The 144,179-nt window shown below is 41.2% G+C and overlaps 6 protein-coding genes across 19 annotated transcripts in view; 4 read left to right on the top strand and 2 right to left on the bottom strand.

Moving 5' to 3' along the window:
- The window catches only part of magi2a (membrane associated guanylate kinase, WW and PDZ domain containing 2a), a 244,186-nt gene extending 214,510 nt beyond the window's left edge, over positions 1–29,676 (top strand). For 2 of the 6 annotated variants that reach the window (XM_028571364.1, XM_028571365.1), the window contains exons 12-23: positions 3,496–3,527; positions 6,916–7,123; positions 10,608–10,649; positions 10,758–10,849; positions 11,176–11,368; positions 14,721–14,984; positions 15,626–15,811; positions 17,032–17,248; positions 18,062–18,287; positions 20,170–20,322; positions 24,698–24,836; positions 28,858–29,676. In XM_028571364.1, the coding sequence (XP_028427165.1) occupies positions 3,496–3,527; positions 6,916–7,123; positions 10,608–10,649; positions 10,758–10,849; positions 11,176–11,368; positions 14,721–14,984; positions 15,626–15,811; positions 17,032–17,248; positions 18,062–18,287; positions 20,170–20,322; positions 24,698–24,836; positions 28,858–29,576 (2,471 nt within the window). In that variant the 3' untranslated portion in view covers positions 29,577–29,676. Of the gene's footprint in view, positions 1–3,495; positions 3,528–6,915; positions 7,124–10,607; positions 10,650–10,757; positions 10,850–11,175; positions 11,369–14,720; positions 14,985–15,625; positions 15,812–17,031; positions 17,249–18,061; positions 18,288–20,169; positions 20,323–24,697; positions 24,837–25,091; positions 25,230–28,857 lie in introns of those variants that run through there. The other 4 variants (XM_028571368.1, XM_028571366.1, XM_028571369.1 and 1 more) reach the window with 4 other exon arrangements.
- A 7,241-nt stretch (positions 29,677–36,917) lies between these two features.
- Positions 36,918–83,610, top strand: si:dkey-97m3.1 (fatty acyl-CoA reductase 1). The gene is made up of 12 exons (XM_028570294.1): positions 36,918–37,170; positions 52,481–52,747; positions 67,304–67,479; positions 73,121–73,300; positions 74,223–74,400; positions 75,701–75,745; positions 75,834–75,952; positions 77,235–77,302; positions 79,102–79,273; positions 79,371–79,500; positions 80,403–80,530; positions 80,928–83,610. The coding sequence occupies exons 1-12, from the start codon at positions 37,162–37,164 to the stop codon at positions 81,088–81,090; spliced, it is 1,635 nt and encodes a 544-aa protein (XP_028426095.1). The 5' UTR covers positions 36,918–37,161; the 3' UTR covers positions 81,091–83,610.
- A 288-nt stretch (positions 83,611–83,898) lies between these two features.
- LOC114549940 (endoplasmic reticulum-Golgi intermediate compartment protein 2) lies at positions 83,899–89,395 on the bottom strand. The gene is made up of 14 exons (XM_028570295.1): positions 89,268–89,395; positions 88,379–88,512; positions 87,842–87,950; positions 87,659–87,705; positions 87,491–87,558; positions 87,295–87,335; positions 86,801–86,902; positions 86,522–86,617; positions 86,317–86,372; positions 85,818–85,916; positions 85,437–85,534; positions 85,189–85,351; positions 84,880–84,959; positions 83,899–84,692 (listed from the first exon to the last, which is right to left on the bottom strand). The coding sequence occupies exons 2-14, from the start codon at positions 88,482–88,484 to the stop codon at positions 84,612–84,614; spliced, it is 1,146 nt and encodes a 381-aa protein (XP_028426096.1). The 5' UTR covers positions 88,485–88,512; positions 89,268–89,395; the 3' UTR covers positions 83,899–84,611.
- Positions 89,396–91,402: 2,007 nt separating this feature from the next.
- Positions 91,403–116,802, top strand: kdm7aa (lysine (K)-specific demethylase 7Aa). Its single transcript, XM_028571029.1, has 18 exons — positions 91,403–91,538; positions 99,465–99,550; positions 100,589–100,706; positions 101,164–101,324; positions 104,149–104,290; positions 104,962–105,148; positions 105,582–105,744; positions 107,569–107,656; positions 107,764–107,870; positions 108,170–108,261; positions 108,465–108,551; positions 109,397–109,648; positions 109,813–109,934; positions 110,769–110,917; positions 111,025–111,119; positions 112,707–112,894; positions 113,538–113,917; positions 114,702–116,802. Exons 1-18 carry the CDS (start codon positions 91,441–91,443, stop codon positions 114,788–114,790), a joined length of 2,604 nt encoding a protein of 867 aa, XP_028426830.1. The 5' UTR covers positions 91,403–91,440; the 3' UTR covers positions 114,791–116,802.
- A 1,030-nt stretch (positions 116,803–117,832) lies between these two features.
- Positions 117,833–121,935, bottom strand: ndufb2 (NADH:ubiquinone oxidoreductase subunit B2). Its single transcript, XM_028571389.1, has 4 exons — positions 121,675–121,935; positions 121,372–121,516; positions 119,908–119,983; positions 117,833–117,941 (listed from the first exon to the last, which is right to left on the bottom strand). Exons 1-3 carry the CDS (start codon positions 121,758–121,760, stop codon positions 119,909–119,911), a joined length of 306 nt encoding a protein of 101 aa, XP_028427190.1. The 5' UTR covers positions 121,761–121,935; the 3' UTR covers positions 117,833–117,941; position 119,908.
- Positions 121,936–125,687: 3,752 nt separating this feature from the next.
- The window catches only part of kmt2e (lysine (K)-specific methyltransferase 2E), a 29,304-nt gene continuing 10,812 nt past the window's right edge, over positions 125,688–144,179 (top strand). For 6 of the 9 annotated variants that reach the window (XM_028571387.1, XM_028571384.1, XM_028571385.1 and 3 more), the window contains exons 1-12: positions 125,688–126,026; positions 135,316–135,500; positions 139,833–139,947; positions 140,639–140,868; positions 141,028–141,167; positions 141,706–141,887; positions 141,991–142,029; positions 142,131–142,331; positions 142,447–142,577; positions 142,791–142,908; positions 143,024–143,133; positions 143,269–143,521. In XM_028571387.1, coding sequence (XP_028427188.1) covers positions 135,430–135,500; positions 139,833–139,947; positions 140,639–140,868; positions 141,028–141,167; positions 141,706–141,887; positions 141,991–142,029; positions 142,131–142,331; positions 142,447–142,577; positions 142,791–142,908; positions 143,024–143,133; positions 143,269–143,521 — 1,590 coding nt within the window. In that variant the 5' untranslated portion in view covers positions 125,688–126,026; positions 135,316–135,429. The remainder of the gene's footprint in view (positions 126,027–135,315; positions 135,501–139,832; positions 139,948–140,638; positions 140,869–141,027; positions 141,168–141,705; positions 141,888–141,990; positions 142,030–142,130; positions 142,332–142,446; positions 142,578–142,790; positions 142,909–143,023; positions 143,134–143,268; positions 143,522–144,179) is intronic. The other 3 variants (XM_028571388.1, XM_028571386.1, XM_028571380.1) reach the window with 1 other exon arrangement.

Below are 144,179 nucleotides of genomic sequence, written 5' to 3'. Positions count from 1 at the left end.
AGCTGCTGACCACCAGGGATCGATATCCCGTCCGGTCGGCCCGGGAAGACAGCCCAGGTCCTTGTGCATGATGGACGAGATGCTAAGATTAGATCATAGCAGAAATAGAAAACAAAGCTAATGGTGTTTAGCCTTACTGCCATTAAAATTAGATCATGGAAGCAAAAGTTAGGCTCCTCTTTTCCTCCCTGTGTGTGGGTGGAGTATAATCACTAACCTTGCTTAAACAAATCAAGCGCTTCTATTTAAGTTTTAATGGGATGGAGTGATTGCCCAGTGATTGCATGAGCATAATGGAACTATTTGTGCTGTTTTGAGCTTGAATATCATGCATATTCAACCATGTACCTTGCAAACAATTAGTTCTGCACACCGCTACAATGAGGCCGGTTTTATAGAACATCGAGCGAACATGGAACGGGCATTTGAATAGAGGTGGATAGAATCGGTTTTCTGCTGTTGATGTTATGTGAAGCTGCCGGCCTCTCTCATGTAATGGAGATACATATTAATAAAGGGCTGAAAGATTCACACACGCTGCCATCAATTCTAGTGTCATCATATTTGAATAATTCAAGGGCTAGCCTCTCATTGAAATTAAGGAGATTGTGTTTTCTTATGGGTGAACAAATGTAGCCTTGTTGTGTGTGTGTGTGTGTGTGTGTGTGTGTGTGTGTGTGTGTGTGTGTGTGTGTGTGTGTGTGTGTGTATGTGTATGTGTGTGTGTGTGTGTGTGTGTGTGTGTGTGTGTGTGTGTGTGTGTGTGTGTGTGTGCGTGCGTGCGTGCGTGCGTGCACCTTTGGCAATTTTGTTTTTTCGGCACCCTTGGAGCAGACAAGCTTCCCAAGTGGAAACACTTCCCAGTTCAGAGCTCTTAGATTGGAGTTTTGGGCAGAAATTCAAAACAAAGCACAACCTCAATCAAATTCCAATTATCACTACCTGCCGGGGCTGAGGTGAGGTGTGTGGGGGGGCGGGGGGCATAAGTGTGCACCATCACACACTGTGTAGGTTTAGGGACTTTTCCCTTCTCATTTTGGACCTTGAATAAGCAAGATAGTATGCCCTCATAACTGGTGTTATACTGGTTTTGCGTCACTAAAGAGTGAAGTTACTGTACAGAAGGACGCAACACCGGTTAGCTTAAAAGCTAGGTGCAAGTTTGACACCACAGGGTTCATGTAGCTTTCTGCACCCTAGCTGCCAGGTCTGATTAGCCTTCAGTCTAAGGGCTTTCAGCACCATGGACAGCTCCTTTTACTCTCCCCCTCTCTCAGTCTCTCTTTGTGTCTTTTGTCCCTTCTCAACTTTTGGCCGTGGGGCACTCTGACACCCATGTCCAACTAAATGTCTGGTACGCCTGAGTTAACAGCGACTCTACCCCGAGGATCACCTCGGTCAGTGATGCCTGGTAGTGCCCCTTCTTTCTGTCTGTCCAGCTCAGCTCAGGTTCTGTCTCCCACACTGAGAACTGCTCTGTTGTTGCCTCTTTTGCTCACTGTGTCCTTCACACTGACTTAGATATTCTGACGTAGGTATTCTGGACAGAAAGCCTTTAATTGATTGACCGTGTTTAGGAAGAAAAGCGAAACTCCTCTCTGTCCTTTGCTGATATCATACTTTTCAAAATATGCTTTGAGTTTTAAATAAGCTGTTGTATATAAATATAAATCTTATTTGGCTTATTGTGACAGAGAGAAGCTGACAGTCTGAAAAAAACATTGCTGCATTTCTTTGTGTCGCTTTTGTTAATTTCCATGTTGTCACCATTCCGCTGGCGGCTCAGTGAGACGAATGTTTTTACTGTGCGATTGGAGTCTTGCCAGGCCAACACTGGGAAGGCTGGCGCATAATTCAAGCAGTCACCCCATAATTCGATCCCCCCATTTGCATACGCTTGTAGCATCCCAGAGGGAAGACCGTGGCAGCACTTGAAAGACAGGAAGAAGAGAAATTGAATCAGGGAGATGGAGTGTGCACCTACATGCTCCTGTGAATTTAACTATAGAAACATTGCTGGAGCATATGTTTTATTACTTTGTGTGTGTGCGAGCATGGATCACGTATCGATGCCAGCTGCTACTGATTGTTTTCTTTCATCGTCCAAGATAGATTTGTGGTTGTTGTGCTTGAACAATGTTGTAAACAGTGAAAATGTGGCGTACCTTTTTAAAGGTCAAAGCCAGATGAATGGGAAAGTCAAAGGAAAATGTGTGCCCTTTACCTTGCTGCACTGTATTACAAACTGAAACCACTTTATTGTGAGGTACAGACATCCTGAACCTAATTAAGTGAAAGCATTCTCAAATCCGACTGCCTTTTCATTGTCAGTGCTTAGGCTCCTGACAGATCGTTGATCAAATGCCTCCTTTGGTAACAATGATCCTAATGGGAGCTGATGTTTAATGGAATTTTAGCTAATATACAGTAGATGGAAGTTACCACATAACTGCGCCTATTTTACACTTTAAAGTCTGTGTACAGGTGTTGGGGAGTACTACTGCATATTTGAAAAAAGTTGTAAAAAGCCTAAAGTGATGTCAATCGAGTCTGCGTCGTTTCAGGCTGAGGACTACAAGTTTGAAAATGAAAAGAAATCTAGAGGTGTGGAGTTAAAAAGAAGTGGTTACCAGACCTCTGTAGCCCACTCTTCATCTCTGCTCAGGGCTAGCGGTTTGAGGCTACATTAGCCCCTAATAGCATAACACACCCACATCTCTATATGAGCTGTTGCTGGCCAAGTTGTATGGTAATGAACAGTAAGTGCCAGGTTTTAACAAGGAAGATCAATGTGTTTTATTTTGTCCATCTTAAGTCTGACAATTATAGGATAAATCGGTGACCCCCAAGTGGCCAATCAATCATTTTGGTTTATTATAATATTTACTTTTGTGCTTTTTTCTTTGATAGAAAAAAAAAACATGTTTCTCAATGCAGAAAATGTAAGATCACCTAAAATCCCAAAACAGAACACAAAATTGCACTTGTTAAAGAAAAATCTAAACCATACAGGAAAAGATGAATTCATCGCTGCCTTTAAAATGATTAGTTCCTATCATTTATGCCACCTATTGATCACTGTCTTTCATGTTTAACCACGTCAATTATTTCAATATCAAGACATCTCGTACTGTGTTAGAGCATGCTTCTCAGCTGTGACTTTCCTACAGTCTTAATCTCTCTGTCTTCACAATACGTTGGTGCCTCATAAGATATTTACATGCCCTCTTCTGCTTTGTGCTTTTATTACGTTTGAGTCAATTGTGCTTTTCTTTGTCCTTTCTACCATTCACAAACACTGTTTTCATGTCACATTCTCATTTCTATTTGGTTTTTCTGTAATTCTGTTGATAATGGTTTTTTTTAATTCATTTTATTATCCTCATAAACCCCCTGGAATTGGCTCTCACAGCTGAAATTAAACCACACATCTCATGATCTGTTTCCACCATCTTTTTCAGTCTAAAGCATTTCTTTGTTCTCTCAACATTGCAGGTCACTATTCACCCTGGAAGACCCCTAAGCAGGTAACATGCACCAGCCTCCAAAACTCAGACTGTCCCCATTTCTGCTTTTGAATCATTAATATACAGTAGATCTTCACTTTAGTACCAATGGCTGCAGTGTGCATACTGTATGTGCTAATCAGAATGACTTTAATCTTTTATTTTACACATCTGAAAGATCTAGAAATTACTTTTCAATCCTCCCTCGACGTACTAATTCTACTGATAATTCACTATATGTCCTTGGCTTTTACAACAGCTAGCCCTTGATATTTGCATAAGTCAAGTGGCTCATAACATCACTCGTCTCTTGATCCTGCAAGTCAAAGTTAATTCATAAACTGACACCGTGCCATCAGGGTTATCCACACTACGGGCATTTGAATTATGCTACTACTATAGTGCTTCTAAGCCTCTGTTCTAACTTTTTTGGCATGGCCCATATGCATTCATCCCTCATTTATTTTTGCAATCTTTCAGATTTTTTAAAGGCTTTTTTGCTCTTTCATACTACCCTACGCTTGCTCTCTGGTCATTTATCTTTTACCGTGCCTTTATTTTCCTTTGTCACATTAAGCAAAAGCCCTCATGTGGTATCTCTCCAAACTCGCATTCAGCCTCTTCGGCTTCCTCCGCCACCATAAATACTCTTATTATAGTTACTATAGTATCATATGCTGTCCCTAGGCACACTAAAAACACAATCCACCAAACATCCTCTTTGATCAGATTCACTTTGTCTTTATGTGCATTTGTCACACTCACACGCCTGCAAACGAGTTGTTTCTACCCATCTTTCTTTGTTTCTCTTTGTGCGACTATGTGTGTAATCCATTTCATGCCTGGACTTCCTCCCAGCGCTGCTCTGACCAGCCGCTGACCCCAGCTCATGTTGTCCTCATTCCAGATCACAACTAACAACACAGGAAACCCCCATTGTGTAGCACTTGTCCCCTGAAATTCTACTCATTGTTCATCATTTCTGCTCCCTCTCGATTTAATCAGTCACCTCCATTTCCCTGAGAATAATAGTAATTCTGAGCTCTGAGTAAAAGGCGCAAAGCATCAGATGACATGCAGAGCCTTGTCTGTTCACATCTCTCTCTCTCTCTCTCTCTCTCTCTCTCTCTCTCTCTCTCTCTCTCTCTCTCTTTTACCCCCCCAGTGTTCATTTGTTGGCTGCCCCACCCCGCCCTGCCCCTCACCCCCAGCTGCTAAACCCCCGCACACCACAGTTCAGTCTCAGTTTAATTGGGTATCATTTGTAACAAGAAGACTTCTGCAGCTATGAGTATGGAATATGGAGGAATTTGACTAATAAGGGAAGAACAGGGAATCGCCTAATTGTCATATCGACCTACAGTTGAGCTCAGCCTGCAGCTCCTGAGAGTTTCGTTTGCAAATGAGCTTATCAACATTTGTCTGTCAAATCCAATACTGTACGTAACAGATACTCAATGCTGGAGCATGTGCAGTTTATTCCATAATGTTGTCTTGTAAAGACCTGCCTGCAGTGTCCTCTATTCATCTGACCAGCTAGATTATTAGCCAGAGTGTGTTTGCTTCAACAGTCCTAATCAAACGGAGAGAAAGTGAAAGAGAGATCAGGATGCAGTAGTCTAATCTCAGCCTTAACAAGGTCCCCAGTCTCAGCAGCCTGCGCCGCGCATACGTGCTTCACATCAATAGCAGACGCAAATGAAACCTCAAAGAATGGAAAGATCTTTAGATTCTGTCCCGGAGCTTTTATGCAGCTAATATTTATTCTCTGTGCATCTTGAACCAGATGCCCTGTAATTCTCCATATTAAAGCGTGCCATATGCAGCCAGTCTCGCCATCTCAGTTTCAAAAAAGGCTTGTCGCTCCCTCCCGGTTCCGTCTCTCACACTGTCTGACATGTCAACATGTCATACTGGCTATCTGCTTAGTGCCATGCTGTGACTTAAGCGGCCTGACTTATCTGACACATCAAGGCTGACACTCTGATTGACTGGCGTTGTCAAAGCTGCTGGTGTCACCTTAAACACTTGACATTTGAAAATGTGTTCTGGGATGTAGCATGTACATTGGGTATAATTTACAAAGTAATACTTTATTAAATAAAATAAAAAAGAGTAGCCAATGCACTGACCAATAGGATAATTTGAAAATGATTTTCTTTTTGCTGTCACCTATCTAAAATAAGGCCATATTTATCTGTGCGACTATATATTATCCTCTTATTATCCACATCACTGATATACACTGAGATGTATATGGCATATAGAGGCTGGAATTGTTTTGCTTGTTTTAACTACTAACCTCACTAACTGTGTGGCTTCCACTCTTTCTAGCATGAATTGATCATTCGCCAAACCCCTCCCCCTAACAGGCAATTGTCCAATCATAACTTTGCAACCGTACCTAAGCTAAGCTTTGGATTTCTCTGCATTCTCCCAATCAATTAGCTAACTATATCACAATACTAGCAGTATGTGGGGCTACAGGTTACGTTAAAAAAAATATCTTTTTAGTATATCAGAGTTTGGGTTAACGTTAGCGGCTCTGTCCTGCTCTTTATTCGGTTTGGGGGAGTTGAAACTCGGCCAACTACAGCCAAGCTTGTATAAGATAGCATCACGTTTGCCAACCCCTGCATTTACTCATCCTCAAGTCCTTTTTTCTAGTAAAAATTATTTGTGCTGTTTAAAAATACAAACATTATATCATAAATCTACTATTACTATAATTTTTTTTTCTATAATGAACATCCAAATCATCCAAGGATTATGTTAAAATTTATATTATTTGAATCACATTTTTATTAACAATACTGTATTTTAATACTAGGGCTAACTAGCTTCATACAAGAGCAGTGCTGTGTCTTTATTGCCATCTTTTATGGATCATCAGCTGGTGAGAATGGTGTTTTTTTTTTTTTTTTTTTCGCAACCTTTAGCCTCAATTATTAGCCTCATGTGCATATTTTAGGTCATTTTACAGGTTTTTAATTTTTAAACTAAACCACTGGAAACATTCAATTCAAACATCAATTTTAGCGATAAAATAAGCTTATGGAGCTAGCTGCAGCTGATAAAACTAGGAATAGTCGTCATTTCAGCCAAAAATGAAAAGCCTGCTTTTGTCTACCTCTGTAATGGAAGACCCAAAGTTTAAAATATTACTGCAAATTTTGAGTGATACATTTGCCACTATTATCATCGTGAACTGCATGTGTGCTGTGCGAGAACTAAAGCTTTGACAGGAGTAGTTACAGTAACTGGGGATTAGCGAACCGTCAAAAGTCAATAAAGCAAACTCTGTTCAGTTTTTAGTGTTGTTATCATGGTTACCAGGCTAAAAATCGAGTGTCAGGAGTGGGAAAGGTGGTAGTGAAATATTGACCCGTCATGCCACTGTGCTTTACAGGTGCTGGAGCAGTGGGAGTCCCAGCAGGGCCAGGGCAGCCCTGCTCAGACCAGCCTGTCAGCCCCTGTTATTCCCCACAACGCCCCCTTCCCAACACACCATCTCCACAGGGCCTCTGTCCCAGACTCAGCCTCCGAGGCCTTGGCCCTGGCTAAACCAGACCCTTATGACCTTTATGAGAAGTCCAGGGCTATCTATGAGAGTAGGCGTAAGTACCAGAGTAGCATTGTGACAAACACTTCTCTCTAGCACTGAAGAAAGATGGACTCCGCATTGGAAGGTGGAGTACTGAAGATTCATCACTCTTTTTCTCACAAACACACACACACATTGAGTCACAGATTCTTTGTTGTGGTTCACTTTGGAAGCTTTACAGGAAACTTGAAAAGCGTGTTCAAATGAGCTGGCCTTTTTCAGTCAAACTTAAAGATCTGTTGCGGAATGTTCAGCCCAAATACCTCAGCTTTACACAATCATCAGATGTTTCGCCTATTAGCATCTGCAGATACTAATTCTTCATATTATGCCATTTGATCTTCTCTTGTTACTGTAAATGCGCACACAGGCCAATACACACACAAACACAAACAAAACCTGCCTTCAGTCAACAGTCTTTTTACTGACTGGAAGGATTTTTACATCCAGACATTGACATCAGGCTAGGTCACATCGTAAACGGAGATGTGTTCATGAATACACAGTCCACGCAGTAGCTGATTTTTTTATGACGTGCTTTAGTGCCGGCAATATTGCCATCCTCTGACTTGTAAAATGTGGAAAAAGTCATTTCTTCTTGTTATGATATCATCAGGATGCATCATAAAAGAAAATCTAATGCCCTGTTGGACCTTTTGGCAGTAGAAAATAGTATATTTGCTTTTTTATGGGTCTATGTGTAAGCAGAGCTGTAGCGAGGATTTCGGAAATACTGAGGTCCTGAGTCCAAGTCACCACAACGCACCCCTGTCGGAAAATATTTTAAATGCAGATCTTTATTTAAGTTATTTTAATTCATTAAATTGTGATTTCCAACATGAAGGTCTAAATGCTATAATGCAGAATCAAAGCCTTCTCCACATTGCCTGGAATAAGTCCTGGTGAATCTTTTATTTATTAGCCTAAAAGTTGTCAAATTCAAATATAATGAGTCTACTAATATTGTCATTAAAATACCAAACCATGTTTGAGTTTTTATGTGTAGTATAACCTCCTCACAGATTGCCAAAACCCCCAAATTCCCAGAGAAATTGTGAGGATATGACTTCAGTGTCTTCAATGGCCTGCCTAGAAGGAGTCAAATTTGAGTCTAGAATTACTGGAATTATCTTATTAAATAACCATCATATGTCAGCTTTTAATTTAAATAATAGTAGACATTTTTTTTAATAAAACCTTATTAACACAGGGACACATACATTTTGATGACATGACCTTAGTGTGCTCAATGGTAGCTCCTGCCCTGTGTATGTATCTCAAGTCTGGTGCCGTTCAGACGTTAATAGCAGCCATAAATATTTAAAAAAATATGAATGTTGTCTTGTTTTGTGTGTATGGTGTGTTAGCATGAGTGGGACTCTCTTGGAGGTTTCTTATTTTTTGTTGTTGAGGTGGCCATGGCTGACATGGATGTGGCTTTCAGAAAGTCTCCTGTATCAATCATCGTCTCACCCTCCTCTTCGGCCGTGGATACAGTGATTAACAGTGTAACATTTACTGTTGTCTTCCTTCCAATAAAGGTCAGGGGTTGATTGTGGTGAGGCTCAGCAGGGAATAGACAGATTTTTATTTAATGCTCCATTTTCTGCTCTCCCTGGTGTGGGTGTGACCTTTTTGGCAGCATCACAAGCCCAGGCTACTGGCCTCATGGTGGAGCACTGTGAGCAAACTCTGCTAATGTTGGTTCATTTTAATTTTCTGGGAGCCTTAATAGATTGTCAGCATTTATCTAAATATATTTGCTTAAAGGGTCAGGTTGCACAAACTACAAAAAAAAAACTGCCTGTTAGTTTTGGATTTTTTTAGTGGAAACTACTTTCTACTGGCGAAATAGTCCCTATTAAAACGGTTTACAGTGTTATCTGTGGATTATCCAGAATAACAGGACATTGATTTTGGAAACAGATGTGGCTATTGTGGGTGGCAGATTTTTCAGTGACAGATTCAAACTATCTGCATGGCTAGATACTACAAGAGGTAAGTGAGAAAGAAATTTTTGTTTTTTGTTTGGGTGAACTAACCCTTTAAATGTTCCCTCATGATGCAGAGAAAGATGCATTGAGAGAGCTGGCAGGAGTATCAAGTCAGTATTTTCATAAAGTATCAACCCTGGTTAATGCAGCTGTTGAAACAAGCACTTCATTAGGGTCTCCATAGATTTCTGCGCGGATGTTTTTAAGAAATAGTGGAATTTTTTGGCCTTGGGTTTCCTTGGAAATAGCTGTTTACAAACCAGTCTCATCTTAAAGTCCATTTAGTAGCTGTTCTGGACCTTTCCATCTTCAACAGCAGATAGAATTATCTAATTATCCAATTAGAGGACCACCACACAAATTGGTCAATGAAACACTTTGAGAAAATACACACATCTTACAATTTATATCCATTTTTATCAAAAATTGTAGAATTGATTATGGTGGCAATAGTGTGATGTTTTTAAGAACAAAATGCTGTCTTTACCTAATTAACCTGGATGGTTGTCTTTTCTTAAGGTGTGTAATTTGACTGTTGGCTTAAATTGTTAATAATTGAACTAAAAACTGTATAAACAGCTGTAATGTCTAACCTTTTTTTTCTGATATACGGTAGTTTGATTAGACCAAAATGTCATAAATTAATATAGAAACGAAAAGTGACACAGGAGTTTTTTTCATTTGTATGCAAGCTGTGCTTCACACGTGTCCTACATTCAGAAGGACGAGACTGTGCACGCAGAGAAAAATGGACAATTGAACAATCTACAAATCTTGACAATTGAGCAAACTACATCTGATGATTAAAATTAGATATGATCAAAAGTTCAGAACCTCTATTAAAAAGACCTTGAGGTGTGATCATTTTATCAATATAGTTTTTTTTTTGCCTATTAAAAAAAATATATTTATCTGCAAATCACTTTGACGAGATTTCTGACTGCAAAAAGCATGGTTTAAAATATTTGCATGGTTACTCACCTGTGTTTACCAGCAAAACCAGCTAAATTGCAATAAGAAGCACTCTATGTGGTTTCTGTGGAAACAGATATGTCACTCCTCTTGTCTGTAGTGGTGATTTTCTTTCTCCCTTCTTCTTGCTGAGTCCCAGCAGAGCGCTCAGTGTGATTAAAACAGTTACAATTGGAATCAATTTTTTATTTGCAACCACTTGTCTGCGGTTGATTTCGTTTCGCTACTTTGCAGATCATAGTGTTGTGAGAAGTCCTTGATTGCAGATCAGTGCTTGCATCCCACCTCACACCGTAAATAATTTAACGGGTATATTACACACTGTAAGCACTTCCTGACTTTTATGGATGATGCTGAAATTCTGCGCTGACATTAATGCTGAAGCAGGGTCTTTCTGCCTTCTTCTAGCCTTTGTGGGAGAATGTGCGTTTGCCGTTGTGCTGTCTGTGTATGTGTGCCTTTGTGGGTGTCTGTGTATGGACTGCATTTGTTGTTGTTCATGGTTTCTTCCTGCATCTTTTTTTTTTCTAGAACCTGGCCAAACAAGGGCAGTTTTTCCTGTGGACTCCTCAGGTAAAAACCTCATCTCTACAGAGACACTGTTAAAAAAAAATAAACCACTCATGAAAAAAAATATAACGTAAAAGATTTTTCGTGATGTCTGTGGTCGTGTTGCTTCAGGAGCAGAGTATCAGGACATAGAGGTGCACCTGCGCAGACAGAAGTCCGGCTTCGGTTTCCGGGTGCTGGGCGGGGACGAGGCAGGGCAGCCTGTGAGTCCGGAGACGTGTGAGAAGGCTCGTATGGCGATGGGCGTGGAACCCTGTCATTTTCTCCTATCTAACCCACTACACACACACTGTGTACACCTAACCCCTGACCTTTGACCCCTGAGAGAGTGCTGGCTGCTTTGGTGTCTTTTGCTGTGTGTCAAAGTAACAAAACAATATTTCAATCATGTAATTGAGCTATTTATGTACCAGTATAACAACCACCTTAACACCCACTGCATGTGACACTCACAGATTCTACTCCAGCATCTCAAGCCATTTATTTGGACCTGTACTTCCTGTATATAACAGTTTACGTGTAATAACAGATCTTGATCGGGGCCATCATCGAGAAGAGTCCGGCAGACCTTGATGGGCGCTTGCGGCCTGGTGATGAGCTGCTGTTTGTGGACGGGATCCCGGTTGTGGGGAAGCCGCACAGATACGTCATTGACTTGATGCACGGGGCGGCCCGAAACGGCCAAGTGAATATGGTCATCAGGAGGAGGGTGCAGGCAGCAGGTGAGCAAACATGAATAGAGTCGACATGTGGCTTTTTTATTTTGTTTTGTTCACCATTGTGATTACAATAAGGTTTCCTTTGAAGCTATAGTGCGTAGTTTCTGTCGCCCCTGTGACGAATTCTAAGTAATGACGACAACTCTGTCGGTGCGTCCACATGATAGCCTTCCGTGATTGCGCACAGCCCCCACCCCTCCCCCACGCAGTTGCTAGTAGCCAAGGAGGACACGGAGGATTAAAAAACATGGACTCTTCAGAAGAGGTCATTAGAGTTTCTGCGCAAAGACACAATCTTCTGAACATAGCCATACTGAGAAATACAGAGAGAGTTTTGTGGAGCTCATAGTCTTAATTAGCTTTGTAGCTACTCATTTGTCAATAGCTTGAATGTAATGGACATTCATTAATATCAAAAAGTTACGCACTAAATCTTTAAAATTAGTTATTAACTATTTTATTTAAAGATAGTCCCACAACAATTTTGATAATCAATGAATGCTAATGGGCATTCTTTACTATTTTCTGATATTTTATAGAGAGAAAGATTAAAGGGATACTTTGCCAATTTTAAACCAGCTCTGTGTCATCTTAGTGTGGGCAGTGTGTGCATATGAATGGTGTTTGAGCTCCCCGCGGAGCAGCGGAGGTCCGCCGAGATCCCCATTTTGCATCATCTGGATTCAAATCAGCAAAGTAAGCCTTTAATTTAACAAATATTCAACAGTTTATTAATAAAGACATACTTGCAGTTCAGCTGCCTGTTCCTTCCATTCCTTCAGTAATGTGATGGAATTCCTTTTGAAATATGAATGTGCTGCCGGAAAAATACAATGACTGATCAATCATTTTTCTTATTTAGGTTTTTATTGAATCTTTTTTAGCCTTTATTGGTGACATTTAATACAGTTAGACAAGAAACATTGGGAAAGTATTTTGCATTGCCAGACCACAACCATGGAGTATGGTCTGGCTGCACGAGTTAACATAATGGTGTAGGAGAAAAAAAACGCTCTAGTTTGTTTGTATTTCTTTTAACCAATTACAATCGTCTTGGGCGGCGCGTAGCCCCGGTTTCAGCAACGGTGTCCTTGTAAAATACAGTAGCCTGACATCTGGCGCCGGATGAGCTGGTAGCTATGGAGAGAAAGGCACTTAGATTTGCTAAGACGTAAAGGAAGGCTAGATTATTAAAAACCTTTAGATGACTTTATTGGTTGGATTTTTAAGTTGCAGCCCATAGTGAATCATAGCTTATATTTATTGTTCTTATTGTCAACATATCCCATTTTTGGTGGACATTTAAAGGACACAGTTAATCCTGCAAAGAACAGCTTTAGGATGCTGGTTTGTGAAGTAAATTTATCTCGCTAGTTTTCTATTCACATCTCCATCTTCTATTTTGTTAAATTCCTCATTCTCTTTGTTCCTCTTTTGCCTCTCTCCTTCTCTGTTCACCACTACCATTCTTGTCCTGTAATGATTTAGGAAACAGCATTTAATCAGTCCGAAAAAGGAAGCACTAATCCCTGAGTAATGACACTGAAGCCTCCCCCAAAAAACACATTAGCACACTCTTGTTCTTACACACACCGTTGCTCTCTGGTCCTCATTCAAGTTTCTTTGCATTTCAGCCTGGAGACTGGGGTGGCACTTACTCCTGTGAACTCCGGCCTCCCCTGTTCTCATTATCACTTCCTCCACACAAATACACACACACTCTTCTCACCAATCCACTTCTTCCTACTCTGTTCCGCCCTCTCTGTCAATTTCACCAAAGACTACTGTCTGACTCATGCCTGGCCTCTTCTGCGGCCCTTACTTCCATCCTAATTGTCTGACTCCCACTGGCACTTTGCAGTGTCAGACTCTGCTCTCCGCTCCGAGCCCATACTTCCGCCTGCACCTATCGCCCCACATTTTACCCAATTCATTCCTCTTTTTTTTTAGGCCATTTTTTCTCCTCATAAAATAACTATTTGTGCACTTGTTGGTGTAAGGAAATACTACATGTGGTTATGTAGCTTTTTATGGTGACAAATCTCCCTGTATCTTGGTATCAGTGAGCTGTGAGAAGTTAAGTTAAATTCTTAACTGTTTAACTACAGAAAACCACAGCGCTGCTTTTCAGTGAGCTATCAAAACAACAACACAGGGTTTGATCGCTCAGTACACCAGAAATGCGTACACACAAAAAAGCTAGAGGTGCGAGAAGCTGTTTTCACTCTGGCTGGATTGATACCATGCTGCATTTTAATGATGTGTTTTACCACATTGTGACAGTTGCTTTTGCTTTTGCTTTTGCTTTTCTGTTTTGTATTGCTGTCTGCTTCTTGTTTCTTCACAGGGATGAGATTGAGCTCCAGCTGTAAAATTGATTGTTTTTGCACCTGCAAAATTATCCTTAGATTCTTCCAAAGCAATTATGTATAACATTTTTACAGCACAGATTCTTAATTTATAAATTAGAAGGTATACTGATTGACAGGCTCCTTTTGATCTCCTAAAAATGCTGCTATAGTGACAATTTTGCAAATTAAAAACATATAATGATGATCTTGTCAAAATACAACACATTGTTAAAGATTAAAGCCGTTTCATTCAAATAACTGTTCAAGACCCAAAGAGGTGAAACTATGCAATATTAAAAGAACAGAAATATCAGAGAAAAGTCAAAAATATGAAAACAGCATAGAACTTTAACCGTCTCATGACCCCTCCAATTTATGTTGTGACCCTCTGGAGGAGCCCTGACCCCTAGGTTGGGAACCACTGGACTAAACTACCTATCGCTATATAAAGTTGTTAAAACCAGCTACAACAGTACTATGAAATTTATAATAATAACTCACGCACATGCATAACTTTTTGTTAATAACACTGCTGTACTTTTACTTAAGTTGGATTTTGATTGAATAACCTGTAACAGTATTTTGTAGTTGTTGTTGTTGTTGTATTGATAATAAAATTAAGAGATTGTACAGAAATTGTTGGGGTGTGGAGGGGGACTGAACTTTATGTTTTACCCTCCCCAGAGTTATTAATATTATCTTAGGACACCGCCCTTGACTCTACTTGAAGAAAAAACATCCCGCATGACACGCGGCTGGTTAGCTAATCGCTCAAAATCACATTTGATTGGATACATTTTTGTAGACGCCCTGAGTTCAAACATAAGTCATTGAACATGTTATATGAAGAGAAAAGAGGGATTTTGAGATTTAATAAAATCCTATATTTTGCATATGACTGAAAGATTAACCCAGTGACACATGATTAGAACTATATTTCTGAATACTTCTTCCACTACTGTCTTTGCGTTTATGCCCGCTCAGCTCTCTACCTCCCTCTGCAGGTGAGTCCTTTCCAGAGAACGGCCGTAGCCCGGGCTCTGTCTCCACGCAACACAGCTCCCCACGCAGTGACTTCACCTATGGCAACAGCACCAGCACTACCCAGGCACCCAACGCCAACATGGGCAACCCAACTGCCGCTTCGGACAGAACGTCGACCCCCAACACACAACCCAGTGATGTCATCATCAATCGAAAGGAGAGCGAAGGCTTCGGCTTCGTCATCATCAGCTCGCTCAACAGGCCCGAGGCGGCCGCCACCAGCAGTAGGTCCAGTGATTGTTTTGGTGGTATTTTATGGCGTTAAATAGATGCTTATGCATCATCACTCATCCTCTACTCTGCATAACAAGCGCTTCAAGTATAACACCGCGCATGAAAGCTCTCAGACACATATAAACTACCAGGTAAACTCAATATAGTGTCAAGATATGTGGCAAACTTAAGTATAAGAAGAGGTCATGGCTCAATAAAATGTGTAGCACCTCTCATTCCGTCTCCTCAATTATGCATGCCCTCCCACGGCACGTCAGTTACACACATCTCTAGATTCCCACCGTCAGCATCAGTGCATCGCCCACACACATGAAGAAAAATAAATAAATGTGGATGCCTTACGTAAGCCTGGGGTGAATAGCAAAGTGAAAGAGACAGAGACATATTCAGTCAGTAAGTCAGTGAGTGGTGTGTGAGCACAGACCGGCGTAATCCTCCAACCTGCTGCTGAGCGCGTCTTTACCTGCAGCGTGGTGTGTGTGTGTGTGTGTGTGTGTGTGTGTGTGTGTGTGTGTGTGTGTGTGTGTGTGTGTGTGTGTGTGTGTGTGTGTGTGTGTGTGTGTGTGTGTGTGTGTGTGTGTGTGTGTGTGTGTGTGTGTGTGTGTGTGTGTGTGTGTGAATCCTCCAAAAGCTGTGCCGCATAAGATTGGCCGCATCATCGAGGGCAGCCCGGCCGACCGCTGCGGGAAGCTGAAGGTGGGAGACAGGATACTGGCAGTGAACAGCCAGTCCATCGTCAACATGCCGCACGCCGACATCGTTAAGCTGATCAAGGATGCGGGCCTCAGCGTCACCCTGAAGATTATACCGCAGGAGGGTAAGAGAACACGTGGACACGCACCCGGCACATGGCCATGATAGATGTGAACTTAAAACTGTAATACTATGCGAGACAATGATTTGTGACAGTAATTGATTTTGCTTCATTAAATCAAAGTTGTAATATGAGTTTTGCAAAATGTGATTCTTTCTAGATTAACTGTCACTTGTCACATTCATGAGTGGTGTTTTCCTCTGGTCTGCATGTTCTCTTCACTGAATCAACACTTTTGCATGCAAATGCTTGAACAGAGCTGCTGTCTATTACTGTGGTTACATTAATACAGAATATACAATGACTATGTTACTAAGAAATGGGTGTCATGTCAGTTTCTTAGTGATTCTTGTATGCTGCATGCTGACGTCTCTTTGACCACCTAGAACAGATAACTGGCTTAAAATAACTAAAGCAAGTGAGACTAGCTTTATTTCTAAGACCTTTTACCTATGTTTCAGTGTTATGCCTTCACCTTCATGAACATTTAAAACCTTCTTATTTAGAGATACATTAAAGGTACTCTAGGGAGGTTTTGACTATTAGTAGTAGCAGAGTGAGTTTCCATTTTGTTTGTATTGTGAATATGGGTAGTGCGATTTGCATTTTGATGAACGTACAGAGAATTATCACCCAATCTGCAGCTCCCCTTGGCTTTATGGGGCTTTATAGCAAGTTTCAGCTCATTGTTTAGTTCTCCAGTCCGCAACTGTACTCTTTTGGTTCACTGTCACCGCTCTACTAGTGTCGTTTTTGGCCACAGTAGGTCCGTTTTCTCTATAAAAAAGAAAGAAAAGAAAAGCTCTAAAATCTCTGTATACACTTGACCTGCTCAGCACCAAACGGCAGACAGACAGATTTACTGATCAGCTGGTGAACTGAGTGGAGCATTTGGCAGCTACAGAGCCAGATATTGGTAGCTGAGTTGACCCAAATGAAAGTTAAATATTGGACTTAGATTTAACAGGTGGACAGAAAAAGACTCCTTCATGTCTGCTGGATGTGTAAATAAGAAAACTGTTTGCTAACACGTTCGCAATATAAACTTTATAAGGTGATAATGTTGTGTTCACAGGTTGATGGCTGCCCCCAAGTGGCCAAAAAAAACATTTTTCATGCAGGTTTAAGCATCAAAAAACGACTTTTACTTGTTAAATAAAGCTTAAAAGTACACATTGTGGTTACGTTTGTCCCATGCTTTTGTGCTTCTTTTTGAATCCCAGAGAGCAGCAATCCCCCATCAGCCCCTAGCTCTGAGAAACAGAGCCCCATGGCCCAGCAGCACAGCCCGAAGACCCAGCCAAGCACCGCTGCCTCACTGCCCAACCCAGCAGTCACAGAACCCAACCCTTTGGTTAACCAGCCCAATCCCATGCCTCACCAGAGCCCTGTGACCCAGCTGCCCGCCCCTCCTCCTCAGACCTACATCCACGAGAGCAGGTAACACTGTTGATAAGGATTTCAGGTTACAGAGCATGACAAGTTCTTCTCAAAGTGGCAGCAATGAAAGCTGTTTCAACCTCCTGCTGTGTTACAGTGTCACATTTGCAGCTGTCTTGATTTTCTGATGCAATGAAGGATTTTTTTATAGACAAGCCCTCTGTCTGTCTCTGGGGCAAACACTGTTCCTCTGAGAGTACAGGTATGAGTGAATCAGATACTTTTGTCCCCATTCGCTCAACCTTTCTTTCAGTTTTTTAATCTCGTCAGATCATCTATTGTTATAGTTTCTTCCACTTTTTCCACTTTCTATCTCACTATCTCACTTTAGTCATCGTTCACCCTCTCTTTCTCCTCCTCTCTTTCTTGTATAACATCACTTAACTCTGATGGACTGCTAAATTATTTACATAAATTGTGTCTTTGTAGAGATCTGTTGAATTTTTTACAAACAACTACAGGGGTCCAAAATCTACAATGTCATTGCATTTCCCCTCAGCTTTACACAGTGCCCAATCACTTTGGACTCAGCATCACCAGTCTCTGAGAGAACTTGTTTTTATCATAAACATTTTATGTGATGTGTGAGGAAAAACAGTTTAATTTCCTCACTTAAGTCATGTTTAATGACTGTCAGTGCTAATCAAAACAAGCCGTCTCTATTACACCCAGCAGTTTGACAGAAAGCATTATTTTCACAGCACGCTAATTGCGCCGAAACATAACACAACTAATGTAACATATCCAAAGATAATAATGACAGGAACATAAATCCTCCTGGAAGTTCTTCCTTCATTCTGATTGGTCTGTTAGTTTCAGGTCAGAGGTGAAAGCAAGGCAAGATGTTAAACCAGACATCAGACAGCCACCATTCACAGATTACCGACAGCCGCCGGTGGACTACCGGCACCCTCCTGTGGCAGACTACAGGCAGCCACCCACGTTGGACTACAGACACCCGCCGTTGCTTGACTACAGACAGCTAGCTACTGACACCAGGCAGTTCACCATCCCGGACTACCGAATGCCACCAGTTCAAGTAAGGATATGAAGATGTGATTCTTATCTAGAGCCCTCCTGATCTTTGAGGTTGAAAACAATATAGATATTTGAGAATAAGGAGATGAAGATCCTTTAAAAGCTGCATTAATCAATATATTTACATTAACAATGGATCAAATGACTATGTCTGATGTGAAAGTTGCTGCTTAGTAGTGATGTACCCACAGAGATGTATCACCCCACTCTACACATTCATTTAAAGGTGCAGTAGGTAAGACTTACAAAACTAACTTTCTGTCATATTTGCTGAAACTGGCCCTATGTTCCAATTGAACTACATGAAGCAGGTCATTTAAAAAACAAATCCGGCTCCTCTGGCACCACCTACATCCTGTAGTGCAAAAATCCACAGCTCCCTGATCAGATGCACCAGTCAGGGCGGGGGGTTGTCTAACTGCGTATCAATCACAGCACATGCAGTCATTCTCCCTTGTGGGGGAGAGGGGCTTAGGAGACCGTTTTGGGCCTTAGTGGAAAGGGGGGAGGGACTGAGAAGTAGTTGATTGTTAAAAAAATTTGGCCAAGTCCTGTATCTTCACAATCCTACCTACAGCACCTTTAAGTCCTTCATGCAGAAAACCATTGATTTGGTTTTACGGCCTGCAATTTTACAGTTTTAGTTTACTCTCACGGCTCATATCAAGTATTTCCAGCAGCAGTCTTCACAACGACAAAAAAAGCTCTAAAAACCCTACATACACTGCCCAGTACCAAATAGCAGACAGATGAAGTTAGCAACCAGCTGGTGAACATAGTGGAGCATTTAGCAACTTAAGAGCCTCGTGGAGACCAAAACTATTCATCGGGTGGCCAGAAAGTGAGCCTGCTAGATGTGTAAATAGGCAGCTGTTTGCTGAAACGTTGTAAAGCAAACAAAAAGCCACAACTTCATAAAGCAAAACTATGTCAGTGTTGTGTTTACAGCTTGTTTCCGCTGCCCTGAAGTGGCCAAAACATTTATTAATACTGCTTTACATTTGGTTATTCAAGAATAGTGACCTGGATATGTGTTGAGCGGGGGATTTTACGGCAAGAAAATAAACTTGTCAGTGCTCTCTGCTGGAAAAACAATGTAATGATGACACGGTTTCTAAATTACCACAACATATTTTTCGTAACTGTTACTTCTCGTTACTTATTGTCCAATGTTTATGCCAATGTGTTTGTGATAAGCTAATATCGTCTGATTATATATCTATACACTAATTCTGCAGTGCAAGTGCTTCTCTAACAGTTTTTACTGATTTTGTTTCGTTTGCACTGATCTGATTTCTTCATTTTGTAGCCTCATTGTTTTTGTGGATATGGATATACAGTAAGGTTTTGACTACAGACTACCCCCTAATTACTTTTGTGTATATACTGTATATTTCTTTCCTCATTTGTATTCATATATTTCTACTTAGAGCTGACACTGTCTACATCGATTTATTATTACTGTACATTATTTCCCAGCCAACAGGAAGTCAGGCATTGAGAGAAAAAGCAGTCTTACATACTGTTTGTATCTAAGACTGCATTTTTAGAGAAAGCCTTACTCACCATCTTTACTTCATCTTCCCCTTTGGTGTTGTTTGTGATAGTAAAACTGAGCAGACAAAGTGCACATCTGACAGATACTGCTGGATACTTAAAAGAAAATATTTTTAATGTTTATCTCTTTAGCAGCTCCCTCGTTTACATGCATAGCTTTATATATAATAAGGTGATAATATCATTCTAGGCTGTGTGTTATTTACTTTCGATTTTCTCAATTTTTCACTTCTTTGCTGAGTCCTGAGACTATTTTCTGCAGTAATGGCCCATTTTCTCCTCCGATAACATCGACTCTAATCACATCTGATCTATGCTTGTCTCAGCTTTCACAGGACTTCGACTTTTTCACAGTGGAGTTGGAGAAAAGTGTGAAAGGCTTTGGTTTTAGCATCCGCGGAGGGCGGGAGTACAAGATGGACCTGTTTGTCCTACGCCTGGCAGAGGACGGACCGGCCATCCGCAATGGGAGGATGAGGGTAGGTTTGATGATGTAATTTCCTTTAAGTGAGCCACACCCCATTTAAAGGTTAAGCTGCTTTCTGTCTTCCTGGATTACATGGCAGAAGATCACTGTAATTGTCTGATGTTATCAAAGCTGCAACAGCAACTTTTTTTTCAGAGCCGGTTAATAAATAATCTGTCAAAATAACTCAGATATGGTTCGTCCTTTTCATAGCTGAGAGGTTTTTAGAAGTTTGTCTCCTCCCAAGTTTGGAAAACACATCTCTCCTTTGCATTTAGTAGCAGATAATATTGAGAAAGATAATGATAGATAAAACATTTAAGTGGGCCAACTTAAATTGTACTTTGCTGTTTGCATAGCTGCACACTTTTCCCTCTAGCTATAGTTGCTTCTGTACTATTGGTCAGAGAAAGCAGACACATATTTTCAGAATTTATAAATATGTAATAAAATATACTATGGAAATTGCAATAAAGCCCTTGACTCCACTGCCGTGTAAAGTTCCCCTCATTTGCTCCATGTGCTTTGCGCTAGCATCATAAATTGTAACTTCCACAGTAGCTTTTCACGTCTTTCTTGATCTCCTACTTTCTCTTTTTCTGTTCCTTGCATGTTCTCTGATCTTTATGTCTGGAGCTGGTAGCATCAGTCTGCTTTACATTCATTATATGTAATGAACCTGTCAAAGATAATGTGTGCAAAATGCCCCCGGGGGAGATATTACTTTCCCTCCTCGTTGGTGTAGTCAATGGAGTCCAGTGGGCCTTGATGTAGCTGGAAGAGGAGGAGGGAATCCCTCTTGAGCTCTACTTAAATTCCACATACAAGCTGCTGTGGAATCTGATCAGCAGTGGAAGAAGTATTTGGATCCTCTACTTAAGTAAAAGTATCTAAACAATAATCTAAAAAATACTCTTGAGATTGCAAGCTTTTATCAACAAAATGTGCTTTAAGTATTGAACGTAAAAGTAATTATACTTCAAAAAAATGGCTGCTGTGGCTGATACATTATTTCATATTTTAGAAATTAGATTTTTAATACTGATGCATCAATGTCTAAGTAGTATTTTAATGTTGTAGCTCGTCGAGGTGGAGCTAGTAAGTTTAACAATGTTATATACAGGTTGGTATTTTAGTCCAGGGGTTCCCACCCAAGGGGTCAGGTCACAAAACTGCGGGGACGTGAAATGGTTAATGAGGCTTGGAAGAAAGACATTTTGTTGCACAAATGCGTGTGTTGACTTTTCTCTAATCTTAGTTTTTTTTTGTGTATAATATTGGATAATTTCACCTCTGTGGGATTCAAACTGTTGATTTTATTTTAAAAAAGGATAAAAGTCGATGCACCAGAACCAGAGATATTGTCTTTCTTTTTCACTTATCCTTCCTCTTTGTCCAAACCTGGCGCCTTTACCATTACCAACAATGCAACACGACCCGCCCATAGCTCAGTCGGAGATTTGGATGTGTTATGCTACTAGCAGCTCATGTAGCCTCTAGCCGGTCTGGTGTGCGCACTTCTTTCTAACGCCACGCCCCCAGATTGTTTTCACTCAAGGCAGTTATGTATTTATTTATATTATACATATATATTATATTATATTGTATGTTTCTTCTAAAATCTCAATCTGAAAAGTAACTACAGCTGTCAAATAAAGTCAGTGAAGTAAAAAATCTAGAATATTTCCCTCTGAAATGTAGCAGAGTAGAAGTATGAAGTAGCAAGAAATACTCAAGTTACTTTTCTCCACTGAGTCTGTAACCCTGCTGGTAGGATACTGCTGTTGAATAGATTTTAAAGGCAGAGAACACTTTGATCCGTCTTCCAACAGTCCTTGATCCATACTGCCGGATGCAGAGAGGAATCAATCTACATTTAACTTAAGTAAATGTAAGAAATTGGTTAAAAAGCATTTGACATGCCTGTCACTTTGAATTTGAGTGGCACTTTGACACATTTTAAGGTGCAGGAACCAAAAGCTCACTGGAACTGTGACTCCCTGCAGTCTCTGACATTTTGAGTTTAATCCAGGTCATTTCTCCTTAACAGGAATTTTAAGTCACATCTTCAAGAAGGAAAAAAAAAAGAATCTACTTTGACCCTGCTAGTCACACACTAATCAGTAAGGGGCACTAACCAATTCTAGCAGCCTTTTTTATGTCCAAGTGGCAGTGCAGAGGCCTTTAAGAAAATTGTATGAAGTGATTGGTTATTACAGATAATCATTTAGCACATTTAATCACCTCTCTAAGCTTTAAACCTTCAATAAAAGACTAAGTTGTGCATGGGCATCGGCTGCAATAGAAGGCGTTTCCTGCTTCATTTCCACCTCACACTCCCTATGCTCAGCATTCACGTGCCATCCATTCAACTTCAGTTCCCTCTTTATTAAAGATGAAAATGGAGATCACTCTCCTCTGCTGTTACGAGGTGAGGATTAATGATCAAACCGTCTTGCCTTCCACCTCTCTTCAGACCACTGTAATGACACCTAATGACTCCCCCTCTCTTGACTCGAGTCCGCTCCTGACTTTCAAATTACCCCTGCCATCACCGGAGGACTTCTCCATTTGTAAGCGTAATTGGCTGGCGTGTTTTGTCCTGTTCCCCAAGAATCCTCCCCATTAGTCAACCTCAGAGCCGTCTCTCGAAGGCCTGAGATGTGAGAGTCTTGAAGGAGGGAGGACTGACATTTGATCCATCCACATTGTCACCAAAAGGAGAGATGGTTAACTGAGCTGCTGCAGTTATGCTGGTTTGAAATGGGCAGGTTATTGATAGGACACAGTGTCCTAACATGTTCCATAGCAGCCCCATAAGAAGAGGTCCACCATAATTCCATCCAAATTACTGCCCCAGTTAGTTATAACCTGACACCAGTTCATGGCTGGTAATGCTTATTAGCGCTTACAGAAGCTCATGGGAAAGCCAGTGAATTATAGATCCATAGTGATCCATATAAATCACTCATCTATTATAAAAGAAGCTTGTTAATATTCAATTTCATATGTAGTGTGCTCCTTTTCAAAACCTGCCACATCACTTAATTGTAGCATGTATGCAAACAACTTCATTAATCTGCTCGTCTTATAATCTTTGTGAACTTGACCGGTAGGTATATGCAACAATATGGCACCTAATATATGTTATTATGCTATTAATTATTTCTACAGTTTACACATTGCAATGGTCCTTAAATGCTGTTCATACACAAAAAGTATAAAAGAACATCTTTTATTTTGATTATGTTCCAGATGTGAAGTGGTGCAGGGCAGGTTAGCCCTTTCAATTTGGTTTCGCCCAATGCTTCACAGTAACCGGATAAAGAGCTTAAATGATATTCAGCTTCAGTCCTGATCCAGTGCTCGGCTGCTCTGTAGTCACACAGTGTTTATCAATGACTAAACAAAGTTTCTTAAAGTTGTTTGCAGCTAAAAGACGACTTTCTTCATTCCGAGCCCAAACTTTGTCTTTATGGATCTGTCTTTGTGCAAAGGGGGATTTATCATGTTGAAACAGAAATGGGCCTTCTCCAAACTGTTGCCACAAAGCCAGAAGCACATTGTTGTCTAAAATGTCACTGTATCATGTAGCATTTGATTTCCTTTACTTTAACTAAGGGCTCCAGTCCAGGCCATAAAAAGCCAACCCGAGCCAAATGTACAAACAAGTATGTGGACACCCCTGTCCATGTAGTCTAGTTTTTTATCAGTTTATATCCACGACGTTCCACTTCCGAGATTGTTCCGATGTCGCTGGATGTCTGTTACCTTCCGCTTTCTTTGTGTTGGAATTTTAACCTCCGGACAATTAATGAGGACTATGGTGAACTGTTCCTCAGATCTCTGCAGGGTAAATCCAGACAGCTAGCTAGACTATCTGTCCAATCTGAGTTTTCTGTTGCACGACTAAAACAACCTTTGAACGTACATACGTTCGATCAAAACGAGTTCCTTCCCGAGGCTAATTTGCAGCGGCACTGTGCCTCAGTCCGGCGCATAGCGCCGCCCATGACAATTGTGATTGGTTTAAAGAAATGCCAATTAACCAGAGCACGTTTTTCTCCCGGAATGCTTTGTGGACTAGCCAGACCTTCCTCCGCAACACTGGAGGAAGGTCTGGCAATGCAATTTCAGTTTTTATGAATGAATGAAAGCTTTATTGCCCCTATGGGAATTTGCTTTGCACAGGAGCATAAAAGAACATCAAAAAATTATTAACAACCATACATGACAGCACATAAGATAACATAAAACATAAGACAAAACATTGATTTTGACTTTGTAAGATTGAAATCTGAACTAAAAATATGTCAGTCTGCACATTTCCTCTCTGACAGATATTTACAACTTCTTTTATTCTCTGTCCCACACTTCCTGACGTCCAGGTTGGGGACCAGATAATTGAGATCAATGGAGAGAGCACCCGGGACATGACCCATGCCAGGGCCATCGAGCTGATCAAGTCTGGAGGCAGACGCGTCCGTCTCCTCCTAAAGAGGGGTACGGGGCAGGTCCCAGAGTACGGTAAGTACCAAAACTTAAGTAACACAACTTTCTTTGTCTTCAGGATCATTTCTTACCTCTCTCTTAACTCATAGATTGTTGTTCTTAATATCACTTTAACTCATTGATAACATTGTTCTGGCATGCATCTATATTCATGTTATATCTTCTGTCTTTATATACACGCTAGATTCTGTATTTCACTATGCTGTTAAAAACCTAATTATATTTCTCTTCTGTCTTGACTAACACTAGTTTATCTTCTGTCCATTTCAGTGACCTATCACTAATTGATTGGTCTAGGTTGTTACTTCCCCTTCTATAGGAATGGTATCTTCCAGTCTCTCCATGTGCATGAAAAGTGACAAGCATGGCTCCCCCTATTTCTTCCTAACGGGCCACTCTAAAGACACGGTTTGTGACCATACAAATGTTTTTCTCTTCACGTAACCCTGGCTTTCTGTGCTGTGGTTTTGTGTGTTGTTTTGCTGTAACAACCTGTTGAAGATGCACTTAGCACTTTCGTATCAAAACCGCTTTGGACACCCTAAATACGGTTGAAGACTTAACTTTTTGCATTAAGGAATAATCAACAAATTGTTGAAAAAAAAGCTGCAGGAGGTTCAATTCAATTTTATTTATAGTATCAAATCATAACAGAGTTATCTCGAGACACTTTACAGATAGAGTAGGTCTAGACCACACTCTATAATTTACAAAGCCCCAACAATTACAGTAATTCCCTCAAGAGCAAGCATTAGCAGTGGCTATTGCGACAGTGGCAAGGAAAAACTCCCTTTTAGGAAAAAACCTCGGCAGACCCAGACTCTTGGTAGGCGGTGTCTGACGGGGCCGGTTGGGGGTGTGATGGCGATAATAGTCGCATTAAAGATAGTGGAACAGTGACTTTGAAGGTAGTCGTCGTAGTTTATGTCACAGCAGGACATTGCGGGATGAAACGTGGCGCTGCAGAGCATGGGTGGGTGCAGCAGACGCAGCAGGACGCGGCCGGGCGTTGTGAAATTAGTGACCATAACTCTCCTCCTAACCAAAAGATAACTCAACAGCTACCTACAGGGCCAAAAATATAGCAATACCAGCATTCACCCTGAGTCAGCCGGAGGGGATTATTCACCCGGTGAAATCCCGGCGCAGCACAAACAGAGCATGGAAGGGAACATTTATTTTTGTGACACCGTAGTAATAAAATTCTGATGCGTCACTCACTTCTGGCTTCTGCACCAGCACGACGCTCACTTTTCAGAAAGTTGTTTTAGGGTAACGCCGCAGCACTAAAGCCCCCAGTGATGCAAAATGATCAGTGTTTGGCCTTGGCAGTCACCATCCAGCCCTTAAACCACGGAAAATAGAGGGTGATGTTGTTTCCCCATGTTTGCCCTTTTTCTGCCAGCCTCCTTTTCCAGCCAGGGATTTAATCTCTCTGTGTGGAAGGCTTTTGTAATTCTTGCCTTCAGGTGGTTCTTCAGCCCTGAAATATGCACACAGGGAGTCTTACTCTGGTCCTTCATCATTAGAGATCTTTTGTGTTCCCCTGCTGCCTAAAAGCAGATGCAGCTTTTTAACCCACATGTTGTGTTCTGTGGGCTTGATTCAGCATTTCATCACTCGCAGTTTACAGGCACTTTATTAGCATAGTGGAAGGTTATGCAAATCATCTATGGTGATTAATTTGGCAATTTAAAACATTAGCATAGTAGTGTTCAAAGGAGAAAGTTATTTTAGTTTCTTGTGTGCTTTTTAGGAACAGCTGAATGCAAAATAAAGAACAAAATATTAAGAATATAAGCAGTGTAATGCTTGCATTGCATATGGTTGTGAGCATGTGCATGAATATTAGCGTGTGCCTGTCTGTGTGTAGCATTGTGTGTGTTTTTTTGCCTCCATCTAGTGTTTGATCTTCAGATCCAGGGCACATATTTATCAAAGGCCTGAGATTTACACTTAGGAAATTAAGAATGCTCAAAAAAAGTTCTTCACTACTTGTATCAATGTGACACTACAGCAAATTAAAGAATGACATCTCATAATTAATCACATGTATAATCAGAGGAAAATCCTTCTTTTGAAATAAGTCTTAGTCTGATTTTTAGGATTTTAAGTTAATTCAAGATATCATTACTAGTCACTTCAATCTTTTCTTCCAAGTAGACACGCAAGCCCCCAGTTCTTAAGGCAAACTCTCTATTAAAAATGTATAGTTTCTCAAGCCCAAACAGACATTACACAAGTAATGTCACCCAGATTTTACAAAGCTATATTCACAACTGTTTTCACAGGCTGAATAGTACTTTCTATGACTTGTAAAATCAGTGGCGTTCTCCTTTTAACATGTGAAATTAACAGCAGTAGTCTTCAAACTTATCAAGAGAGACAAAATTATTGGTCGAAATGGAAACCAAAAGACAATTCATCAGACTTTACCAACACCCGCTGAGATCTCTTCAATTTAAAGGTGTTTTTTTTTTTTTTTTTTCGTTTTCTAAGTATTTTAAAGTGGCCTTTATCAATATTTTTATAACAACAATAACTACTTATAATGTGAAAGGGGTTGCTCGCAGTGACGAACCCACAGAGAATTCTCTTCAGCTCCCCTTAGCTCTATGGACCTTTGCTTGTTTCAGCTCATCGTTTTTGGTTTTCCGGCCAGCAACTGCACATACAGCGTTTTGCTTCAGTCTCTACGCTCTCATATCATTGCTTCTGCCGCAGCAGGTAGCTGTTTTCAGTTAAAAGACTCCAAAAACCCACTCTACACTACCTGCTCTGCACCACACAGTATACAGACAAAGTAAGCGCCTATTTGATGAACATAGTGGAACATTTAGCAGCTAAAGAGACAGATATTTCTCTCAGGAGTTAGTGAATATTGGATATTGGAATATTGGCGTGAATGAGGAGAGTGAATATTGGATTCACATTCATCAGGTGGACACAATCATGACTCCAAATGAATGCTAATGCTGCTCTGTGTCTGCTGGGTGTGTAATTAATGAAACAACTGCTTAACTTCAAAGTTCCACCACAATAACTTCTAAGGTGATGATATGTCTGTGTTATGTTCACATATGGTTTCCGCTGCACCCCAAATGGCCAAAAAAAATCACCTATTGCAGGTTTAAGACGTAAACTTAAAAAAGATTGACGAGTACAGGCGGTGGTCAGCAGAAACATAAGCAAGACCAGAGCTTTAACGGAGCTGACAGTTAACAGCATGTGATAATCACAGGTTTCTTAGGTCCAACACACACACAGACACACACACACACAGGGCCCTTAATGAACTTCATTGTACCAGGCATAATGTAGGTAAAAGACTGTGAAGATCCAGTGTATTTAGAAAGGACCAGGTACTCCCTTTTAGTTCTGAATCTAATATCCTCTGGCGCTGCATGGGAGTCTGCTTATAATTGGGTCTTTTGGCGCCGGTGTAGCTAGCTTCGCCTTTGCCCCCTGCCTAGCCCACTGAAAATGACTGATGGCCGAGGGACCGAGACTCATCGGTGCAGAAACAGAAGCTTACAGTCCGTGAGAGTGGAGAGTTGGGGATTCACTGCAGCTGCTACACTGGATACAGACTTCTTTGGGCTTAAGAGACCGAGAGAGAGAGAGAGAGAGAGACACTCTGCCCTCGAGGTTTTCATTCTCGCTAAAGCACCACCCTGTTGGGCACATCATCCATTTCATTAAACCTGTTTTCGATTTTCCACCAAGGTTTTAGATTGGCCGGGGCTTTAAAGAGAGCTATGGGAAGCTGATTGATGTTGTCTAAAAGTGGTGGTGCCCTGTGACACGTTCGGAAGTAGGTTGTAGTGCTGCTCTGATATTTACTTTAATGCTTTTAGCTTGTAGAGTAGGAGTGATTGCTGTGTTGATTATTTTTGTTTTGATTAAGTGTTTGGTTGTGCAGTGGCATGCGTGCACGTTTTCAAGTGTGTGTGTGTGTGTGTGTGTGTGTGTGTGTGTGTGTGTGTGTGTGTGACTGAGACTTTCGCATTATTGACTGTGTGCGTCTGCTTTCCAGATAATGCCGCCCCATGGGATGCCTGCCCTTCAGCCTCCCCAAGCCTGTCGGAAGTAGCCCCTCCCATCGACAGCCTTTCCATGTCATCGCCTTCATCACATCTGGCCCCGGCCCCTGACCCACCTCACCTGCCGCCTCTGGACGTCCCTCAAGACCCGGTGGCACGAGACAGCTGGACGGAGCGTTCGAAGAGCCCCCAGAAGGCAGAGCTGCTAAATCCAGATCCGATCAGCCAGGGGAGAAGAGCGGCTACAACCGGCGGGAGCGGCAGAGCCAAGAAGGGGGGTGGCAGGTCCACCCACAAGGGGCACAAGGTTCAGCCCACTACTGAGGGGGAAGTGGGCAAGGAGTGGCGGAGCGGGGAGCTCAAACCTTCCAGGAGCACCAGAGGGGGGTCCAAGGAGAGATTTACTGAGGACAACCGAGAATCTACCGAATCTCCCAGCAGCTCCAAGCTCCCGCACACTAACGGGAACAGCAGGGAAGATGTGGAATGTTACGGTGGAGGGCAGCAGGTGGAGTCGGAGCTGAGCAGACCCAGGCCCAGGGAACTGGACAGGGGCCTGGGAGAGAGCCGGCCCAGCCTTCCCAACAAGAGCACCAGCAGCGGCAGCGCAGCAGGGAGGAAGGCCACGGTCTCTCCTGGGCCTTGGAAGATCCCTGGATCAGACAAGCTGGCCAGCACACTGCACACAGGCCCGTCCACGCTGAGCAGATAACACCGCGGCTCCAGCAGAACACAGTGGCCACACTCATCTAAACTAAACCACCGCATGTGGACGAAAGCACCATCCTCACACCTTACTGTGCTCCTTTATTCCCCCCCTCCATCCCGTTCTACCATAGACCACAGAGTCCGAAAGTTTTATTTATGATATTGTACTCTAAATTATTTTGAGAAATATTTTACACCCACCACCTTAAGAACTGGAAAATCATCCACTTTCAAAACAAAACAAAAAGAATGGAAGATCAAGTAGAATGTGTGTTTAGCGTGGCGGGGAATCATTTGGGGGGCAAAAAACTTTAAAGAACTCTATTTTGAGTTCTCCTCAAACAGAACTGGGGGACAAACTTGCAAATAGACAACTGACAGGAAACAACTGTCAATTGTGATTGGATTTTTATATATATATATATATATATATCTTCACAATGGAGTCTGGATATTTTATGAAATGGAATGTTAAAAAGAAAGTTTGCCTGTTTTTGATGAGAGCGAATGGAACAAAGAGTGACCGCAGAGATGAAATCTACTCATCAACAGAACTTTGCCTTAACAGAGACTGTATGGGCCTGAATCTATCTTGAATCTATCAGATGATTATAGACATATATATTATAATGAATATGAATATGTGGGATCATTTTGTAAATAAGATCATCTTTAAGAGAACAGAACCTTAGTTGAGCATGATGGAAATTCTAGTCCATGCGCGACATGGAGCAGAATTTTCACCACACCGACTTCTCCCGTTCAGCCCTGTGATTGCAGTTTGGGCTCTTGGCAGGCCTGCTGCGGTTGTTTTCACGATCAATTTGCGCTTGAATCATCCCGAGTTCAGCAGGGGTGTCATGTCAATCCATTTTTTTCATTTGCTGTGCTTAACATACAAAGCAATCCGCGGCAGTGGTGTCCAGCCGGATGGTAAAAGAAGGGAGCTCGCATGATACTGACCGTGGGGCAGAGTGCCTTAGACTGATAGAGAGGTTGGCTTTTAAGTCAAAGGTTCAACTCCAAACCACTTAAGAGGGTTCAAAACAGGCTGCTATACAACATCAACTTTACAGCTATAAATGATAAACTGTATTTTTTCAGATACGAGTGGGATAAAGTGAAATATATCATTTATTCCGCAGGCTTATGTATGAAGTAAGTCCATTGTCAGAGGTATTGACGATCTTTATTTGATAGTTTTCATTATGTCTGACACTAGTCATTTCCATGAAGAATTGGGCATATGAGATGGTGTATTCAAATGTCAGCACATAGCAGAGCTTTGCACCCAAAACAAACACTACTAAAGTCTGATATTAAGTCATCAAAGAATCAATCTCGCTTGTCAAAAGCTTGCACGACTAACAAACTGTGACCTGAACAAAAGAATGCCCTCGATTTGAAAATGAATCATTTCCAGATTGGCTGAGAAGAGGTTGCACCTGTCACAGCAACTGTCAGTGGCTGAGTTTGATTTGTTTTAGGTGCGATATTAACAAGTCCATCTCCATGCCAAACTCCCTGTAGATTAGATACATTTTCAGGATATCTGCCCCAGAATTGCAAACTGTTTGAAGGCTTTGTGCTACATGCACAGGTGTACATGTATGCATCCTGACAATTGACCTTTCGCTAAACTGTGCCCATCTTAGTTGCGGTTACTATGCCTGTCAAGCTTTCTGGCACGACACACGTGCAGTTTACAATGATAATGGTGGCAGATTTACACCTCGGAATTGTTCTTAATTTTTGAAAAGAAATGGGTCCTTGTTTTCAGACAGAAACTGACGATTTTGGCAGCTGAAAGGACAACTGTCAGATTGTATCAGCTGTAGTTAGCTAGCTAATTAAGCTAATGTTTAGCTCCATGAGTTGGCTGGAAACTGTGTCTCTGGCTGACTTTTTAATGTTTCCATTTGACTCATTTTAAAACACAAATCTTACAACAAAAAAGGATCCCAAATATCTACTTGATGGCTACAGTTATGATATTGTGCTGGAAGAGGGTAAAGCTCATGGATATATTATATTAACGGTAAAGCTACATGTCCCAGGCAAAACGTTAGCATTCTCACCAGTTGATGATCACGTAGTCCGGATCAAGTATATTTCCAGGATAAAGGCTGACGCGTGAGCCACGCGCCGGATGTCAGGATGTCATCATGCAATAAGGTATGCCTGCTTGGTTGTTCTGGTGGTTCTGAACGGTTAACTTCATTTAATATTTTATGTGGCGTTTTCTTTTGCGGGTTCAAATGTTCCACCAAAACAAGTTCCTTCCCGAGACTATTTTGCAGAGCCACCGTCCTAGGACGTATCTGTGGTGTAGCAGCAAGACCTTACTCCGCAACGCTGTGGAGGTAGGTCTGACAATGCTATCTAATGATCATATAGCAGACATGCATTGTTTTTATTGCAGGGTAGAGCTAATTAGTACTAGTATTTTAGTACTTAAAAAATTTAAGATCAGACTGTTATTTCATTCTCATATAACACCGTTTGGCTGTTTTGTAATTGTATTAAACGGTATGTTTTTACTTTTAACGTTACAAGAGAAAAGTCTTTTAGGATGAGGACTAACCAATGAAGTTGGCAAAAGCCCTCTCAGGTAACGCAGGCTGGATGTCAATCCAATAAAGAGCAGGACAGAGCTGCTAACTAGCTAGTGAACAAGCAGGACATGCTAACGATCGCAGCTCCGATTAAAGCAGACACTGTTTAGTTCTTTTCTTACGCTTAAGCTCCTGTGATTTGGGTTTTGGAAATGCTAAGAAAATGGATTATTACTTCTGCACACTGCTTCGAAATGTGGAGTAATCCAAAGCTTAACAGGTCTGCAGTGCATAGTTACAGTTGCTAAATTGTGAGTGAACACTTGATGTTCGGGGCAGGATTTTACACAAACTCTCAATTTTAAGATCAAGGAATCTGTTCAGCATCTGTACCCTCTCTGCAGGTGTGACAACTCTGAGTGGCAATTTTTCCTCAGCATGAGCTGACAACAGAAAAAATAATCCCAGAACCAAAGTGTCCCCTCCAGTGGAAAAACAGTGTGAAAGAGCACAGGGAGAAAAGTCATTATGGTTGCCATTGTAATTTCCAATTACACAAGGAATAAACTGCTGACTTTAAAGCACAATCAGGACCTTTAATCACTTGTAGATGGTGTGCAGGGGCAGTATCAATATAATAACAAAGGGTCCCAAAACTAAATTTGACATTTGTTACACTAAAGTTAGCAAATGCTGCCTACATACTGTAACATCAATCATGCATCATTTGACTGGACTGCTTCTTCTTTTTTCTGTTTGACGCAAAAACAAAAAATGTGCGTATTTTTGCTCAACATTTGCACAACTCACTGCTTTCCACATCTAAGCTGTCTCCATTGAGCCGAATTGTAAGTAGTTAGCTATGGAAAGCAAAAAGAACAAAAAAAAACATCTAAAGGTGTAAAAAAAATTGCGTGTTAAAATAACAGCACACGCTACACCATAAACTCTCACCCAAGCGGCTCAGTATCACTGTGTAGTGTTATAGCAGTGTATAGACCCTGAACAAATATCTCTATAAATATGAATCTGTGTACTATTGATGGTCACAAAGACTAAGTGGAGCAACTATTTTTATGAAATGCAACACTATGGATATATTAACTTTTGCAAAAATCTTGTTTACCTGTATGATATTCTGAAACGCTGTCAAAATAAAAGAAAATCTTGACACAACATCAAAGATTTATTTGGGACAAGCTGCTGTTTGATTTATTATGGGGTGTCTTGTTATTAATGCATACAGTTCATATAAAAGCTTGTGGGTAACGCTTTACTTTATCCCTCCACATTTATAAGCGACACACTATAATGTAGTTCTAAACTAGACTAGAAGACATCATACAACTGTCACAGGCTGAGTTGCTAGATCTTTTTCTGAGCTTTTAGCTAAATCTCATAGCCTTCATTGGCTGTGTGCTCTGTTGTTAAATACTTAAACCATCATATTTCATGTTCATATACATGTTTTATATGATTACAACTGTTATTGTTATACTATATCTTAATAAACATAAATATGCTCCTAATATCTGTTTACAACGACATTATAGTGTGTTATAAACCATTTTTTATTATATACTGCTTATAAATGCTAAATAGGCATTTGGTTTAAATAAATTGTTACCAGTACTTGTGTACTTGCTCACAAAAAGCCACAAAACAAATTGCATGAAGTTCTTCTTAAAACTCCTTTTCCTTAAATGTTTGTAGTGTCACAATTTGGCCACATGGGGGCATCTGGTAAGCCAGATGAAATACAGCAGGAAATACTTACTAAAAAGGTCCTTTTTCAAGGAGATATTGGTCCTTAATAACATTTAATTAATTAATATATTTCCCTGTCAGCCTTGTGCAGGTTAAATAGAAAATGGTTTTATGCTCTGTGTGCACATTCTCCATGTCTCCACTAGAGGTCAGTACAGACCAGGCATATATTTTCACGCTGCTTGGGTTCACAATAATGAATTGGTCAGACATTTCCTCGTTATAATGTTATAGGGATTGTATCCATTCATCCAGTGTGCTTTTATGATTCCATACAATGCAGAATTCAACATCATATTTTGATGCATACACTTTCAATTATACCTGCTTAAATAATGTATCTCTGCTCTTGTGTCTCATGTAGACATTCACTCGATCTCCAACCTTTTTGACAGCTTTGGGAAATTCAAAGACACTATTAAGTACCCTTCCTCCTACAGATTGCAATTTGTGTCATGATTCATTTAAAATGGGATTTTACATTTTAGCAACCCTTAGACTTAATTATATGCGTTTGAAGTGTGACTTTGCTTCTGTTTTGCCTCATATCTCGTTATTGTTATTTCAGTATAGTATTAAGATGGTGTATACATGCTGTATATCTGCATCAAACAGACAGGAAAGAGACACAAAAGAAGCACGGTGTGAGAGATGGAAGTACTGCAGGAGCAGGAGAACGAGCTCTCCTGCAGAGTCGGTGCTGGTTAGGGCTCCCAGCTCCTGGAAGCTCCTGGCTGGGGCCTGTATTCTCCACCGGGGCGAATCAGTCCAGAGCTGTACTCATGTCTCCATCGGGAGAAAGGCAAGCTGATAGTACAGGCCTTTACAGACGGCTCTGCTGTTTCTGAGGAGACACCGAGGACATTAGAGTTGTAGAAACAACCTTCGACTTGTTCACCAAATGGCACTCTAAGGAAATAACTCATAGTTTATACATTGTTGTGTTGAAATCAGATGCATATGCATGAGTAGGGTGTCATACAGCAGTTTTATGAGTTGTAACGGTTCATAAACTGCACAAATGACTGTTTACCTGTATGGCTCACATCGCTGGATCTAACTTGCATCTGACAGCACCACACTGCCCTTATGTATCTCCCAGACACACTTACATGACTCAGATTCTCACAGCAGCGTTTGATGGATTGCTTTACCTCCTCCGCCCCCACTGAATTGCTTCATCCTCATCAACACTAAACAACTTGCCAGTAAAATAACTGCAGTGCAGAGATAACACAGAGTACAATGAGTTCATCCATCAAGAAGACTTCTCTGTATTGCACACAACAACAACAACAAAAATCTTTTAACAGCACCTCCAGTGATCAAGGGTTTCAGTATCTGGCTCTCAAATTGCCTCACCATAGCCGTAACTTTATGCTTTAATCTGAAGTGAGCCAGGAATTGTTTTGCTGCATCCAAGCAGATTCCTCTGTACTATCTCACTGTCACCTCATTTGGACTGCTTCACGTGGGAAGCCAGAGAAGCTATGTTTACAGAACAGGGGAGATCTATTCCCTCGTCATTAGTTAGCCAGATTTTCTTTAGAGTTACAGAGAAATAATCAACTCATTTGGGAGCAGCACAGGCTCTAGGAAGTCCATTTCATGCTCATTAATGTTGAAACACAGTTTTAAGTGTATCACAGCACCGTCATGTCTGAATCCAAAAAGGCATAATCCAGCAGGCAACAAAAGAAAATACAAAACACTAGAGGAAATTAAGTAAGCAAGTGCAGTAATGACGGACAGGTGACATGAGGCCTGATGAGGAACATAGTATGTTGCACAACAAGGAGGCTAAGGGTTGTCCTGTTCCTTTCTGCTTTTTATTTTAAAGAGAGAGAGAGAGAGAGAGAGGTTGTCCTGTTAAAGCAGGTCCTGTCAGCATGTGAGGGCCACTTTGAGGTTTTTGCTCAAAACCCAGTTTGCAGTCACATCTTCTGACACCCCGTATATTGCATTTCCTTTAAATAGTTGGCATGCATGGGTGCGACCTGTTCTATCATCTGCAGAGTTGTGGTATCCTGCATTCATACTTTCACAGCTGTATAGATATTAGATATTACAAATAGAGATTCATTTTATCCATTATATTCAAGTTATGGCATAGCTGTGTAGCAAAAAGCAAACTCTGTGCCCTTCAGCCAAGTGCAGTGAAACTATGAAACTATGTGAGTCATAATCAAAGCTGTAAGGTGTGGAATAATGGCACCAACCAAAGTTTTAAATGTCCCCCTGGCAACAGACTGGATGTAACTAATAACCGATATGGTGGTTTTTGATGCCAAGGACTTGATAACTTTAATTATACATCAGTGCTTTGCAACCAGGGAGGCAAATGACCTGTCCTTGCATGTTTTATAGTGGTGTCAATAAAAAGGGCCCGTCCTGACATGCAGAATGAACAATGGGTTCAGTTTAAGAGCGATAGATCGTTTTGTTAGGAGATGGGCTAAGGCTTATGTTTCAAATTTAGAGACACTTAAAGTGGAGCACATTGAGTGAAATGTTCTGGTTTGGGATGATCAAATTAATTTGTTTTTTTTTATCTTGTTGTATCCTATTAATTGTTTATCTCCTGATTTATGCTCTTCTAGCAATAGATGGTCCACTTGCTAGTGTTTCGGGTCACAATAGCATAGGCTATATTTTGAGTGACATTATTTACAGGCTGCAAACGTTTTCTTGGATCCCAGTAGCCTATACATTGATATATTATGAGTGGATAGAGATATGACAAAAGAATATGTCACTACCATCCTCATATGGCTATCATCTGAAGGTTTAGCTTTATGAAAACTGCACAGTCTATTTTGCAACGCAAACCATTTAAACGTTAGGCCTATTTCAGTGAAATAATGCGTTTATGTTTGTGTTTGGCATGTGCCCAATTTAATTTTCTGATCATTCAGACAGAACGCTTTCCAACGAATAACGACTCAATGCACATCACGCAACCCACGTTAACTTCCGAGATTTTTTTAATGAAATTTGGCGTGACGCGGTCTTCGCTTTCAGAAATAACAGAACGGCGTGTATCGGCTGGACTAGGGGAGGGCCCACGGGCGAGGTGACGCGCCCTGCCCACTCGGTATCTTAACATTTGTGTGGCAGACTGGCAGTCTGTGTCTAGCTGCTGTAGTGGGAAGACAGGCAGCAAGTCGGCGGAGCCGTGGAAGTATCCAGCAGCCAGAGCCCAGGCAGCCGTTGGGAGAAGGAAGGGTGTCCGCATCTGCCGTACCGCACAGCTGCCCGCACCAATTCATGTCCACGGTTGGAAGGATTTTAAAGTTTTTTGTTTTTTTTTAATTGTTTTAATTTAAATCGCCGGGGGCTTGTTTATTAGTAGGGTATTTGAATATGGGTTTTGGGAAGCCGTGTCGTGGCACGCCGCTGCAGTGAGCATCAACACGCCGGAACTGAAAACGTCTCCGAGCACACTCAGTTGGGAAAATCCATATTGTTTAGGATTTATTATCATTTGTTTGTCTCGGTCTAAATGTGGGAGTTTGAAAGGAGAGAGAGCGCGCAGTTAGCACGGGTCTGAAGCCGCCTCCGACAGCAGGGCAGCGGGTTGAGGCGCAGCTCGAGCCGTAGTCGGCGTGAAGCAGCTGCGGCAAGCTAGCAGCCGTTAACGCCAACGATACGGGAAGTCCGGGCTGTGGCTTCCTACCTATAGCCTATACACATTAAAATACGACATTTACAATTAAAACCTGTGAACACCCACACAGGTGATTTCCGTTCTTCTGACTCAGGAAGATGTCAATCTAAACACACCCACTCAGTCCTGGGAAGAGGTCTTAGATAGATAGGCTATAGAGATTAGTGTGCCTCGGAAGCAATGGGGGATTCATGACTCAGAAGGTGTTGCCAAACTTGGGTCATAAGAAGTTTTCTATCACTTACAATAGGCCTATACAATTTTACATGGTTTCCTTCAAAAAAAAATCATACCAAAAATATAATGGCCTATATTGAACAGTTTTCGGTCTATTTCATATTCCCCTGCAAGTGTGTGTATATTGGTTTGATATTAAATAAGTAGTTGATTAATCAAATATATTTTAATTATTTGTTAAGCAAAAGTAGCCTATAGAGTCTCCGATGAGATTCTGACGTTTTGTAGCCCAAACGACTAATGGATGGAATAATTGACATCTTAATTGATACACAAAATAGGCTAATCCATAGCAGACCTAATGTTGGTAGGCCTACTTTTTTTTTTTTTTTTTTTTTTTTTTTTTTTTTTTTTTTAATTTGGAAAGTTTTACCGGAAGAGGGTCTTTACGAATGGAGTGTTGGCACGGATTAATTTCGCTACATTGTTTGTAACTATCGTAGTGATAAATTAGTGTTTTGCCATGTGAAAGTGAGCCCATCTGAAGTGACTGGGCAGCAGCTTGTGTTCTGATCAGACTTTGACTTTTTTAGTTTCTGTTCTGAGACTACATGGGTCCACATCAGACCACAGATGCCAATTTGAATGAATTCCCTTACAGGGAAGCTGTGTGGTGGTGCTTGCATGTGATTTTTACTTTAGACTAGAACACATTTTTACTGTACAAAGAGCTTGAAACAGAGCTACCTGACCTACCCCACATCAGAGCAGTCAGTCCTGTATCTTTCGACCTATTTCTCAAAGTTTATCCTTTTGAATATCAAACTTAAAATCTACTCCACTGTGGACTCCACTAATTTTGTGTGCATTATCCCCCTTTTTTGGTTACAGTGCAGGGGTGTCATGTCAATTCAAATTGAAATCTAATTGGGGGAAAAATAAAACCCTGCAGAGCTTATAGCCAGCAGTGCAAGATCATCATTTTAATAGCTTTATTATTGTGTGTGTATATGTGTTATTTTATTAGCTCCATGAATCACTGCACAGAGACAGTCAAAAGTTGCATTGATATTTATTTTTTGTAACTTTAAAGTAGAGCTGCAACTAAATACTTATCAATTATTATTTTTTTTTGATTTAGTCTAAATAGCGACAAATAATTTTCCACAGGCCAAAGTGGCTGTTCAACAGCCCGAAACTACCATATATTCAGTTTACAATTATAGCTCTCTCGCTCTCTCGCTCTCTCGCTCTCTCTCTCTCTCTCGCTCTCTCTCTCTCTCTCTCTCTCACTGTATATTGACACAAACGTGCGTTATTCCCACTCAATGTTGGAGCTTGTATGACAAATTAACTCTTCATGGAAACTGTACATGTCAAGTTATAAAACTAATACCACTTCTTTTATTTAGAAAAAGCCTCGCATGAAATATCAGTCCGTCAAATTGTGCTAACCTGCAGATTTCCCTCTGAAAAGGCGTTTTGATGTTTGATCATGAACCTTTCACCATCTCTCGCTATAATCTCGCTATGCTGCAAGACGTAACAATAAGAAAAGTGCCTTGAGCTGATTTCTAAATCAAGATCACAAATGGAGCTCCAATTATCACAAGATGACCTATATTTTGCTCTCAGATAAGTGTTGGGTGTGTGAATGTGTGCTCATTTATATATTTAAGATTCTTTTTTTGGGGGGGTGGGGCTTTTTCCCCTTTATTTCAGAGTGACAGTGGTAGACAGGAAAGGTGGGAGGGAGATGACATGCAGAAAAGGGTCTCATTCAAACCCGGGCCGCTGCAAAGGCCTCCGTCTACATGGGGCACACACTCCTACTGGGTGAGCTAGAGGTCGCCCCCTCAGCTATATATTTATAGCCGCACTAAGTGATCAGATGCTGCCAGAAAGCATTTGATTCTCAACCTTCAATTGTCTCCTGAGAATTTAGTTAATTGTTGGATTTCATAACCAAGAACAGGTCAGGGCCGATTTTTTTAGAAAGTCGCTCTTTTGTCTTTGTGTATGCCTTCCTTGTTTACATGTGTGCAGCCGCTCATCCTGTGCTCTCACCTCCAGCCACGACTGTTTCTGCAATACCCTCTCAGCTCTCTTCTTTCATCATTTCTCTTTCACAACTCTCCACTTTGCACATGTGCTTCCTTTTCCGTCTCCTGTTGCAGGTCTTTGAATGCTCAGTAGATGCTTTTTTTTTCCTGCCCCTATCCTCCTCCATGCATTTCCATACCACAGAGTAGTAGTATGGGTAGAGTGAGTGCAGAGGCATAAGGGGAGAGCAGCAGCAGCGTGGGAGCTGTTTTCTTTCTTGCATCTCGGCGTGTCCACAGTTTCAGGCAGTTTGAGAGAGGCAGTGGTGTTAAGATGTGGTCTCTGGGGTGAGGGGATTGCAGTGTGCTTCCTCATCAGCAGAAACCACCACTGCAAGGGTGGAAATCACTATGTTGTCAGTGCGGAGGAGGAGAGAAACCCATATTGTTAGCCTTATCATTCAATAATGTTAAACGAAGTATGATGTAACATGCAATGGATCATGCATACATCTCAGTTTAGACTTCTTTTATTTATTTTTAAATAGAAGTACTGCAACTCCTTTTGGTTTGCACCTTATTATTTAGATGTATGACTAAATCATAGTAGCTTTACAGTTTAGAATTGGGATTTATCTTTCTTGCTGTTCCAGGCAGCAGTTCTATATTTAAAACTGATGCTGATGAATTCATTTGAATTTCATTTCTGGTTTTAGCTTCTTGAATGCGAGAATTTTCTTGTTTTTCTTTTTCCAGATATGATGGTAAATAAACTTTTGAGGTTTTACTATAGAATAAAACCAGTAGTTTTTCACATGGCACACAAAGGCTCTGCGAGTAGGGCCAATTTTCCTGTTTAACTGGAAACCGATTTAACCGGTTTGATTGTACACAAATCCATTGAACCAGTATGTGTTACTATGACACCTTCTGGCAAATTTAAAAAGTAGCCTACATTAGCAACCTGTGCCGACAGCGTCGCAGCACTAAATTCCAACTTGTGTTGCAAGCAGCGTCACTGTTTTCTGAATCAATGCATTTTCACTAACTTAGCTCTATTATTAGTAGTTGGCCCGTAAGCCATAGTTTATGGTGCGGTAGCGTCCACACAAGCTACATTTCACCGAGCTTTTCTAAAGCTCAAGCGCAACTGAGCTTTCTTCCAATTTTAAAAATGAAAATGATTGTAAGGTGCTGCCCTAGATGAGATATTTCCTGATTTGTATACCAAAGTAGGGGAAGTTCTTGTACAGCTGCTCATGTTCACACAACAATTTGAACTTTATAACATAAACCAAGAGATGAACCAGTACTCCTACTCCATGTTTTGTCAAGTTTGTGGAAATTTTACTAAAATTCGGCTTAATTTTGTAAAAATGCACACTCTAAACCAACAATTAAGGTCTCTAAACTTCATTCCAACACATCCCTAGTAATGTCGAACCTGCTTCAGTTGCTGTTGTACTTAAATGGTGTAATTCCAATACATAATCCATTACATTACCAAAAAAGCAATTGATGTACAGTGAATATAGGGCCTATGGAGGTCTGCCTGCTTTGCTTGGTTAAGAAGCCTTTTATACCCAATCCTATTTTAAGAGCTTTGTAATTGATTTTCCCACTGCATGAAACTGATTGGAAAGCAATGGCTGATGTTAAATACAAATTTCTAAAAGTATGTATGTATGTATGTATGTATGTATGATCTTTTTAAAAGTGAGCAGATTAGGGCTGAATGAAATCGAAACCGTGGATTGAAAGAATACGATTAACTAATCGTGAAGACCGCAATCAATCAACTGTGCGATATTTAGTTGAATATTTAACATTTGATTTAAATTTTTTTTTTTATTCCCCTTTTCATTAGATTTACTGGGTTTTTTTTTTTTTGGTTTTTTTTTCATAAGAAATGCTGAAATGTTACATATCACAGATTGTTTATAGAAACGGTGGATCTTTCATTTGCTTTTTATTACTTTATTTAACATGATCGTAGAAGGTGCAATATGTAGCTATAAAAACCCTAGTGCAGATCAGTCACCCAAATCTAATTGAATTTATAATGACCAAGTGCTTTAAAGAGTGGGAAGAAATGATTTTGACGTTATAACCGTATACAGTTTGAATGTATAATTAATGAAATTAAGAACAAAGGCAATTCAGAACTTAAGAATAACATGGGTTTTAAATAAAGATTTAGCTACAGTAAATTACGCACTAACAAACCTTAACAGTTTTCATTGACGCTTAACTGCTAGATCAGAACAGTCAACAATGGTTTACCCATTCTGATTCTAGATTGGGTTATACTTCTCGACCATTCTGTTTGACCTTGTACCAATAGCTTTGGTGACGGCAGTGAATATTCTTGCAATGTTAAGTGAATGTTTCACCCTGTGATGAGCTGGCAGTTATTGCAACACCACTTTACCGGTTTACACAAGAGATTACTGTATGAGAGAAGTGATTCAACTGATGAGTCATAACCACCCAGGAGTGAACAGAAAGGGTCCTAATGATGATTTAAAAAAAAAAAAAATTAAACTTCCACAGTCAGAAGAGGACAAAACCATCAATTTGTTCTCCAAAACAACTATTTTCACTCTGTTTGTGAGCCGTGCGAATCATACATCGCAGGCTTCCCCTATTCAATGGGTGACTTGAATATACTGTATAAGGCTGCATGAAATGATCTCAATGTGATGTATTTTTGTTGTTGAAACAGGATATTTGAGTTGGATATAAACATTAAAATGCATTCTTTTAATGTGTAAACCATGGAGTGTGAGTTAAGGAGAGAAAGGATGTTTTAACTTGATAGAAGAGGAAGTCCGATGAGTTTCTTAAACTAAACTGTTGGCTTTTTGTACTGGTTGAAACCAGGAGTCTATAAAATGACAGCTGTTTCATACTTTTGGTTTTACTTTACGATAATTATCTGGAGAAGGTCAAAATGTTCACAGGTTTGTATCTGCTAATGTATAGTGCCCCGAAGGACGAGCTGATTGATGCAACTGAGAAATTAGCTGGCACATCTGCTATTTATTACCTGCCGTTAGTTTAGGGACTTGGGGTTAAAGTTGCTCTTGCTGTTTGAAGGCTGTGTTGCTGACCCTTGGTAAATACCCTTGACCACAAATTAACCCGAAGTTCCTCATTTGTATCTGCAGGGCTTGAAAGTGCATCCTTTGTTCACTTCCCGAAACATACAAGATTCTCCATATCAGGCTACAACTGGCTACCTGACTTGGCTGCAAGCTGCTCATTCTTGAGGCTATAATGTTTAGTTGCTTAAGAGGGAAAAGGTTGCCTTCTCTCATATTTACTCTCTTCACATAAGAGTAAAAGTAACAGCCTCTGGGGTTAATGTAGAGTGACGTTTGTCTTCGACCCCATCAGGGATGTCGGGGTGGCCCAACCCTGGGCTTTTGAAAAAAGAAACCCGTCCTATGCTTGGCCAGTATGGCCGGCAGCCAAGACCTTCCTCTTTAATACTTGATGGTCCTTTCTTTCCCTGAGACCTGAGCATTACAATCTACCAGGGCATTTCCTTTCACTTGCCTGCTAATTAGTGGAACAGAAATGAGAGCAGTAGCTAATTGTCATTGCATCCTCCATGCAGGCAACACAACGCATCCCAGTACTGGAAGGATACAGAGGAGATAAAGGCAACAAGTTGTTGACTATCAAGTGACTGTATGGCCTATTCATTATTACCATGTATTTACTTTTCAGGTCAAAGTCATTACATTTTGCTTTTAGTTTGGTGTGCTAAAACAATTGGTGGAAAATTTTGGGAATTGATTGCATTGCACACAACAAGCTGTAAACACAACACTAAAATAACCTTTTGAGTTGTTATGGCTAACGTCTTAGCAAAGGGTTGCCAGTGGACATGGAGCAACCTTAGCATTCATTTGTCATGTTTCTGGATTCATTGAAGTCCAGTTCCTCACACTCTAGCTCTGTTTCAGGCTCCACCAAACCCTGAGAAAAATATCTGGCTCTTTTACCGCTAAATGCTCACTCACTTAAATTTGATTTTGGGTGATTCTGTGGGTTTGTCACTATGAGTTATGCTTTTCTTTTTTCTTTTTTTTTTTTTTTTTTTTTTTTTTTTTTTTTTTTTTAATAGTAAAAAGTCATTTGATCCATTGCTATTATTGGTTTGGTGCAGCTTTTAAGTCATTCATGAAAAAGATACTATTTGCTGGTACCAGCTTCTGTCTTGAAATCTTTCAATGTATGGTGATTAGCTGATTTATTTATTTTTTTTTATTTTTTTTTTCAATTGGCACTTATTCTGGAATAGTGGGTAGGGGGATGATGGTCGACAACGACACTCTGCGATTGGTTAAAAGAAATGTAAAGAAGCCACTCTTCTTGGGCGGATGCAGCGACCGTGCCCTTGTTAAACAGACAGCGGAAGGAAAAGATGAAGCCTGACATCTGGCGTGCCAGCACTGGCATTTTATAGATTAAACGATGATGAAGAAAATAAATTTACGTAGAAAGTAATGAGTTGCAGCATTATTAATGACTTGTCTGGGCAATGAGAAGACTCTTGTAACCACCCCCTTATTGCTAATTCCAAAGTAGTCCTGTTTGCCACCCTGTTTGCTTCAAATGAAGCATAAAAGCATCTGGCCACTTAAAGAGCTACATTCACCCCAAAAAAGTTACTCTGGCGGAAGGGTACGGTGTGTCGCTGAGTGGCTCCTTCCCAGGAAGAGAGCAGTCTTTTACTCTCCACACCTCGCCTTGTTCCCAGCAGACAGCAGTGTGTGTGTCCACGTGTGTGTGTCCGCATGTGTGTGTCCGTGTCCAAACCATCAGTGTGTTTTCCACCTCGGCTGTAATCGGATGGATGGGAGAGACTCTAACAGCTCACCAACGGACGTCAGACTTCCTGTGTCATTAATTATAAACCTGACCGGCAGCAGCACAAAGTGAAGCTATCGATTGTGTGTATAAAGTAGAGCATTAAACTTAGTTCCCTCACGGTATTAGTCTTAAATTTTAATTTAGAAAGGTCTTTGAATATATTTCTTTCCTGCCATCACCATATATTTTAAGTGGTTGAGGTCGGTCATGAGATGTGAAACATCATGTACGCGTTTAACAGTATTTTAGGGATTCTTAATTTCTGAATGATTTCCCAGGAAGTTTCCTAGAAATGTCAATTTGGTACCAATTAAATGGAAGTGTCAATTGGTACTAACTAAATGGAAGTGTCAATTGGTACTAAGTGGAAGTGTCAATTGGTACTAACTGGAAGTGTCAATTGGTACTAACTAAGTGGAAGTGTCAGTTGGTATCCAATTAACTGGCCTCCAATTAGTTGATTCCAGCTTATTGTCAGTGCAATCTTCCAGTCTTTCATCGGTGCAGGTCAGCTGAACATTCAAAAATGTGAAATTTGTCTACAAGCCAGCATATAGTTTTAAAAAAAATTAAAATAAAAAAAATAAAATACTGAATGAAATTTAAATTGAGGCTTTCTTACAAGGAAATGTCAATGTTCTCTAAAAGCTGTACCAAATTACCTAGTTGTTTTCTGGGAAGCTTCAGAGAACATTATTAGGAAAAAGAAATTTAGGTTTGTTTTGAGTCATTAAATGAGATTATTCCATTGAAGGTTGATATTGAGTGATCACCCCCAGAGTGAACATGTTTCATGGAGCAGTAAAGGCAGCTTCGAGGAATTTGCAGCGGAGCCTCGGTGATATCCTGATCCATGCTGCTTTCCACATTAGGAACATGAGCCTGCAAGATAAGTCACAGGGCAGCTGTGGCTTTGCTCTGCTCGGTTTCTGTAATAAGGGCTTGATACCGCCTCCCCAATAAGGCCTGTTCCCATCATCACTGCATGTCAACTGTACATGTGTGACTGTGTCAGGCTGCTGAAAGCATGAACCCTATTGTCAGCCACTGTGGTAATGGCTTCTTCATAAGGCCACTGAGCTCTCTGCAGCTGAAGAATTGCAAAACCACACCTCCAATGCATGCTGGGTGAAAATGAAACCCATCCAAGTCTGTGTCCTCAAACACTCTATTCATTATTCCTTTCATAATAAACTCCCCATATGATTTGCTCCATAGTGAGAAGTAAAGTGAGGTTTTACGCGCGGTGTTGTCGGTTCCATTTTTGTGGCCTGGTGATGTTGTAGTTTCAGTATCCAAAACGATCTTCTGATGAGAATAGTGTTCATATTACCACTTCCTCTGGTTTAACTTGTTGTAGTTTCTGTATCCAAAACAATCTTCTGATGAGAATAGTGTTCATGTTACCACTTCCTCTGGTTTAACTCTCGGATCAATATTTCATTTGTATGTGACTGCTGATGTTGAGATAAGTTTCCTGTAAATGCCCCAACACTGAGCTTTAAGGGAATCGGCGCAGAGTAATTAAAATTAATCCTTAGAGCTCTTGGTGGCCTTGCAGTGGATGACATTTGTTGTTTAACAAGTAGTAATGATTTTTTTATTGGAACAGTTTTTGTGGAAAGGGATATCTAAATGACTTGAATCTGTAAAATACACTGCATCCACAAATTCAGATCTCCTTACAGCCTTCAGGAGAGACATTAAGAAAGGTGTGGGCTTTCATATTGGGTTAAGGGTTTATAAAAAGGCATTTAAGAAAAGATATGTTGACTACTGCAATTGGTTTTCATTTTTGATTAATCTCCCAATTTTCTTAATTTTATCTTTGTCTCTAAAATGTCAATTATGGAAAAATTCCAATCAAACCTTCCCAAAATTCAAGAAAACCTCTTCAAATATGCTTGTTTTTTTTCCAACCAACAGTCCAAAACCCAGTATATTCAATTTACTATCATAGAGGACTGAGAAAAAATTCATATCTGAGCATTCGTAACCAGCACTTTGTAGGCAATTACATTTTTGTTTTGTTTTTCAAAGACCATCAATCTAATTCTTTCAATCGACTAATTGTTTGAGCTCCAGTTGACTGGTATTCATCTGTGAGTAAATGCTAAATAAAGGCAGTTTTTGTTTTGTGTAAAAAAAAAAAAGTCCATTTACAGTATAGACCAAGTTTATCAGTGTTATAATGCAGAACTTTGCTGTTCAGAATATTTCTGTAGGATGAAATCACACGCAGAATAGACAGACATATCCCAACATTCTGCTAGTAAGTGAAGACTGTGTGGTTTTGGTACTTTGATTTTAGTTAAGTTTTGTGGGTTTGATTTTGGTTATTTATAACCTCTAAGCAGTGTAAAAAGTGACACTTTATTATACTGAGCTTCATTCGTTACTCCTGAAGGTTTGTGTCTACGTGCTGACGATGTTTATGGTTGCAAGTAAAAAGCAGTTACCAAATGCAGGCTTCAGAGAAACCTCCCCCACTCTCTCTCGATTCTTAACAGAAGTTCAGGGGGTTGAGCATTACTGCCAGTCTCTGTTAGCTGACCTCATCTGGCCTTCATGTTTTTGTTGTGCACTTCTGTTTGGAAGAAGAAAAGAAAGCAGTCCTTGCGATTCGTACCTGGATGACCACAGTGCAGCACAGGTTCATGACCTCTTGGCCTAGCCGCAGCACTCGGGAGTACTATTGCCAGTCTGGGTCTGAGCCAGGTGTGAACTGACACCACAGCACTGAGAGGCTCTGTCGCTCACAGGCAGCTGGTGTAATTACAGAATCTCTCTCTGCCATCAGACATCATTTAGACAATGCACTGATGCACGAGTATGCGAACACAGAAACCTACGCGCTTACGCTTTATCGGCGGCCAGATAACTGATAAAGGGCAACAACCTTATGTGTAGATTTGAAACTCGAACTTATAAAAAAAAAAAAAAAAAAAAATTAAAGAGACACTGCATAAATCCTTAAAGCCTGCAGCTAATGCAATTATTTCTAATGAGATTGGCCTTTAGCTGCTTTGGAAAAAAATGGAAGTGGAAGAGAAGACCTTCTGGTTTTTGTGTAGTAATGCAATCTGGGATAAGAGCCCTTAAGTGTTCTGCACTTAGGTGGGTTTGTGTAAAGGCCAATGTCACAACCTCAAACTGTAGTGGGGGTGTCGTGCTGCAGGATGCTGGGAAAGATGTTTCATAGTGATACATTATCATGGAGTGTAGTATGTGACTGGTTACTATTTAGCAAACTAATTGTTTACAGTGATAACTGTGGTGTTTTGTGCTAAAACGGACAGCTTGACTTTTTGTTGTTGCCAGGAGCAAATATATTTTATTAATCTAATCTTATGATCAGGTCACTATCAGACCCCAGACTTGCTCAGTTCCTCTATCATCTCACCCACAGCCCCTTTCCACAACAGAAGGAGCTGTGGTTAATCCTCATACCAATATGCTGGTGACCTACAACTCAATACTGTGCCTAAATGCATCCTGTGAAGATGCAGACGGAGCGCTGAAGCCAATTGCTGCTCAAGCTACTCCTCCTGTAACTGCGCACTGTTACTAACATCTGTTAGTGGTGGTTTCAATTCTGGGAGTCTTGGACCCTGGATTAAATTAGCTTGGTTTGGCCCCTTAAACCCTCGTGTCTCCTGGCTTGAGTTTACCAGTTGGACTTCGAGATCTCCATGTTGGCCCAGTGATGTAGAAACGACTGCCCACAGTTGTCGTACACTTAACTCAGCTTTTCAGGGTTTTCTACAATGTTGGCACTGTAGTTTAGTGAAAGGGACTGACTTTTCCTTTGTGTTGCTTGGCAATGGCATTCAAGTTGACTAATTCCACCTTAATTATTGGCTGCATTTTGCTTTCCATTTTTCCCACACTACCTCCTCCCCTCCTCCTCTGTCGGCTTTTGTCCATTTATAATGGTCTCAGCCAGTGCGCAGCTGTAGAGCTACATTTTTGCCTGTCTCCAGCAGCACTCAACTGACAGACTAATACAGGGGGTTGTTTGAGGAAAGGCTGGAGGCCGCAGAAAGACTGCAGCGCTGCGGCTTAAAACCACCTGCCTCCGACAAACGGCAGGGACCTCCCGGGGTGCGAGGCTTTGAGATAAAAACCCTCCGTGAGAAGAAAAGGAAACCTGAAATGAGGCCAGAGTGCAGCAGCTGAGCTGTATTTTTATCACTCGAGTATCTCCAAACTTTATTTTTGAAATGACCCTGAGCGACTTTGGACATGACGCTGTCGTGGTACTTTGCCAAGATGGCATCATAATCAAAAAAGCTGGTCCCGTGAAGTTTTAGTGCTAGACCTTGTTGCCCTGTCCTTTCACTTTTCCTTTCAAGTTATACAGACTGTAAAAAAAGGATGCTGTTTTATTCATCCGTGATAACACAACAAGGTTAATGCTGACACACATCGTCTGAGCTTTATTCTGCTTGTCCTTCACTATGCGTAAAATTGACGAGGACAAGTTGAGGGAATTATTAAATACCCAGCCCTATTAAGCACATTGGGATTTCTGTATGAAGAGACAGAAACTGGACTTCTTGATGTTTCCAGTTTAGCTCCTGTTTTCAATATTGGCTTGTAGGAGGTGGTTGGACATCATCTGCTCTAACTTACAGGCAGAGGGAGAGGCTGGAGGTGGGGCTGTCTAACCTCAGGAGTGTGTGTGCGTGCGTGTGGGGTAGGCGTCCATTCCAACACTTTTCCAGCTGCAGGAACATTTCCATTATCAGGCGTTAATCTGATGTGACTTTCAGCCTCCCTGCTGCTGTCCTTGTGTCCACAAGGAATCTCTGTGAAGCACAAAGCTGGAATGTCAGGGGCCTCAGCAGAGGACCTTGACCAAAGTAGTAAATCTGCAGATAATAACTTTTTAGAAATAAATAAGATTATTTTAATCTGTCAGTTAGTTTAAATGCAAAGCTCAATGGATTTGGCGTTCAGTTTGAAAGCCAGGCCTTAGTTTCTGTGACATCTCTTTTCCACTGCAAACCAGTTGGAAGAATGAATCAGACATATTTTTCCTGTATTGTAAGCACAGACTGCAGAATGGAAGGAAAGCAAGTAAAAACAAGATTTGTTTGGTTATCTGGGCTACGTTTTGGCTCAGGAGGATTTGATTTCCGTCTTTGGGCAGACATGCCGGGAATCTGCTTCCCAGAAGAGAGGATGAAAAAAGCAGACGGGGAGGGGGGACTCACAATCGCAAGCTCCACTGAGTTGCTAAAAGTGCTGATTGAGTGTCCGTGTTGGCTAAATGTTGTGCTATTGTTGCCAAGTGCAGAATTGTACAACTAGGCATTCCATCAGCCCCCTTTTTTTTTTTTTTTTTTTTTTTTTTTTTTCCTTCTAGCTGGTTGGCAAATGTTAGACAGGACTGGACGTGCCCTGCTCCTGTGATTCCTTTAGGAAAAGGATGATGCCAACCAGAGACGGGAAGCCGTCCAGTCTTTTGAGAGGCCTATGATGTATTAGTGCATCATTGTCATGGTTACACCCAAATGAACAGCAACATTGGCAGTGTGATTGTGAGCTTTTAGCCAACACCTGCTTTGATTGGAGACACGCATAGCTGTAGCAAGCCTCACAGAGAAAACACAGCTGATGTCAGTTGTCTAAAAGGAGAAGGACAGACTGTAGTGTGTGTGTGTGTGTGAGACCACAAACCAAAAGTTGCTTTCAAAAGTTCACGGTTCACTTAAATGTCATCTTAAATCGTAACATTTATTTTTGTGATATTCCCACCACAGAAACTGGATTAGGTTTTATGTGAATATTCTCGCCTTTGTCTGAAACACAGTCTGACTTGAGGGCACTATGGCAACTATAATAAACCAGCAAAGTATTTTTCAGTCCTACTGTAGATGCCGTTTACATCTACACAGGGCTTTTCCGTAGCCATAATCCCGCCGTGATAAACTTCCCATGCACCCACTCATTTCCTCAAGTGGCTATAAATGCCTGCTGTAGTGTTGTCTCTGTGGGGGTTTGGCAGTAAATGTTTGGCAGCACACTACAGCTATCAAATAAAACAAAGCTGCAATAAAATCCACAATAACGTCCTTTTTCTTTTATGTATAAAGCCAAATTGTAACACAAATATGTGCTGCTTATTACTCTTGATAATCCATAGAACACGCACTTGACGGTTGAGAGCTGACACACGAGAGCTGCAGAAATGAATTGAGTTGAATAGAATTTCAGTTTTTGGCAACTTTTTTTTTTTTTTTTTAATGGATTTTATGGTTTTTCAAGTTAAAATACCAAACATGGATGGTTCCAGCTTCTCAAATGTAAAGATTTGCTGCTTGTCTTCAATCAATGTAAATTCAATATTTTGTAGGTGTAAGTGTACATTGGACTGTGGGAGACTAGACATTTTTTACTATTTTCTAATAATAAAGGATTATTCAGCAGATTAAATGATAAAGAAAATAGTAGTTGCAGCTCTAGTTTGTCATAGGGCATATTTATTTCTTTCAGACGTTGAAACATTATCTCAGAACGTGGGCACATAATACTACTCAGTAAGTTGAAACCATGATTTTTTGTAATTTATGTGAAATTGACAGTTTAACCCACAGTGCCGCACATTTTGACCCATCGGGAAGCACCGTCATCTCCAAGTTGACAGGAAAATGAAATCTGCTTGGTTCAGAGTCAACTGTTGCATCCAGATGTTTAAGTGAACAGTTCATGAACACTGGGAGCAGAGTTGGTGTCGACGCTAAGGACCAGAAGCCTTCTCAGCCTCTTATCTACAGGACCTTGTAGGACCTGGCCACCTGCCACTGCTGAAGCTGCAAACGGCAGCTCCTGATTTATTGTGTTGAATTGGCCCAAATATGCAAACAGTACATTAGACTACCACCATTAGAGCAGCAATTGATCCAGTTAAGTTGTCATATAGTGAGGACGGCACAAACACGTGAAAAAGTCATGATAGAATGAGAGCCAAGTCTGGGTCACATTATCTTGGGTAAATGTGTGTTTTAGCAGGCTGAAGCAGGTGTGTGAGTCATTGTTTGAGTCATTCTTGATTTTAACTGCATTTCAATGGCTGCAGATTGTTGTGTAAATGTTGTGGCTAACCAGTAAGGCTTCCAGCTAATCTTTGTTTGGATCTGTCGCCAAGTAAATCTCATGTAAGGATAACCCAACAAGCTGCGTTTTCCCCTCACGCACACAACTACAGTAAGACCTTGTGGAGTGAGAGATTAAACCAGCGCAGTGATGGCTGGAGATGACATTCCAAAACAAGTTTACAGTGTTCTTGTTGTAACGTTGGGAGAAGATATTCCCGCAGAAGATTGTCATAGTTTGATTGCCATTGTACATCCTGAGCTGCTGAGGTTAGGGTCGTCTGATTGTACAGGTCAGAGAGAGCTGTAATGTCACAGTGTCCACTGATTGTGTGTGCGTGTGTATGTTCATCTTTGCCTTTGGTGGCTTCAAATTGACAAGGGAGGTGATATGTTAAAATATAGTTTTCTGTATTAATATACATCATGATAAATGTTTGTAAGGCATCAGAATACCTCAAAAAATACTTTTGCCAGATGACAGGAAATGAGGAAGAGAGATGTAAATTTTTCACTCGAATGCATTTTGCTGTTTTTCACGGTTTTATCCATGCAGCCTATAAGTCGACAAAATTGTGTTAGTTGACTAAGAATTTCTTTAGTCGAGGACAGCCCTACTGTGCATTCACACACAAGCTTCACAAGTACTTCTGATACAGTATGTAAAATATTTGGCTGCCTGACCTCACATTCACACCGTCCTCTTTTCTGTGCAGATGCTGTCTGAAGACAGAGACTTCAACGGGCTAGGAGAGCAGACGACAGACGGACAGACCAGACTGACTGGTGGCAGCATGGCGTCCATACCGGAATACTACGCTGGCAAGAACGTGCTGGTCACAGGAGCCACGGGCTTCATGGGCAAAGTGCTGGTGGAGAAGCTGCTGAGGTCCTGCCCTGAGGTCAAAGCCCTCTACCTCCTGGTCAGACCCAAAGCCGGGCAGTCCATGCAGCAGAGGGTCAGCGACATGATGGTGTGCAGGGTAAGAGCTGAATGTTTTGACTTAATATATTGAAGCTTTCACGGTTACCCAACAGGACTCTTGAACACCTTGTCATACAAACAATCCAGATACTCTCAAGGTTGAGTACATAACAATAAAAGTAGAGAAGTATACTACCAAGGTGCATTTTGGTAGAGATTATCCAATCTTAACTTTCTGTCATGTGTGCTGCTATTGACAAGTGGAAGCCAAAGATTAAGCTTTTTACAAAACTGATAACACAATCTGCATCTTAAATGGTTTCAAGGTCTGCTTTGGTCGAATTCTGCAACTATGGCGTCGTGTTTTGTTCCTATGTTTTTGAATTTGCTACAGTTGTGATTCGTTCCTCTGACTGGCCTCAACAGTGGCCAAAGCTCACAGATATTGTATTTAAAGCCATCCACCAAAGACTGATAGGGGGGGAGAAAATCATGATATCTCAGAAACAAGGTGGAAATAATAAAAACTTGTTGCCATAACGTAAACCTATAGAATATTAAAGTTGAAATGGGAATTAAATGCATCCAAAACAGCTACTCTTCCAACTCTATTACACACCTGTCAACCAACTGTAGTGAAAATGGGGTGATGGGAGTGTAAAGACATGTCACTGCCTTATTTCTTCACCCTTGTTCTGCTGCTTGAATCGGATTCGACTTGGGTACATTCGACCAACTGTAGTTTGATCATGTGGAAAATAACCGATCGTAATAGCTTAAACATTCTTGTCCTCGCCAACACAGGCATTGCTAGTGCTGGTCTTTATAATAATTTGAAACACAGCAGTCAGTTAATATGGAAACAAGAGAGCCAGCAGTCGAGAGTGCTCCTGTTAAACCATTAGACTAGTGCGCTGTTGATTCAAATCATCATTCAAAACCAGGGCTATTCAAATGGCATTGCAGCTGCAAGTGTCCTTACAGAGCAAACTAAATTTGCCTGTAAAATACAGCAGCTGCTCTTGCCGTGGTAAAGTGGACCTAATGACCCCAGGAGAATCTTTTGAGTTTTAGCAGAGTCGCAGAGCAAAGTAAAGGGGTCTGATCAAGAGTACTAAACGGTTAACTGAACTAGGGCTGTCCCAAACAATTATTTTTTAAACTATTAATCTAGCGATTTTTTTTTTTTTTTTTTTTTTTTTTTTGATTAGTCGACCAATCTAATGATTAATTTTTCAATTAATCTAACGATTAATTTTTCAATGAGCGATTATTTTCCCATTGCTCAATTATTAACAATTTACACACAACAAATTTCAATAAGGTTCAAATCTCTATTTATTAAAATTGTTTAACACTGCACTGTTCAAGTAAAATTTATTTTTAGTGGAACCTGAAGCCAGATGTAGCTATCAGTCCAACCACAAAATAAAGTCACTTTCAGGAGGAATACAAAAATAAAAACTTAAAGTAAACGGAGCAAGTGCAAAAAGAGTAGTGTATGAGAGAGTAACCTGTATTTGCTTTTTTTAACAGTAGGTAAAATAATGAATACGCTCTTGTTTAACATCCAAGCTCTTTTCCCTTTTTAATTTAACTTTAATTATTTGTATCTAAAGGCTGGTTAAGCACTGTAGGGAAGAGACAGTTTTTTTGTCTCGTTCCATTGATTGGTACATATAGGTGATGGCGTCGGATATGCGTTAGCATGTTAGATGTGTTTCCACTCACATACCCAACAACTGCTGAACAACGCCGACACACAGCCTACGCCGACACACAGCCTACTACTGGAACTGACCCGAAGACCGAAATTTTCGAGGCGGGGACGGAATGAGACGAGAAGACATGACACGGGAGACTCCAGGCTACAGCCATACAGTCTCAAAGTTTTGCCAAACTTGCGATCTTAAAGAGGCCGGCAGGGAACTCTTGTGGGTCGCCACCACTCGCCATACTCGTCCTTTTGTGCTGCTATCTCTAACTCACTGACTGGACCGTCGACCTTACAAAAAACTGCATGTAGGCAGAGGAGCTCGGCTAGCTTCAGAGCTAAGGCGGGGCTACAGATCAGGTGTCCCTAGAACCCGCATATCTAACAGTAGTTCTGCATTACATTAGTTCCACATTACATTAATTTGCCCTGCAAGTTTTATTTATTTTATTTAGTGACACGCAAATTTGTGTCGAGGCATTTATGTAATCGATGACGCCGACGAATCGTCCCAGCCCTAAACTGAACCGAAAGCTATCTTTTATTGAAGGTACCTGGTGATAATGAGGAGAGTGGATAATGATGGCGGAGAGGTTTAAGGACAGAGAGGAGGTGGAGGAGATAAAACCAGCAAAAGGTGAAGTGGGGATGGATGTGGCATCAGCTGTATCGGGCCAAGCAGCAAAGCATGACTCAACAAAAACTTCCAACTATTTTGGACGTAACGAGGACTGAAGCGTTGACAGTGATGTGCTCAGAAGCAGCTGCTCTGTTTGGGTGTTGTTGGCCTCAAACTGTCAGTACACTTAAGAAAATCACACTTTTGCTGTATTCCCCTTTCCTCTTTCTTTTAATAGCATCTATTTTTACCGTTCCCATTGAACGACAGTACTGCGTTGTTTACTCTACTCACTGCTGTGACAGTAGCAGCGCAGCGGTTTCAGAATTTGTCCCTTAATTCAACTTACGTTTATTGTCCTTTTTTTTATTTTGGTTTCCCCAATCTTTCTGTCAAGGTGAGCGCGATGCTTCGGCCTTCTGGGATTCATTAGCTTTAGTTCACTCTGACACAACAGTGTTGCTTAAGTGGCAGTAAACCCCCTGAAATTTATAATCAGAAATGGGAAGAGTGGGTAAAAAGGGACTTTTTTTATTTTTATTTTTTTTACATCTTTTTTAAAAACATGTTTCTCCTCTGCTGCAGGAAGACAAGAAGCATTGATAATCAAATGGTTCCTTTTTAACCTGCATTTGCTAACGTGTCAAAATACTAACCTACAAAGCAGACTGGTGAGCTTTACAACAGGAGAGAGCGGGATTAAAAGGTTTGGGTAGTGGCTCTGCGTCCCACAACAGTGTATTTAACACACTTCATCTTCACGTACGTATATCGACGTATGGTTTATCTACTGCTAGCGTTTGCAGTATCTCCCCATCCAACAATTTTCCAATGGATTTGGTGTCACTCTATACCCTAACCTGCATATATCAGGCTACTGCTTGATGCTCTGCCCGCTCACGCTCTGTCTGCATTTAGAAGTGATGCCATTAAATTTCCATGACCGATCCTCAAGTAGCAATTGGTATTCATGCGAGTCCTCAGGTCAGCATTATTCTATTCAGAATCGTTATAATTAATGGAGAAAAGTTGTGGTTTTGTCGGAGTAGCCTCTCGTCTCATGCTTCACGCCAGGCAACTATCTTTCTTACCACCTGTTGCTAGGTAACCACCATCAGATTAGTCTCATGGTGTGTGTTTTTATTTATTTATTTATTTTCTTTCTTTCAGGCAAGGGACAAAACGATAGGAACGTCATTGTCTGTGTACACCTTCACTGTCCGTCTGTGTGGAGGCTACTTTGATTCAGTGGAAATGTTTAGACGCCTGCAGGCCTTGCTGTGGTGCCAGGCACTGAAAGGCATGTTAGGCACTTCATACAAGTAGGCCTCTGGGTACACAGGGCCTCTCTCCTGCTCTGTGGCATGCTTTTCCCACCCGCTAGCGGGCTTTTGAACCCAGTAACAGTCTGTGTGGCATCTTCATACTGCAGCTCCAGAACTGCAAGTAACTAACTGCAAGAGATGCACTCAAATACCGGGTGGAGAGGGTGGAGGTGGAATGCTTTGGGAAGGAAGAGATCTTGTGGAATTTGCCTACAGGGCAGCATCCTGGATAGGCGGTGGTTTACTCTGAATTACTGTCGAATGACTATTGATCATTGCTTTAGGGGGCTATTCATTGATCAGTGTGGCAACTGGAACACAGATGTGGATACTAAATGATAGTGAATTGTGTTTGTGTGTGGACTGCATTAGGGTTATAGGAAAGGTACAGCCTTCTCCCAAACTGTGTAGTGCTGAAACCATTAGCTGAAGATTAATGCATTATTTTTTTAATTTTTTTTGTGTAACTTTTCCAACACAGTAACACAATGTCTTTATAGTAAACAGGGCTGCACATTTTCACAGTAAAAATAGTAGGGATATTTACTTTCTGCTTTGTGGAAGTAATAGATTTTCCACTGATAATGTTTCAACCGTTCAGAAAAATAAGTGTCTTACTCTGCCAATGGCAATGAAGGTGGTCATTGAAGTGACAGAAGAGCCTGCACGAGAATTCATTAATCATGCAATGATTGCCCTAACAATGTGCAGATTCCATAGTTTTAAATAAGAGGATTTGCTTATTTTGAAATATGATTAGAAAAAATATAACATAAGGTCAAACACTCAACAAAACTAGTAGGTGAACCTTTTTTGAGTTGAGATTAAGATGTCACCTTGGGCTCTGGGAAACTGGTGTGTACTTTTTTCTGTTTTTTTCTTTTTTTTGACATTTTACAGACTAATTGATTTTAATAGAAAAACTATGGATAATTATTTACAGCAATAAGTGGTGTACTTTAGCCCAGATTTTGCCACTTGAAACTCAGGGGCCCCAAAAGGTTTAGTGCCACCTCTGCATCCAACTCTCGGACCGATTCAACCAAGCCTACCTGTTTTACTTTGTATTACAAATGTACTGCCAGTGTTTACTCTCCATATTTGTTCAATTGTCTAATGGACCGTGATTGGAGCGGAGCAGTTGATGAAAGTTAAATCGTTAGAGCAGATTTTGTCTGCTACTTTAACAGGGGTCATCTCCACCTGATTTAATCAGTTTAATTAAAAATACAAATCATAACAAAATGAGTCATGGACATTAAAAATAAAACATTTTTGCTTTTCCTTTTCTTTAATAGTGTAGCAGTATATTTTAAACCATCTTGACTCACATTGGTGTTTGCTTCATACTTGTGTACTTTTACTTAAGTAGGTTTTAATGCAGGACCTTTACTCGCAGTAGAGTATTTTCAGTGTGGTATTAGTACTGTTAGTTAAGTAAAGGATCTGAATACTTCTTCCACAGCTGCCTATCATTGAGTCTGGGCCACATATTTAAAGAGCTAAATGCCTAACATGCCCAACATTCCTGATGTATCAGTCCAGCTGAAGCCACGTCATAGTAATGTCACTGTTGATGCAGAGGAAGTAAGCCACACCTAGGTCTTAATGAAGGGTTTGTATGAGATGAACAATAAAGGTGTGTTTTTGAATGTGTTTTTAATGAGCTTCGTTAGGTGTCACAAGTCTATTTTTGTGATGCAATGTAATGCAGCTAGGCATCTCTGACACCGGAGAATTATCGCTCTTATAGAAACTGATGCCATCTGTATCTTGATAGAAGTACAGATATTCATCTTTGAGTCGAGCAATGTCTTCCTTTCTTCAAAGATGTTTCTAAGAGCCTTGCAACTACTAAGATATTAATAGTTGTGCATCTTACACACACATGGATGCAAAGGTTTACATATGAACAAGCAGTTTCGCTTGCACTTATGATTTCCTACGTTCTCTACAGTTGCTGCTGCTAAATAAGCATTTAGAAGTAAATCCTTGACAGCCCTCTAAGTTGCTTAATAGAGGATGTTTGCACCAGACTGTGATTCTGTGAGGTGCAGTCCCTGCTCTGTGCTTTCAGCCCATAATCACACTCTGATCCAACATGACCACATTGTTGTATGGATTTCCTCGTGCGTGTTTGTAATCTACTTCTCCATCCTGAAGCAAGAGCCGCAGACCATTCTTAACGTGCTTCCCTGCCGTACCATCATTCAGGTTTTTTTATTTTTTTTTAGGATACATTTTTTATTGTTATATTTAGAGCATACAAATACAATTGAACAAAAACCCTTTGTTAATCCTTGCTGTAGAGAGCTCAACCATAACTATGTCCAGAAAATACGCCAACCACTGTTTTTATACAAAGCGAGTGGGGGGGGGGGAGCCAGCGCTGAGCTATCATTTCTTGGTTGCGGTTGAGCCAGCTAACCAAACTTTCCTGTCTCCCAATCGGGTGTAATTTAGAGTCGTCATTAAGTAACAAAACAATCGGGTCAGTAAGTAGTCAACATCCTATCGCATCAGATATTATTGATGTTGTTTTATTCCAGAACTCATGCACCTGTTCACACTCCCAGACCATATGCAGGAAAGTTCCAGTTTGTTCAGGTTGACAGAACATGCAATAGGGAGTAGGAATGACTTTAGAGACGTATCTCTTCTGAGGAGTCAAATATGTCCTATGACATATGTTGAAGTGGATCGGCTGGTGATTTGGGTTCTTGGAACAGTGGGAAATGTTGTCCCCAAACTGTCTCCCAATTAATTGCATTCCCCTCAGGGCTCTATGGCTGAAGTTAGGCCTAAAGCTTGTAAAATGGTAGGTCCTAATATGTCAAAATACTGTAGAAGTTCTGATGGAATTCCATCCAACGCTGGTGTTTTTCTTTTTTTTTTTTTTTTTTTTTTTTTTAACGCTTTTTAATTTTATCGGTTGACCCAGTTCTTCTACCTTTTCTGGGTCGAGAAGAGGCAAGTTTAGTTCTTTTAGGAACTTCTGGCACTGTGTCGGATCTGGGTTGCAGCAGGACTCCTACAACTTTGAGTAAAAGGATTGAAAAGTGGCGCTAATATCCTTAGGATTTGTTGAGATACTTCGGTCTGTGCAGATGCTGTTGATAGTAGCTCTGGATTCGCTTTGTTTTAATTTCAGAGCAAGCAATTTGCTTGATTTACAGCTGCTAAAATAGTAATTTTGCCTCACACTGTGCATTATGAACTCCGCTCTCTTTCTTAGCAGATCATTCAGCTCTGTTCGACTTGTGACAAGAAGAGTTTGTGTAGATTTAGAAAAACAAGTCTTAAGAGATTGCTCTAATGATTTACAGCGTTCTTCCAACTCCGCTATCCTTGCCTCTCTTTTCCTCTTCAAATTGACCGCGAAGGAGGATGTAAAATCTCAAGTAAATCCTTTAGTTGCTTGCCAATTATATGCAGGGTCTGAAACGGAGTTGGTATTAATTGATATAAATTCAGCCAGTTTGATTCTAAATTCTGTATCAAAAGCGGTGTTCTGGAGAAGGGAAATTATTAAACTGCCATCTCCTAGATCTTTCTAGACCTCCTCCCCTATTTGTAAGCTGCGTGACCACATCAAACTCAGTTTGCGCAAAACTCTAGCTCAAAACTACACCTCCTGTCTTAAGTCAGAGGTTAATTGAAACTGGTCTAGTGAATTGTTATGTTAAACATGAACAATATTATAAATGCCTTTGATCAATTTCTGGACTAAGCTATGGGAAAACAGACCAATCTATTTGGAACAATAAGCGGACTATGAGCTGAACAGACCGTATCCCTCATGTTCTTTCGGTTTAGCTTAAATGTTTTAATAAAAAAAAAAGTAACCTGTAAAGTAACCAGCCAGCCATCCTCAGGATTCATCATGTTCCCTTTTTTTCAGCCCGATTTAAGTGTCCTCAAAAGTAAAAATTGTAGACTGAGTAGCCAGCATTCATCATTTCTTACGTTTTGGTTAGATGTCCCTTCAATGGTTGGTTCCAAAACTTACACACGGCGTCCTCCAGTCAAACTCGATACACCTATATTAGAAATTCTTTGGTACAGTGGCGCAAATACAGTTAGTCCACAGGTGCGGAGTCCTCCAGTCACGGCCCCGTCATCGAACGCAAAGTCCCTCCGCCACCCTCCGGTTCCTCGTGACGCGGGGTGATCCATGCATGTAGCGCGTCGTTCTCCTCTTCTAATTCCAGCCGGAAAACACCCGGCTCTGCGGCTGCAGCAAACTCTCTCCCTCCGTGGGTGAACACGTCAGAGTTGAGTTCAGCGTGCAGCTCGTGTTGTATCCCTTCAGGCATCCAAAGCCGCTGGATCGTAAATGTGACTCAGTCAGATTGGTCCAGTTCACATACCATGATTTCCTGCATCTCAGGTTCTGCCCCGATGTGTTGCTGCAAGGCATTCATTTCGGCCAGCACTCCCTTCACTGCGCTGTAGGTCACTGATTTAAGCACACTTAGCTGTTTTTTCTCCAAGACCCGGTCGATTAATTCCTCCATATTGGAGAACGTGTTCACATCAGTTACTCCGTTAGCCACCACTCCATTAGCCACCGACATGCTAGTAAATTTCTCTGAATGAGTAAATGGTTTAAGCGACAACGAGACCTGCTTTTTTTGTGTCCGCAGGCATTTCAACGAGTCACCATGACAACAGACAAAACGATTTGACGTCGAAGAAAAAGTAATAGACCTGGTAATTTAGTGAAATGCCGGCGCTCAGTCTCTTTCAACCATAGCGGGTGCTGGTCACATACTTCTCCCATCATTCAGGCTTTATAATCTTAACCTTACAGTTAAATATTGTGTGGCAGAGCGTTTAAAACAAGCTCTGTTGAAACGGCAACTTTTAGGTAACTGAGCAAGCTAGGTAACTTGGTTTTGCTGTGCTGAGTCCTCTTAAGATACGGCGACTTTGAGGAGAGCCATAACGGCTGAGAGGGAACCAATAACCCTGCAACTCCTCCCCAGAGAGAGGGGCGATGGGGAACCAATGCGTTTGCGTATAATTAGGCCGCAAATTAACTCAAGTTTATGAAACAAATTAGCACATTAAACGTCGTAGGTGAAGACATTAGGGGGAGGAGACGTGAATACTTAGTTCTTCAGGGGACTGTTGAAGCACAGCCCAGTGCCTCCACAGCATGTGGAGTCTGCCAACCAGTTTTCTCTCATTCCACATCCATATGGCTCCACAGATATCCATGGCACTAAGATGTGATCTTATGACCTATCTTTAGAAGGATAATTCAGAAACAATATATTTTTTAAATTGTACAAGAATATTTTACCAGATTATAGGTGATTCTTGAGTATGATGGATGTCTCGGCATCATACTCAAGAATCGCCTATAATCCAAGCTTAATTCCTTGTATTTAAAGGACACAAAAGCCTGCAGCACCCATCACGAACTCAGTCTTATTTCTGTCAGTTTGTTCTTGGAGAGTAATGGGTCGACTTGGCTCAGCATGAGGTCACTGTCCGATAGACTGGAATGTGATGCCATCAGCATACAGAACGCCAAGCCCAGAAGCCTTATTAACTCTGCTCATATTGATCTTTTCAATTGAGTTGTGTACGGATAGCCCAGAGACAGACTTAAAGAAAACTCTATTTTCATTAGTTTGCTGAGATGAGCTGCTGATCACTCCTAAAGCTCTTAAGCTGTGAGATTCAGGGTTAAAAGAGTTGAATAGATAGCCGGCATTGTATCCAAGTGGACCACTTGTAAAATATAACTCTAGACCGTGCTTAACTCAAGATAAACCAGACCACTTGGTCCCTCGGGCAAATTGGGTGCTTTAGTTTACCTTTTTCTGACTTTAATCAGTTTTCTTGGCATCCAGGAGCATCCCAATGCATAAGCAAGATTTTAAAGCTATGTACTATGAAATTGGTGTTTCTAAAACAATTCAGCAGGCGGTGTTTCTGTCTCAGACTGAAGGTTTTGGGACTTTTGTTAGCCAGCTAGTTAAATCTGTTTTTATCCCTCTGGGATGCTGCAATAGAGACAGGGTGGATTAAATACAAGGTGAGTGAGTAGAGATGAAATCTATAATATGGGGACAGCCCCAGGGTTAGCCATGTTTTTCCTTCATCACAGCTTCCCATGAGCCTCCTCGCATTTCTGTCTTCTCCCTAAACGTGTTACTTCATTCTTTACTATGCAGCCTTATTTGTTCTGCACAGGAAAAAAAGGGAAACCTGGCTAGTATCTGAAACTTGATGACTGCTCCCTTCCTTTGTGCTAATGCCTAATTATCGAGGAATTTTAGTTATTGTTAGTACCCTTTTGGAAAAACAATTTTCCACCGCTCTTTTGTTGGTGATCCTGCTCACATCCCATTATTCGACTAATTTAGACGATGCATGTCAGGAAATGGAGGTCACCACTGAAGGTGCAGCCGTTAATCGCTTCTGTATGACACACTTTGGCAGACTTCCCTAGCTACAGTAAATTTTCTGACCTGTTTGTCTCCGATTGGAGGCTTACTCGGCAGGGAAAGGACAAACTGTGGTGCAGACGGCCGCTACCTTTCAGACAAAATGTCCCAGAAACTGTTTGTGTGTGCCTGATGATGTGTCTTTGTTTGTTGGTCAAGATACTGAACTTCTTCGCTGCTTGAAGACCGGAGTATACCTGAAAAAAACTAGTTTGTATGACCGCATCTGAAAGGGTAGCTTCAAAGTAGGGCTGCAACTAACGATTATTTTCATAACTGAATAAACTGCAGATTATTTGCTAGATTAATAACTTGGTCTATAACACAATGAAAAATGGCAATCACAATATCCTATAGCCCAAAGTAATGTCATCAAATGTCTTATTTTGCTCACCCAACATTTAAAAAAATCTAGAAATTATTGGTAAATTTAAATGTTTGGATTTTTTTTTTTTTGTAATTTATTAATCTATCAACATGACTGCAGATTGATTCAAGAGTGTGCTGTGACCTCCAGTCAGTTAAACTACACCTCCAAAAGTGTGAAGAGCATGGCCATCATGAGCACTGCTTCAAACTGTGCTATTCTAATACACTATAGGACCCTCTACAAAAGACTAGGCAGAGTTGACCTTATGCTACCATAAACCTTTTGGACAAGGCAGAAAAATAACTTTTGTGACTCTTTTCTTGCTTTTTCTCCTCTCACGGTCTTCCCTTTGCTCCAGGGGAAAGGTCTGTGTTAAGGGGGCTGTGAAAACCGTGGAGCCCAGTTAAAGGGCAGTTAACGAGAAGGGAAGCTGTTCAAATGGCATCTCCGGTTGCATGGCTGAAAGAAAAGTGCTATTAGTATTGGGTGTCTGTGAAGGTCCACAGAGTGGCTGCTTCAAGCACTCTTGCGGAGGAGGGGGAAAAAAGCAGTGTCCAGCACGGAGAGAGGGCAAATGGTGGCCACACGTACAAGCCAAGGAAAACGCAGGAAAGTCATTCATAGAATTGACTTTATAGAGGACCTATATCATTGCTTTTTCAAGGCCATGACTTTGACTGACCACAAGATGAACTACTTAAACACTTGTGGTTACCCTGCAGGGATAGCTGTGGTGGTGTTTTTCCCTGCAGAGTGTTGAGGAAACGTGAACTAGTGGACTATTGTATTCCTGTACAAGGCAGTTTGCTCATTAATGGCCATGGGTTCGGAGAGAGTGTGATGGTAAAAGGAGCGATGGAAGGCTGGCACAAGAAAAGAGCCTTTACAAAGCAATCCCACAATGCCATTCTCTGCTGGTGCCCATAACAAAGAGCGCTCTGATGCCCACATTCAACGTCCTCTTCAACCTTCTGAACCTGATGCACTTTGTCCCTTTCTGGGTCTTTCTATAATTTAACTTTTGGCTTAGAGGTGCTTCAAAAGTATACTCATCTGGTAGAAGCTCATGCCATTTTATTTGGGTAGTGTGTCATGGAGTGATCACTAAAAAGGATGTAATTGTACAGTAAGTGATAGCTTTGTACAGTCGTCTCTCTTTTCTTTTGTCACTCTGCCACAGAAACTGTAACAGCCCTGTGTGGCATCATTATCGCAGTACAAGCAGGGGGCACGCAAGTTAATTTGCTTTTTTTAATTCACCCAGGAGTTGTGTGCACCAACAACCACTAGGTGGCATCTGTGGGCAATGTGTAGTTCAGGTCTGTCGTAAAAGATAAAGCTTGCAACTGAAACTTTAACTTGGTTAAAGTTAGGGAAAGAATGTGGTCAAGGTTAGGATAGCCGATTAGTCAGGGGATGAGACCTGAACAAATCGGGTTAAGTTACCTTGCATAAGCATGGACGCCTGGACAATAGTAGTGTGTGAATGCTATTGAAGGGCGAGTGTTGCCTAGAAGTTGCGTGGGTTCCATAAGAACGCGCTGCTGACACAGTGCTGCCCTCTAGTGTCCCCCTCTTACGTAAACATTGCTGCATTCAAGCAAAGTAGCAGAAAGAAATGTGACTATTGTACATGGTAAATGACTAGTGTATTTCTGTGTGTAACAGCAGGAGCAGTTTTGCTTGACCTACAGCAGCAGTACTGATAAAAGTGAGCGTACATACAGCCAGGAAAGCAATGCGAAGCCTCTCACCTAGAGGTGCACCTGTACACCTGCCAGCCAAAGGGCAAAGGGAGTTACTATTTTTAATGGAGAGCGGTTTAGCTGTGACATCCAAACCGGACAGACTTTACTCATTTTAATGTAGACCTACATTAAAGTTTGCACTTTTGTAACAAAGTATAGGACTTGATTTTGACAAGGTACTCTTGGCAGGTATTAAATCATCACGAAGATTGTGTCCCTAAACTTAAATGATTCTGACGACTACCAGCGTATTGTGGTTTAGAGTTCCACCTCCGTCAAACCAGCTGCTCTCGTTGCAGTAGGTTCTTTCTGCTGTCTTTGGTGGTAAACTGCTTAAGTGTTTTTTGTCTCCATAGCATTTGCAAACGTCATGAGTCACATGTGCGGCATTTTATATCTTCATGAAAATGCAGCATATGACATGAGGTGTGACGGACTGTGTTCTGTAGGAGTTGCCACACTGAACTCTTTTGGAAGGGGCGTCTCCGGGATGTGACAGGGTACCTAAACATCAGGGCTATTAGAAGAGTTGACGTCATACAAATCACAATGATTGGGATTGCTGCCAAAATCTGCGTTTGTTTTGTTGCCAAGCTACACACTCTTTTAGAGGAAGTTAAACAGAGGTCATTACATGACCTCAACAGCTCAGGGAATCATGCAGTAAAGAGGGAACAGTTTGTGCAGTAAAACGCACAACATTTTTGTGAGAAAGCTGCACATTGAATCTCTTCTTCTACTGCCCCTCTCTAAAAAATGTACGTCTCTGTTACTGCCAGCTGTTAGCCTCGAGCAGAGGAAGGGAAAAGGCTATTTTTGCATTACATAATGGCAGTACTACACTACCATGCAGAAAATACCGCATGCATCCCCCCTCCCCCAGTTGGGAATAGTTCTGTGTTATGACATTACATACTGTACATCAGGATTCTGTTCCTAATATGGGCAGTGAGGGGTATTTGGAGTACAGCATTACGAAGCAATAGATTGATAGGGATGCAGAACATGCATATTAACGTCTGTTGAAGCTATTAATTCAACATCTGTCCTCTTCAGCAAGAGTGCTCTGCTTACTATGACTGCTGACATATGCATACACCCTGAGCTAAGGAGGACTAGGGGTTTAATGTTGATCGTGCCTTTCCCCTCAAATTCCACTAAACAAGAGGGGCAAATGTTCTGTCTTACGTTGTTGGATATAGGTCTGGTATGCACAGTACTGATAGTGTTATGTATACAACAGGGAGTGCATTTATTTTCTTGGACATTCATCGTACGCCTTTGACTCACAGCACTGACAAAACTGCACAGCGGCAACACCTCTTCTGTACTTAATGTGCAACTTAACCTCCTGTCCCATCTGCAGAGGGCCTTTTTTATATACTGTAATGGGTGTTTTATTGTCTTGGCTACAAGGCCATGCATCACATACTTCTTACATAAATGGTGCTTAAACTCCTATTGGAAGTCTTTCGTCTTGTTTACCAGGAGCACATTTTATTAGAGGAAACCTGTTGTATTGTCTCAATATAGTGGGCCTCTATGAGCAGGACTTCTTCATGGCAATATTTGATTTGATTTTATATTTAGATATTTTTGCATTTGATAAAGGAATTTTTAATATGTTGGAATATCCACAAAAAACACTATTTTCTCTATGTATACTTTAGCATGATATACATATATCAGTACTGTGCTATAAATATTACATACTGTATTGTGATTTTATCCATATGCCCCACCCTTGCTGCTACATTTGTAAGGGCTGCAACTACATCTAGGACAGAGATGTAGTCAATAGATTAATTGTACTCTATCAAATGTAAAATATTGACAAATGACCAACGTATGTTCTGAATTGTAAGAAATTCTGAAACAATAGCCAATCTTGCCCATATATTAGGCAATAACCGTTTTTCACACCACATGTTGTAATTTGACAAATCATTTCGGCACTACAACAGTTAGCGGTAAGTGTGGATGTGTAGAGGTTTTGTGGTCCTAGTCGGGGACACTGTGGATCACTGTTGACCCGTGTTGGTTTTCATGAAGTAAAACCACACACTTCATATCGGAAACAAGTCTGGTGGTAAGACTTTACAGGGACATGTGGGTGATATTTGCCTGAGTGGTTTTATGCAAGTAACACGTTTGCTGTCTGTGCTGACTTGAGATCATTTGCATTCCTTGTCATGCTAGTTTAGTTTGAAGCTGTTGAGACTTGAGTCAGCTTTTATAGTTGATCTGCCCTCAGCTCTTGTGCAATATGGACATAATTATATGTGGCATTTAAGTCTGTTCTGTTTATTGTCCTGCATTATTTTAACGCTGCTGATGTTTGGGTGTAAACTTTCTTTGTGTGTTTTCTGTCTGGCAGCTTTTCGACAGAGTGCGCGAGGACAACCCCGACTTCCACCAGAAGATCATCCCCATCAGCAGCGAGCTGACGCAGCCGGGCCTGGCCATCAGCCCAGAGGATGTTGAGAAGCTCTCCGCCTGCATCAACGTCATCTTCCACTGCGCTGCCACCATCCGCTTCGACGAGCCGCTCAAGTAAGGATCACATCCCCGGGTTTAATGCATCAACACAAAAACTGATTTATCTGATTTCTGCTGCTTTCTTCTAAGAATATTTGAAAAACATTTTGATTACACACTGTGCCACTTGCAGCTATTAACTCCGTAAGAATTTACCAAAAAACATACACATCTCATTATTGTTGGTTAAATGTAGCAGGAACTTCTGTTGTGAGACGTTACTCCAGAGAATCCGCAGCTCACTGAACAGTATTCAGTGTTATTTGATTTAAAGGTCCCATGACATGGTGCTCTTTGGATGCTTTTATATAGACCTCAGTGGTCCCCTAATACTGTATCTGAAGTCTCTTCTTATATAGACCTTAGTGGTCCCCTAATACTGTATCTGAAGTCTCTCCCGAAATTCAGCCTTGGTGCAGAATTACAGCCACTAAAGCCAGTCCTTAGTATGTGCCATTTCTGTGTCTGTAGCTATTGAGGAGGAGAGGGGGGGGGGCAAAGTGAGAGTGGGGGTGTGATCTTGACCAATTGCCACTTTGCTTGTTTGAAAGCCATGATGTCTCTCTCTCATGGATGGGCCAAATTCTCTGGGTGGGCAAAGCAGAGAAAGGGGAGGTAACCTTGCTCCTTATGACCTCCATAAGGAGCAATATTCCTGATCGGCCCATCTGAGCTTTCATTTTCTCAAAGGCAGAGCAGGATACCCAGGGCTCGGTTTACACCTATTGCAATTTCTAGCCACTGGGGGACCATAGGCAGGCTGGGGGAACTCATATTAATGTTAAAAAAAACTCATAAAGTGAAATTTTCATGCCATGGGACCTTTTTTAAAGCAAAGAGGAAGTAGGGATGGTGATGTTGAGAAATCAACCATTGTAAAAACGTAGTCCCCTTCGGTGTAGTTTGACGATCTCTCAAACAATACATGATTCCTTCTTTTTTCAGGGAGCCACACTGTGCGCAGAAAGCTTGTGTGATCAGCCCAGAAGACCTCGAGTTAGGAAGTTAATGAGACATGTAGGGGCTTTTATTCTCCTGTTTAGAAACTATACTCTGATCCTAATTGGTGTGATGACAGGAATAGTATCTAATGGAGTATTTCACATGTCTGTTGGGGAAATTAATTGTGATGTTTATTATGAAGGTTTCTATGTGGCCTGTTGACTTCCAGCTTGTTATACATAACGTTATAGTGTAGACGTTGTGTCATCAATCATCTGCTGCGTCCTCAGGCTCCTGCGGTGTTATTGGAGCCTGGTGGGGACTGTGCATTTTATATAAAGCTGACATAACTTACGTTTTTGATTTTAATGTTCAACACTGAATCATATTTCAAATAGACAGGTCAAAACATCATTGAACATTAGTACTGAGCTTTAATAGGAATGCTTACCCTTTGGCACATTTATCCTCTTAAATAATCCGCTTTCAACATTTTATTTAATCTATATTTATTTCAGTGCACATTTTGTTTCCCTGTGAGCCTGGTGGTCTGCTTCAGCTTTGTGTTAGGGCATTAGGTAGCAACACAACAGCAAGCTACAGCAGAGGATTTAAAAGTGGCAAAATATCCGTGCATCTGTGGGTGGATTGCTGTCCGACAGCTCAGGCAGCTAATGCTAACACAGCACAGCTTATAGTTTACAGTGAGTTTTGGTTGCGAGTGCTGGTCTGAGGTCAGTACATGCTGACATTGGAATGCCATCTGTTTACTCTGCTTACAAGCTTAAGACTACAATATACAAACATGTTCTGCTACTTTCTTCTTTGTCTCTCGTGGTAAATATCCAAGCATTGATGCAGCATTTAAATACATTACGATTTACACGTGTGTCATTTGTGTTCTCGACTGGTATTACACTCCTGGCAGTATAGAGAAGGTTTAACACTTGGACTTCAATGTGGGGAGATCAAATTTTCAAAAGATGCAACAAGAGAAATGGTGAGGTTCTGCTGGGGGAATTTAGACTCACTACATCAGTGTTACGGCCTGTAAAAAAACGCTTACATGGGTTTAAAAAGAACCTAGATAACTAGACATACTAAAGGCACAAGGTAGCACAGGATGTTAAAACAAAATTGGTAACATCTAAAAGTTAAGATGGAAAATATTTTCATCAGGATTAAAAAAAACTCTCACTACTTGTTGCACGACGGGTTTTGGTGGGAGTCTGTGACCGCAGCTCCAGGAATTTAACAATAGACCACACCTGCAAGGCATTTGGATTATTTTCATCTGATAAGAAATGGAACAGACGTGGCAATTGTGCGCCAGTATGTGGAGGAAAAGTGTACTTAAAAATGTAGAGCAAATTATGAATCTTCTATTTAATCAAATGCGCAGCATGTTAAATTGATTGCATGTTGAGGAATTGGTCTTTTCCATTTCTGGAGAGGAAGGCCTTTCACGCACTGTTTAGTGTCTCAATGCATGTGTGAAAGTAGATTACTCGCGTTTGAGGTGGCATTTGACTGCTGTGTGTTTGGAGGCGGGACACCCATTAGGTTTGAGTGACCGCTCGGTCAGAGTAAAGCTGCTTCCCTGCACTTCTCTCAGCTTTTACAGCGATACTGCTTTCACATCTCTCTCTCTCGGTCTTCCTGTCTGTGGCTTTCTGACTCTCCTCTCTACCTCCCTGTTGCTTCACCTTCCATCTTTCTCTCAAAGTGGCCGTCCCCTTTTTTCTTTTCACTGCTCTTAATCTAGCTTTCACTCTCTCTCATCCCTCCCATCTCTTATTACTCGTGTAGTGGCCGGCAGCCTTGTAAGCAGTCCTGGGGCATAAATCAGACAACTGTTAAAGTTCCTTTATCCTCGGCAGGTCTTTGTCCACACTTAAAGGATCGTTCCTCTTTATTAAAACATGGATGTTATTTTGGTAGTTTTGGCCATTATTTCTTTCTGTAATAATATTACTCAGAGTCAGAAATACGACTGGACAATCAGCTTTTATAGAAACCTTCTAGGTCATTTTTATCGTGTAAGATTATTTTGATTAAGTTTTAAAGCTTTGAAGAGGAAAGAGGTATTTTTACAAGAGTACTAAAGGCATATTTTAAAGTCTGCTGAGAGTATGTGCGCGGGTGTTAATCTTAACTGTTCTTGTTTAAATGTCTTTTAGCATTATCCACTGTATGTATTATGTATGTGTTATTTATAGCTTTATCTCTTTTGAGTGACCTCTTACCACCAGTCCAGGCACACCGGATGTAAAATAGCCTCAAGGCTGATTTTGGCATGTTTTGTGTTAGTGTGCATTGAATTTGAAATAAACAGTAGGGAGATGAGATGGTACAGTAAGAAGGAAGAGAGAGAGAGAAAAAAGAGTAAGCAGTGCAGGTAAGTATATTAAAAAAAATAGTGCAGAGAGTATTGTACAAGTTGTGCTAATAGCAACAGGTATGATAATAATTGGTGTATACACTATCCGGTATGTATAATATAGACCAGTGGTTCTCAAACTTTTTTCAATAATGTACCCCTTTTGAATTGTTTCTTTATACCAAGTAAGGGGGTACTGGGTATAAAGAAACAATTCAAAGCGCTACCAGCGCTAATCATTTTTTATTATTTTTACATTAAGTGTATATAAACAGGAACCGCACAGCGCGGTCAGCAATAGATTTACTAAACAGCCTTGTAACTGAAAAAAACATTTAAATGCTAATGAGAAAAAGAGACAAACTGTAAAAAAAAGACAAACTTGGAAAAAGATGGTAGAAAGTTTTTTTTTTTTTTTTTTTTTTTTTTTTTTTTTTTTTTTTTACATAAAGAGGAACAATGTTCTGGACAAAAGCCTTGTAACTATTAAACATTTTGTTAAATATCTCATGTACCCCCTGCAGTCCTCCAAAGTGCCCCTAGGGGTACACGGACCCCCATTTGAGAAACACTGATATAGACCGTGGTGAAATGTGAATGGGTAGTTGACACAGAGGTGGTGCCGTGTAGTTTAGATCAGATCTATACAGTTCTGTAGTTGTTGCATCCAAAAAATAGCAAAAACCAAAGGATAAGTCCGACGCAGGAAGGGGCACAGCAGTGCATCCATCTTTTTCTTCGGGTGTGACTCCCTGCATGTGCTCCCAGAAGGTGGTGGGAAGGCAACGTGCCCCCGCACAGAGCTCGTCCTCTAATAACCACCACCACGCTCCCTATGACTGTCGCCACTTCGCTTGCATCACCTGCCCACATCTGATTCATGCCGGTGGACCCATCGCCCACCACACACTCTCCATCTCCTGTCAGGCAACCCACACACAGAGAAGCATTCTGCCTCGCAGTGTCTGTTTAAACTCACCCTCCGTGTCTCTTACTGTCGCCTCCAGCAAAAAATGGTCTCTGTATGCTATTGCACCTCCACTCCAGAGCTGACACAGATCCACTGCTTACCAAGTGATGGAGAGGTGTTGGTGTGTGTCTGGCCCACAGGAGGTTAGCACTGCAACGTCCTGGATAAAATAAGAACCACAATTTGGCTTTCTCAATTATTTGGGAAAATCCAATATAAATGCGATTCTGTAATCAGAATTGTCAGGAGTTGATAAATGTCAGTGGAAGGGTTTTCTTGATTTTGACTGATCAATAAGGTCAACAGAATCTAGATTAACTGTATAGTTAATGTGTATACAGTGTATATACGTGTACAGAACATTAACTGGAACTATTGTGTATTTTTAGAGTTTGGTCATTGTTGTACTTGTTGGCGTAGTTACCTAAGATGTTAGTGTTTTGGACTGTTGGTCAGGTAAAGCAAGACATTTGTTAGCTGTAAATTGGGCTGTGGGAGTTTGTGAGGAGTATTCGCAATTTCCTGGCGTTTTTAGACTAAGCAATTATTGGTTAATCAAAAATAATCTACAGGTTATTCAATAACCTAATTAAGCTTGGTTCTGACTCACTTGGCTATTTCTTTCTATGTTACTCTCTCCCTTTTTTTGATTTGTTTCAGTTTTTGCCCCCGCTGCATAGGCACACTTCATCACATGGTGTAATGCAGTTTTGTCAGTTATTGAGCAATTTATGGAGAAATGAGGAACGCTTAGTTTTATCCAGCGGATCTTCCCGCTAACGCAAATGTGACCGACAACACTCTTTACTTAAGAGGAGGGAAAAAAAGAAGAAACCTCAGTAAGGGAAACTTATTTCTCTTTTAGGACAGACATGTAGAAATTGTATGAAGGTGTGAACAATGAATTGGTACTGGCATGTACTCTACATCAAGTGCCCATGGCTGGTCGAGTGGTAGTATGAGCTAAAAGCTCGGTTCAGTGACAATAATGATGAGACTAAACGCATTTATGAGGAGAGCAGATGTTTCTCTCCACTCTCGTTCTGGCTCTCCCTCCTGTTTGATTTTGTGTCTCAACATCCTGTCCTGTCATTCTGCTCAGGCTTATAATCATGCTCTGCAGATTCTTACCAGTCTGCAAATTCTCATTTGAATGGAAAACCCTAGTCGGCAAACAAACGTTCTTGCATGCAAACGCTCAAACAGAGATATTAGCAGTCTGGCAAATATGCACACACCCTCAAAGCCTTTTCCCTGAAACACACATTTAATCTCACACGCAAACCTCACTCACTCACTCATTCGCACACCCTTTTTTTCTCACACAGACACTTGACACTGTATATCTCTCTTCTCTCTGGCAGACATGCCCTACAGCTGAATGTGATCGCCACACAGCAGCTCCTCAGCCTGGCCCAGCAGATGAACCACCTCGAGGCCTTCATTCACGTCTCCACCGCTTATGCAAACTGCAACCGCAAGCACATCGACGAGGTCATCTACTCGCCACCTGTCGAGCCCAAGAAACTCATCGAGTCTCTTGAGTGAGTGGATGAAGGGCTGGTTTTTGTGCCCACAAGGACGTGGAATCAATTCTAGCTCAGTTTGACTGTTTCTGAAGGCCAATAATTTACTTAAGAGTTCATAAAACGTGTTGTCTGCCATGCCTGAAAAGCCAAGTTGAATCCATACAAAGAAATGCTAAAAGTTATCATCTGTAATATCCTGATTCCCTCATAAGGTCAGGAAATATCTGATAAAAAATAGCTAAACAAGACCGAAGAAGAATCTGCCACAACTCTTTTGATTCTTGACATTTTCAGGACTCGATGCCACTGACACATTTCCTGAGGACTGAGTTTACCGCCCACATCTTTTGATTTGTTCAGTGATTCAAACCAAACTCATAGAAATAAGTGAAATAAACTGAAAATTCTGTCTCTATCGGGCTAACCCAGTCCTGAAATTCACTGTGAATGATGAAGCATAAATGGGCTACAGAGAGAAAATATATTGCTTCTGCATGAAGCACACAGGAAGCTTAATTTCCTTGTGTGTGTGTGTTGAATACCATTAGAGTCAGTTTAATTAATAACGTGGAGATATAGAAGACTATCAACACTTTGGAAAGACCTTTTTTAATGTCTCTATTTGAGTACAGATTGGACTTAAATGTCAATGATTTTTATCATATTAATCATTTATATGATCATTTAATAGAATAAATGTACAGGCCATCTCAAAAATACTAAGCATTTGTAAATGATAAATTACCAAATTGTGTCTGTACCAATCTGACACCCCAGGAGATAATGGACCCATTTCAGTCAAAGCTGACAAACTATATTCTACCCCTTAATAGTAAATAACGATACCCAGATGGGTCAAAGATCAATATGGAATACAAGAATAAGAGAGTACCACAGTACCATGCGTGCTGACCGAGGCCTTCATGTCTTTCTTCAGGTGGATGGATGACGGCATGGTGCGCGACATCACGGCACGGCTCATTGGCGACAGGCCTAACACATACACCTACACCAAAGCCCTGGCTGAGTATGTGGTGCAGCAGGAGCAAGACAAGCTTAACATCGCCATCATCAGACCCTCCATAGTGGGAGCCAGCTGGCAGGAGCCTTTCCCAGTGAGCCCACAGAGTATTGTTTTGTCTTGCAGAGCTAAAGCACTTTCACACATTGTACTGAAATGTATGCCTGTGGTTAATGTTGATCAATGCGTTTTAGTGTGTGTAGCCTCCTGTGACCGTAAAACATATGGAAATAAGATATTGAGCAGCATAATCCTGCACAGCTCAGTGTGCCGCTCCATGTGGGTATCGTTTTAAGTGAGCCAAGGATTATTGCAAATTGGTAAATATCTTGGCTGAAGACCTGTTAGATTTAAGGGTTACAGCTGTTGGGCTGGGAGAGGTGAGGAGGGCTGAAATGGGACACCGAGGGGGAAGATATGCTGACACACTGAATGTCACATTGAGTATGTAAAGTTGAGAGGGAGAGCGAGAGAGAGAAGTTCATGTAAGGGCCAGATAAATTGACTGGACTCTGAAAGTTGAATGTTGCACTTCTGTGTTTTTAAGCTGCTTTCAGTCAAGCTGCTGGTGCTGCAGGCCGCCTCACATCTTCAACATTTGCATTTCACTTAACTGACTATTTAAATTCACTTACTGCTAGAAGTAGATTAAAAAAATACCAGCCACTATTTCACCTGTAATCCCTACATAAAGTATAATTTTTGTGATCTTCAATTAAAAGTGATTATTGATAAACTCTCAAATCATCTGTAATTTTTCAAAAAACACAGGAAAGTTTATCTGATGTCAGGGAAATGTAGGCAGTGTGTGCACTAGGACTCTGCAGTTCCTGGCTCTGTGCTCAGCCTTTGGTTGTAAGCTCGGACTGGCTGCGAGTCTTCAAAAGGCCTCACTCGCATTTGGCCATGCAATCGCCTTGGCAGCTCGTGCCAGTAGGTGCTGTGAGGCAAGGGGGGAGTGGGGGATGGTACTGCCTCGTTATGTTTTGTGTTGTTTGTTTACGACCACAATATGCATCTAGTTCTGTCGGTTTGTGACCGAAGTCAACCATTTAATCAACATATAATGCAAAATATAAATTGAAAGATCCATCTGCCACTTTAGCTGGGCATGAGGCCACATAATGGCTCTCTGTTCCACGTGTTCGAAACTGCAGCAGTCTATAACCGCTGGTTTCATCCATTTTTAATGCACTCTGATTGAAGTCGACAATCTCTGCTTCCCAGTGTCCCCTGTTCTCCCAACGCAGGAAGTAACATAACCCTGAACAGCTGATTCAGCACATGTAAACTTAACCACATATGTGGTGTTAGGATAAATCTGAATTAACGTTGTATCGGACTCGAGAGAAAGCTCTAAGGATTTACTCGTTTTCTCTCCTCTTGCACCTCAGGGTTGGATCGACAACTTCAACGGGCCAAGTGGAATCTTTATAGCTGTAAGTAGAAATGTTAAAAACTCAAACCTTTTTAAACACGCAGACATGTTTTGGAGTCCTAAGACTGAAAGTGTTCTCCTATACTTAGGCTGGGAAGGGGATCTTGCGCACTATGAGAGCCAACAACGACGCGGTGGCTGACCTGATCCCTGTGGACGTAGTCATCAACCTCACACTGGCTGCCGGCTGGTACACCGCTAAACACAGGTTAGTGCCACACCCACAGGTTTGTTTAAAATCTGTAAACCGGGGGTGTCTACTCTTAAAGGACAAGTTCACACTTTTTTCAGGTCTTTTTAGTTCGAAACTGCTGTGAAGAGACGGTAAGAGAGAATGTTGTACTAAAAAGGCTGTAGATGTGGAAGGTACCCACTTTGTTTTGTGCAAAAATATAGTCTGAGGTAGATAGACTGGACTTACACTGGAAACTCATACGGAATGGATCTTTTAATGGTCAGTATGAACAGGAGGGTTGGTTACAGCGAGCAAAACCAGTTTCAATGTTCATACGGGCAACTGATAGGCTTGAAAAATTGTGAACCTATCCTTTAAATGTTTATGTATATACGCTAGTATGTCAAGGATGTTGAAAATTCAGCTAATGATTACTATATTTCTCAAGGTTTGTGTAGATTGGTTAGAATAAACTCTTTGTGCATGAACGTTTTTATCGACAAGTCAAGCATCTTTAACCTTCACTCGACAATATTCTTTCATTTTATACATTATGGATCATGAAATCATATGTAGAAATATATTTGTGTTGAACGGTGAGTGTATAGACTGTATATGCTGTCATCTTATTGGACCATAGATCTGTTGTTAGTTTATCAAAAATATTATTTTTCCTGGTAGAAGAAGCTTGATACTCTGCAGCTCAGCAGAAACCTGGTGTCACTGTTTAACATGCACGCTGCTTGAAAGCCATTAAAGTTTAACAAACTCCTTTTTATTACTCAGTCTGAAGTGAGAAAGTTTTACAAGAAAGGTACCTTTTTATGATGAGAGTCCAAACTGTAAAATCTCATACTAGCTACTTGTGCTATCCCCAGAAACGGCATGTTTAAACAAAGGAGCTGTGAATCAACTTGAATTAAGAATTGGGATATTTACAGATAAAAGAAATGCGGGGGTGAAATCTTTTTTAACCCTGGAAAGGAGTACACTAAGACATAGTTACAATAAACCCGAAAACTGTTTGTTTTTTTGTGGTTTTGTTTTTTAGATCTAAATTACATTCAAAGGTATTTCATAAAGGGAAACGTGGATCATATCTCACAAATGTAATAATGAATTACCATTACCAACTAGTACGTGATTATACAAGTCCAAAGGTCTGCATCTCTTGTCTCAGTAATATACACTCACAATTACCTGTGTTTAAAATCACTTTTATAGCACTTAGTTTCACAGCTTACTACTGTCAGTCCAGGAAATGTAGACGAACGTGCGTTTTTATTGGTGTTGTGACCTCTCCCACACCTTGCAGACCTAAACCAGCTCTGGTGTACAACTGCACAACCGGCGGCATCAACCCGTTTCACTGGGGAGAGATCGGTAGGTACATTGTTTGTTGTCTTGCTTAAAGGTAATAGAAACCGGTCACTGCAGGCGGATACTTCATAGAGCTGTGTTGTCTGCCCCTGCTGGCAATATTGCTGTCCTGTTCATCATCGCAAATCAATACTCCAGTGTTGTGACATAACGACCCTGTGATGTAGTTGAGTTGCGTTTGTGGTTGGGGCTCTTGTGGGGAGTGTCTGCCACCTGCTGGAAAGAGACAGAAGATGGATTTAACATTTGTAGTGTTAGTAAGATACTCAAGATGGGTTTTTATATGTATGGGGACAAAACATTTTTCTTTATTTTTTTTAAATTGAAATGACCAAAAGTCTCAAATTTTTCAAAAAAATTTAAAAAGCACATTTTTGAAAAGCAAGGTTTTGGCCATATAACTGTTTTGGAACATCCTCCCAGTAAAAAAGACTATTTATAAATTAATTTAATTCCCCCCTTTTTTTTCTTTTTTTTATAGGTAAATAAAATTATAAAAATTACATTATTCTTATGTTATGAAAAGAGTCTCAACATTTGGATGGTTTGCCTATTTTTCTACAGACATTCATGGTGCCAGAAGGGTGAATCCTACTCACTAGTGACTAACTTTTCTGATGAGGTTGACATCTGTCGTTTTAAACCAAACATTTGAAAAACTCTGGATTTGGATACAGTACAGTTATTCCTGTCGCCCTCAGGATTAATCGTAACCACTTTGGTGACTTTATTCTAGAATCCGCATCAGGTCAAAATTTTCAAATGAGAGGGGCCCTCTCTTTTCCATTTCCTCTTAGATTAGCAAACATGCTCTCTTCCCAGAGGAAATTGCAACCAGATGGATAGTAGCGGGATTAGGTCTCATCGCTGAAACTCACTGTTATGAAAGAGGAAACATGTATTCTAATCTCGCTGGCCCAATTGAGAAAGGGGGGGGAAGTAGGAATGGAGCTAATATAAAACACAATGATCAGAGGAGACCAAAAAACTGAGACAATGGTTATGAAATTTAAAAGATAAGTAAAGGAGGATCCAGCTCCTTGTTGCAAGCAAGAATGGTGGGCACTCTGGCCCAGTTTCTTCTTATTGTTACTCTCCCAGACCTCGAAGGGCAGCTCAAGGTTAGCGGCGATACTCCAGGCTGCGGCCACAGCTGGCTGTCACCTCGGATCTGATCATCTCGGCCCCTGCAACTACTACATATCTGTTGCCATGGAAACGGAACAGTGCAAGGCCTTGTTTGCGTGCTGTGTGATGTAATGTCTGTAGTCACATGGCTGCCCTCTGTATCTGTGGATGGAGGAGGAGGGGCCGGCTGTGCTGCCCAGTGGGGGTAGTCTTTGTGTGGCTGCTTTCCGCCTGATATTTCCCCAGAAATGAAAATCGTGCAATGATTAAGGCCAGCCATGGTCCCTGGAAGTCATGATCCTAGTATAGAAACTGCAATTTTTGCGTTTACTTATTTGTTACCCGTTGTTGTTCCTGGTCAGTGGATGTTGATAACCTGGATGAATTGAAACCAATCTAAAGAACCTTTTCATCACGAGACCCCCACTTTTAGAGCAAGGCTCGCCGTTGTTTGTGCCTCTCATATTACCATTACATTAAATTCACAGAGCTAAGCATCTGATTTTCCCAACAACAACAAAAACTGGTGATCTTGAACTCTTACCGCTGTTGGTGAAGGGGTTTCCAAAATCCTTTTTAAAGACTCTTCTAACTATCTGGATGAGAAAGTATTTTATCCTCTTTGCCTTTTATCTCCGAGATGGAGACCGTATTTTGCACCTTTTTTTTTGCAGAGCACCACGTGATGTTGTCCTGGAAGAGGAACCCGCTGGAACAGGCTTTCCGCCGGCCCAACACAAACATCACCTCCAACTACCTGATCAACCAGTACTGGATCCTGGTCAGCCACAAATTCCCAGCCCTCATCTATGACTTCTTCCTGCGACTCTCTGGACAAAAGCCGCAGTAAGACTCACAGCTGTCTGTCGTAATTTGAAATCTGAGAAAGTTGTGTGTAGTTACCTCTGACTCCCTCCCTGCCACCCTCTCTCTCTTGCTGTAGGATGATGCGCATCTTCAATCGTCTGCACAAGGCAATCGGCCTGCTGGAGTATTTCAGCAGCCGGGACTGGGAGTGGAACTCTGAGAACATGAGCATGCTGATGAGCCAGCTAACCCCAGAGGACCGGAAGGTACACTTATCCACATACATGCTGCCAGTTTGGGCTAATGATCTGCCTTCTAAATTTATTTAGGAACCAGATCGTTTGATCCAGTCTGAACAAGTAATTTGCTTCATCTGACCCCATCTAAATGGTCGCTATAAACCCCTTCTCACCCATCTGATGCAGGTTACAACAAACTAAAATGCATTGATAGAAAATGATGTAGACCTCTGAAGTACAGAGTAAAATTTTGAGCTACTTGTACTGTATTTTCAATCGTATGCCTCTTTATACTTGTATTTCACTTAATTTCAGAGGGAAATATTGTACTTTTTAGTGTACTTTATCACCAACTTTATTACCAGTTACTTTGCAGAAGTGTTTCATACAGAGCATGATTAATAATGATTAATTAATAATAATGAATGAATAAATATTAATTCATGCTTTAGATAAAACTACCCAGTAGTATATAATATAAAGTACATTTGCTTCACATTGATGAACTACACCACTGTGTATTTGCTGCTTGTAGGTTAATGCCTCGGTCATAACAATCCAATAACGTAGCTCTAATACAACATTCTGAAGCAGCCGTGCTACATAATTACTCCTTTTTACTTTTGACACGTATTTTACTGTACTTTTACTTTTTTGTGGTATTGCTACTTTTACTCAAGTAAAGGATCTTAGTACTTCTTTCACCACTGAAGACCTAATGGCTTATTCTATTTAACGTAAGTATAGTTAAGAGAGCGAGCAGTTTAGAAAACATTCCCTCTGCTCTCTCTCTACATTATAATAGTATTAGGGAGTCTGTTGCGCCATCTAGTGAGTGAGAATGGGATTTCACTTTCTTTTTTTTTTTTTTATTACAAATTAAAGCGCTTTGGTTTGTCACAGCCCTTTATCTCTTTTCTATCTTGCAGACATTTAACTTTGATGTGCGGCAGTTGAACTGGCCCGAATACATCGAGAATTACTGCATCGGCACCAAGAAGTATGTCCTGAATGAAGACATGTCTGACATTCCTGCTGCCAGGCAGCATCTGAGGAAGTAAGTCAACAAGAGTGCAACATAAAAACAACAGTAATAGTAGGCAGTCAATCTGTCCAACCGATGGATTGTTCATAACATTTTCTTAGTGAATAACAGGCTTTTCAGCCCAGTGGTAAGTGTTTTGACAATACCATCAGACACCAAAGAAATGTTATTTTCAAAAATTCAGTTGAGCAGAGATGCCCCTAACTATCTCTACATTACCCATCTGTCTTAAAATTAAATTGGCTTGCATGTCATTTTAATGCAACATTGAATGAATGTTTTCCTTTTAAGTTTGAGATTTTAGATAGATAGATAGATAGATAGATAGATAGATAGATAGATGGATAGATGGATAGATAGATTTTTTTTTTTTTTTTAAATCCTAAAACATTCCTCCTCTTTTTCCCAGACTGAGGAACATCCGCTACACCTTCAACACCCTGTTGGTCGTTTTCATCTGGAGGGTGTTTATTGCCCGCTCCCAGATGGCCAGAAACATCTGGTACTTTGTGGTCAGCCTCTGTTTCAAGTTCCTCTCCTACTTCCGCGCATCCAGTACCATAACCAACTGAGTCTTCCTCACCGCCTAAAACCAGATACAGCAGCCCTCTGCCTTTACCTGTCAGCAGGATGCAACATCTGAGACTCTGACCATCCACGATAGACACTCTAAATCCTTCTGTTAGTGTGGATTAGCTGGGGGCTCTCTACAGGTGGGAGGCTACAGTTGTGTGAAGCACTCAGAAGGGAGAAAAGAGGTTTACTAGACATGAGTTATTTGTTTAGTTCAGAAATCAGTACCTGCACTGTTCAGTCACCAGACCCGTCCAAAAACATTTTGTCATTCATGTTGTACCTACCCTTTTCTTCTCAAAGTGGCCAATTATATATGCAACAATAAGCCTTTTGTGTGATTTGTTTTCATACTTGAAATATGGCAGTGCTTCACTGGTGGACGATTTCTATAAGATTATTTTGGTTCTGTTTTTTACTGTGGGGATATCCAGTTCCTGTCTTTACTTGTTTACTTGTCTTTGTCTTGCCTTGCGTGTATCTACTGCCTTTTTAAGATTACACCCCAAAAACTAACTGGTGGTTGTCTGTCTTAACATCATTCCACAGATTGAGACTAGTATTTAAGCTAAATTCTGACTACACAAAACCGTATCACTACTTATACCAAAACCTACAGATCTGCTATCTTCCCTGCGGTCGAGGTTGTCACTCATTTACTATAACAAACAATGTCAGTATGTCTCTGAACATAAACCTTGTTTGTTTGAATTCTCACCCACTTTATGCCTGTTTGTACAACAGTTTGTACTGAAACTAAGTTTACTACTTTTACATATTTATACTTGCGTCAAAGGCTGATATATGTGGTAGACCTTGGCAGTGTAATATATATAAATAAGAGTACATCAGAGTCAAGTTTATTTGTATAGCCCAGTATCACATTGTACAATGTCTCCCAGCAGTCCCCAACCAAGCCCAAGTTTTTTAAGAAACTCCCCAGAACCTCAAGGCATTTCAAAGAGGGACCCCCCTCTCTCCTCAGTCGGGTAGGGGTGAAAAAGGAGCCTCAGGTGGAAAAATTACAAATTGTAACATTAAGTTATAGTTGGATATGCCAAGAACAATGGGATTCTAAGAGGTCAAATGCTAATGCAGTAAATCCAAAATGAAGCATGGGTCCATCCAATCGGTTGTTCCCCCTTTTTCAAGAAGGTACGTGAGGTTGGGGGGACCAAGCTTTGAGCAGGCAATTTAGTGGAGTAGGGAGTCAGGTCACTTGAAAGATGGAGGATTGGATGGAGTGTATTGGCGTTCAATTTGAGTCACAGCGGTAACCAAATGTTTCTGTGAAAAATTATTACCTGGAGATATCTGAAAAACCTAATAGGTCGCTTAACAACACATTCAGAGTGTTTTGAAAAACCTTGGGACTCGTCAAGCTACCTGGATGAAAATATTCCTTAAACTGCATTGATAAATAGTTGAAACCTAAATTGTAACACATTTTTTTATTTTAGATAAACTGTCTTAGGAAACTTGCAACTTGGGAAACCAGTTTAAAATGTTTTTATCCATATGGCTAAAAGGTTTCTTGAAATGTCTTCAGAACAGAAATGTAGCTCAGTCTGTTTTATTAGAGAAAAGGATGGTGACCGCTGTGATTCAAAGTTTTTTTTTTTTTTTTTGTTTTTTTTTTAAAGGTTATTTTTTGGGCATTTTAGGGGATTGACATGCAGCAAAGGGCCACATGCAGCAGGCTAGCAAGGAAGGAGCCAGTGGGGCACAGAGAAGATGGTATATGCCATGTGAAGATGAAGGCACTATTGACAGAAGATTTCTTTTAGTTCTTGAGGCAGGCCTCTGGATACTGAGGCGGTCATGTTTGTTAAAAATGGATAAGAAAGATCATAAATGTATGTTAAAGACCATGAATTAGCAAGGCTACGGTGTTGAAAGCTGTAGTTTTTCCAATTTAAACCAGAAAAAAGAGCATTTTGGCTTCTATATGTAAGAAAAGTGTCAGTTTTTAAAGTGACCGCTAGTAAACATGACAATTTATTGCAATAGAGTTTGCGTCATCTGTATCAGAGCGAAAACTCATGCTGAAAATTCTGCCGAACAGAATATTTGAGAAGTAGTGGACCAAGTATGGAGCCTTGAGGTACAGTATGCCTTACCTGATGGGGAGATGGACTACTATTTTTAAGCAAGTCAAACTGTCCTGTTTGTCTGGACCTAAATCACAAAAGTGCTAGGTTATAAACAAAGGACTTAAGGCTATCCTCGTATTGCATCCTTGACCCCAGTTTAGAAGATCTGTAAATTGCTGTGTGGGTCCAAAAATTGTACTTGACTGATCTTTGCTTGGTGAGTGTCGTCAGGATTCCACCACACAGCTTCCCACCGAGTCTACCAAAAGTGTTAGTGTGCCAGGCAAGTCGGATTTATCCTAAACAAATGAGAAAACTGTGTACAGGATTGTATGTGTTGCAAGGCTTGACTCTTGACAGAATACAAATAAGTTATGAGCCTATATGGGAGAAAAAGGGACACAACTAAATAAATGTTTATGCAAAGCCATGTCTGTGGTGTAATCATGGTAAATGTCCTCTTAATTTCAGAGGGGACCAAAATGTCCGCAGCTGTACGAGGCCTGTATATTAAGTGGTATTATCAGAATTGTTCTTAGAGTTATTGTAATGGTGCTGTTACGGAGTTTTGCTCCTCTGTATGTATTTCACAACAAAGTGCTGTATTTGTTGTATGCAAATCAAATGCAGCGCTAGGTTGATCCAGGAAACCCCAGGCTGGAGCTTCCGTTACTGTATGTAACAAAACCGCCACAACAACACATAGCCAATGACTTTATGGTGTCATTTACAAAATGTTTGACCACTTTTTATTCCCTGTTCAATCTGCTTGGCAAAACTTGAAAGTGCAAGTGTGCTGCAGCCCATTAAACTTTATTTCTACCTCACCATAGAGTTTCTTTACCAAACCTCAAAATTACCAGTCACATTAAAACTCATTCTTTTGGCCTTTTGATATAGGGTTTTAAAAAATGCCTGCATTTCAACTGCATAGAGATAATTACACGGTATTACAAAGATTGGGATGACACAATACTAAATTAGTGCAGTCAACCTCTCCAAACTTGACAAGAGTATTTGAGGACCATCCACATCTTTTTGTGACTTAACTGAAGATTTAAATAGTTTTACACACAGTAATCCTTTGAAACAAATCCTCACTTGTATTTTTGAATTTGTGGATATTTTAACTTTAATGGACAATGGTACAAACAATCAGCTGTATGTGCTATACAGCATGTGGAACAGAAAGCCTACCACATTTCTAAAGGTACAAACCCCATCACAGAAAGGAAACCTTCAAACAACACATGTATAACTGCAGTCACAGGCAGCACATTTCCTGAAGTGCAACAATCTGATGTGAACTTACTATTTGTAAGTTTACAGTGTTAAACAGACAGCTTTACCTTCAGTAGAATAAACACAATTTAATGACATATTGATGACGTTTGGCGATGACCAAAAGCCTGGTCGCTGAAAAACAGCTAGTCCTGAGGGCCATTGTCAGCCAACAAAGGAGTCTGGTGATTGTTTAGATTGTTCATCTGGTTGTGTAGCTGCACGTCCTGAAATAGATTCAGTACAGGTAAGTCTATTATATCTGCTTCATGGCGAAGTTTACAGTAATTTAATACGGACAGAGAAAAAACTCCTGATATGACAGTAATGGAGATAGCCTGTTTATTGGGCAAGAGGAGACCTGTATTTTGAATGTGTTTTGTAAAGACCATAGACTGTGTGGTAAAGACTCACCTCTCTGGGCCTGTAGACTCCAAGTTTGAGGCGACAGCAGATAGCATCAAAACAGAAGCCAACAAGCCCATGGAGCATGCCTTTAAAGAGAGAGGAACACACGGCGATAAATGGATGAATTCAGACACATAAAATCACATTTTAAGTAAAGATAGATTATATTACTTCCTTTATGTAGTGTATTTAATTTAATTTGAAATAAAAAGCCCAGCATTCTAGCTCCATACACATTACTTATGTTGCATTTCTATTTCTATTTGTACTATCCCTGCTAAATTAACAGATATTTACAGGTGAAACCAGACTTGCCTGTCGTGGAGAATATACCCCCGATAATGCCGCACAGTCGCACCAGAAACTGCCACAGTGGCATATGCTGCTCGCTGACCGTCACCATCAGAGAGCTGGTGTCGTACTTGACAAAGATGCCGGAAACGCCGTGACTGCCCGCTGCGTGGTTTATCACCCTCTCCTTGGAAACAGACAGTATGGTGGTTAGTATTATGTCCATCCCTCATCTTGCTTCCTGGTATTGAGTTGTATTACTTTTCACTCACCCGCTCAGTCACAGAAAACTGGTGTGTGTCTGCAGATATCTTGTATGTGTTCAGTCTGGTTGGAACCACTGTGATGAAGTACTGGAACATCTGGTTATCTGTAATAAAAATGGAATAACGTGTGGAAAAATTGCTGTCAAAAAGGACAAATACAGCTGAAGAAACGCACAATGAAACATAATCAACTCCATCATAGTGCTACTTGTAATAGAAACCTCTTTCCAATCATACCTACTTAGCAGTGATCGTCCAAGGTGAGCTTAAGGACAATTTAAGTCAACTCACGATTCAATAAATATCTCAACTCGTCATTAATTCTGCAGGAAACTCATATCATATGTTTTATGCTCTCCTATCTCTTGAAACATAGCGGCAACTTACTGTTATAGGTGATTTTCTCTGTGCCGTCCAGAGGATTGATGATGCCCGGTATCTCCTCCCCAAAAGATAAATGGTCTATTCGATGGGAGAAGTTGTACGCTAAAATGCAAAGATGAGAGGGAGCTCAGGTTCAATAAAGACTGTGGAGAATCACTGAACAAGCTCTAAGTGAACCTGGCGTAAAATGTACTCTGCCCTTGAAGGCCAGTATATAGTTGCTGTTCAAAGTTTGTCTACAAATCAGTCACTGATATTTTGAATGAGGAAGAAAACCGAGTGTGATAACTAATATATCTAACAATTAATAGTGTTATTGATGTAAAAATAGGCTTTCATATTCAGGGAAATGACATGCCCTGAGGGAGACGTATGCAACAAACCTCTTTTGTCTCCTTTTTCCTAAATTTAGCAGTTATGATTTAGTTTGCACCACGAGCAGATTATTAAAACATCCGTCATAGAAACACATGCAAGCATAATTAGAAGAAGAGTTACGTACTCTCGTGGCTCACAAAAGCTGCGATATGGGCATGACCCTGAGGATGGTGAATGGGCCTGAAAAAATATTAGAGGACTGGTGTCAACACAACTGCTCTATATAGTTACGTATGTCAGCTTTTCATATTTACACAAATTCTACATCTGGGTCGTGGTCAGGAATTCACTACAGTCTGTACATAGCTGAACAACTTCTAGTTTCTTACTTTCCCACAGTGATGTGTAGGTTTCCTGCTACCTTATTGACGTAGACATGCCCGTGTATCCTGCAAGCCTTTAGCGGCTCCATAGGGGCATCCTCCCTACACACACACACACACACACACACACACAATTAATTATTAAGCACATCATTTGACTCCTTAATTTCTTATCAGCTGTATATCTATCAGGCTGCATCATAACTGCAGAAAATAAATTGCCATTTTAATTAGCGTTAACACGAAAAAAAAAGAGAATAGCTTATTTGCATGTAAGTAACTGACCGTGGCGGCAGGGCAGTGGGACCTCCTTTCAGGAGAGTTTTGTAGAGGACTTCCTGAAGAGCGTGTTCCTCTCTGAGCCTGTTCTGTATGAGATGCAATGTCCTGAGGACAAAAAACAGGTTGGCAACATGCAAGACAAACTACATCTGGAATGTAGATATGCAACTATTCCAGTTTTTCTACATGGTTCTTTTAAATCTAAAGTTTTAACTTTGTGCCTGCATGTTTTATCACCTTAAAAACACTTTAAAGGTCTTTAAAATGACAATTACAATGCATAAGTAAACCAACTTAACCACACACACAAAAATTAAAGTAGCTGTCCGATGAGAGGATAGCATTGTTTTATATCCTACAAGAGAAACATAATGTCAAACTGAATATCAGAAGCCTTCAAATTAGATAACATAATTTTAGACACTACACAACTTTTATAATACTTGCAGACATCCTGCTGTTAGAGTATCTCCCTGTGTGATTTCACAGCAGCTTACCTTTGCCACAGTCTCTGTTGTGGAGTTAGTTCAAAAATAACCTGAACAAACATACAAAGAGAAGAGATGTAGTTGTAAAAAAGTAACATCTGCAAAAGCTGGGGGGAAAAAATGCCTCTGTGTTCTGCAAAAATAAAAAATAAAAACAGATGCAGAATTGAACATGACCTAATGTTTGGAGACATGCTTCACTCACCGGTTCGTACTGGAGGCCACTGGACGTGATCATGGTCTCCGCCAGGTCCAGAATATCTGCTCCAACATCTGCAATCACAGACATTAAATGCATGCATAATACATATTTACACCTATAATGCACTTCAATGAGCAATTGATCTAATGACAAAGAAGGTGTGATACTCACGCTGGCATTTCATGGCGACTGTAATGTCAATGTTTATTCTCAATTTACTGTAAATGAGGAAAATGAAGAGTGAGACTAATATCAAGTTGACAGTAATGTCCTGCCATATACTGTGTATATATAAGCATGCTTGTTTGGGGAAGGTTTCGTGTGATAGTTAACATTTAACAGCTCTGAAAGTACCTGGTAAAATCCTTGTCAACTTCATATTCATACTTCATCCACGTGTCTCTATAAACAAAGAACTCTAAAATAGCCAGAAGAGCCATGGCCCCAAAAGCTATCAGCGACACTGAGGATGAGACAGACAAGGGGTGGTTACAGCTGATATCTTTACTGTGTTGTTGTCTTTTTTGTTTTCAGAGGAGTACACTGCGTAGCTATATATAAGAAATGTAAAGCATGTAATATTTTATCAAGACTCATTTATCTATGATCATACAGTATCCGCTTTGATTAGTTGTTTTGGTATATAATCGGTGTAAACAGGCTATTGCAATGTGACAAAAAACACCAGGAATGTTTTACTTTCAAGTTAATAACTGTATTTTGCCTTGTAACATGAACATACAGTACAGTACAGACCAAATATTGAGGAACTCAGGGTATCAGAAAAATATTGCTAACATTATTAACTAACCTATCACTTAAAGAGCACAGCCATGTAACGTGCACTGCGTCTACAACTAATAACGCGAGACTATCAGAGGAGTGACCCACCTGTTCCTCCTGAGGCTGAGGTCTCCACGTAGCTGTCTGACACTTTGGGGAAAGCGTCCAGCTCCCTCACCAAACTCAGGGCTTTCCTCCGTGACAGACGCCTCATCTTCAGGTTCAGGGCCGCTCTCCACCTCCTCCATCACAAATAAAGCATCAGTGCACCCATCAGTGTTACATAAAGGACCCCAGGCTGCAACCTCTAGCTTTATAATGATTTAGTATACGAATATTTTATCAAGGGGACACACATTCATTTCATGCAATTGCCTCTATGTGTCTACTTTCTATCATTGGAATTAACGAATTGTACGATACCACAGATGCTTGTTACATATTACACACTCTGCCTTAGTGTATGCAATCACTCACAGAAGTTAGCAGAAAAAACACATGCAGTATTTATTTTTTGTATAAGATTTTTCAAATATTTTTCTAAAGCTTTGTTGCCTCAGTAAAAAAATGTTGTTTGTTTTTGTAAATGTCTCAAAATAACATAGTAATACAATTGAATGAAAAACCTATTTAAACAAAAAGTTCCGTTTTTATTTATTTATCCTAAACAGACATTTATTTATTGTTTAAAATATATTATCAACAATATTACATTGGGTTATTAAAACAGTACCCATATATCACACTTAATGGTCCGTAAACCAGATACTTTGGAGCAATTACTGTTTGATCGGAAAGGCTGAATATATGATGCACTCGACACAAACACCACCGTAAACGTCACTACATAACATACTAATACACTTTACATCTCTATATAAGCACTCAATGCAATACTGCATTTTTATGATGTGTGGATATCAATCTACTGACCGTTAAACCGTCTCAACAAAGCAGCACAGCTTTTACAACACCGTTTATTTATAATTCATCTTACCTCTTTTATCATCTACTTAGATGTTAAATCGCGGTACAGGATCCCTGGAAGCCCTACTCAATACGTTTTAGCTGCTGTTTGAGCTGTTTTGGTATCTGAATTTTAGTGCACCATGATATATGCATGGTGCTGACATACTAGTGAGTGCGTAGCGTGCGCGCCCCGCACACCGTGACCGCGCAGGTAGTAATGTCGCTATTCTGTCAGGAGGTGGCGCTTTAACACTAAAACCGATGCCCCTTTTTGTAGAATCATGTAAATGTAATTTTGATAAAAGAATAGATTAAAATAGAAACGAATTTGGGTCCTAACAATATTCCACACACAATACATTACAAAACAGTAATATAAATTATTGCAATCGAATAGCCTAATATGTGAATAAAATACAAACTTCTATAATTCCTGCCATTCGGTCTGTACTGTAAGTAGCCAATTTGAGATACTTGTTCTTTACTTGAGTATATCCATTGTATGCTACTACATACTTCTACTCCACTACATTTTACTGCATTAATTATATCCTAATTTATTTGATAGCTTTATCATTGTGATTATTAACACACACTGAAACATTAAAGTGATGTAGCCTACATATGAATGCATCACTAATTATAATTCAGTAATATTATATGACTATGACATGGGCACTTCTGCATATTTATTTTACTTTTTGTACTTTAAGTAGTTTTTAAAGTTTCACTTTCCATATTTTGACATGAAAGTACAGTCAGTTTTCTTTCGATTTGAAATATATGTTGTAGTTTTACATGTATCACACTTTGTTGTGTGCAAAGGGACATTACATTTTGTAACATCAGTCCATAAACCAATCAGATAATGTCATATTAGTGGCTGTGAAGCACTAATGAGGTTCACAACTGTTCAAGGTGGATTTAGCTGGCCTGTTTACAGTTAGTAATCACAGGATTTATGCAAAAACTGTAGAAATTGTCCAGTGTTTAAAGGCATGTGGTGGATCTGCACACCAGACATGAAGTTGCACTACTCACACTGACAAAGAAGACCTAATATTAAGGCATGATAATGATCTACCACAGCCAACTGGTGCAGGCTGCTATTATCACCTTGAGGACAAAGGAAATGTTTACATCTTGCTGCAGGCTGAGAATGCACCAAAGAGTTTTTATATATCTGCAGATGAACTGGCTGAATCACATGTGTCTTCCGTGCAGTGAGTGCTCTCTGCATGCACCAGGGCCTGCTTGCCTATGCAGAGCAGCACAGATGGGCGTGTGGGGGGATGGGTACTGTCAGCTCACAGATCAAGCTGTGGGGTCGGTGGTCCCATTGCTATTCACCACACAAGCACGTAGGGCATGTCAGACATGCTCTTAGGAGACATACCAGGGGCGGATGTTGTGTTTTGGTTATGCTGTGCTGCAATGTCTCCCATAGGTTAAGAATATTCTCAGAGGAACTCGCTCTTTCCTGATGAGAGGTGTGAGAACACAACACAAGGAAGAAAAACTCTGCAACTGTGCAAATATTCTGCTGATAGAGCAGATTTTGATTGGGTGACATAATTTGTTTTCTTTACATCACATCAGCTTTGCTTTTTGCTTGCTGATTGGCTATGTCAGCACTGATGCTGTACATTTTGAAGTATATAGTTGATGCAAGTTTTAATCACCCAAGACTAACACTTTTTACACATGGCTTAACAACATAGCCTATAATGTTTTTTTGTTGTAAATTTCCATCACCTTAAATGGAGTTCCAGTTTTATATTAAATAGATACTTTTAAATGCCTGTGCATCAATGCATATGTATTCATGCATATTTGTCATCTTGGCAGTGTGAAATGATTGTAAAATATAATTGACCCACTAAGGCCTATGTATGAGGCTCACCATTTTCATTTATTTAGTTTTAGTTTAAAAAGCATCCGATTTTGCTGAACATAAGTCTCAGACTGTAATATTGACAAAACAACAACATTGTCATTCCTTTGTTGGAAAAAGTTTGTGTCTATTGTTGGTGTGCCTACTCAACCAGATGGAAATGGATCGTTTGGAAACTGACGTCAGACGTGGGATTGCCTAGAATGGAGACTCTCGTAGAGGCTCGGCTCTCCCCTCGGGTGTTTCCGGACCGTGGGTGAAATCCCCGCCCCGCTTCATTCCTGCGTTGTTTAGGAACACTAGGAAGATGGCGGCGGCCCCGCTGTACTGTGTCTGCCGGCAGCCCTACGATGTAAGCCGGTTTATGATCGAGTGCGACATCTGTAAAGACTGGTTTCACGGCAGGTATGTAGGTTATAATGTCCTTTATAGATGTGGCTTGTTAGACGCGACAAACACTGATTGTTTATTAAAGAAACGCGACGGCTCGCTAAGCGGTGTTGACTGGTAGCTAGCTTGCTAACACTAGCGGTGGACGACGGGGGTTTTAAACCGTCTATTGACACGACTTTACGAAAGAAAGTGTGGTGTCTTTCCCTAAAATTGGCTTGAATTGAATCCATTGTTCCGCCAGTTAGACTAAAACATACGACTTGTACATGGTCTGTGTAATGATGTTGATTATCAACATTATTGACTCAAATGGAGTCAAATAGCAAATAGTTTTTCATCTACTAATATGTGGATCTATCAGAATTGCCGAGCTGTGTTAGTCAACCTGAGTGATCAGAAGCTTGGCGGGGCCATTGTGACATAGAAAAAGCTGCATGTTTTCCAGCTCCTTTATGTCGCTTCTGTGATAAATTTAATGCTGGTTTTTACTGTGATTTTTAACGGATGAAGAGCTTGTTTAACCAGTCGTTGTATACCAATCTGGCTTACCAAGGTAGGTTACTCAAGGTAATGGCAACCACTGCCAACCTTTTACATTTCATAAACAACTTCTGTTTGTTTGGACAGAATCAGATAGTTATTGTTATACCTAATTAGTTAACATTCAATTTTAATACATACTAATTTCCAGCTGTCTATGCAGTTTGAGCGTTTTGTATTTTTAGTGGTTAACTATATTAGATGGCAAAAGGTAGAGAACAAGGAGCGTGTTATGGTCGGGCTTTTGATTGACAGCTTGAGAAATTTAAATCCCCCTTTCAGGCAGAGGAGGCACATGGCGGGGACCCCTAGTGGCGAACAGGGGGATTATTTAAAGGTACCAGGCAGACATATTCCTGGACTGCTCATGGTCGTGTTTTGTCCAATTTTCTAATTTTTTAAGGGCCTCGCCTCATTTCTGATTATAAGTAGACCCGTGATATTGTAGTTGCTTTTTATGATTCATGCCGTGTGTTGGTGGGTGGTCGGTGGCTGTCAAAATTATAATGAGAATTATATTGTTGCGTAATGAAGCACATTTGTGTCTGAGCATGTATGGAAAAATACATTGGCAGATTGCAGTTGTGCATGCTCTAGTCCTTACCCGATACTGTGATGAACACCCTACTCTTTGGGGTCAAGATCATTCTGTACTGTTTTGGGGTGACACAGTGACCTAGTTAGTTGTACTTTTTTAATTGAATGATCAGGTTTAACCCATTTTATAAAGCCTGCTGAGGTGACTATTATTAAGGCAGGCAGCTGTTGTGTAGCTCACCTTGTGCTCTGATACTGAGAGAAGGAAGATAACAAGATTTTGCCAGGGTGATGAAAGAACATGTTATAATAATTGTGAAATAACAAGTTGTGTGTCAGACACAGGTAACCAGAAAGATCTTACTTTGTTTAACTGTCACTTTTTATCGATGTGGCCCTAATTCCATAGGCCTGACTCAGACAAAAGTGAGGAATACCCCATTCTTCAGTATCTTAAATCTGCCTGTGTGGGCACATCCCCACGGCAACTGTTTATGAATACAATAATCTGTTCTATAATCTTGCTTGTGTTGAAATGTCGGAAGCCATTGCGTAACCACATTAAGTGCGCTGCCAAAAAACTTGCCAGCCAGAATTTGTGATGTGTCAGAGCCAAAAAAGACTGGCTGGCTGTGTGTCATGTGCTAGCAAGAAAAGGAACAAATGTTGGAGCTTCCCCCCATTGATGACTAATAAGCAGACACACACACAGAGAGCAGAGCTCCAAAACCAGCAACATTTTCTGCCTCTTTCCCACGAGGCTGGCCAGAAGGAAAGGGATATTCTCTGGCTGTTGATGATGGAAAGGAGCTCAACCTCCCGGTGCCTGTTTGTCAGTTTGCTAGCTGAGTTGCTGTTTGTGTGGGAGACTTTGTTTTGCTGCCTCAGTTTCTGGAGAGTGTCCTGTTTTCCATCACCTGTATCTTCTCAGCATCTCAGTACACAATACAGCCTGGGACTTTTACCGGATGAGGACTTGGGCATGGTTAGCCAACACTGTATGGTTCATCTGTAGTAGTAGTGAACAATGAGGTAAACTAGAAAGCAAAAAGAAGATTAGATAATACTGATCCACTCTGGGTATTTGCTGATATCGAGTATTGAGCTCTCTTTTCCGGGGCGCCCTCTTAGTTTACTTGGTTGAGCGTGCACCCCATGTATTAAGAATCGGTCCTTACTGCAGTGGTCCAAGTTTGATTCAGACCCGTGGCCCTTTTGATGCATGTCATCCCCCTCTCTCCCACTCTTCTGTCTTCAGCTGTCCTCTCCAATAAACGCCAAAAAAGCCCAAAAATAATTTACAAAGAAGCTGTTGTTACAACAGTCATTGTAATACATTCTATAGCATTGGTACTTCATACTAAATTAAATGATGGGCAAATTATAGCACTTTTAATGTTGTGTGGCGCGCCCTGGATCCCCTGATACAGCGCATACCAACCTTTGTTTATTTGACTGCACATCACAGGTTTGATATGTCTGGGAATCTTGAAACTGATCAACCAAAGACTGATTTCCCTTGTTGAAGAGTTTTATCTGAAAAATCTTTAGAAGCAATAAAACTATCCACCATTTCACAAGAAAAATGTATGATTTAAAGAAATAAAAATAAACCATAAGTTGGTGTAACATAAACAAATTTTGGGTTTTCTTCTGTCCTCTCAATCTTCTTCTTCTAACCAAGATTTGTCTTTCAGTCCCTAGGTTGCCTACCACTACCCTGAAATATTCCTTTAGGCATCAAAGCCCACTACTAAAGCCTGTGGTTTGGATTACAAATGTTAGATTGAACCCTGTTATTTACCATTTACAGCCTCACCTAATTACAAGACCTGCTTCTGTAAATGGGTTGTTTCCAGTGTTTCCAAGATGCCAATTTACGTCAACACTATGGATGTTGGCTAGCTGGAACTACTCACTGGGTCACGTCAGATCACAGGGTTTACCCCTGTGTAGGTGTCAGGCACTCCAGTCAGACCGTTGTCTGGTGTGGGTATAGGCGGTGGGGGTGGTGATAGACTAGCAGGGCTCAATGGGACTGTGAGGGAATGATTGATGGCCACTCCAGCTAGCCAAGTTCAATGCACGATCCGTCAGTGTCGCACAGATTGTGAGCACGCTAAAGAGAGATGGATAGCCTCTACAGAGTGCCTTTTTAGTGTTTACGCTAAGTGGATGGATGAACGAGTGGAAGGATTTTTCTTTTTCTTCCACTGTTGTCCATGAAACAAACATTTTAGATAATCTGTTTAGATGTCTGATTAGTTAATTGACATTGAAGTAAAGAGCAGCCTCATAGCTCCTGTTTAAAGCTATGTTTACATTAATTAGCAAGGCTGTCTCTGGGGTCAGGGAAACTGCATTACATCCAGCTTAATCAATGTTGATTAGGGGTCAACAGCCTTGTGTATTGATTAGCAGTCAGATTGAATCATGATATTAAAGCTATAGCGTCTCTGCTATAAAATTAAGATCTTAATTTAGAAATGTCACTCTATAAATAGGAGTAGTGTAATGGGGAGTAGCTTAGGATCTCTCTGTGCCATACTGAATCCAAAATCAATGAAATACTGTAAAGACTGGCTGAAATATAATTTGGACAGCTAGTCCATCTTTGGGTGAGTTCAGAGTTTGTTGGCTGATGTTTTTCAGCAGCAGACAGTCACAAGACTGATGACTTTGTAGGTTTTACAGGGGCACTGGGGGCCTGAAGACAACCATGTTGAAGACGTGTGAAAGTAGAGCCCCAGTGCTTGGAGCCTCAAGGCAGCTCAACCTGCACGAAAACAATTAAGTTGTTAAAACTCCCCAGGGCTCCCTGATGCCCCATAAACAACAAAGTGATCCTCTTTTGTTGTTTACCAGCTGACTACAGAGAGTTCTCTTTCAAGCTGTAACCACTGCAGAGATGTTAGGTTGCTTTTATGCACAGATAGCTAAAATTATTTAACCAGTAAGGCCAAAATGACCGATCCCTATCCATCTGTCAGGGCTCAGTGGCTCTTACTGCTGTCCAAGTCCAGCATTGTTTATGTAAGCTTCGGTTGAGTGCATTAGGGAAAAGGACCGGAGGAGTCAGGTGCTCCTCTGGGGTAGATAAAGATAGCCAGGTGTGTTTAACTGCCCTCATCTCCTCTCTATCTCTACCACCCATCCATTAGGGATCTGCCGATTCTCTAATGTAGGCGTGTCGCCGCCCCATGTAGAGCGGTTATTTAGAGCTGAAAATAATGGTGATGCCCGCCTCCAGCCTTTGTGTTTCTGCACTGATCATGGAGGACAATGAACCCCTCACAGTGCATGCACTAATGAATAAGCCCTCTCAGTCACACAGGATGAGGCCCTTGATGAGAGGAAGTGAAGGGAGAGGGGCTGTTGATGGCAGGGGTTTAGCCAAGTACACACATCTCCTCTTATTCACAAAGGGATGTTTTGCTTTGTAATCGGCTGCAATGCCGTCACAGAATAACCCTCCAGTCTGGCGAGGTTTTGTTTTTATCTTTGCAAGACATATTGACTGTACTCTATGTCACCTTCTATCACAATATGCTCTGTTTTTGTTCTACATCATATGAGATAACACTATCTCGTTAAGTGTTAAGATGACGGCAGTTCAGTTGTCTCCAGTCTTATCCTCGCTCTGATTGCTTTCTGAGCAAATGAGGTTCACGTTGGTGCAAAAACTGTTTGCACGCTTTGCAGTTATGCAATACATCATTGAGTCTGAGCAAGGCAGGAAATACTTGGCCCTCATTCCCCCTCAGCTGAGTTTCCTCCCCCCCAACCCCTTTACATTCTGTACCTCAAGTCCACACAGTTTCCCCAGCTTCAGTGCCTTATTATGCATTAATCATTTCAGGTGACAGATAAGCTGAGTCAGACTGGCGTATGTGGCACAGTGCCCTGATTTCCTACTGTGGCATTACATAAAGGAAAGTACCAAGTGAGCTGAGGACAACAAGGTCACCTCGGTCGAGATCATGCTGCTCTCACACATCTCAACCGACCAGGGCCGGCAGCACAGAGCTGTGACTCATGCTTTCCCCCAGCGAAGAGCCACATGTGAACCAAGATTCCTGATACATGAGCTAGGCTAATACTACAGCCAAGCACTCACAGTGTTATTGTTGTTCATCTGCAGTAGCACTTCTTTTAAGCTTTTTTTGTGTGCCATTTCCTATTTTCATAGTTCTTTTGGATGTTGGGAGTAACTTGTAAAAAAAAAAAAAAAAAAAAAAAAACAACTCCAAAATAAACAGGCCTACTTAATGGCAAATCAAATATTCCATCAGTAAATATATTTTGTCTCAGGATAATTGTGGCAACTAAATGCACGTTAGGACAAAAATCTTGGCAGCTGTCTGCATTACAAACACTGTTTTCAACAAGTTTGCAGTGCAGCAAATGATAGCACCAGGTTACATGTGGTAAACTGGGGAGAGGCATCTACTGTTTATATCCTGTTAGTGCACCAGGATGATTGGGGCCAGCATTCACACAAGCTCACCACTTCCTGATGAGTTAATGGCTCTCGGCTTTATTTCCTTTTACAGCTTCCTGCAATTTCTTGTAGATCAAAGCTGATAGCAGGAGTGGTCAGCTCCATCTCTCCTTGCAGGCGTTCACCTTTCCAAAACAGACAATATATGAGCCACAAATCCATTGTTTACACCCTATGCCACTATGCTAGCTGTCAAACCTAAACTTCACTGGCTTGTCGATGGTTTGAAGATGGCAAATTTTAAGTTTCAAGTGAGTGTGCTTGAAGTTTTGTTATGGTTGCATATCTTTGTTTCCTTCTTAGGGTCAGCCATCACAGTGCTAATGGTGCTTAGCGACATGTGTCTAAATGAGCCGAATTGAAAACAAGCAGTGGAAGGGAAGGTTGGATTAGTGCAGTTGTTGCTCTGTGAGTTAGTAAAATGTTGTTGTTTTTAAAGTCTGATCTCACTAGCAGTGACAAGTCTGGATTTACCAAATGTGTCTCTTAACTGGCTTCAAATCATATTTTTCAGTCTACATGTTACCCATCCAAACATCCAAGTTTTTTTTATGGTGGTGATGTTTCTGCGTACATATGGACACACCAATAAGCGTCTGAGCGGAGTAAAGAAATGTCCACGGACTGTAGGAAGAGTATCGCACAGTTATTTCCAGGTCAAGTGGGGACATACAATATGACTTGTCTTCAGATCTCAAAAGTGTGTGCGTCCGTCCTATCCCTCACATAACGTAACCATTAAAACGACCTGTACACATGCTTGATTCACACAAACATGCAGTTTTTCTAACTCTAAATGCTGTTGGTTTCCATTTAGCCTGAATGGCAACTTGGTTGCTGTTCATGCTGCTCTGGAATGGGGCTCTGGTATGCAACAGAGGAATGCATGTGTGTTGGTGCCTGTGGTTTGGCTGCTGCAGGACAGTCGGGGGTAGCAGTATGTGTGACACTGTTGCAGATCCATCCATGGGGGAAAAAAAATCTGTACAAGCAGTTGATGCTCAGCCAAGATTTTTACCTTATTCTGCATTCACTTAATGATGGCAGATTGGGAAGAATGTAACTAGCCTATTAGTTACATTATTTTAATATTAGTTGCATCATTTTAATAGCCTAAATAAGCTACTTTTGCAGAGTTGCGTATGTGAAGTGGTTTATTTAGCTGAATCGATTATTGTAGTGTTCATATCAGGTTTTACTTGGATGTAACTGCCAGCTATGGTTCCTGTGCAGCCATTTCACCACTCTTCTTGTAGTCAGATATCTTCAACTCTGAATTACAACATGGAGGGTGATGTGAACACTTTATCTGACTTGATTGCTCGAAAATATGGTTTAAACGATATGCACGTGGCATTAAAAAGGGGCTAGTACCATGCAAGTGCCCTTACGTTATTATTGGGCCAAAGCTTTGAAATGTGCTTCAAGTTTCTTGCTCCGGTCTCCAGTAAGGCATCAGTTTTAGGACATTTGTTGGAAAAATTGATCAGAGCAAAGGTAGTTTTCCAGACCCAAACTGTACTTTCTCAGTGTTTGTTTATCCCAAACTTGTAACCCCTGGTAACACACACAGTGTTTGACAATTTGACATTAGCTTGTATGTCCAGGTCAGACAAAGAACTCATGGTGCCCACAAATGTAGTCACACTCCAAATCACGTTTTATCGACAGGATTTTAGTTCAAGATGTGACAATGATGAAGATTTAGAGTAAGCTAAGCTGCAGCTCATAACTACCTACTTTTACAATGACCCCAAACAGTTTTTGTTTATTTAGAATCAGGTCTTCAAATGACATCATAACAATATTTCTGGTTAAATTAACTGGCAACTATTTTGATAATTGTTATTTGAAATTGATCATTTGTGCAATTTTTAGGTTAGGTCTCTCTTTTTCTTAAAAGGGACAAAACAAGACATTCTAAGGCATTACCTTTGGCTCTGGGAATTGTGATGGGCCTTTTTTTTTGTATAGACCAAATGATTATCAATTAATTGAGAAAATAATCTGTAGATCAATGATTAGAGGTGTGCCGAGATCTCGTCCCACGAGATCTTGCGAGATAAAAATGTGACGAGACTTCTCGTCGAGGTAACGCTTTGTTACGTTATAACCTTGACCGTGGTCATATTTCTTAATTGAAGTTTTCTTTAAAATAGTGTTAAAATCTTGTGTCTCGTCTTGTGAGCTGAGGGTCTCGTCACACCCCTGTTAATGATGATGACAATAATTGTTTTTTGCAGACCAACTGTAAAAACAAAAAACACTTGTCACAAAAATGTGTCCCATGAGATGTTGTTTAAACATGTTGGAAGAAGTGTGAACTTTGTTCTAACTGCATCCTCTGACTCCACCTCCAGCTGTGTGCAGGTAGAAGAGCATCATGCTGTGGATATCGATGTTTACCACTGTCCCAACTGTGATGTCGTACACGGACCCTCCCAGAGTGAGTACTGCTTTTTCTCATTTTTCTTTGCTTTCTGTTTCTCGGTCTCCCTCCTAAAGGCCGTTTTTGTGGTTCTGCGTAGAATCGACGGCGTACCCCCGCAGACCCCTGTGCGTCTACGCCAGACCCTACGGCGTAGCCTGACGTGTACCTCTCGAAAAATGTAACTACACGTCGCGGCCACGCACGTCGCTCGGCCGTGGCTTGGTAGTGTTGCATTTCCCCCTGACTCATTTCCTGGTTCTCCTTCTCCGTAAACATCATGAAATCAAGGAGAGGGTTAACTTTTCCTGCTACAAAAAACACAGGGAGACACTTTGTTTCTGTCACTATGCCTCTAGAGTCAACTTGCTCCGGAGACAATTGCCGTCACTCTCTAACTTTCTCCCTCGCTCTATCACTCACTCACTCACTCACACACACACACACACACACACACACACACACACACACACACACACACGCACGCACAGACATACACATACACATACGCACGCACACACAGACACACGACGGCTCGAGGCACACACCAACGCACAAGTACACAAAGAGTTTTGCGATTGACCCTCCGGAAACCACATACCCCCTAGCGTTCTGGCGGTGAAATGCACCGCGATCCAAAGAAACGCGTTCAACCCCGACGCAGAACTCCGAAAGGGTCACGACGCCGTAGCTACGGCGTGGAGTTTACGCACAACCATAAAACGGCCTTAACCTGTATCTCAATCATCAAAACTGTCCTCTGATTCTCTCTGTATGTTTGACTGGTCACACGGGTAGCCCATAGGGCAGACATTAGTAGGCTAATTGAATGGTGTTGTAAGCCCTCCACTTGGATTGGACAAGCCCCTCCATTCCCATCTCTTAGCTCAGGGGTTGAGTAGTGAATTAATGTCCTTTTTCTATAAAAAAAAAAAAAAAAAAAGTGGTGATGTGCATAATTTACTACTTTGTTGGGAGAACAAGCTACAAAGGGCAACGGCATGATGAAATTAGAACGAAACAACCCTGTGAACCTCAGATGTCTGTCTGTTGTAGTGAAAAAGCGCAACAATGGCCACAGGCACGACTATACAGAGCCAGACGATGGATCGAAGCCGGTGCAGGCTGGCACTCGAGTGTTTGTCCAGGAGCTCCAGAACAGGACCTTCGCCAGGTAGATATCAATTTTGGCACATGTATAGTTATAAATTGCTTCTTCTGACAGCCCAAGGGTCAAGCTCTGTTTATGTCTGTTCAACCAGATAAAGATTTCCTCATAAAGCTGGTTTTGCACTTGATTTTAATGGCAGTCCTTCCGTAGATATATTCCAGTTTGTGCAGTCTCCACGTGGTATCTTTGTAATCGCTGTAACCCTGACGTGTAGTTACGTTATTGAGAAGGCGGTGTAGCCTACAGCCTAGATACGGCAGCTACGTGCTTACGCTCTGAAGCTACACCGTTACCCCTTATCGTAAAACCATAAATCCTCCTTAGGTCAGAAGCTGCTATTACTTTGAATACTGACATAAAAATCATCTTTGTGATGCACCCAAATGTTGCCTTTGGGTCATGACTGTTAATAAAATGGCAATAGATCAAGTTTACTGAACTTCTTATGGTCTTGTTTCAGTGGTGAGGAGATCATGATGCACATGAAGGGCGAGCAGGTGACAACCAGGTACCTGGAGAGGCACGGCTTCAACTACCCCATAGCGGTCACAGAGATGGAGGGCCTGGGACTCAAACTACCAGTCTCTACTTTCTCTGTCAAAGATGTGGAGCAGTATGTCGGTAAGGACACTTCATGATGAACGGGCTTTATTCTGCAGCATAAAACAGTTGCCGTCAGCTGTATCAAATTTACAATAACGCACAACTGTTTATCCTTTGGGGTGGATGTGGGTATACACAGTAGCCTCAGTATGCTTAAAGCTAATGAAACCACCCAACACCAGCCAGCTAAGTGGCCATCGCTGAGCAGGCGCCATCTGAATGTCAATAAGAACAGGTTTCTAGGTTCATGGGGTTTTAACCCACTTATCAGGCATCAGGCAATGGCTGAATGAGTTCTAAATGAGTGATGGCTAAGCTTTCACTACCCTCTCTATGACCACTACGCTTCCTTATTGAAACAGCCTGCCACTTCCCAGCTCCTATTACAAGCCCATTACCAAGCCCACTGACGTTTTTATCATTAAGTTCAGATTACAGACTCCCCCTCTCACTAATTCTCTCCCTTCCTTGCCATATTGAGCATTAAGCCAAGGCACAGGTGTTGTGACCAGGGACTAAGTGTTGGGTTGCATTTCTTACAGTTAGAAGACAATGAGTCAACAGGATTGAACCCTGATGTCTTCTGTGTGTTGCCAACAAAGTGTGTGGCCAATGATTGGGCCCAGTGATAGAGCATCGATGAATGGTCAGTGGAAGTCTTATAATGGACTCAGAATGATTGATCAGTCATAAAAAAGATGTAAGATTTGGGGCATGCTGGTTTAGGCACATAGCATTTAACAGCCACATCAACGCTTTAATTGCGGCCAGGCACCTGTGTTGTTTTACTTCACTCTCCCCATATTCTCCCTATATTGTCACGACTAAAATGCTTAACGAGATATAAAAAGCTTTATATAGTGCAATACTCAGCCAAGTAAATAAGATCAGAGTGACTCCCTCTATAGAAATACTAGATTTAAGCATTAGTTTGATCCTGGGCAGACACTTTATCATGCCAGGCCAACACTACGCATCTGTGGGATTGCAAAACTACCTTTTTGAAGAAGCTGCTGGATAACGCTCAAGAAATAACATTTAGACTTTTCCTATAAGGTTTTTGTGGCCACCAGCTGCATTAAGTACTGCAGTGCATCTCCTCCACATGTACTGCACCAGACTGGCCAGTTCTTGTGGTTGTTTTTGCCATCCTGTACCTGTCCCTCAGGTGTGATTTTTGGATGTACCGATCCTATGCAGGTGTTGTTATACGTGGTCTGCCACTGTGAGGACGATCAGCTGTACTTCCGGTCTCCCTGTAGCGCTGTCTTAAGCGTCTCACAGTAGGGACATTGCAATGTATTGCCCTGGCCACATCTGCTGTCCTCATGCCTCCTTCACCGTGCCTAAGGCACGTTCACGCAGATTAGCAGGGTCCCTGGGCGTCTTTCTTTTGGTATTTTTCAGAGTCAGTAGAAAGGTCTCTTTACTTTCCTAATTTTCTTTTAACAGTGACCTTAATTGCCTACCGCCCTTAAGTTAAATGTTGTTCATTAATTGTTTATGGTTCAACAAGCATGGAAAACGGTTTAAACCCTTTACAATAAAGATCTCTAAAGTTATTTTTGATTTTTACAAAAGTATCTTTAAAATACAGTGTCCTGAAAAAGGGGCGTTAATTTTTTTGCTGAGTTTATATATTATTGTATATCACACAGAATTAAAAAAAAAAAAAAATGCAATGCACCATCCTAATATTTAGTAAAAAGAATAACTCGTGGTGGTGCAATGCCATATTGATAGTAAAGCGCTTTAAACTGCAGAGTAGAGTTCATGATTTAAATCATCAATTTAGAAATGGATGATTAATGAGAAAAACAGTTCAACTTAAAATAATTTTAAATGAATGCAGTAAGAAAAGAGTTTCTGGTTCAAGAATGTTGACTGAGACATATTTGCAACACCTTAGGTAATGACTACTTTGACATTACTGGGTGTCATAATATATTATCGAGCTAGTTCAGTAGGGGTGTTGATTCAGTTTTTTGTCTTGCTGTTGGGTTTGTAAAGCTGGTGTTGTGTGGTTTCTAGGCAGCTTAGTCTCTCACTGTGTGACTGACTGACCTTACTCCAGCTGTTCTCTGTCATCAGACGCTGGCCAGCTGTGTGTGTGTGTGTGTGTGTGTGTGTGTGTGTGTGTGTGTGTGTGTGTGTGTGTGTGTGTGTGTGTGTGTGTGTGTGTGTGTGTGTGTGTGTGTGTGTGTGTGTGTGTGTGTGTGTGTGTGTGTGTGTGTGTGTGTGTGTGTGAGAGACAGACATGCAAAGGGGTAATAAAAAAACAAAAAAGGGGAGTGGGAGGGGTGTGGGGAAAATACAACAACCAGCTGTCTTGCTACACACACTGCACCCCGGCCCAATGTGTCACCCGAGTGTGATTTGTAGTGGCCCAACTGTTAGCTGTGTTCTACGAGTTTCCGCTTCTTTTCCCTTTTTTAAGCATCTGTTTTCTGTCTCATACGCACCAACACACCACATGAAACCTAGGCACACACTCTTTCTCACATCTATACGTGTATTTCTGTCAACGCTTGAGGCCTCCAAAGCACACACAGACATTGAACGCAGCACCTCCACCCACACCTCCTCAGGGACTGGTGGTCTGAACAGATTGACAGATTGTCTCGCTTGCCTCCATGTACAACCCCTCCCCACGCTGCCATATTGGTGCCAGTTTCCCTCAGGACTTGATCTCTAAAAGCACATGGAGATGCCAGAGGACAGCAGACCCTAGTGAACCCCACACCCACTCAGCAGCCAATTAAAGAATTGAAGATCTTTTTCATTCAGGGGTTACTGACTTCAGAACTTCTCCATATATAATGTAGACTTATCTCCCATGTAGGTGGCGACAAAATCATCGATGTGATAGATGTGGCACGGCAGGCGGACAGCAAGATGAAGCTCAGCGAGTTTATCAAGTATTACACCAACCCACATCGACCCAAAGTCCTCAACCTCATCAGCCTGGAGTTCTCTGACACTAAGTAAGCTATGCTCAAGTCTGTTGACTCTGTTGGCTAAAACAACCGCTTTAGTTAAAACGATCCCTAATAAACACTGGCAGTACGTTACAGTCAGTCATGTCACACTTGAGAAAATGCTTATATAAACCAGCATTAGCTGTGTTGCAAATATGTGTGTATCTATAGCCTCTTTAACACGCTTTCTGAAGCTTTCAGTTGTATTAGGTGGAAGGATTTTTTGTTTTGTCAAACTACTGTTTCCAAAGTCAAAAATGACCTTACATACTATTCACAATTTCCTTTATCAATTATCAGGAGTTGTATTAATTGTTGACAATTAAATTCCAGTGCACTTGCATTTTAAAATGGAAGTTGCAGTCATAACTTAGTTGCATCTTTATGCAAAAAATCTATATTTCTAGTCAGTAAAACAATGTCCCACTATAGCCTGATCGATACAATTTATTCTTTTTTTGGCTGATATTGATATTTGGGAATTTAAAAAAAAATCCAATAAAGATACATAGAGAGATAGTACATTTTACATAAACACACAACATGCATGTTAACCTTGCTCGTGCTTGGATCATCTTTTTTTAGGAATGTTAAGACTTTCCTATCTGTATTAATAACTTTATCAAAATCTAACCTTCCTTTTTTCACTTTTTGCCTGGCTCCAACCACCCACTAAGGATGTCAGAGTTGGTGGAGGTTCCTGACGTGGCTCGTAAGATGTCCTGGGTAGAGAACTACTGGCCGGACGACTCCTTCTTCCCCAAGCCCTTTGTCCAGAAGTACTGCCTTATGGGGGTTAAGGACAGCTACACAGATTTCCACATAGACTTCGGAGGAACCTCTGTCTGGTACCATGTTCTCTGGGTGAGTGTTTGCATGAAGAAGAGCTGAATGTATTTGGAAATCGGGCAAGAATTGATGACACGTTCTAGGCCAAATAAACTACTGTTTTGTTGTTAAATCCAACACCATGCTTCCCTATCATTTGTCAAGCTGAAGGGATTTTTAGTGCATTTGTATATACTGAGGTATTTAGGACAGGCAGTCACTGCTGATTTGGCTAACACTTGCTGAAAGGTCACCCCGCTTCTCACATCACATCTATTCATCAAGCAGCTCCGGGGGCAGCACTGCTGCGCTCATATTGATGATCTCACCCTTCTCCTTTTTATAAACTAAAGCGGACATTCATTTCAATGTGTTTGTGGGTTAGCAGCATCACCACCACAGCTGCCATGTTCAAACATAGTGTCATTACAGTGTGTTGATTTTTAACTCCTCTTCATCTGCTTTGCAGGGTGAGAAGATCTTCTACTTGATCAAGCCCACTCCCGCCAACCTTGCACTATATGAGGTATGGAGCTCCTCGCCCAATCAGAGCGAATTGTTCTTTGGGGACAAAGTGGAGAAGTGCTACAAGTGTGTTGTGCCCCAAGGAACCACCCTGCTCATCCCTACAGGTCTGTGGTTTTGTTTATGCTTGCCTGGAATTCCTTTGAATGTTTTAGTCTAGTGCGGACTTTTAGGGTGCTTTCACGCCTGTAGTTTGGTTCATCTGGTGACTGACAGTAGGTCGACCCTATGTTATGAATTTATGAATTACAAACGGATAGAGACAGGATGAAAAGGAGGCAACTTGTACAGCAATATTAGGCAAGGCAGTAACTGTTGGATCGCTATGTTATGCATTTTTTAATGGACTTAATGAGCTGCCAAAGTACACAGAGTAGGATACAAGCACAACACACTGCAGTTTTTACTGCTTTTGACTGTCCGATTGATAAGGAAAAATCACTCAAGTGCTGATGCACGTTACCAAATGATTTGCATAAATACAAATACATGGTTTATTATAAGATCGCTTCCTGAACAGTTCTCAATCAGCAGATGGATTTAATAGTAGTTCAGCCTTTGAATTCATGCTGAAATCAAATATCCACTGTTGCACAACCCTGCTGTTGGTCCGTTTGCTTTCAGACAACAAACACAACTGCACCAGAGTCTGCTCGGAAATGGTCTGAGATCCTCCTTTTCCATCGGTCTCGGACCGATTGTTTGGTCTGTGCCAGGGTTTGATTGAAAGCTTTCAAACCAGAAACAAATGAACCAGGGTTAAGTGTGAAAGCACCTCTAGAGTCTTGGATAATCAGCTACTTTGTGGTTTCCAAGCCCAATAACTTTCAGACACTCGGACAAACGGCTATCTGTGTCACTAATGTTATATCATTGTAGTTGGTGCCTGCCTAACTCTTCTGCACCAACCCAGCTGACTGGTTGTTTGGGTTTGTTTGTCTTTTCACATGCATTCAAAAGTTAAAATAATCCCGCTTCCCATGGCTTCTGCCAGGAAAATACAGGCTTCTTGAAGGTCCTCTGTCATTGCCAAAGGAAAATAACAGAGAGGGAATGTCTTCCTGAGCAACAACCCAAACAGTTCTTAATGATCATAATTGCAATGGAAAAATGAAGAAAAACAGTGCTGTTGTGTAATATGATGAAAGTAGTGATGATGCTGTAGATCACAGCTTTCCTCTTCTTAAATTCCTTTTAACTAGCAGTACTGCTGTTGTTAATTAGAAGTTGTGTTAAGAGGCTAAAATATGTTTTGTTTCTCATGTCACTAACTGAGTATGACATGCTTCTAAAAGTGAAGCTAACGTCTCCAGTCACACAATTGTCCATCCATCAGTCTCTCAATGGACTTTTTAAGCCGATAAAAGTTCCTTTGCACCCAGACAGACAAAGCTCAGTTCAGCCCGTCAACTGCTGGATGTCCTCACTCAGTCTTCCAGCCATGCTTTCTCAGCAGGCTGAAGCAGCATGGTAAAAGAGAGCTTTGGCAGAGAGGGTGTGGAGAGGTGGGAATTAAGTGGGGGTCAGAGAGCACAGTAGGTCAGTCATTCAGTCAGTCAGTCATGCATTATCAGGCCTATCTATCAGCTAACCCCCACCCCTCAGACTCTGCTTTCTGTCACTTTGTTGCATAAAGACCACTGTTTAGCTAAGGGGGAACACATCATTATAATAGACAAACTTATCTTTTTCCTGTGGGAGGACAATAACTTTGTTTTTGTATGTATACATGTGGGTGTTTTGTGCATGGTGAGGCATATACGTGCTGTAAATATCTACATATTTTCATGCAGATCACTCAAACCTACATATTTGATCAAGTGCCCAGCATTAAGGTGTCAATTTACCTGTCCCCTCTTTAAGTGTAATATTGTTGCAAGTCAGTCTGTGGGTAAGTTGTGGAAACATTTGTACTCTGGCGCCCCCTACAGGCTGGATCCATGCTGTTCTCACCTCTCAGGATTGCATGGCATTTGGAGGGAACTTCCTTCACAACCTCAATATTGGCATGCAGCTCAGGTACACAGCTTGGATAATATACAAAAATGATGACGTTAATTTTAATTTGATGTTTGTAACTGTATCACTACTTGAAACTAATTTGTGTTTCTTCTGTTGATTTGCAGGTGTTATGAAATGGAGCGCCGCCTGAAAACCCCAGACCTCTTTAAGTTTCCGTACTTCGAGGCCATCTGTTGGTATGTGGCCAAGAACCTCTTGGAAACGCTAAAAGGTAAGAGTGAAACGTTAATCTGTCCAACACACAATATTAGATGTAAGATCAAATGTAGGTGTTATACACATCAGACCTGTCAGGAAAATAATAATACATAGAAATAAAACAAATAGTTGATAGGAGAAAAAGAAGCTTAATATTTCCCACCAATATCTAAATATGATGCATCAGTTTGGGAAGTTACAGTGCAAAATGATGTACATCTCCTTTTGGACATTTTTTTAATATTTTACTTAGTTTTAAGTTTGCTGTCTGAGATTTGTATAGGTTTAATGCTTGTATGTCCCCCCCTTCAGAGCTACGAGAGGACAACTGTCCACCACCAACCTACCTAGTGGAGGGAGTCAAGGCTTTAATCAGTGCACTGAGGACCTGGTTGAAAAGAGAGGTGAGCATCGGCCACAGTGTTCTCACGGTCCTCTCCGTCTACCTTCACCTGACTCTTCCTCAACTATCTCCAGTCCAGATGGTTATTGTTACACAGTCGTCACCACTGTTTGTTCTTATCGACTGGATGCGTGTCAGTGGCCAACAACAGACTTCTTTCTGTTCACTTCCCCTGTCTGAATGTGGTCTGCTGTGGCTTTGCAGGTGACTGAGCCCACCAGTGAAGTACCAGACCATATCAGGCCTAATCATCTCATTAAAGAGCTGACCAAGGAAATCCGCTACCTGGAGGTAAGATAGGACAAGGAGGAAAGGATATGGGAGAGGGTTAGACCTTTTTTTACACTTAATGCAGGTATTTGTCAGCTCTGAGGAGAGCTAAAGTCATGAACTGATGCATTGGTGCTGGTTTTAAATATAAACTGCGCTGTTTTTAAAAAATATTTGTAGAGCTGATCGTTCTTTCATTTACCGGTGGCAATCGCACGCACATCCATACATGTTTTGCAGGTGTTGAGTAACAAAAAGCTGCACAAACAAAACAAAGTACCCACACATTGCTATCTGTAAAGTAATTAGACTGCTGAAGCTGAAAAGGACAAAGAAAATTCTGATACAGATAAAGGAGGACATGCATTCAAACAGCAATTGGAATATTCAAATATATGAACTTGTGCACCTGTAAATCACTGACTTTGGCAGTAGTCTCGCTTTGCCAGACCTTCCTCCACAGGGCTGCAAAAGAGGGTCTGGCTAGTCCACACAGCATTCCGGGATGGGAGAAAAACGTGCTCTGGTTTATTGGCATTTCTTTAAACCAATCCCAATCGTCATGGGCGGCACTAAGCACGGCACGGAGCCCCGGTGCCGCTGTAAAATAGCCTCGGGAAGAAACTTGTTTTGGTGGAACGTTTACGTTCAAAAGTTGTTTTAGTCGTGCAACAGAAAACTCAGATTGGACAGATAATCTAGCTAGCTGTCTGGATTTACTAGGAGCAGTTAACCATAACCCTCATAAATCAAGCGGAGTTTAAACTTCCAAAACGGCAACGGAGCAATCCCAGAAGTGGAAGGTCATGGATATAGACTACTTTGGTAGAAACATGAGTCCCATTACATTTCGTTTATATCAATAGGAGGAACCAGTCAGTGGTAGCAAGCCAGTGAAGTCTCAGGGAAGTGGGTGTGGATTTCCATCTGGATCAAATGCCTGCCCGGCTACTCGTGCTACGCTGGAGAAGCTGTCCCAGGCCCGCCAGGCGAGAAGGGCCGCCAGGCGGCTGAGGGAGCAGCAGCGGCAGACCCCTAAAGTGCCCTCCAACTTGGACATCTTAGAGCAGCACACCCGGGAGGTGCTAAGGAGGCTGGAGGTGGGGCCGCTCGAGGAGGTGAGCAGTGATTGTTATCTGGCACTTAGAATGCATATCACAAAATCTGCTTTTGATTTTTTTCCCCCCTATAAAACAAAAAAAGTAGCTCAGTGTCGATGCTTCTTGTGGACATAAATATGTAATAGTCTGTTTATTGACTGATGCTGGTCTGTTCAACGTAGGATGCGGCGTTCTGTGCCAAGGTTCGCGGGAAGCTCAACAAAGTGTCAACTGCATCCGCAGCTGCAGAGACTTTAGAGGAGAACCACCTACGGCTAATGCTGGTCAACGGCAGAATTATCAGGTGAGAGCTCACTTCTCTTTGGCTAACAAAGCAACGTTTGTTCCTCCTTATTAATTAAGGCTCAGTCGTCATTCACACAGAATCAGTCAACCTAAATTTGGGAAAATTCTGTCAGATGTAAAATCCTCTTAAGTTTTATTAAAAACTTTGCATCGAATACCATGATATAAATGATAACCGAAACTAGCGTCCAAAAGGAACAACAATATTAACCTTAAATGGCATCAAATTGGCCTTTTATGCAGGACATGAAACAACAGCGGAATTAAATTGCTGTTTGATTCAGATCACAATAAATATTTTAAGAGTTTTGATGATGTGAATCTTTCTATTCTATACTATATGTTATTGTGAAATCTAAATTTTATTTCATCATTCAAATAGAGATGTTCCGATACCAGTATCGGTATCGGCTCCAATACTGCCTAAAACGCTGGTATCGGGAAGTACTGGAGTTTGTGCACCGATCCGATACCACGTAATAAAGCCCTAAAGAAAATCTACGTTAAAAGTAGTTTATTTAGGTTCTTTTTCCATTATAACAGACTGTCAAACTGGAGAATAAAAGAAAGTTCTACGACATTCATTGTTTGTGTTTGTTCATGTTTTACAAAGAGTTTAACTTGAGCCAGACAGCAAAGATAGAAATCATATCACATCCATACAGGGATAGTAGTATACAGTTGTTAAAACATAATAAAATATATGACCCACTGGTATCGGATCGGTACTCTGTATCGGCCGAAACGCAAGTTCAGGTATGGGAATCGGTATCAGGAAGCAAAAAATGGTATCGGACCATCTCTACATTCAAACATGGATCTTTGTGTGCAGAGATATGAGGCGGCCAGGCAGCAGCCCGGTAAAGACGGAGGGTGAGCGGTCATCTCTTGGCCCACCAAAGAGTTGTGTGGACGTCAAGTCGGAGAGGACGCGGCACAGTCAAGAGCAGCACAGCACAGTTGAGAAACTCACACTCTTCAGTAAGTCACCAGTGGCTGCTATTGTTAGTATTATTATTCTTGAACCCAAATTTGAGTGCGTTCATTGTCATCGTTTTAAGCTCATGGCGTGTTCCTGTGTTTCTCAGGTGGTCTGGAGAGGGTGAAGACTGAACTCAGGGAAGAAGTCTCAGGACACGCCAGTGTGTCAGACGTGGATTTAGACAGTGACTCTCCCACAGAGGTAAATACTGAGCCATCTAACGGCATCAAATGGCTTAAAACTTTTGATTTCTACGCTGAAGAATGTGTAGCTCAGACATATTGAGAAGGATTTGGTTGTTGGGAGTCTTAGAACTCCATAATCATTGTTTGGAGCTTTTCTTTGGAGTATTAGTGTCCCTTAAATCCTTGTGTTTTATCCACGGAAAAGTTATACGTTGATTATTTGTTTCATTTATGTATTGGTTTAATTTAACAGGCAGTTGCACATTACATTGCTGTAAATGCACAATGTTTACATACTTAAAAAAAAAAAAAAAAAAAAAAAAAAAGTTTGTAGTTTACAAGCATGCAGAGCAATAATAAAAAGAGAATATTGAGTTTAGTTACAAAAATATATTATTATTATTACAGACAGACATAATTATACTACATTGTTAGGTACTAATTAAAACATGCGGCAAGGCAGCTTTATTTATATAGCACATTTCAGCAACAGGGCAATTCAAAGTGCTTTTCATAAAACATTAAAGAGCAGTTAGAAAACAATTAAAAAACAATAATAAACAAATTAAAAACATTAAAAGACAAGAATAAAATTGATAGTGCAGTATAAGAATAAAAGTTACAGTGCAGTATAAGAAATTAAAGTTAATAAAATAGATTATTTAAAGAAAAGCAACATCAAAAAGATAGGTCTTTAGCTTAGATTTAAAAGAACTGAGAGTTGCAGCGGACCTACAGGTTTCTGGGAGTTTGTTCCAGATATGTGGAGCATAAAAACTGAACGCTGCTTCCCCCTGTTTAGTTCTGACTCTGGGGACAACAAGTAGACCTGTCCCAGACGACCTGAGAGGTCTGGGTGGGTCAAAAGCAGACTAAAAATGTTGTGCAACTATTATTTTTTTGTTTTATTCTCTTGGGTGCCAGCCAGAAGATATCCTGGCAAGGTTTTCTAGTCAACAAACTCAAATGTCGGCCAATACAAAGGATGTATGCCTAAAATGTAAAACAAATTTTTCAACGTTTTAAAGAAGCCAAGTAGCAAAAAGACCATGAACACTCCACTTTGTTTTTCATGTAGTGTATTAACATAACAATGCTGGTATCCATAAACAATAGTAAGACTTAACATAACATTCAGTCCTGAAAACACACAAAATAATGTCTTCTTTGGGCAAACAAAATATACAATACCCCAAAATATGTTTAATTGTTCATCTTTGGCCGAATTAGGTTTTGTGAAAGTGAAATCCATTCAAAGAAAAAACAGCTAGCAGTCAGGCAATGCACACACTGTAGCAGTCAGTCAGCTGATCAGTCCAATAGTTTTTCCCATCACTGACCACGTTTTATGTTGATCTGTGTCCGTTGGCTTGCTTGTCTTGAGTTGAATGGGCTAAACTACCTTGACATTACTAGTTATAGTGATGTAGTAGTATTAGTGATGCATTAAATGCTCTGTGTAGTCCCAGAATTACAAATACAACAGGCAATATCAAAGTGTGCTTTAATGGCACATCAATATCTACGTCTATTGAAATGTATCCAGACTTTTTATGCTGTGATTACTGATGCATCCTTTCTAATTTAAAATGTTTCAATGTAGCGTAAAGCATCATTGTCGTCATCGTCGTCGTCGTCGTCGTCCTCTTCTGACGAGGATTCAGGGAGTTCGCAGGAGGAAGAGGAGGACGAGGAGAAGAAGGGCTTATATCAGCAGAGAGGCTCAGGGCACACCATAGAGCTGGACCAGTCTGGCCAGAAACTCAGGCACAAACACAAACCACTCAAACGGTAAGAAACGCATGCAAAGATGTCCGTCATCATGACGGGACCATGACCCATGGCACCCCTCAAAGCTCAAACGTGTATTATTTTTGTGTGCACTGCAGTGACAACCCAACTGCATTTTACCGCAAACTTGCGACTAGTTAACTTTCTAAAGCGGGCGCAATCACTAGTTTGCCAAGAGTCGGGTCGGTGATTATGAATGTGTGATTGTGTAAAGGTGTTCACGAGATAGATACCAACCTTTCGTCAACTTGTGAATTTTGCCAGCCGTCTTCTCTCCTTGATGGAGACAGACGCTGTGTGCACAGTGGGATGGATGGTGTTTTAAGGCCGGGACACACCAGCCAGACGGCCGACCGTCGACAGAAAATCCAGTCGAGATGATCAGTCGGGTCCCCGAAGTCCAAAAAACATCCTCGGGACACACTGATGCGACACACGACTTGAGAAACGTAATACATCTTCATAGCAGCAGGCGGCGGTGCTAATTTGTATTGTTGCCCAAGAACGTATTTTAAATGGGGTTTTAAAAATATATATATACTGCCAGTGTTGATAGTGAGGTGCACTGCCATACAATAGTCTGTGTGTGGGAAACCCTGCACTGAGAGGTAGTAAATAATCAAGTCCTGTTTGATTCTTGCAGAGAACGTCCTACCTCACCCAGCACAGAAGAGGCCATTCAGGGGATGCTATCTATGGCTGGTCTGCTGTGCTCCTCCAAGCCGGAGAAGGTAGCCTCGTCCCAGGAGCCCTGGTGGTCCAGCTCCAGCCAGTGCTCGCCACTGGAGCAGAGGGAGGAGGCGCAGCACCAGCACCGACTGCAGGGGGACAAGAGCCCGATGGACAGCCAGGGCAACAGCAGCGAGGCCTGGGACAATCAGGGGCTCCCTAGCCCTCTCAGCCGAAGCCACGGCAGCAGCCCAGAGACAGACTACCAGTACTGTGACCCCTCAATGTCTCCACCCCACCCCTCCAAGAGGCACGCCCCCAACCCCCCACCTATCAGCAATCAGGCCACGAAAGGTTTGGAAATCACATTTGTACTTCTTGTGAGCAAAAAGGTGTTGTGACTGTGCAGAGTGATGTATGTGCTGAAGGGGGTAACCTCACCAGTTTAACGTGTATGGATGAGCATGATTTGTGATATCTAAACTACTTTGGAAGCCCTTGTGGTATAATATGCCACAAAGTAAAGTGTGATGTGGAAACTGGAAAGTCTTCAATGACGTATGAGACCTCTCATGCCAAGTTGTATTTGCATATTGCTAGATTCTTTCAATTAAAAATTAAGCTTAGGTAAAGTTAAACTTGGTAATTGAAAATGCAAAGAAAAATGTATTAAAAGATAGGATGTGCGAAAAAGGATTGAGAGCAGCGTTGATGCACAATTATTATGATGTAAAAATGCTTGAGATATGCAGAACATGGATAAAATAAATGAACTGATTAATGTGGAAATAAAGTAAGTTAATACATAGCAACCACTGTAATTTACAAACATGGAAATGTATATTTGTCTTGTAAGATAGTAAATAGTAATAACTATATTTTTAGGGTTTGGAATGTTGGTTAAAAAAAAAAAAAAAAAAGACATTTAACATGCCAACTTGTGCCCTGGTAAATTTAATGTGCATTTTTCACTATTTCATAGACGGACATAAAATATCTGACAATTTACAGACTAAACTGTTACCAAACACTTATTTACAGCACTAGTAGACATGCTTTGTAAACATTCTCTCCTCTCCGTGCTTACTTCTAATGCTGTTCTCCTTTTTGTTCCTTTCCTCTTCTTTTTTTGTTCTAGGCAAGCGGCCCAAAAAAGGAATGGCCACAGCCAAGCAGAGACTGGGGAAGATCCTAAAACTCAACAGACATAATCGCGTCTTTGTGTAACACTCCAAATCTTCAAAAGCAAAATGATGCATGGGGACATTTTCTTGAAGACAAAAAAAAAGGAAACATTGGCGTATTTGTTACGCCAATGACACTTTTTGTGCTGTGGAAATGGAGAAAGAGAAAAAAAAAACGAACACACTGCCTGGAGACTAACTGATTGAATCTTGACACGTAAAACACGCTCACTGTGCATGCTTAGGAGACAGGGTATTGGATATGAAATGAGCAAGTGCACGACTTCACCACACAAGCACACTAAGAACAAAAACAGAAAGGAGCTACAGGAAGCAGAGAGGGACAAGCATGTCATAAAATGTTCTGCTGCAGGGAAAGGTGGATTGAAGCTCCTGCGGGCATTCAAATGGACAAAGGAGATGTAGGAGGTATACCAAACAAACAACAAAATGACTTGCTTTGCTGGGAAGCAGCTTCCGATGCCAAGATCATCTGCATCACATCTTGATATTTACTCTCTCTGCTGAACGAACCCCCCCCGCACAACATTCACTTGCTTCATGTCTATCTGAGACAAACTGAACATGATGGAGGAGCAGATGCAACTGAGCTGTACATCTCGAGCAGGGTCTTTTTCCCCCTCTGGCTCGGAAGATGGAGACGAGGTGCTAAGGAGGATGCGGTGAACTGAAATTTCAAAATGGTGCTTATTGTTTGTACTTTTCTCCACTCATGCTTGTCCCTTCCAAGCCCTCATTCCCCCCCCTTTATCTTAATCACACCAGCAATAATGACTTTGAGGAGAGAAGAAACGGTGAGAGGCAGCACTTTGGTCCATTATTCCCCAATTCTTCTATTTGTAAAAAAAAAAAACTAAATATGTGCATTTCAGAATTGCACAATTTAGTGCAAAAAAAACCTCTCAAATCTGCACTATGTTTAATAATTAGAGGGGAGTCTGTGTCTGAGTGATAATGGCTAAAGGCAAGCTGCTCAAAGTGCTGCCCCTCTGAATTTGTTCAAAATAGGAATTACGAGTCATTCGCTCGGTCTAAAAAAACGATGACAAATGACTCGCCTGATATCCTGCTTAATTTATTTCTTGTTTTATCTGTTGATTTTTTTTTTTTGTGTTATTTGTATGGATTCTGAATGATGTATTTATTAATTGAAAGATAATGATTTTATTATATTTTTACCATAAAGCCTCAGCTAATCTAAGGTTTTTTTTTTTTTTTCCTTTTGATAGGGTTAATTTTTCTTTTTTTATCTTTAACGCATACTTTTTGTAAATGTGGATGTTTTTAGAGTTCATGTGATCATCATTCGTCGAGAACTAATTTACCTACAGCTCTTTTATTACCTTCTATTCTGTCACAACTTTTTAAGCCCCGCTACCCCAGTGAATAGATCCTGTGTTGATTCTTGTCTGTTCTGGTTTCCTCTTCTCCCTACAGTAGCCAGAGGTGTTGGGGCTATGAGTGAATGGAAACTAGGTTAGGTTGGGAAATGTCCGCTTCCATATCTACACCTGAGCTTTTTCAACTAGTGCCAGTTACCTTCAATTATTTCAAGTATTCTGAGCCACTGTGGTCGATCCATTCAGAAGAAGTGAACGTTTGTAGAACTTCAATGGGATGAGTGAGGTTTTTCCGCTTTTTTTTTGTTTGTTTTTTAAGAATACCAGATGTGGGTTTTGCTTGGGATGCGCAGTTCTTCACTCTCAGGGAATGATGCCATGGACATAACCTTTGATTAACCACCAGCCACAACATGGATGCAGACAGGATGCTCTCAGCACTCACTCGAGACTTTACAGATTCACCTCCCGCTTTGGAGATGCTGAGGTTTGTTAGTATTTTTTACTGCTCAAAAAATGATTTCATGGTCGTGGTTTTCAAGTTGAAATAAGCTGTGCTTTAACCAGTCAGTCATTGTACCTTTTACAAATTCTGTTAACATGAACTTGGTATTGTCCCCCCCATTGCTTTCTTATTTTCTTAAAGTGCTCATATTATGCTCATTTTCAGGTTCATAGTTGTATTTAGAGGTTATATCAGAATAGGTTTACATGGTTTAACTTTCAAAAAAACACCATATTTTTGTTGTACTGCACATTGCTGCAGCTCCTCTTTTCACCCTGTGTGTTGAGCTCTCTTGTTTTTAGCTACAGAGTGAGGCATCGCTCTTCTGCTCCATCTTTGTTGGGAATCGCACATGCGCAGTACCTAGGTAAGGACTACTAGCCAGTCAGAAGCAGAATGAGGGCGTGTCACGCTAGCAGCTAGGCGAGCATTATAATGCGTTAAAAGTGACGCACGTTCGTCACGAAAGTAAAGGCTGGCAGAGCAGTTTGTGAATAGTGTTTCCTGTTGGAGATAAGTCGCTTTGGGGTGGACTTTGGGCTTTTTTACTTTGTAAACCTATTACATGCACAAAAAAGATATATAACCCAGAGGAAAGGGGAAAAGCCAAAAAGCATAATATGAGCACTTTAAGTCAACAGTTGACTTAAGACATTACAACCAGGCTAACTGTTGCCAAGTAGCTTTAAGACCACTCTTTGAACAGCGTGAGACTTTGAAAGCTTTGCTCAGGTTGACTTGTAGTGCACGTGACCTGCGAGTGACTGATCAATCATTCAGCCCTGATGAACTGATAATTAGTGTTCTATTCTCATTGCCAGACTGATTTCCTCTTTCTTACACTACACTTTAAACCTTTGAACTCTTTGCATGTCAAGTCATTGAAAACACGAGCTGGCCCGCAGGCAGGGTTTGTTATAAGCTGTAGTATTCATTGTACAGAATCGGTCCCTTTTTGCTTTTTATATGCAGCTCTCTTGGCATTTGTTATGTGTGTTGGTTCTTGCATTGTTTTTTTTCCCCAGATTTAAATGGCTTATGATTTAAAATTTACAAACACTGGCTAACTGTGACACTGTTAATGCGTTGCATTTTGTTTCTGCATTTAAAAATGTGCGTGTAAATAAAACTAATGAAATAGCATGCTTGTCTTTTTGTCAAGCCCAAACACGCTGTAAAATTGTGACGTTAAACCGTAGTTTTACATAAGAATGCAACATTTTTAGAATATTTAAAGAATTTTATTAGTCTATGTACAACACTGACTTTCAGAATATCCTGAAGATTTCCACAAAGACTTGATCAGCAGCTTGAACCCTCATGGTGATCTACAAAAAAAAAAAAAAAAAAGTTTACAACAGTGGACAAAAACAAATTCACTCAGTTGGCAGGATGTTGGGTACCTCTATGCAGTCTAATACAACAGTCCTGCAACAACTTCTACCTTTGCAAAAGGTAAGATTAGGTTTTTTGTTGAAATTTGTGATGTTGATTTAACTTTCGATTTAAATTTTGGATGATGCAGAGTGTTGTAGTAAACTACATTGCATTTTAAAGAGTTGACAAAATGGGATGGACAAAATAATAGCACCACCTATCCATCTCCAAAATAAACAAACAGTCTCCTTAACATTATGACCTTCATGAAGGTAGGATTTGTTGCAGGACTTAGTTTTAGCTAGCTGTACCTAATAAACTGGAAACTAATGCTACGTTTACACGTGGCCAGCTATTTTTATAAACTGACATCTCAACCTCAGTTTTCAAAAATAACATTGTGCACAGCTGTCAGTTTTCAGAAAAGTGTTCGTTTACAGGAACCCATGTATATGCCAAACATACATGCCAAACCTGTAGGTGGCAGTGTAACAAGAAGCTCAAGACCACGTTAGCCAATCAGAATCCTGAAAATAGCAACAATCACTTCCTCTGCTGCCTAAACCTCCGGTTGTCTCAGTTTACATGCAAATTAAGTTTTCCAAAATCTCCACTCTGGCCGGAGGCTTTAGAAAGACTTGTTTTCAGAGGCAAATTCTCCGTTTGTGTGTAAACGAAGGGCCCAAAAAAAGGGAACATTTTTCAAAATAACCATGTACGTGTAAACAGGGCCTAAGTATCTCCTGCGATCAGACTGCAATTATCAGATTAAGAGTCAAAATTGTCACCGACCGAGTTTAGACAAGAGGCCACTCTGACAACATACATGGCATAAACTAATCAGGGCAATGTGTTAGCGGTCAATTTTACGGATTAATAAATTATGAGAATCTTAAAGAAAAACTAGCATTCCTACCAAAAAGCATATTTAAAGACTAATATCAGGTGCTATAGCATTTGACACACAATTAAGAAAAGAGATGCATAAAAAGGCAAGGTGTAAAGAAAATAGGGATGCGCGATACTAGGAAAATATGCGATAGCATTGAATATCACGTTAATATTATTTTAATCATTAGTACTCAGTTCTGCACTTCTGCTTTCAGTATTCTGCTAAAATACAACATTTTTGAATTTAAAACAAATGAAAGGAAATCATTTCCAACATTTGAATATAAATGGCAGTTTTCTAATTATTGTCTTTTGCAATATGTCGCTGCCTTTCACTGTATGCATTTCCTCTGCATACACATCACTATAAGGAGACATCTTGCCAATATTTAAGTGCCAATTCTCAATTTTTGACATGAGTCATATTCATGTATACAATTGGATGCAAATCTGCATTTTTAGTTCCTCATCTAATCAGAGCTAAACCAACACAGGCTTGTATATAAATGTGTTTTTTTTTTTTAGATTAACAATGTTGTTTATTTTTAACAAACTATTTGCAACAATTAAGAAAAGATGACAGTAACTACAATATTTAAGACCATACAACTGAAAAAAAGAAAAAAAAAAAAGTACAAAAATACATCAAAGTCTATATTGCTGATATTCTAGGGTTGACAATTGGTGCATTCACAAAATATTTTTACTATTAGATTTTAGATGAATAATCGTCAGTAATGTGTATATAATGACTAAGTGGGTTAAAACCGGGAAAAGACAACACTTGTGTCATATCACAATATCCAAAATTTAAGACGATATCTAGGCTTATATTGATGTTGATTTATTGCCCAGCCCTACATACAAGAAAATCGACAAACTATAAACCAAATCAACATATATAAATATTAAAACAAAGAGATGTGAACAAACCTTGAAAATATGAATTACTTAGAAGTGAAAATGTTTTTTTCTGAGTGGATAGCATACCAGTGTTCATTTAAGCAAAGGAAAGAAAGAAATGACCTTATTCCTCGTCATCTGCTGGGATTCCAAGCTCCTCATCTGTCCATGCAGAAGCATCCGGCCAGGGGAAGTGACCCTACAGAAGACGGAAGAACCTTGATTTAACATTCCCATTTTTAGTAAATAGATTATGTTCCTGTCAGGTTTGTACAGTAAAGCAAACTGTAGATAAACGCAACTAGTAACAGTGCACACATTACAAATATAGACAGCCTAATTTTTGCTGCTACCCCTTGACTGATAGTCAGTTGGGTGGGCTTACAGAGTATCAGATCAACGTGTCAACAGCCCGAAAACTGACCAAGCGGCTCACTCAAATCGGAGTTATGATTCCTACAGGATCCTGACATGGACAAAAGCACTGACTTTACAATAAAGTGGCAGGTAAGTAGAATGATTTTGCTGTTCAAGGCTTTCCATTTCTACTCTGTTGCTTCTTACAAATGGGGGATAGTGTACCACACTAAATACATATTATAGCTGCATTTTAATTGAGCAGAGATTGTGTCATTCCTGACAGGATACCTGACAGTGTCAAGGCTTTCACATTATTCTATCACTGAAGCTCAGGATAATATTCTGAGCTGCAGTGATATAAGATGTGATGATAACTGATAATACAAGAGTATATCCCGTTTTCTCTTCCTTTAGCTCCCATTATTATGAATGCAACATGCCAGTCCGATAGACCGTATCAGACATTAACTACTTTTCTTCTCCTCTCTGCTTTGGTAGCAGAATCAACATTGATCCTGATCACTTTTTGCTGTCGCTATAACCAAGCTTTCCTGCAGGTTTGTCACCTTCATCTTATTTCATATTAAGTAATTCATTAATGGTTCAGAGGATGTCGTTTGAAATGAACAACTCTGCTTCTTTCACATGGATGACCTACTCGTCGCCAGATTGGAAACCCCAGAGTTAACAGTGCCAGTTTATAACAAGCTTCGTAATACTGGTATTTATTTTATTTGTTTAGGCTAGCAACTTTCTGAATTCAAAATATTACTTAAAAGTTAAAGTACTGTCCTCGAGACCGCGGAGGGTGGGAGAGGGGGGTTGTTCTTTTTCAAGTGTGTCTGTCTGTTCTGTTGTTTAAAATGAAAAAATAAAATTAAAAAATGGATCTTAAAAAAAATTAAAGTGAAAGTACTCATTATGCCTAATGGTCAATTTCAGAATGATGTACGTTATATTACTGAATTATAGTTAAGGATGCATTAATGTGTACATTACTTTAATGTTGCTGCTGGTAAATGAGCGGCTTATATTTATTTATTTTTTTACAATAAACTATTATTTTCCTCTGAATTGTAGAGGAGTAAAAGTATAAATTAGCATAACATTAAGTAAATTACCTCAAAATTGTACTTGAGTATGTGTGTACACGGTTACTATCTACCTGCAGAGTGTCATGCTCAGTGCAAACGGCGCTGGATAGTTTACTACAGCAGGTTTACTCACCAGGACTGCATCAGGGTCGTGCCAGCAGTGCCAAAGGATCCAGAACCACATGACACCGCTGATGAGCTCGGATTCGAATTTCTGTTTCTTCGTTATCTGGGGATATTGCCTGTACTGTGGCTCAATGTGCGGCCCTCCGCTGGCCCTGGAACATTGAAAAACACACACTTAAAATCAATATTACATAATGTGGAATACAGACTAACATTTAAGATAGTGTTCTGAGTTGCCTTAAATTAATTTCCCGGTGTTAGCAAGTTGTTAGCTAACGTTAGATGCTAGTTGAACAGTAACGTTACTTACTTTCTGGTCGTTATCCTTTGTGTACCGCGTCTGAGGAGCCGAGTTCCTGTCCGAAGGACTCCCAACGCCCTTCCAAAAGAAGACATGGTCGCTCTGTCTTATTTTTGTTTTTTTTTGTTATTTGTTAAGATTTGTACGAGATATTGCCCTGCTGGGTAGAGGAGTCACCTTCTCCCCTTGTCAATAAACGGCCTTCCAACAACGACAGCTGTGATTGGACAGAAGGTGACGACATCCGTTGTTCCTTTGTGATAATTGGCCGATCGGCTAACATTTTTATCCCACAGCGCCCCCTATTGATCTCCTGGAGACAGGAAATTCCCATTGAGTTCGACTTCCAATTATTCAATTCAATTCAATTATCCTTGCTTGCTTACACTTCTTCTCCACTACATCTCAGAAGTAAATATACTTTTTACTCAACTGCATTCATCTGACAGCTTTAGTTACTTTTCAGATTGCAATTTTTCATACCCTTTTATGTCCAGTGAAAACCATAAATTTTATTTCGTGGGTTGTGAAATCTTTCTACTTCTTAAGCTAAATAAACTATTAAAAGCCATATAGGATCAGCTGGACAATGCATCGTCACAAAGCTCAAAACAGGGCTGTTGTTCTGAGCTCATGAAAGTTCACCTTTTTTAGAGATACGTGGTTCTCACAGCAGGACAGCGACGCTAACATACAGTATGATGATCTAATAGAATATGATGCATTGCTATATTCAAATACCCAACAGTAGCCTATATAAAGCAGTTGAAATGAGTAGTACAGCCTTAAACTATCTACAGCAGTAAAATGCAACATACACATTAATGCAGCCATATGAATCCAAAAACATCCTATATAATAAGTGATAGTACTGACAGGGACCATTTGTCTGCATTGACTAGTTTTATTTTTGATAGGCCTACTTCAAGTAGATTTAGCTGATAATACTTAAAGGCCTACTTTTTACTTGAGTAGGGTTTTGCATGCAGGATTTGTACTTCTAGTGGACTATTTTAACAATGTGTATTGTAGCCTACTTAATACTTCTTCCACCACTGAAACATGACTGATTTGTTGACCTAGCCTATTTATACCATTGGGTTATGATGTTTGTTACTTTATTTTCATAACTTAGGTCATAGTTGTCAGAACAAGGAGTTTTCTCGCTTAGAATTTAACTTTATACATTCAGTTATGAAGGGCGGAGACACAAAAAAAATCTAGGCTAAATAAAAATTAAAACATCAATTACAGATAGAAATAAAGTAGGCTAAATAAAAATGTTCTTTAAAAAAACAACTCCATGTTGTCATTTCCACTTCACAAACAGAAAAACTCAAACTAAATAAACTAATGACAATAAATTCGTCCGAGCTACCTGCATGGCCCACTAGATGGGGTCAAAAGCTAAAACAAAGAAGGTAAAGGGGAACTCATCCGGATGATGTAGCTAACGTTACTGTAAATGTGTTGTACATGACAGTATATCCCCTTTACGAATAATGCCGTTTATTAAAAATTGCCAGAGGAAAATTAAGTGCTTATGTAACTGGGAGAGACACAGATCAGTCAAGTTGTAGAAATGGTTGAGGGTTTTTCTTTAGTTACATTTCCATTTGCAAAATGTGGTTTTGTCGGACAGTACAGCCCGGGCCAGACTACCACAAACAAACGTAAAATCGTATGTAAACGGGTCATCTCTCGGTCTGCTGTCGTGGTTATGAATTATGTGAGAACATCAACTTCTCAGGATATGGAAACAGGAAATAACAACATTGTGGCGAGAACGCGCACGGCGCCGCCGCCCAGAACTCGTGCACTAAAAGAAAGAAATCATCGACGCCATCTTATTCCTAGTCGATAACGAATTTTGTTTAACGACAGGAAGTCACTTTTTATCGCCCGGCGCAAATAGTCAGTTTTACACTTCTTGAACTAAATATACACAGTCATGTCGACCCATCTACATTTCCCTACCGGAAAATTAGATAGATAGACACACACGGTACATTGTTACCTAATGGCGCCTGGTCGTAGTTACTCTCCGGTTGCGCCCCTCTCCCCTCACAGCTCAGAGCCCGCCCACAAATACTAGCGGCATGATGTAATCAGAAACCAACCATTTCTAAAAAATTACCAGTTTTCATCAATTTCTTTTTGAACAATGATTAACCTCCCACCAACTATGCGTCATGATCTTAACATAAAAGAGGTCAGAACATCTGCAGACCGAAAACGCGATGGGCACAACGTTCATGGATAAATGTTCTCCTCTCCGAAAAATCGAAAGTAACCGTTTCATCCTCCACAACCGTTTACGAACATTTCCGTTTGGAAGCGGGTGACGGTGGTTCAATCGGCCCAACTTTTACCTTCGTCCTCCCTCAAGTTTATTTCAAACAACTGCCCGTGCACCAGCAGTTGCAGCGGTCCTGCGTGAATGCGCATGCGCGGGGGGATGCGGTTTCGGATGGGGGAGGGTCAATAAATGGAAAGGATGAGAACATCTTCTCTCAACATATGATGTCAAAGGGATTTCTACAGACATATTTCTGGAGAGATGACAGTAACCGATTTACCACAACAATAAAGCTGTCGGAAAGATTGCTAGAATTTTCAGTGTCAGACATGTCTCAGTGATATGGTTGAATAAATCAAAAGGGTTGTAAATTCCAACTAATACTACTATTTAGGCATAAAACTGACACAAAGCATTTTTGTTTTTTACAGAGGCTTTAATTTGGGATTGTATGTGTTATTATACCAAGTAAATGCAGGCCTAAATGTATGTAAGCCTAAAAATGTGAGTGAAGTGAGTTTGTTTATCCCCCACCTTTATCATAATAGTTGCAATTGAGATTTTGAATATGTAGGCTTTAGTGTGTGTGGTTTATGTTCTCGATTGAATCTTATTGGTCAGTGTTTCATGGTACCCCTTCCTAACATCAGTTCAATATACAAAACATTGCTCTTGTGTAAGGGGTTACATAACAGCTTAGTTGCCTCCTCCTGCATTGGGTAGTGGATTTAGGTGCTCCTTTTCAGCAATGCCAATAGTAAAATCAAGGATTTTGGTCCAACCACATTTCAGTTTTGTAAACTTAGATAAGTGTCACAAGCATTTGTATGGCATAATTAATAAACAATCTGGTCTGGCCTACTCAGCCAACCTTTTTGGGAAAAAACAATGTAGATATTAAATGTAATGTGTTGAGGCAAAATACGCCTTTTCACCTCGAGAGGAAGAAGAGGAAACAGGAGGGGAAACAAGTTAGTTTAAACAAAATCTCCTGATAAAAACATTCCCATTGAGTTGACTTCATTTTCACATGTGATCATGGAGATTGCACGGACCAGCACACCACATTGTGTAGGCTGAGAATTATTTAATAATGCGCTGCATTGCATGCTGCAATATTTATTTGATGGGCTATTTTACAACCCTAACAAAAACAATGATAATGTATTTAACATGCCATGGTCCAATGTGTCTAGTTATTGACCGTCTGACAAGCATTGTCTTAAGCACTGGTTCCCAAATGGGGTCCAGGGACCCCCAAGCGCCCTTGAAGGGGTTCCCCAGCAAAAAGGGAAATAATTTATTTTCACTATAATTATATATAACTAACACAATGACAGAATGTATGACTATTTTGGTCATGGATTCCATAGACTGTCTGTTTCTGTAATAAAACATCTAAAGGCAAAAATCCCATCAGATGGGGGACCATGGGACAAAATCTTATCAAATGGGTGTCCATAATCCTATTTGTGTCAGTTTAGGGGTGACATGAAGAAAAAAAAAAAAAACACACTGGTTTTAGAGTGCAGAACAAAATAAACCCAGAGTATTTTTCGACAGAAACAGCAGTCTTGATGAATGACAGTCGAAGACGCGCATGGAGAACGGTCACGGTGCCCCTGTGAAATGGGGAGTGTAGCCCCGCAGTATGTGGAGGCGGAGCTCGAGTTTAGCGATGGGGGGAGGGAGGGGGGCTCGTGGGGGAGGCGGAGTCTCGGCAGTCCTGGCAGGGCCGCCATTTTTGCAAAGGGAAAAGAGACTGGTTTGAGGGGATCTAATTTCTAAAAGTCGCCGATGACTAGGGCACAGTTTTAACGGTTTCGAATTGATTTATAGTGAAATTTGGGTCACCTCGTAGAATAAGAAGCAAAGAATGTTTCCACAGGAAAGGACTCGTTAGAGGACACGTTTAAATACCAACATTGTAAAGCTTTGCTAGGGATCCGCAGTGTGTGGACAGAAGTATTGTTTTGGTTGTGGAAGCTGTGTGGAAAGCGACGGGGGTCTGACCCAGGTCCCCTTATTCGCTATTCAGATCATCCAGTGTGGACATAAAACGGTAAGTAAACGGCATTAAGTGGTAGTTGTAGGGTGAGCACAAATCCGACCTGGAAGGCTATTGTTGGCTTTAGTTGACTAGGCATGCTGATGCTAACATAGTGTAGTATCAGCTGAGTTTAGCTTGCTAGCTAGCAGATCAACGCCGTTAGTTCAAGGGTCTGTACCTAGGTGTTCATGGCTTTCTTTTATATTCGCCCTGATCGAAATTTTAAAACCCGCTAACCAGATGACGCAAGTTTCCAATGTAGCTAAGTGTCAAGTTGGCAAGCTAGGAGACCACTAGCTAACTAGCGCATGCTACTAGCTAGCTCAAATTAGCTTGACACAGACCGAACAGGGAGCCCTGGCTCCTCTTTGATAGTGTGGTTAGACACGAAACGTCATACAAAGTTATCGGGAAAATTGTATTTACAGGTCGTAGTGATCAATACAATTATTTTCTACATAGTTAAAGCAGCCTTAACACTACACATTAACATTATGGGTAACGTAAGACGAAAACGCTGCAATTAGATTAATGGCTGTCCCATAGCCTAACGTGTAACGTCGTCGCTACATCATACAGACTCGGTCAACAACAGTTAACATTGCCAGCAGTTAACTTGTCCTTAAAAATACGACATATTAATAGTGTTCACACTTTGACTAAAACTAGAAGGGGACTCACTTGATGTTTGGTTTGACACAGAGACACTGCGGGCCATAATGCGCACGGTTTCATCAGTTTCTATGTAAATAGTTATATTAATAATTCGTTATTTATTCCAGCTCCATTTGCACTTTTGCATTGTCCTATTGTCTTACTGTTTACAATCCTCACAGAGCTGTTAGTCTACGCTTGTATGTACGTATGCATATGTATGTGTATATACAGTTTTATATACAAACTTATCTGTACATAATCAAATGTTTAGCTTGATCAGCTTTGTTGTCCTTGTTTTTAGCCGTATGTCTATTTGCGTATATTTAGAGAGCAACAAAAAGCCAGAGTCAAATTCCTTGTATGTGTTCACATTTACTTGGCCATTAAAGCCGATTCTGAAATAATTCGATCTACTAATGTTAGCCGCTTTATTTCCAACTAGTTAATTTACTTTACATTAGCGAAGGTCCTTGCAGCTGTCAGCAAACGCGCCAGTTCCATTTTGACACCCTCTGTTACTTTAATTACAGTTTTTGCAAAACTGTCACTCAGCATGAAAACAGTACATTTTAGCATTAGTTACAAACTTGAATTTGTCATGGTGGCTCCCACCCTTCTTACCAAAGCACGGGACATTATTTCCGTTTTGTTAAATTTCATACAATGCCACTGTTCAAAGCCAGAGAACAATAGCTTTTACATGCATGTACACAGATATGAAAATGTTTAGTCCGTTATGTCTTAGTCTACTCAAAGCAAGACCAGCTGTTAAAATAGCCTAAATGCCTAGCTAGCTACATTGCGCAGTAATCTCATGAGCTTTTATGGAATCTTAGTTATGACAGGATGTAATCGAGAATACAATCAGTGTCAAACGTGTAACTATTTTGTTGTATTCGGAGTTAAAAGTACATTTCGCGACCACTTAATTTAGACTCGAGGTGTATTGGGTTCAAATGTTGCAAGCGTGGGGGAGGGGGTGTTCAATTTGGACATTAGCTTCAGTCATACCATTTTTAACTCCATCTCGATTGGCAACCCGAAGCCATTATTAACTACACTGTCGCATTTTGTTGCTTTAGCTGACCTGAAACAAATTAACGTATGAGTGTGCAATCGGCTTTGGCTTAACCCAGTTATCTTTCAACGCTGACATTTTCGCTCTTTCCTGTGTGAGACGAGCCAAGTATTAATCCACTTCTTTCGTGTCGGTACTAGCTCACTTTGCTAACTTTAACCCTCTACGCATTATGCCATTAGCTCCCGTTGGTTACCGCTAGCTTTGTGCGTTACTTTCCACGGTCTTTTACGCCTTTATTTACGGTCCAAAGAGCGAAAACAATATTGTGTTAAACGTTGCTTCTTTCGCTTTTTGCATAACAGTTTAAACGTTAAATTGAATGCGGTTCGTGCTTCGATTGTTTCGCTACCCAGAATGCCATTACCCTGCTACATTTCCAGAGGCCATTGCTGGCCGTAATTGCTAGCTTATTAGCTTACTGGCTTTGCTGTCGACGAATTCACAAAAAAACGTAATGGTAACAACACAGAGACTGTACCGACAGAGTGATACTTAAGGTAGAGTGTATGAAAGAGGCGATTGAATGCATTCTTGGGGATTTTCCTCCCATGGCGAGGCTCCCCTGGCCACACGGTTGTCTCGCCGTCCTGAGAAAAGCTCTATGAAAATGGCGACAGCACTAGGGTGTTGTGGTAACATAATAGCAACGTTGTACCCTCCACACCCCTATCGGCAGGACTGACTGCAGCGCCGACATACTCACAGGGAAGCAACTACACAACACATGGTTTTTATTTTGTTGAGTTTAGACATGACAATAACGTCAAACAAACCTAAAGCATACCTCGGTAATACTGTTCTTTTTGCTTATTATAGTTACAATCACTGACGCTGTTGTGCCTCCCCAAAACGAATAATATAGTATCCCTGTAACATGCGTCACGGTTTATGCTATTGCTCGTGTTTCGTGTTGGATGATGGGACATGAGGTTTATTATCATAAAAAAACGTACCGCAAAATACAGTGAAGAGCATATAGTACATATTTTGATAGCATTGAGCTTAATAAAGGTAAACAAGCACAACTCTTGTCAAAATAAATATATTGCAGAACTGCTCCCTGAAATCATCTTTACTAAGTCAACATTATGTAGTTTGTCCCCTACAACCATGGTTTCTATTTCCTCTTTACTGTTTCACATGTATCTCCTTTAGTGTGATAGGAAATGCACTCAATATTTAATTGAAACACATTGGAAATGTGAGCTGGTTAGTTATGATGGCTAATAATTATCATTTTGAATTTTAATGTTGATTAGGGAGGATAGTTTGATGCTTGTATTGAGTGTGAAGAACAAGTTCAAAGACAAAGAAATTAGTTGAATATTTAATTTGCTTCAGCTCAAGACGCCTACAATTTACACATCACATACTTCAAGTACACAATAGTAAAAAATTAAATAAATTGAATATTTATTAATGCTGCCGGCCACGAATGTGCCCCAAAATTGCATTTTAACCATAGTACCATCTAATGTCAACATTTAAACAAATATTTAGGGAACCAAATGAAAGCTCCAGGTAAGTTTTATCAAGCCTGTGGGCTCTCACAAAGCCCTGCCAGGATGTGGCACAGCTGTCCTTTCCTCGACATTACCCTGTGGGACAAACATTTGCACTTTGTTCAGCTGAAATGTCTGTTTTATGACTTTTGCAGAGGAGCGCTTTTTCCACCTGATAATTTTAATGTCGGTTGAGTGAAAAAAGGGAATATTTCAAAGTTGCAGTAGCACATTGAATCTCCAGTGTGACTATAGTTCAAACAATCCACAACATAAATGTGATTTTCATGACTGTAAACAGCTGTGTAGCCGGCGGGTGAGGATGTTGTTGTCGTCAACTTTAGTGCGGCACTGCGGACCACCAGTGTTGGACCAATAGATGTTTCATACATAGGTGCTTGTTTGACTAAAGCACCTTTCAATAGCAGGAGTAATGCACAACACAGGCCTCTAAATCCCTTCGAACCATACCTTGTAAAATAGGCAGACGAAAGATGGTCAATTTCAAGTCACTTTATCATTATTCTTCATATCATAAACCTCACTAAGCACTTGAATGGTCTGTATAGCTTCTGTCCATTAAGGGTCAGTGTCCTTACAATGAAGTTCTAGTGGATATGGCTCACATCATAGTAAATGTCAAAGGGTCTTCTCTTCTGTGGAGGGTTTACTACTAGATAAGTGAGAGAGCCCTACTGTGCTGCTCTGCAGTCTCGGCTACATAATACACAAAATCCCCAGCCATCTTGTTCTTACTTTTAAAGGAGCAGAGGCCCTCTTTGACCTAATAGTCACTCCTTTTCCTGTCTACATGATATTGAAGCTGCAAGTGTAAAATACCTGACTGGCTGCATGTGTGCCTGGTTGCCTTGTGCAGCAAAGTGTGTGTTTGCTTGCTTTGTTGACAGAGATGGTGACGGGAGGTGAGCTGCCACTCCCCCTCTGCCATAGGGACAGGGCACTCTGGCAGGCGGCAAGGAGTCAAAGCAGTCTCAGATGACACACCTTTCCTCTCACCCTAACCCCTAGACAGACTCTCGGAGACACAATCGATGAAAAAGCCAAGCACAGAACTATTTCATTTTTCAGTGTGCGCAGTAGAGAGAGAGACAATAAAGAAGTCAAGCAGGTGCACAGGATGTCTGTTGGTGTATTGACATATTGATAGGGCAGATGAAGGCCACCGATTCTTCTTTCTCTTTGACACTCTTCCTGTACTTGGAGGAGCTCCCCTTGTTATTGTGCTCTGCCCAGTCTCCAGATAGTAAACTCTCATCCCTGAAACAGTAGCATGCCTGTGAAGGTGAAATGTATGTCTCTGTAGATACACACCTCACCATGTGGGGCTAAGCTGTGGGGCTTTGGCCTGGTCTCCAGTGACCTCACTTGTGCGGTACCCATACCCTGAGAGACCCAGAGACAAAGTGGCCTGACTCTGGGGCCCAACACAGTCACATGGTATCCCAGCTGGGAGGAGAAACCAGGGCTCGGGTGACCTGTTTTTGTGCTGCTAGATGGGCCGTAACAGATCCCTCTTTAAACTAGCAAGCTGCCCACCGACAGGTGGCTTTAGGGCTGAGGCTGCAGCCCTACTACACCTCCCTAACCATTTTCCTGTTGCTGTACCTGTGTTACAATAGCATTGATGGGTAGTAGTAGCACAGGGCAGGATGGGCCGAATAAAGAGGGGATGTGCCCTCAATGTTGGTGATGTAACGGCATTGCGGTCCAGGTGTGAAATTGATCCTCTAACATTGCTGTAATGGGACCTGAGTGGCTCTTACTGTTCTTTTGCCCTGTAGATGCTGAGATGCCTCTCCACATTTTCTCTGGACACACATCATGTACATCTCACACTTTTAGTTAGTTGCACGTTGCATTCTCCAAATGCTGTAATTGGCTTCCAGCTGCACATGTGCCTGCTCGGACAACCAGGATAGGTCTCCAGGACCAAGAGACAACATCACATTGGCCTTCACAACCTAAGTCACATAGATAAAGATGCACCGTTATGTGAATTGGTTCATTTAATGTAGTGTGTACCTGTCTAGTTTGCAAATGTTTAAAGGAACTCACCCTTGACCACACAGAGCCTGGCTGTGATACTCTGTAAGCAGGAGCGAGAGGGAGATGGAGAGATCGTGCCCCGGGGGTTCTCTTGAACAGACATTACTCAGACTACAGGAGGGCTGCCCCAGCTTTGCTGCCAGATCCTGTTCCTACTGACTTTACTCACTCGCTGGCTGTTTGAACTGAGCACAGAGGATATTGTTTTGCTTTTTGTCCTTGCGAGGCTGTATTAGGATTATATGTCTCACGTCTTATCTATTACAGCCATGTAAAAAGTCCCCATGTAGATAAAACGTGGCAGGTAGCAAGCCTGATGCGATGCCCTTTGAAGTTGCAGCTTCATGCCCACTGTGAATAGACGTGTAATGTAGCTCTGAAAACCTCCTACATTTTCTTACTTTGTTTCTTCATCAGCACTGCTGGCCCTACTCGTCTATTGTTTTGTCTACGAATTGCTAGTTATGGGACATGAACACTGCAACACCGCTATCTCCTCGTCACCTGACTGCTAAATGGGCTGATCTTTACAATCTGCCGAGGTACTGGCTTGCACTCACAACAGCACAGACCTATTGTTTGGACGTTCACATCCATATCCCCGGCTGTATTGATGTATGACTTCACCTTCAGTGCTCGAGTGCAAAGGGAGTGCTGGCAGCCTGGGCACACTGATTTATGAAGGACAGGGTAGATGCAATGTGTCCCACTGTGGGTACTATGAAAAAGAGGGCCAGGCCTGCATTCCATCTGGGTCATTCTTCCTGTGTACATGGCTGTATTTTTATGAATTTGTTTTATCTGTTTGTTTATGAGCTGAGTCATTGCATCCAGCTACGATGATTGTGTGAAGTCACATCAGGTTGGCAGGGGGTCTGTGGGACTCAGTTGGAATCCCTCATTTTCTCTTGCTCCTCCCACTTAACAGAAAAACATAGTCTGCCGCAACTTAACTGCGAAAATAAGAATGAAAACACTCGCACACAGAGCAGTGGTAATAAACTAGAGAGAGAGAGGAAAGCTGTTGTCTGTAGTGGCATGGTTTTGAGTGGTGGTATGGGTTTTCCCTCACTGTCGTCAGTGTGGTTCTGTCTTAAGAGGATAGTTATTCCCCACACAATGATGTGACTGTCTCCCCTTGCTGAGGGAGGGAAGGAGGAGAAAGCAGAGACTGGGTTGAGCTATGTGCTCCATTCTGCCACCCAGAGTCCACCCAGGTCTACGCTGTGTAGCGTCACTGTCAGACAGACCCCATGTACACCTCCCCCACCCCGCTGCCCTCTGAAATGGAGGGGCTGTGGATGATTTCTAAAGCTCCCTACAGTGCAAGAAAATCTGTTCAAAGAGCGCATGAAAGGTGAACGCTTTTAGAGAAAGACGATGCACTAAACCAAACAAACCTAAACCACTTCCATCTTGTGCCTTCTTTTACTATTGTCCACTTTTGCTACATGTCTTTCTATGTCCGTGTTCTACTCGCCCACCCCTGTGCATGTTCCCCATTTCCCCCACCACTCGCTTTGCTAATGCGTTTCCATAACAGCGGTGGATTTGGCCAAAGGTGGCTTTAAATGGTCTCTCCTGGGCTCTTTGTAATTAGGAACTGCGTCTGTGACACTCCCTTTCGCTCTGTGTTACTGTCTTCAGGTTTATTTAGGAAATGCACAGAGGAGGGAGAGAAATCCGGCTGGGCGGGGTGACTGGGCACAGGAAAGGGGGGGATTTTTTTTTTTTCTGTTTTCCTTTCTTTGACTGCGTTTCTCTGGGGTTATGTACAGCTCTTCTAGAGGAAGTAGGAGGAGCGGGCAGAGGCAGTCACAGTGCAGCTCAGATTTAGTCAGGAATGCTGCTGTACTGTACTTGTTTTCTTTTTTCCATCTGCCTTTTGCCAGTCTCTTGACTGTATCTGGCTGCAGTGCACATATGTTCGCACACAGTTCTTCCCTATAGTGAGGAATGTTTAAAAGGACAGGGCGAGGGGTTATCTGTCTAAGTGTGTGTGCAGGGGGATGAATGTGAGCTTGTATGTGCATTCCTTAGTTGTGACCGCAGGATTCCCTGGATGAAGTGGAGACAAACCTAGTGGACGGGGGAACAAACGGGCTGCTTCGGAGGATAAGCATTTTACCAGTGCTCAAACATACTTGGCCTCTCCAATAATACAAAGGAGGGGGAATCTGTCATTTCAGTTTTTTTCGCAAACCGGCCCAACCTTGTTGAAAGAGTTCTGGTTACAGCTTCCCTCATGAAATTCCTCTGCCAGTGATAAAGCTCTGCTATTTAACATTTGTGTGTTTGGGTGTTTTAACCCCCCCCCCCCAACGTCTCCTTCCAGGCAGCGCTGCACTAGGATTAGGCAACAGTTATAGTTAGGGTTAGGTGCCTTGAAGTCAACGGTCGCAGCGCTGCCTGGAAGGAGACGTTGGGGACTTAAAACACCATTGAGCCTATTTAACCCATTCACTACACACAGTCAGAAGAGAATATGGAGGGTGATCCCATCAGTAGTCCTGGCTGACGCACAGACACACGGGTCTTCTTCCTGCTATTAATTAGGCCTGGAGCTGACAGCTGTCATGTCTGAGCCTCTCACCAGTCCTGCTGGCTCAAATAGTGCATTTGGGTGAATTAGTACCTGAAATTGCTCTCAGAGCTGTCCTTTCCTATTTAAAGAGTGTGTGTGTGTGTCTGTCTGTCTGTCTGTCCGTCCCCTGTGAACAGTGAGTTTCCTTGACAGAGGCCTTGTAGGTAATAGCCAACCTGGTAAGGAAATACAGGTTTCCTGGAGAGAGACGTGTGTCGACATGCATTTGTGTGAGTGCTTCAGAGGACAAGGTTAGGCCAGAGTGGGCAGATACCTCATAGGCATGCATAGACAGGTTTTGATGTGATGGTGCGTTATTGCTTGCTAAGTGTTTTGAAGTATGTCCCTACTCAATATATGACCTATCCCTGCTTTGTAACCCCTCGACCATCTATACCCGTAGCATGATCTGAGCCTCTGTTTGGCCTGAGTGTGCATGAGCAGGCCAGGCGGAGGTGTGACCTCCAGCCTATTTTGTCTCGGCATCTGTCCCTCCCCATTAATCCCGCTTATCAACAGAGCTCTCAGTATCAGCGGCAGCCACACACATATGCTCCCGTCTCGATTCACATCGGACTCAAATACATGGCTTAATATTCCCATCAATACTGTTGCTGGTGTATAATTTATTAGTTCAACCAACCTCCTACTTGGTGACCAAAGGGGCACTACGTCCATTGCCTGACACCTAATGCAGTCAATTATTGATGAATTGATCCTACAGCCGCTTTTTCCATGTGAATAGCTTGCAATCCTAACCGTAGCAACGATCACAACGTAAGCTTTGCTATCAACAAAATGTCTAATGCAAAGATTTTGTGTGTGTGTGTCTTTCATTGAGATGAGTGCTTAGAATAGAGCAGTCCTCTTTAGTCGAAGGGGGAAAAATGGCCTCTGTGTGTTGCATTATTCCTCCCTCCTTTCATGGCGGCTGGCTGCTCTGTGTTCTCTTGCTCCCCTTTGTGGGAGCTTTCTTACAGTGCAGCCTTCTGCATTCCTGGCAGATCTTGTGTAGAGGTCGCTTTAGCGCAGTTCACAGCAGCAGCTCAGGCTTAACCTTACAAAATCATATCCTCTCGCTTTTCATCAGTCAATACCTCAGCTTGGTAGCGTTGTCAGAGGGGAAATTCCTATCATACGCTTCCCTGTCAAACACTTTTCTTGGTCTGAATGTATGAGTCATGCATTAACATGTGCTGGAAATACCCTGTTTTCAATATGATTTGTAATTTCAGGTTTCCTAGGTACTGCAACTTTGCAAGTGCTTTTGTCCTTGGTATGAAAGAAATCACATATTGTTGAAACTGATTATCAATGTAGGCTTGTAAAGATGCTTCTACCCAATACTAACTGATTTTCTTTGTTCCCTTTCTCTTTTGTCTGACTTCTCCTCTCCTACTACATGTTCAGGCCTTGTGGATGCACTTAGATGTCTGCAATGACTGCTGTGGCTGGCATGCCTCAGTGTTTTGGACTCCCATTCTCTGGACTCAGTAGGACAAGAACTGATCAGCAGAGAACGTCATGAGCATAGTCATCCCAGTAGGGGTGGACACAGCAGACGCCTCATATCTGGACATGGCTGCGGGCTCAGAGTGAGTAACACTGACAAACTCACCAAACCTTCACGGTTCACACCTTCTATGCCCCCTCACTTTCTAATTATCTCCACTCATTCATTCTTACCATACCATATACATACATATACATACTATCTTTGGTCTTCGTCTTTGACAAAAGTTCATTTTCAGTTTCGCTACCATTGTTCTCGGACTAAAGCAGCTCTATTATCTTTTTCTTAACTCTATGCCTTGATTCAGTTCTTTCTTTCCACATCTCCACGTTTACAAAGTTACTGTTAACGCGATTGATTATACTTGCACTCCACCATCACATAGATGTAGTCCGTGTTCAGCCATTAACTACATCTGCCCATGTGAAACTGGCAGTGAGCCTAGAATGTAGATGTATATGTGCCGACTGTGTTTATAACACTAACTGAGTGTGAATCGTACACAACATACTTTTCCTTGATCCTTTTCTATTGCTGTAGCTTGATGTTTGCATGTGTGTACTCTGCATTGAGTCAGTAATACAGAAATGGGGCATGGAGCCATGGCAACAAGCCTCCTTATTGCCCCTCCTCTCGGTTTCCCAGTCTTGTCAAGGACATTTTTCTGGTCAAATAAATGAAGCAAGAGGTTCTCGTATGACTAAAGAATAACACACGTCATCAACTTATGGAGGGGGCTCCTGTCTCTTTAAAAGAGAGCCAGCCCTCCCCTTGGCCTTCATCAGAGCTGTTGCCGTGACAGCTTGTGTTGCCATGGTATCTGTCCCTCGCTCCCCTCTGCACTGCGCAGGGCCTGTTGCCATGGTCGCTGGCCTGAGTGACAGGTGGCCCTCACATAGACATGGCGTCTTAAACAGTCCCTCTGCGTACCCTTGCCCCCTCCTCCCCCTCCCTCCACGGAGCTCTGTTGCCATCGGGGGTAGGAGTTAGCCCCTTGCCTCGACTGACTCACTCACTCAGTCTTTGTCCTTCCTGCGTCCGATCGCCTGCTGCAGCTTTATTCAAAAGCAGATAACAAGCTTGAAAGGGGCTTCCACCTGCTGCTGCTCAGGTCCCGTCCTGACCAGAGGGACGGAACGTAGTACACACACACACACACACACACACACACACACACACACACAGCTCTTTGGTGTATTGTGAGAGGCCAGCCGAGTCTGGGATAGTGGGGCTGGTTACTCACCAGCGAAACAGCGTCACGTCCCTTCCACATCCCCCTGAAGACTGCAGCAGCGTGACCAGCTGTTGGCTAATGCTGTGTGTGTGTGTGTGTGTGTGTGTGTGTGTGTGTGTGTGTGTGTGTGTGTGTGTGTGTGTGTGTGTGTGTGTGTGTGTGTGTGTGTGTGTGTGTGTGTGTGTGTGTGTGTGTGTGTGTGTGTGTGTGTGTGTGTGTGTGTGTGTGTCCGTCCACAGTGACACACAGAGCCCGGCGTGCGCGCACACGCTGCTAACAGAATACGTAGTGTTTCCATGGCAGCGAGTGGGAGCTCTTTGGGAGTAAAGGCGTTGCCCCTGGCTGTTCAGTGCTGCTCTTTTTTCTCTCCTGATGTTAATCCTTCCATTCTCCACGCTCGTCCACTCTGCTTCTTCACCCTCTCCCAGCAGGTGTTTGCATTCTTAATAACATCTGTTCCTTTTTAAATACTTTTTGACATGTATGAGCTATAAATAGTGCATACCTGGCTGCACACCTTAATTTGAACTTGAATTGGCAAAAGAATTATTTCTTCCTCTCACTCATCATCTTTTCATGTGCATGACACAAGGCTGTACCTGTTCATGTTTGAGTCTGATTATGACTACCTGTATGTCTGCAACCCTCTGACTTGTACTGTATGTACTTCAACTCTCTTGGCCCTCCTTCCTATTCCCTGGAGAGGAGCTATGATACAAACCCTCCAGCTATGCACACATACATTCAAACACGCTTACTTCCTTCCCACTGAACAAGTTGGCTCACTTGTTTGCCTTCTTTCTCTCTCTGTCTCTCTCACTCATTCACTTGTAGTTCAAACTGAAAGAGTGCAAAGAGTCCAATTCTCTTATATTTAATTTCCTTCCTTGACCACTTAATGATACATGCCTCGGCCAAATCTTAAATCCATGTATTATAAAATGTAGACTTTGATCTGGTTAATCATTAATGGGAGAAAGTTAGCGAGCCTACTGCACTCTCAAGTATGATTTTTAAATTCTCCCTCTAACTTTTTAAGCCAGGCTCTCTCCACACACTCAAACTGTTGAGATTGTTCTGTTTGGCAGTTATTCTGAGGTGCATGCACACACACACACACACACACACACACACACACACACACACACACACACACACACACACACACACACACACACACTTCCCTGGGTCCGCCTCCAGACCTCATGCATGCACTTACGTTTTCACTTCAACAGTGAATACTTGAGCGGCAACTCACACAGGAAGTGTTGCACATTGCTCTTACGGTATGCAACAAGAGTGATAGGGCTGAGAAGGGCTCACGCAGGTATCGTATCACCACTTAACCTTGGGACTCATATTTAAAATTTCATTTGTGTCATTATCTATATCTCCAAATGTGGCTGGTTTTTTTCACTGTACTTGTTTTCCGAATATGAGCTTTGAAATATGGCGGGTATGGACTCGCAGTGTAAGCCAAGCTGTTTTAATGTTTTTTTAATGTTTTAAATGCTACATGGCCTGTTCAGAGTCCCCATAGTCTTTTGTACCTATCTTACTCTGTATTCCTGAGGCTGTCCAGTATGCTTAGTGAGCTTTTCTCCATGTTTTGTTGCCTTGTTCACGGAAACTTGTTGGCAGTGACCCTCACGGAGTCAGATGGTGTAAAGTGTACTTTTAGTGTTGATAGAGACAGAGCATAGTAGGAACCAAGCTCAGCAGCTGTGACATATACCTACACACTAGGTTTTGTATGTCTCCAACCTTGAAACCGTTTTCTAGACAGGACTCTGTGAAAACAGGAGAATCAAGTAATGTTTGAACGCATGATTGAACCATTAACGCATGTGGGTTATCGCACCTTGCTTTCAACTCTCCTTGTATCACAAATGCGTCGTGCTTGTCCTGTTTTCCTCTCTTCCTTTTTTCTTCCCTCTTCATACCCGACTGTCTTGTCTCAGGCCATCCGTTTTGCCAGTTCCACTTCCCTCTTCCTCTAGAGCCACCCCCTCAGCAACTGAACAGTAGATTAATCATTTCATAATAAGGGAGGGTTGGTCTCAAACGGCCAAACGGGCTCTCCCCTTAACTGCATTGTGATCCTGGCGAAAGTGGATGTACTGGTTTGGTATGAATACAAGGTTGTGTGCGTGTTGTTTTGTGTGGGTGAGAGACACCATGTTTGTAATAATTGCCTTGTAGATCTGGGTTCAGAGGTACAATTGTCATTTATTTTGACATGTATTATTATTTGTCTGACGCTCAGGCCTGAGTTTTCCATCCACGGTGGCGTGACGGTCAGTGGTGGAAGAAGTATTCAGATTTTACCTAAGTAAAACGCAGGAAATCTCCATATTTGAGAGGCTAAAAACAGCATTTTCTGCAATTTTTGTCTGAAAAATGACTAACCATTAATCAATTATTAAAATAGATGCCAATTATTTTTCTGTTGATAATCGATAGGTCGACCGATCGTTGCAGCTCCAAAGTAAAAGAATTATCAGTAAATTTTACTTTAAGTATCTAAAGCAAAATGGCCCATTTAACAGATATATAGTAACGTGACATACGTTTGTATTTGAAAGAAAAACATCTCGTACACAAATTTTTATGCATGTATTCCCTAATCTTTACTTTTGTATTGTGAAATAACATATATTTGGGTTATTTAACCATGTGAGAAGAACTACACAGTGCTTTTTTTTATCAGTCACAAGCCAAAAAGGCTGGAAACCACTGGTTTGATTTGTAATGTGTGGCATTTTCTAAGCTTATTACATATATATTTGTGTAAAACCTTAAAGTCTAATTCTAGTCTAGTAATCTAGTAATTATGACTGCCTGATAAATGTAATGATGTTAACAGTCTAATATTTACCTGAAATGGAGAATAGTAGAGGCGTAAAGTAGCATTAAATGGATATACAGTTACGTTCCACCACTGGTTGTGCATTGGCTTTCAAATGCCCCAGCCCCCCTGATCTACACAGTGTTACTGTCTATGTTCTTGCCACTGTACCTCCGTGTCACCACCAGTAGCTACCCTGCTTCCCTGCTAAGCTTGCTGTTGCACACACACTTCCTCACACTGTTGGAGGGAAACAATTTATCTGTGTAACATTGTTATCGGAGTTTTAGAGTGTACAGTAATGTTTGTTCTTTGTTTGTGTTGCTGCTCAGCAGACCAGAATCGGTGGAGGCCAGCCCTGTGGTGGTGGAAAAGTCCAGCTACCCACACCAGATCTACAGCAGCAGTTCTCACCATTCCCACAGTTACATTGGCCTGCCTTACGCTGTGAGTACACACACTGTTCTTTCCTTCCCTATTACAAATAAACTACACACCTTTAGCCCAAGCCTCTCTGTTAATCATTGAGTGCAACATGAATACCCCCCCATTACGGCTGACGTAGAACATTGACTTGTAATAAACTGGTTTGCTCAATCTTGGTGATATAGGAAATTAAAGCTCAATGGGGTAGGTTGTTCAGGTGATCGGCAAAAAATTAATCAGCAACTATTTTGATAATCTATTAATTGTTTAAGCAAACATGGCAAAGATTTGATAGTCCCAGCTTCTCAAGTGTGAGAAATTGCTGCTTTTCCTTGTTTTGCATTATAGTATATGTACTATTTTTATAGTAAATTTGATCTTTTTGTTTTGGGCAAAACAAGACACTCGATGACATCAACTTCGGCTTAAGGAAATTGTGACGGGTGTTTACTGTTTAAAAAGATATTGTCCGATTGATCGAAAGTGAAAATAATTCGTAGTGCAGCCGTATAGGAAACATTTACTATATTATTCACTGTATTTCCATAATACAACACTAATAAAACACCATCAGGATTTAAGTTGTTATTCCGCTGGTCCTTACCTTCACTAATGCTGCACATTTTGGTGATTTTGCTTTGTGAATTATCACCATACTAAACTGTTATTTACCTACACCACATAACGCCCCTATCTGCCATCCTTTCATCAGGATCATAACTATGGGGCGCGGCCCCCACCCACTCCACCGGCCTCCCCGCCCCCCTCCATGTTGATCCGACAAGGAGAGGGGGGGTTGTTTGTTCCAGGGGGCCAGGACGAAGCATCCAGGGGTACCACGCTCAGCACCTCGGAGGATGGCAGCTACGGGGCTGACATCACCCGCTGCATCTGTGGCTTCACCCACGATGACGGCTACATGATCTGCTGTGACAAGTGCAGGTAAGAGCCCAGTTGACACGTTGTCATTTTACCAGATCTTTTCCATGATCTTAAGTAGTTGATGACTCAAACGTTTGTGGCCCAAAGTTGTCGTTAACATTGACTTCAAACTGTGATTTAAAAGCTTGTTAAAATCCTTTTGTTAAAATTATTTTCTAGTGCCTGGCAGCATATAGACTGCATGGGCATCGACAGGCAGAACATTCCTGAGACCTACCTGTGTGAACGCTGCCAACCACGACACCTAGATAGAGAGAGGGCCATCCTGCTGCAGACCAGGAAACGAGAATGTTTGTCTGGTAAGCATGACTACACTGATGGATATATAGGCTATAGTCTTTATAAATATTGCTTTTAGACCTTAATCCTTTAGTTTACCTTTTTGAAAATCTCAACAGAGTAACAATGTATTGACACAAAATTGGATAAAACACCGAGTAGGTTGTTGTTTTGAGAGCTGCATCACCCACTGCATGTAGTAAGGTATTTCTAACGTTTTCTATGAAGGCTTAAGATAGATCTTTTAGTTCTGCTTTTACTGGCCTCCTTGCTGCAGTAAATGGCCATATTGTTAGTAAATCCAGCAGGTTGTAGTCAGGATGCATCCTCCATCCCCGCAAGTCAGGCCAATTTCACTCAGCCTGAGCCTGGGACACACTGACACCTGCTGGACAAGAAGCAAACTCCTTTTCTAATCTGTGTTGTAACATACCTCATCTTCTATTATTGTAACATGGCTAGCTCTTTTTTTGTTGTTGCCTGCAGCAGCTGTAGCTCTTTATAGCTTTGTTCAGTACTCCCTTCTATTAACTCAAATGGATTTGTTTGCTTTTTCAGATGGGGACACCAGTGCTACAGAGAGTGGAGATGAGGTGCCGCTAGAGCTCTACTCCACCTTCCAACACACGCCTACCACCATCACCCTAACTACTGGGCGCCTTGGCAATAAGCAGACTGATAAAAAACGCAAAAAGAGTGGTGATAAAGAGCCTCCAGCATCCTCTGCCCGAGCTAAGAAGGTCAGGTTTGACTAATTAATTCATAATGAACCGGGTCAAAGCACATTATGTATTATATGCTTGAACTTCAATTAACATTAAAGTTTCAATTTCTTTTTGCCAGGCCTTCCGAGAGGGATCCAGAAAATCCTCCAGAGTGAAGGTAAACTCACAGAGCCATTGTGTTCAGAGTCCTGTAGTCTTCCGTCAAAACTTGAGCCACATGTACCTACAACTATCCTGTTTTTTTTTTTTTTTTCTCAGGGTGCAGCTCCAGAGCAGGAGCCGACAGATCACCTGTCCCTGTGGGAGAACAAGATCAAGACGTGGATGGAGCGCTATGAGGAGGCCAGCAGCAATCAGTACAGTGAGGACGTCCAGGTCCTGTTGCGTGTTAAAGAGCAAGGAGATGGCAAGAGCCTGGCATACAACACGCACCCCGCTTCTTTCAAACCGCCCGTGGAGGTAAGTAAAGTCAGATGTCCAAACTCAACCACCCTTAAAATCTTTTAGTGTAGTAATTGAATGTGTAGCCTGCCCCAGATCTGTACTCACGTCTGACTGTCCCTCTCTCTTTCAGAGCCAAGTTCAGAAGAACAAGAAGATCCTCAAGGCGGTGCGAGACTTGGCCCCAGACTCCCTCATCATTGAGTACAGGGGAAAGTTCATGCTTCGACAGCAGTTTGAAGCCAATGGGTACTTCTTTAAGAGGTCAGGATGCTAGTCACTTATCAAAAGGATATCTCCTTGGAGTTCTTTTTTATGATTTGTAAATTGAATATTACTGCATTTTCTTTTATGCAGGTCAAACTAATTGGCGTGGGGACTTGGGATGGATAGCTATGCATTGTAGTTCATTACAGTGTGGTGTTTTTAATGTGAATTATTAACACATGTATTGACCTTATTTGTTTCCCTCTTTAGGCCATACCCATTTGTGTTATTTTATTCTAAATTTGACGGACTGGAGATGTGTGTGGACGCACGCAGCTTTGGCAACGAGGCCCGCTTCATCCGTCGCTCCTGCACCCCTAATTCTGAAGTAGGTAAACCTCCCAAAAAACGGAATGACTAGATTAATTTTAATTAAGCCAGCCCTTGCTTTCTGCATCCATCAATGATTTGTCTTCGCTAATGTTTTGCTTAACCATCCCCAGGTGCGGCACGTCATTGAGGATGGCATGCTGCATTTATACATCTACTCATTGAGGCCAATCACCAAAGGCACAGAGATCACCATTGGTTTTGATTATGACTATGGCAGCTGGTGAGTTATAAGGAGTGAACTTAGCAAGTAGCATGCAGAACCACAGTAGCACGGCAAGATCATATCGCCTTCTAACTTCATATTTTGCTTTCTCTTCTTTGTGTGTGTCTTTCTCTTCTCTTTTAATATTTACAGTAAATACAAGGTGGACTGTGCCTGTGTGAAGGGGAACCAGGAGTGCCCGGTGCTCAAGCACAACCTAGAACCCACAGAGAACCTGGGCTCTGGGGGGCGGCGACGAGGGAGCCGCAAGGACAAGGAGACGGTCCGGGAGGACCTGGGCCAGAACCAGAACATGGGTTTGGACGGCGAGGGGAAGAGCAAGAGCGTAGGCGACGGCAAACAGAGGAAACTCTCTCCTCTCCGCCTCTCCATCTCAAACAACCAGGCAAGATTACACTTTTATGAACATCACACTTAATGCACCCAATCACCCTCATCTCATCCTTTAATCACATGTTACATGTTTAGACTTTGTCTACTATAGCATATTTTTTTGTTAACATACATTTACCCTTATGGTCAGTGCATGCAATTTTTTTTTTGCTCTTTGTTAAATGTTTTGTGCATGTGTTTTCCATTGTTAGTCGCTCTACTTTTCCCATCATCCCTTTATGCATTCACCTTTGCCCCCCAACTAATAATTTTGACAGCATAATTCAAATTTACTGTCCCTGCACGACACTTTTGCAATACACTTTTGTGCAACTTGTCTGGCAGAGATGTGTTGCAGTGTATTACCCTTTTGTGCAACACACTCAGAGAATGGCGTTTCTCTCGGATGTGTTATCAGCAACAGGATTTCTCGTCTGTCGTCCGTTCCAGAAAAGCAATTTTCACTAGCCATGACCAAGCCAAATTGTTATAAATTAGGTTCATTCAGCAGTTTGAAATCAGAGAAATGTTGTTAGTGTCAAAGTATATTTAATAAAATGTGGTGCTCGATCATTCAGCACTCAGTCCAGTGTGTCACATAGCTTAAGACTGTGGTTTTACCCCCAAATGTTTTGCCGAGTTGTGTCACAGCTCAAAGGAAGAAGGCGAGA

The sequence above is a fragment of the Perca flavescens genome, chromosome 23, assembly GCF_004354835.1.
Source record: "Perca flavescens isolate YP-PL-M2 chromosome 23, PFLA_1.0, whole genome shotgun sequence".
Lineage (NCBI taxonomy): Eukaryota > Metazoa > Chordata > Actinopteri > Perciformes > Percidae > Perca > Perca flavescens.
The sequence above is the reverse complement of the archived record's forward strand: the minus strand, read 5'-3'. Positions and strand labels throughout refer to the sequence as shown.

Coding starts and splice junctions, on each gene's coding strand:
- kdm7aa (XM_028571029.1), top strand. CDS start 91,441: ATGGCGGCGGCCCCGCTGTACTGTGTCTGCCGGCAGCCCTACGATGTA. Junction 107,657..107,763: donor AATATTGGCATGCAGCTCAG/GTACACAGCTTG, acceptor GTTGATTTGCAG/GTGTTATGAAATGGAGCGCC. Junction 107,871..108,169: donor CCTCTTGGAAACGCTAAAAG/GTAAGAGTGAAA, acceptor CCCCCCCTTCAG/AGCTACGAGAGGACAACTGT.
- LOC114549940 (XM_028570295.1), bottom strand. CDS start 88,484: ATGAGGCGTCTGTCACGGAGGAAAGCCCTGAGTTTGGTGAGGGAGCTG. Junction 87,951..88,378: donor CTCAGCCTCAGGAGGAACAG/GTGGGTCACTCC, acceptor TCTCATCCTCAG/TGTCGCTGATAGCTTTTGGG. Junction 87,706..87,841: donor GTTGACAAGGATTTTACCAG/GTACTTTCAGAG, acceptor CCTCATTTACAG/TAAATTGAGAATAAACATTG.
- ndufb2 (XM_028571389.1), bottom strand. CDS start 121,760: ATGTCTTCTTTTGGAAGGGCGTTGGGAGTCCTTCGGACAGGAACTCGG. Junction 121,517..121,674: donor CAAAGGATAACGACCAGAAA/GTAAGTAACGTT, acceptor TCAATGTTCCAG/GGCCAGCGGAGGGCCGCACA. Junction 119,984..121,371: donor ACGACCCTGATGCAGTCCTG/GTGAGTAAACCT, acceptor CGTCTTCTGTAG/GGTCACTTCCCCTGGCCGGA.
- si:dkey-97m3.1 (XM_028570294.1), top strand. Junction 67,480..73,120: donor CGCTTCGACGAGCCGCTCAA/GTAAGGATCACA, acceptor TCTCTCTGGCAG/ACATGCCCTACAGCTGAATG. Junction 75,746..75,833: donor CAAGTGGAATCTTTATAGCT/GTAAGTAGAAAT, acceptor TCCTATACTTAG/GCTGGGAAGGGGATCTTGCG.